The following is a 144,179-nucleotide window of genomic DNA, read 5'->3' on the forward strand; positions in this document are numbered from 1 at the left end:
TTACACATTCCAGGGATTTTCATTATTTTTACTATTTTCTACATTGTAGAATAATAGTGAAGACATCAAAACTATGAAACAACACATATGGAATCATGTAGTAACCAAAAAAGTGTTAAACGAATCAAAATATATTTTATATTTGAGATTCTTCAGATTGACACCCTTTACCTTGATGACAGCTTTGCACACTCTTGGCATTCTCTCAACCAGCTTCATAAGGTAGTCACCTGGAATGCATTTCAATTAACAGGTGTGCCTTCTTAAAAATTAATTTGTGGAATTTCTTTCCTTCTTAATGTGTTTGAGCCAATCAGTTGTATGACAAGGTAGGGTTGGTGTACAGAAGATAGCCCTATTTTGTAAAAGACCAAGTCCATATTATGTCAAGAACAGCTCAAATAAGCAAAGAGAAACGACAGTCCATCATTACTTTAAGACATGAAGGTCAGTCAATCCGGAAAATTTCAAGAACTTTAAAAGTTTCTTCAAGTGCAGTCGCAAAAACCATCAAGCGCTATGATGAAACTGTATCTCATGAGGACCACCACAGGAAAGGAAGACCCAGAGTTACCTCTGCTGCAGAGGATAAGTTAATTAGAGTTAACTGCACCTCAGATTGCAGCCCAAATAAATGCTTCACAGAGTTCAAGTAACAGACACATCTCAACATCAACTGTTCAGAGGGGACTGTGTGAATCAGGCCTACGTGGTCGAATTGCTGCAAAGAATCCACTACTAAAGGACACCAACAAGTAGAAGAGACCTGCTTGGGCCAAGAAACACGAGCAATGTACATTAAACCGGTGGAAATCTGACCTTTGGTCTGATGAGTCCAAATTTGACCGCCGTGTCTTTGTGAGACACAGAGTAGGTGAACAGATGATCTCTGCATGTGTGGTTCCCACCATGAAGCATGGAGGAGGAGGTGTGATGGTGTGGCGGTGCTTTGCTGGTGACACTGTCAGTGATTTATTTAGAATTCAAGGCACAATTAACCAGCATGGCTACCACAGCATTCTGCAGCGATACGCCATGCCATCTGATTTGCGCTTAGTGGGACTATCATTTGTTTTTCAACAGGACAATGACCCAACACACCTCCAGGCTGTGTAAGGGCTATTTTACAAAGAAGGAGGGTGATGGAGTGCTGCATCAGATGACCTGGCCTCCACGATCCCCCGACCTCAACCCAATTGAGATGGTTTGGGATGAGTTGGACCGCAGAGTGAAGGAAAAGCATCCCACAAGTGCTCAGCCAATGTGGGAACTCCTTCAAGACTGTTGGAAAAGCATTCCTCATGAAGCTGGTTGAGAGAATGCCAAGAGTGTGCAAAGCTGTTATCAAGGCAAAGGGTGGCTACTTTGAAAAATTAAAAATATGCAATATATTTTGATTTGTTTAACACTTTTTTGGTTACTACATGATTCCATATGTGTTATTTCATAGTTTTGATGTCTTCACTATTATTCTACAATGTAGAAAATAGTAAAAATAAAGAAAAACTATTGAATGAGTAGGTGTGTCCAAACTTTTGACTGGTACTGTACATGAATGGACATTACCACCAACCAACATGACCCCTCTACACTACAATACCTGTCTGGAATTTAGCAGTGAGCCGTTGTCTGCATGGAAGACGGAAACTTCCATGCTCAATATTTTCCTGAAAATAATTGAGGAAGGATGTTGAAAAGAGGAACTGACTTGCTGCAATGCGCACACATACGCACACATACACACACACACACACACACACACTCCCTTCCCCTCTTGCATCAGCAGGTCACTGGAACCTTGGTGTATAACTGGTGTCCAGTCTAAGGGCGAAGTCAGACTGATCCGTGGCAAACGGACACCAAATTAGAACAAAATCATTTTGGTCCGTGGTCAGTGTGCGTGTGGAGTGTGTGACGTATAACATGCTCTGTTTTCTAATTGGCTAAACAGATGGTTACGTATCCGTCTGCCCGTCAAACGTACGGCTCCCATTGAGAAAGCATTGGAAATCACGGATAGGGATAATATCAACGGGGCAGTCTGGCCTCACCCTAACCCTCTCTCTCTCCCCCACCCCCCAGGGTCCTATGTGTTTGCAGAGTGTGCTGGCTCCTATGACACCAAGTGTCGTCCGTGTGGTAGTGATGAGTACCAGCCTGACTGGACCAACGAGACCAAGTGTCTGCCTCAGAAGTTCTGTGACACAGGTCAGTAGGTGACTGGGCCTTGGCCTGGGGGGACTCAGGAGTCTAGCTGGGTGACTGGGCCTTGGCCTGGGGGGGAGTCAGGAGTCTAGCTGGGTGACTGGGCCTTGGCCTGGGGGGACTCAGTAGGGTGGAGTCAGTAGTCTATTGTTGAAGCTTTGTTTTCTAGTCAGTTTTAACTGGTGTTTGCCTGACATTTTAGCAAAGCCTTTTGGAGATGCTGATGTCTGTGGTGTCTGCTTTGGTTAACCCCTAACCCCTGACCTGTGTGTGGCCCCCAGGTAAGGGTTTTAACCGTGTGAGGCCCAGTAACCCCCAGGCTGCGGTACCCTGTCAGTGTAAACCTGGTCTACAGTGTTCTCCTATCAACTGTGAGTTCTGTGAGAAGATTCCTACCTGTGGACCAGGATATGGACTGGAGTCAGACGCTGGTGAGAGAGAGAGACACACACACACACACACACACACACACACACACACACGCACACGTAGGAATGCATGTACACACACACACACACACGTAGGAATGCATGTACACACACACACACACACGTAGGAATGCATGTACACACACACACACACACACGTAAGAATGCATGTACACACACAAACAAACACTTCTGTGTCACAACTGTTGTCAGCAGTCCAGTTTTTACTCTTTGTCCTCTGTTGCTTGTGTTTTAAACTCAGAGTCGGGCAGGAGAACTTGTGTTGCATGCAAGAGAGGACATTTCTCTCCCAACAGCTCTATGGAACCATGCAAGCTGTGGACCAAGTGAGTTAACACACAAACACACACATACTGTACACCACGTCCCGTCATACACAGATTTCTCCCTGGGTGCTCCTATTTTTAGTCCAGTGTGTCCGGGTGAGACAGGAACAGGGTTCTGCAGGCGCCCAAAGCTCCACCGCACCGGTGTTCTGACTAATGCTGCACCACTTCCCCTTTAACAGAGAGCTGTTTCTACCACTGCCTGGCTCTGTGGTGAACCAAGAGAAAGAACAGAGAGAGAGGGAGGGATAGAGAAAGAGAGCAGAGAGAGAGCAGAGAGAGAAAGAGAGAGATGGTGAGGGATAGGGAAAGAGGGAGATGGGGGGAGAGAGAGAGAGAGAGAGATCTTAAACGTTCAAGCAGACAACCTAAGAAAATTAACAACAATAACAAATGGTTTGATTGATGAAGAATGCAAAAACCTAAGAAAGAAATTGAGAAACCTATCCAACCAAAAACATAGAGACCCAGAAAACCTGAGCCTACGCCTTCACTATGGTGAATCACCAAAAAAATACAGAAATACACTACGGATGAAGAAGGAACAGCACGTCAGAAATCAGCTCAATGTAATTGAAGAATCCATAGAATCTAACCACTTCTGGGAAAATTGGAACACACTAAACAAACAACAACACGAAGAGTTATCTATATATGTATGGATAAATGTATGGATAAACCACTTCTTCAATCTTTTTGGCTCTATAACAAAGAACAAACAGCAAAAACATATACTGTACATGATAAAAAAATAATAATCTTAGAATCAGCTATTAAAGACTACCAGAACTCACTGGATTCTCCAATTACATTGAATGAACTACAGGACAAAATACAAACCCTCCAACCCAAAAATGCCTGTGGTGTTGATGGTATCCTAAATGAAATGATAAAATATACAGACCACAGATTTCAATTGGCTAAGCTCTGGCATCTTCCCCAATATTTGGAAACAAGGATCACCCCAATCCACAAAAGTGGAGACAAATTTGACCCCAACAACTACAGTGGGATATGCGTCAACAGCAACCTTGGGAAAATCCTCTGCATTATCATTAACAGCAGACTTGTACATTTCCTCAGTGAAAACAATGTACTGAGCAAATGTCAATTTGGCTTTTTACCAAATTACTGTAAGACAGACAACGTATTAACCCTGAACACCCTAATTGACAAACAAACAAACCAAAACAAAGGCAAAGTCTTCTCATTCTTTGTTGATTTCAAAAAAACTTTTGACTCAATTTGGCATGACAGTCTGCTATAAAAATTGATGGAAAGCGGTGTTGGGGAAAAACATACGAGGTTATAAAATCCATGTACACAAACAACAAGTGTGCAGTTAAGATGGGTAAAAAACAAACACATTTCTTTCCACAGTGCCGTGGGGTGAAACAGGGATGCAGCTTGAGCCCCACCCTCTTCAACATATATATCAACGAATTGGCGAGAGCACTAGAACAGTCTGCAGCACTCGACCCTACCCTACTAGAATCTGAACTCAAATGTCTACTGTTTGCTGATGATCTGGTGCTTCTGTCCCCAACCAAGGAGGGCCTACAGCAGAACCTAACTCTTCTGCAGAGATTCTGTCAGACCTGGGCCCTGACAGTAAATCTCAGTAAGACAAAAATAATGGTGTTCCAAAAAAGGTCCAGTTGTCAGGACCATAAATACAAATTCTATCTAGACACCATTACCCTAGAGCACACAAAAAAACTATACCTACCTCAGCCTAAACATCAGCACCACAGGTAACTTCCACAAAGCTGTGAACGATCTGAGAGACAAGGCAAGAAGGGACATCTATGCCATCAAAAAGAACATAAAATCGACATACCAATTAGGATCTGGCTAAAAATACTTGAGTCAGTTATAGAACCCATTGCCCTTTATGGTTGTGAGGTCTGGGGTCCACTCACCAATCAATAATTCACAAAATGGGACAAACACCAAATTGAGACTCTGCATGCAGAATTCTGCAAAAACGAATTAGGCCGATACCCGCTAATTATGAAAATCCATAAAAGAGCCGTTAAATTCTACAACCACCTAAAAGGAAGCGATTCCCAAACCTTACATAACAAAGCCATCACCTACAGAGAGATTAACCTAGAGAAGAGTCCCTTAAGCAAGCTGGTCCTGGGGCTCTGTTCACAAACAGAGCCCCAGGACAGCAACATCAACACAATTAGACCCAACCAAATCATGAGAAAACAAAAAGATAATTACTTGACACATTGGAAAGAATTTACCAAAAAACAGAGCAAACTGGAATGCTATTTGGCCCTAAACAGAGATTATACAGTGGTAGAATACCTGACCACTGTGACTGACCCAGAATTAAGGAAATCTTTGACTATGTACAGACTCAATGAGCATAGCCTTGCTAGTGAGAAAGGCCTCCGTATGCAGACCTGGCTCTCAAGAGGAAACAGGCTATGTGCACTCTGCCCATAAAATGAGGTGGAAGTTGAGCTGCACTTCCTAACCTCCTGCCAAATGTATGACCATATTAGAGACACATATTTCCCTCAGATTACATAGACCTACAAATCCAATTTTGATAACCTCCCATATCTTTTGGGTGAAATACCACAATGTGCCATCACAGCAGCAATATTTCAAATAAAATCAAATCAAACTGTTTTTGCAAACTTAACGATAGTGTTGGAGTCGTGCTTGGCCACGCAGTCATGGGTGAACAGGGAGTACAGGAGGGGACTAAACACCCACCCCTGAGGGGCCCCCGTGTTGAGGATCAGTGTGGCAGATATGTTGTTGGTTACCCTTACCACCTGGGGGCGGCCCGTCAGGAAGTCCAGGTTCCAGTTGCAGAGGGATTTGTTTAGTCCCAGGGTCCTTAGCTTAGTGATGAGCTTTGAGGGCACTATGGTGTTGAATGCTGAGCTGTAGTCAATGAACAGCATTCTCACAAAGGTGTTCCTTTTGTCCAGGTGGGAAAGGGCAGTGTTGAGTGCAATAGAAATTGCATCATCTGTGGATCTGTTGGGGCGGTATGCAAATTGGAGTGGGTCTAGGGTTTCTGGGATGATGGTGTTGATGTGAGCCATGACCAGCCTTTCAAAGCATTTCATGGCTACAGACGTGAGTGCTACGGGTCGGTAGTCATTTAGGCAGGTTACCTTGGTGTTCTTGGGCACAGGGACTATGGTGGTCCGCTTGAAACATGTAGGTATTATGGACTCAGCCAGGGACAGGTTGAAAATGTCAGTGAATACACTTGCCAGTTGGTCAGCGCATGCTCGGAGTACACGTCCTGGTAATCCGTCTGGCCCTGCAGCCTTGAATGTTGAACGTCTTGCTCACATCGGCTACGGTGAGTGTGATCACACTGTCGTCCGGAACAGCTGGTGCTCTCATGCATGCTTCAGTGTTGCTTGCCTCGAAGTGCGCATAGAAGTAATTTAGCTCGTCTGGTAGGCTTGTGTCACCGGGCAGCTCGCGGCTGGGCTTCCCTTTTTAGTCCGTAATAGTTTGCAAGCCCTGCCACATCCGACGAGAGTCGGAGCCAGTGTAGTAGGATTCAATCTTAGTCCTGTATCTACTCTTTGCCTGTTTGATGGTTCATCTGAAGGCATAGCGGGATTTCTTATAAGCATCCGGGTTAGAGTCCCGCTCCTTGAAATCGGCAGCCCTTTAGCTCAGTGCGGATTTTGCCTGTAATCCATGGCTTCTGGTTGGGGTATGTACGTACGGTCACTGTGGGGACAACGTCATCGATGCACTTATTGATGAATCCGGTGACTGATGTGGTATACTCCTCAATGCCATCGGATGTGTCCCAGAACAAATTCCAGTCTATGCTAGCAAAACAGTCCTGTAGCTTAGCATCTGCATCATCTGACCACTTCTGTATTAAGCGAGTCACTGTTACTTCCTGCTTTAGTTTTTGCTTGTAAGCAGGAATCAGGAGGATAGAATTATGGTCAGATTTGCCAAATGGAGGGCGAGGGAGAGCTTTGTACGCGTCTCTGTGTGTGGAGTAAAGGTGGTCTAGAGTTTTATTCCTCTTGTTGCAAATGTAACATGCTGGTAGACCTGTTGCCACAAGAAAAGGGAACAAACACCATTGTGATAAATACATTGTAAATACAACCCATATTTATGTTTATTTATTTCCCCTTTTTTACTTTAACTATTTGCACATCATTATAACACTGTACATAGCCATAATATGACATTTGAAATGTGTATATTCCTTTGAAACTTGTGAGTGTAATGTTTACTGTTAATTTTTGATTGATTATTTCACTTTTGTTTATTATCTATTTCACTTGCTTTGGCAATGTAAACATATGTTTCCAATGCCAATAAAGCCCTTTGAATTGAATTGAATTGAATTGAATTGAATTGAATTGAGAGAGAGAGAGAGAGAGAGAGAGAGAGAGAGAGAGAGAGAGAGAGAGAGAGAGAGAGAGAGAGAGAGAGAGAGAGAGAGAGAGAGAGAGCAGAGAAAGAGATAAAGAGAGAGGGAGAGAGAGCAGAGAAAGAGATAAAGAGAGAGGGAGAGAGAGAGAGAGAGAGAGAGAGAGAGAGAGAGAGCAGAGAAAGAGATAAAGAGAGCGGGAGAGAGAGGGAGAGAGAGCAGAGAAAGAGATAAAGAGAGAGAGGGAGAGAGAGAGAGAGAGAGAGAGAGAGAGAGAGAGAGAGAGAGAGAGAGAGAGAGAGAGAGAGAGAGAGAGAGAGGGAGAGAGAGAGAGAGAAAGAGAGAGGGAGAGAGAGAGCAGAGAAAGAGATAAAGAGAGATAAAGAGAGAGGGAGTGAGAAGGAGGAAGAGAGCAGAGAAAGAGATAAAGAGAGAGGGAGAGAGAGGGAGAGAGAGAGCAGAGAAAGAGATAAAGAGAGATAAAGAGAGAGGGAGAGAGAGAGAGAGAGAGAGAGAGAGAGAGAGAGAGAGAGAGAGAGAGAGAGAGAGAGAGAGAGAGAGAGAGAGAGAGAGAGAGAGAGAGAGAGAGAGAGAGAGAGAGAGAGAGAGAGAGAGAGCAGAGAAAGAGATAAAGAGAGCGGGAGAGAGAGGGAGAGAGAGCAGAGAAAGAGATAAAGAGAGAGAGAGAGAGAGAGAGAGAGAGAGAGAGAGAGAGAGAGAGAGAGAGAGGGGGAGAGAGAGAGAGAGAAAGAGAAAGAGAGAGGGAGAGAGAGAGCAGAGAAAGAGATAAAGAGAGATAAAGAGAGAGGGAGAGAGAAGGAGGAAGAGAGCAGAGAAAGAGATAAAGAGAGAGGGAGAGAGAGGGAGAGAGAGAGCAGAGAAAGAGATAAAGAGAGATAAAGAGAGAGGGAGAGAGAGAGAGAGAGAGAGAGAGAGAGAGAGAGAGAGAGAGAGAGAGAGAGAGAGAGAGAGAGAGAGAGAGAGAGAGAGAGAGCAGAGAAAGAGATAAAGAGAGCGGGAGAGAGAGGGAGAGAGAGCAGAGAAAGAGATAAAGAGAGAGAGAGAGAGAGAGAGAGAGAGAGAGAGAGAGAGAGAGAGAGAGAGAGAGAGAGAGAGAGAGAGAGAGAGAGAGAGAGAGAGGAGAGAGAGAGAGAGAAAGAGAAAGAGAGAGGGAGAGAGAGAGCAGAGAAAGAGATAAAGAGAGATAAAGAGAGAGGGAGAGAGAAGGAGGAAGAGAGCAGAGAAAGAGATAAAGAGAGAGGGAGAGAGAGAGCAGAGAAAGAGATAAAGAGAGATAAAGAGAGAGGGAGAGAGAGAAAGAGATAAAGAGAGATAACGAGAGATAAAGAGAGATAAAGAGAGATAAAGAGAGAGGGAGAGTGAGAAAGAGATAAAGAGAGATAAAGAGAGATAAAGAGAGATAAAGAGAGAGGGAATGCCTGGATTGCTATAAACAGAAATAATGACCATGTGTCCTCTCCTCTCCTGTGTTTACTCCTCCCAGTTGTAAAGGCCTGGGGAAGAGTGACAAACAGACTGGGAGCGACCAGACTGATGCTGTCTGTGGACCCCCTCTCTCTGGTGCCTCTACCTCCTGGGTCCTACTGTGTGTTCTGTCAGTCATCACTGTCCTCTGTCTCCTCATCCTCCTGCTCTTCTGCTATAAGGACAAACTTCGACTACTCTCAGGTACCTGATTCAGATATCACATTTGTCATAGAGGACAATGATGTTGAGAGAATTCTGCTTTTATTGAAATATGCCTTGGCATAAAATGACTAACTAATGAGTGAAATTAGTGACTAATGAGTGAAATTAGTGACAAATGTCATCCTCTTATGTCTTACAGTGAATTTACGATCATGTGTCCAGAATCTGAAAAGGACCAGGATACAGCAGGTAAGGTAGACTCTCTTTAGTGGTCGAGATGACATGCATTAACAGTGACAAATAGTCTAACCTATCTGTCTGTCTCTCTCTCCAGGAGACTCTGGCCCCTCTCTACCACAGTGGGGGTGTAGGAGTGGGGCTAGAGGGTCAGAACTGCACCCTCTGTGAGACAACCTGTCTTATTGGCCTGGCTCACACCCCCTCAGAAACCCCACACACCTGTCCTACAGCTACACCTTGTGACCGGGTCAAACTGCCACCCTCTAAAGAGATGGAGGAGGAGAGGAAGGAGAAAGATGATAGAAGGGAGGAGGAGGATGAGGGGGTGGGAAGTGAGGGGTCGGGGGAGGCAGAGGAGGTTTCTGAAGATGGTGTGTGTGAGGAGGGTGTATCAGAGGGTGTGTGTGTGTCTCCACTGTGGGCTGGCTCCTGTGTGTGTGTGTTGTCTGTCAGGGAACCATTAGAGGTAGGGGATAATGAAGACTGTAGCCAGGCTGTCAACCCTGGAACCCTCGGGACTTGCTCCTGTGGAGGAGAGGGGGAGAGCAGGGATGGAGAGAAGGATGAAAGGAAAGATGGAGGGAGGGAGAGGGCCAAGGTGGTTGAGGGACTGCAGGGTAAGAGGTCTGAGAGGAGCAGCACTACCTCCTCCCCCTTCTCCCTCTCTCCCACCTCCTTCCCCCGCTCCACCACCTCCTCCCCTCTCTCCCCCGCTGACCATTCATGTGACCTCTACCCTCCGCTGACCCAAGCCAGGTCAGAGGTTAAAGGTCAGCTAATTGACAGCTCACCAGGGAAAGGGGAGGGGCTATACAGACTGAACTGCAGCATAAGCTCCACACCCATCACAGAAGCCACGCCACCTTTGACCTCCTCAATCTCTCCTGACCCATCTGTGACCTCTGTAACTGTGGGCGACCGGCAGTCCGAGCTGACCTCTGAGGCCTCCAGCAGTGAGCGAGACCGGGGACTTTCTTGGAGGGAAAGTGGGGGAAACAAGCTCTCGTATGGGGGCTCGGAGCTGGAGTGTGCCCCTGAGAGCCTCCTGAGTCAACTCACAGAACCAGCACTCACCTCAGGTAGATACAGCACAGAGTTCTAGCAATGCCACACTCACAAGAAAAAGGCTAAATACACGTGTCATTATACATTCCAACCATTGTTAAAGAGGAAAGATAAATACATCCACTGGTGTTTCTCCTGGGTTATTGGACCTGGGTTATTGGACCTGGGTTATTGTATACTGTTTTGGCTAGGACTGTGAAAAGACGATTCTGAAATCTCAATGTTGCTCCTCCAAAATGAGTATATTGGTTTCCTCCTAATGTCCTCCTGTTGGCCTGGCTTAAGGACCACACACAGTAGGAATGTGTGTGAGGAGCCAGTGATTACAAGCTGTAACATTCAGTGTGTGTGTGTGTGTGTGTGGTTGTGTGTGTTTAACTCTCTGAGTGTGAGCTGTTTACCCAGAGTTCCACAGGGTTTTGCAAAGTGACCACAGGTGTAATTGAAACAAGATGTGCTCTGAATACACAGCCCTTGAGTAATACCCAAACTCACATACTTTCAGACTCTCATTGATCACTATATACTTGAATTATGCCCAAAGGCAGCAGTAAGCAAATAAACACAGTTTCCCTTAATGCAGTAATAACATGTCATTAACTGGACTTCCCGCTCAGAGGTTAAACATGGGATCACACCTCAGAGAGAAAGGGAGAGACAGGGGCTGCATCTCAACAGTCTATTGAGGTTTCCTCTCCTTGTCTCTCCTCTCCTTGCCAAAGAGCTGCAGGATAGGTGAGAATAGTACAGAGAGCGAAGCAAGGACAGTTCTCCCACATGACCACATGATCACATGATCACATGATCACATCAGTAAGGAAGAAGGAAAGGAGGTGAGGAGAGGAGGTGAGGAAAAGGAGGTGAGGAGAGGAGGTGAGGAGAGGAGAGGAAGCCACTTTAGACCAAAATGTTTCACAATCATGTGGTCAGATAGTTTTTTTCTTCTTCTATTCTTACCCATGCCATGTGTATGGTTTATGTTATCTGCCCCTCTTGGGTAGTTCAACTCTAGACAGTCTACTGTAAACAGAGACACCAGGTATTCCTGGCCAGACTGGTCATTCAGTTCCAGTAAGTTATTCCAGACACCCACACATATGTTATGATAAATGTGTGTGTGTGTGTGTGTGTGTGCGTGCGTGCGTGCACGCATATGTGCATGCGTGTGTGTGTGCCTGCGTAGGTGCGTGTGTGTGTGCGTGTGTGTGTGCGTGTGTGCGTGTGTGTGTGTAAACAACGTGTGAAGGGTCTGGGGTGACAGTCTCGTTGCACCTCTAAAGAGTTGAAATGGGAATAGAGGGTAAGTGAAACAGAGAGAGGGAGGGATAGAAAGAGGGAGGTGTGTTGAAATGGACAGCAGACGGACACAGACACGGACGTCTGTACGTTTCCATCAGTGGTGTGATCCATGAACATGGAAATAAGGGAATAAATGGAAGTTTGTTCCTCTTGATTTGAATGCAAACGCCAGAGTTGTTCCAATGGCTCAGTGTGGTGGCTGGCTGCAAGGTTTGCTGCTGAAGCTGTAAGTTATAATGTCAGATTTAATAACAGTATCTATTTCTGTAGTGAACAGGACATGTCGTCTGTGATAATGTTCTGACAAACTGTACTTCTCTACGTCTAAGTGGTGATTTGAATAAAGTTGGAAATTTTCACATAGAATGGAAACTGCTTGTCATACTGAAACCCTGATGTTGAAGGATATGGTTATGATGTCCTTGACCAAGACTATGGTCTACGGTACCGCAGCCAACCACGGTCTTTCTGTAGTCACTGTGCACCGTCATCATTACATTTACATTACATTTTAGTCATTTAGCAGACGCCCTTATCCAGAGCGACTTACAGTTAGTATCACTCCCACTGGCTATTAGTCATCCCTAACATGCTGGCTAAACTGACCCCTTATCGCTCTCTATGTCTCTCTCTCTCTCTCTCTCTCTCTCTCTCTCTCTCTCTCTCTCTCTCTCTCTCTCTCTCTCTCTCTCTCTCTCTCTCTCTCTCTCTCTCTCTCTCTCTCTCTCTCTCTCGCTCTCGCTCTTTCTCTCTCTCTCTCTCTCTCTCTCTCTCTCTCTCTCTCTCTCTCTCTCTCTCTCTCTCTCTCTCTCGTTCTCTCTCTCTCTCTCGTTCTCTCTCTCTTGTTCTCTCTCTCTCGTTCTCTCTCTCTCGTTCTCTCTCCCTCTCTCTCTCTCTCTCTCTCTCTCTCTCTCTCTCTCTCTCTCTCTCTCTCTCTCTCTCTCTCTCTCTCTCTCTCTCTCTCTCTCTCTCTCTCTCTCTCTCGCTCTCGCTCTTGTTCTCTCTCTCTCTTTCTCTCTCTCTCTCTCTCTCTCTCTCTCTCTCTCTCTCTCTCTCTCTCTCTCTCTCTCTCGTTCTCTCTCTCTCTCTCTCGTTCTCTCTCTCTCTCTCGTTCTCTCTCTCTCGTTCTCTCTCTCTCGTTCTCTCTCTCTCTCTCTCTCTCTCTCTCTCTCTCTCTCTCTCTCTCTCTCTCTCTCTCTCTCTCTCGCTCTCTCTCTCTCTCTCTCTCTGTCTCGTTCTCTCTCTCTCTCGTTCTCTCTCTCTCTCTCTCGTTCTCTCTCTTTCTCTCTCTCTCTCGTTCTCTCTCTCTCTCTCGTTCTCTCTCTTTCTCTCTCTCGTTCTCTCTCTCTCTCTCTCTCTCTCTTGCTCTCTCTCTCGTTCTCTCTCTCTCTCTCTCAGGTCAGGTGACGGGGAACAACAACACCACCTTCATCTCTAGCGGTCAGGTGATGAACTTCAGCGCTGATGTCATCGTCGTCTACGTCAGCCAGACGTCGCTAGGCAATGAGGGGGAGGGGCCAGACGATGCGTTCGGAAGCCCCATCCAGGAACAGGCCAATGAGAGAGCTCCGCTGTTCCAGAGTTCCACCTCCTCCAAAAGTGTCAGCCATTCGCCAGTGCCATCCTCAGTAAACTCCATTACCCATAACCCCCTACGGCTGGAGGACAACCTGCCGGTTCAGGAAGTGACTGATGAGTGGCCCAGGGAGAATTGAAACGTGAAAATGTTGGATAGTGTACCATAAAACCATGAGAGGAGCAAGTCCAGTCCAAAACCTACTGCTATGACCTACTCCAAACAATAGTCCATGGTCTTCCTGGGTTGGCGTTAAGTATTGGAACTGGGCCATAGACTTGGAACCTGGAGGACTGTGATCCTCATCTGGACCTTGTGGTTGTTTCTCAATAGTCTCATGTAGGGCTGTGGTGGTCATGACATTTTGTCAGCTGGTGATTGTCAAGCAAACAACTGCCGGTCTCACAGTTATTGACCGTTAATTAACATAAACACATTTAGCATCTCCTGGCTTCCACACATAGCCTACAAGCCACTGATGCAGACCTTTGGAACATCTACATTTTAGAAAGTCTAATAAATCCATGTAATGTAGCCTAAACCATCACAGTAAATCCATTATTTATTTTAGGCAGGTCTAAAGAAACATGATATGAAGATAATGTAGTCTATTTCAGAAGAACAGAATAACAAACTCTGAGTTGTCCTTATGTTAGGTCCTGATCTGGCTATGCCAAATGGCTGTGGGCTACACTAGTTCATTTAGCAGACAAGATTTGCTTAGAATTCCGTGGCATTATTTTATATTATATAATATGAAGAATACAAATGAACAAAGCTGAATAAAATAGAAAGGAATTTTTCACCAAACGATTTGAGGGAGTGCACACATGCGGCTATTCTGTGTTGAGGGGTTAGCAAAGAAACTGGTATGCTTAATTTAGAGCTATTTATGTAACTTTAGTTGTGATACTCATTTTGGGCTGTATGTTTAGATTTTTAATACATTCTAAGGCTGCATGATGCGACTCTAATGATGATTTGAAAAAAGTTGCATGAAAGGCATGAGCTCTGCTTTGTTTTTTGCGCTGGCTGTACACACTTCATCAGTCTCTCATTCACAATTTGACAAGCACTTGATAATGCCTCGAATTTCCCAGCTGCATCCCCTTTGTGTGGCCATAATGCCCCCTAAAAAAATCTATGCCTTTTGTGGCCAGTGGCCATTGTGCCCTTGGGCTGAATATAATAATGATAATTCCCTTCTCCCGGCTGCGTGCCATAGCACCTCTCACTCACATTACATTTTACATTTTAGTCATTTAGCAGACGCTCTTATCCAGAGCAACTTACAGTTAGTGAGTGCATACATTTTTCATACTGGCCCCCCGTGGGAAATGAACCCACAACCCTGGCGTTGCAAGCGCCATGCTCTACCAACTGAGCTACAGGGCTCTCTGTCACGTGATTGGGTCTTTCTCACAGGCTACAAGTGAAGACAGACACATCGGGGACACAACTGCATGCGTCCTTATCCAATTCCGAGGCGCATATTGAAGATATTGGAAGAACCGTCCACATTTACTTTTCGTCAGCCAACAAAGATGAGTAGGCCTTACGTACAGCAAAAGCACTAGCCTATGTCAATCTACTATCCCCCATAGTACAAAAGTTGACCTATTCTATTCTGTGCGAGAAATAAATATTCCAAACATAGTCTGGGACAGTTGTTGGGTGCGATAGATCCCCAATTAATACAACCACTAGCATCAAAAAAACTATTTTAAGCAATGAGCCTGACGCAACAGATGAGAACGTTTAGCTTAAAATGTTGATACACTATTAGGCTTTTTCTTCACATTAAAAGCACAGCAATGCGCACACAGCACTATAAGTGCGAATGTTCCATTAGCAGGAAAACACCATTCTCAAAAGTGAACACAAATGCGATTATGCATGTTATGCTTTTATTATAAAGGTGCATTTTTATGGTGAAAATGATCTTCCCCAAACTTGAAAAAATACATGTAATCTATGCACTTAAATAGCGAATGGAGGACGCTTTAGCCGTGGTTCATTTTCATGCCAGCCAGGTAGGCTATACTGTTGCAAAGATAAGCAATGTGCTTAATATTAGGAAAGTTGAGAAATAAATATAGTAGGTCTAGTACTATAGAAAGCTGATGGGATTCTCCTCTGTTTTATCACGCAATTGCATAGACTATAGAAATGTTGCACAACATGAGCTCATGGGCTCTCATGAAGTGTTTGATTCGATTTTCAATTACATTTGCATTGATGTCAGAGTGATTAGAGGGACAATAGAGTGCTGAGTACCAGGCAGTTAGCAAGTTTGGTTGGCTACTAATGACCATCAGCAGCATCAGAGCTTGGAGAAGCCTGATTACCGTGACTAAACGGTCATGTGGAATTTGACTGCCGTCATGACTCGTGACCGCTGGTGTGGCGGTAATACGGTCACCCTAGTTTCATGTTGCTTCCTTTCCTTCATCGTCTCCTTTCCTTTATCCGGACTGCTCTAAAAGAGCTAGACAACTGAAATGAAGTCCATGAGTTTGACGCTCTTCTTGTTGTTATCCTTGGTGTTGATTTGTTCTTAGAGCACCACGAGTGTGATTTGTTGTTAAAGAAAATGTTCTGCATGTGTTGAGCTATATGCACTGAGTGGACAAAACATTAAGAACACATTCCTACTATTGGGTTGTCCCCCCCTATCCCCCCCCCCTCTTTTGCCCTCAGAACAGCCTCAATTCGTTGGGGCATGGACTCTACAAGGTGTCGAAAGCGTTCCACAGGGATGCTGGCCCATGTTGACTCCAATGCTTCCCACAGTTGTGTCAAGTTGGCTGGATGTCCTTTGGGTGGTGGACCAGTCTTGATACACACAGGAAACTGTTGAGCGTGAAAAACTGTTGACACAAACCGGTGCGGTCTGGCACCTACTACCATACCCCGTTCAAATGATCTTAAATCTTTTTTCTTTCCCATTCACCCTTTGAATGGCACACATACACAATCCATGTCTCAATTGTCTCAAGGCTTAAAAATTCTTATTTAATTAACCTGTCTCCTCCCCTTCATCTACGCTGATTGACATCAATAAGGGATCATAACTTTCACCCAGATTCACCTGGTCAGTCTATGTCATGGAAAGAGCAGGTGTTCCTAATGTTATGTCCACTCAGTGTATACTATACATGTAAATGTTTAGTTTTTTGATATTTTTTATGCTGTCAGATGGTGGACTAATGAAGAAATCTCTGGAACCAAATACCTTATTATCTTACTACAAAAACCATGGAAGTGGTTTGGTGATCCACACTGAGTACCTTGTCTAAAAAGACGTGTTAGCTTTAGCTCAGAGGACTAACAGTCTTGTGCCCAGCAAGAGACCCAGGATTCACCCACCAAGAGAATCAGGCACCTACTCATGGTTCACCACTGACCTTCCTTAAGAACTGAGAGCATGTGTAAACCGAGACATGGCTTTGTTAATCTGGCTCCACAAGTCCAGGTCTGAGACCAGGTATTGAATAGCTAACCAATAAAATTAAGCTTTCAGGAGTTGAAAGTGGAGACTTTTACCTTGTTCATATCTGTAAATAAAATGTACATGTTGATTCAAATCAAATTGCAATAAATGATGGAACTGTTTTGATAAAAATTCATTGTGTTTTTTCATCAAGCCCCATCACGACAGCAGTCTTACTGTTATTCAATGGTTTACTGTCTGCTATCTGGTAATTACAATGAATAGTTATTTATCTTCTCTCAGAGCCATAATGACTGTGAAAACAGAACTAATTACACATGCGGCCAGGCTTCAGTTTCTGTCACTGTCCCAATGCTGACAGACAGACTGACAGTCTTTCATTATCACACAAGATGGCTGCCAGCTGGCAGTATAGGGCCAACATAGCATAGGCCACGTTTAGCTAGCGTAGCATTTAGGATTGGACTATTTTCTCTATAACCACATGAGAAGGGCTGGCAATGTTGATTTCGGGCCTGGTTTGTGTGTGTTTGTGTGTGTGTGTGTGTGTGTGTGTGTGTGTATGTGTGTGTGTGCTTGCGTGCATGCATGCATGCATGCGTTTGTGTGGTAGTGGCCCTGAGGCCCACCAGGAGAGGAGGGTATTTTCTGTTGTCTGTGAAAACAGAAAGTTATAACTAGCCTGCACATGGTTTAAATGAGATGTCCTCAGCTCCTTCTACAGAACAGAACAGAAGAGGGATGTGTGTAGCATAAGGCTGGTTTCTAGAAGGTTGGAGAACATTGGCACCTAACTATGATAGGATACCACCTAGTGGAGGATTTACACACACACACACACACACACACACACACACACACACACACACACACACACACACACACACACACACACACACACACACACACACACACACACACACACACACACACACACACACACACACTGTATTCCCTGTAGGGATGAGGTTTTCTGATTTTCTGCTGGTGACACAGGGCAACAGATGCTCACCTGGAAACTACCAGAAACATCTCAGAGAGAAACGCTGAAACTGGAATATTTTCAGCTGCTGTTTAGACAGGCTTGAATTACACCTGAGATGAAACATAATCTGCATGGGAGTGTGAGATTCCTTTCTAACAGTCTCTCTCATGTAGGGACCTGGATTTTACCTTATCATGTGACACTAGGTTTTCACAGTCAAGTCACATGGTCAGGTAAAACTTGATGCCCAATATAAGGAGCCTCCGGGTTACGGCTGGATATCTCTTGACTAATTCCCTCAATGGTCCTACTTGGCACAGAATGAGAATACTGTTACTATTCAGATACACATTTTGTGAGGATTGCTCTACGACATAACTCTCCTCTGATGAAAGTGTGATTTTATCTGTAGCCTATCAATAGTTCATTAACAATTTGGAGGCATGACACACACACACACACACATACGCGCACGCGCACACACACACACACCAGAGTCTTAGGCGACACACAGCATCCTTTAACACATCCGTTTTCTGTGACAGAAAGACAGACTGGTTGAAGAGGGGAATTCTGAAGTCTCTCAGAGGATATTAGTTTTCTATCGGAAGCACAGAGACGGATTGGACTATTTTCTCTACAACCACATGAGAAGGGCTGGCAACACTGATTTCGGGCCTGGTTTGTGTGTGTGTGTGTGTGTGTGTGTGTGTGCACCCCATAGCATGGAGAGTGGATCTAAGCATGCACCAGTGTGAGTGTCTCATGGTTTAACCACCAACATTAAGGGGTTGGAAATGGAGCAAAGATGCCCTGAGCACTTGTACAAGGAGAGTGTGTGTGTGTGTGTGTGTGTGTGTGTGTGTGTGTATTGACAGGTCTAGATGTGACAGCCTATGCAGTTCCCCCAGGGGTAGCGAACACTGATCTGACATGTCACAGAAAGCGCCCCCTACAGCTCATGTTTAAGAAGTTCAGCTACTTCCTCAAGACACCAGCAGAGGGAGCCTGCACCACTCTGTACTGCACCTGACACTGAACTCACCTCTGGGGTTACTACAGGTCAGTGACCTTTCACCTCTCACACCTGACCCTGAACACTAACCTGCACTGTACTTGATTTCCCCTGAAGAAGGGTGTGAGCTAAAATAACTATAATTCTCTCTCTCTCTCTCTCTTTTACTGAGTGTGCCCAGGCAGTGAGTGCCAGGGCTGGTAGTGATGAAGGGTGTTAGCTGTCATCTACTGGACATCAGCTGGATAATGCTATCTTTACACCAAATACAGAGACAATATTACTGTCATAAGTCCTACTAATCAAATTGTAAATGTGAGGGTAAAATGTGAAGAGGGAGACAGACAGGTGATGCATGATGGGGCTGATGTTCAGTGTAAGTCGTACAGACAGGTTCTAGAATGTTGAGAGACATTGTTGCAGTCAGTAAACTCTCTGAGACTGGTGAAGGAAAGCTATATGTCAAATATTCAGTTAAGCTAAATCATGTAATTCTCAGTTTCTACACCTTTGATTCCTGAGCTTTCTGGAGAAAATTTAAATATTATCCAATTAAATTGCTGAATGACAGGACCCACAATCTGTCTGTTTTCTTGTTGGGAGCAATTTAGACTTTCTATTATTTAAACCGGCAATATCTTTCTCCACAGAAATTCTCTATTAGAAGAACACGATATAAGAGGTCTGACAAGTATCACAAAAATTGGCCTATGGGGACTTTAAGGGGTCAGAGCATACAAGAGGACGTCCAAAAATGAGCGCTCAGTCATAGCGCAATAGAAGAAGAAGATGATGTAGCAGCCAACTGAACCTCGGATTGTAAAAAGAAAAGGTTGTGAGTTTTCCTACACAACATTGACATTGTGTTACGCGGAGTGGAACAGGGGAACCCAAGAGCAGACTCAGACGAGGAGACTGGGATGAAGTAACCAAGGTATTTATTGAAACACAGGGGGAAGATGGAGTGCCTGTCTGGGGAAACTGCTGGAAACCAGGTGCTGAGGCTGAGGCTGGAGCGAGGGGGGTTGAAACAGGGTGAGCAGGTCCGGAGGGGAATCCAAGGGAGTAGTAGAGTGGGGAATCCAGGACAGAGTAGCAGGATGACGAGACGTGGGACTGGAGACAGAGACCAGAGTCAGAGCGGGCAGAACTGTAGCGGAGAGGAAAACAGGCACAACAGGATAACAGTATCTGAATAGTAACAAACGGCTAGAACCGTAGACTGACTGAGCAGAGATTACGATCTGGCAGCGTGGAAGTGGCCGGACTGAGTATTTGTAGAGGTCTTGATTATGGAACAGGTTGCAGCTGGTGGGGATCTGCTCTGACTCCAGCACACCTGTCTCCACCAACACAATCACACACACAGAGAGAGAGGGAGAGGGAGAGGGAGAGGGAGAGAGTACTGGGGGAGTTACGGCAGGTCAAGGAGACACAGGATGAGCAGTAGAGGGCGCAGCAGGAGCAGATGTGACACATTGTCTCACAAACTTTTTTAGTCACTCAGTATGTGTGGGCCAATTTTTCCAGGAAAGAAAAGTTCATATTATTCTAAGCAGGAAATTTTTGTAAATATTTGTTCTCTGACTGTCCTTGTTCAGGCCGAAACAAATGGTAATGTAAACTGCCATCATCAGCCAATATGTTTTGTGTCCTTTTGTATTCTAGGGAAAAGGAACAAACATTTTGAAAATAGGCCTATACAAAACCTGAATACCGGTAGGCTATCTCCGAATTGTTAATAATAAACTGAACGGATCCGATCAATTAACCAATCAATTCAAAGGCAATGGGAGCATTCAAACGGATCACTTTTGTCAAATCAGTGACCATCGTTGGTCAACGGCTTTCAAAGTGTGTTGCATTATGGGGATACCAATTGTCCGACTTGCGCCTACATGTGGACTGCATGAACTTTATAAAAATCACGTGATCAAAGGTCTTGTAGTTTTGACTGAAGGCGACTGCAAGTTTCTGCAGCTGTTCTTCACCAACTTCATCCTGCAGCCATCTCCTGCATTGTGGGAGGTTAATTGTCAACCAATCATTAGGGTGTTTATGTTTGACACCTACAAATGTCATCAAAGACATGACTGACAGAGGAACCAACTTTGAGGCTGTCTCACCAATTGATTGTAGCCTACAATGTACACACATACATTTTCAGTTTGTAGGTGTGTGATGTGGGGGTTGGGGACATGCTTATTTCGACATTATAAAGATACACTTTTATAAACAATGGCAACACTGCAATGTTGATCTGAGCCTTGCTGTTGGTAAACCACATCAGTGTCTGTTGAAAATCCCGACTTCACTCCTCGACTTTCATCTACAGTCGGTTGATTTCACCTTACCACTGAAACGAGTCCAATAACTTCACAGAATGGAAATCGATTACCCCATTTAACACAGCGTCTGGTGCACCGTGACCTAAATCAGAGATGGAAGAGGAAGCGAGACACCCCACTTGTTGTTTTTTAAAAGTTTTGTTCTGGTTCAGTGAACGTCAATGAACTAAGTAGACCAGACCCAGCTGCAGGGCCAATCAGGGCCACACAGTGTTTGTTGGTAGTCTTAAACAAATCTACTTTGAAACCAAAGTCTACACCTCACACACATTGTTATGGGCTTAAATACAAGAAGACACCTGTACCATGTCAGATATAGAGTTGAAATGTATTACATTTTGAGTTTGCATCCCAATATTACACTTTATATACATCACAGAAGACTGAAAAATATAAAAACCGTTTGACATAGAAACACTAGATTTTCTGCTGTTAAATTTTTTAAATGTTTATTAATAGTAATGAATTATGAAATATAGTAAGAAATATTCCATCCCTGGCCTCCCGAGTTGCGCAGCGGTCTAAGGCACTGCATTGCAGTGTTGCAGCGTCACTACAGCCTGGGGTTCGATCCCAGGCTGTGTCATTACCGACCGGGAGTCCCATAGGGCGGCGCGCAATTGGCCCAGCGTCGTCCGGTTTAGGGGAGGGTTTGGCCGGGGGGGCTTTACTTGGCTCATCGTGTCGGAGGACGCATGACTCAACCTTCGCCTCTCCCGAGCCCGTTGGGGAGTTGCAGAGATGAGACAAGATCGTGATCACGAAATTGGGGTAAAAATTATAACAACAAAAAATATATATATATGTACAGTATATACACTATTTGGACACACCTACTCATTCAAGGGTTTTTCTTTATTTTTACTATTGTAGAATAATAGTGAAGAGATCAAAACTATGAAATAACACATATGGAATCATGTAGTAACCAAAAAAGTGTTACGCCATCCCATCTGGTTTGCACTAGTGGGACTATCATTTGTTTTTCAACAGGACAATGACCCAACACACCTCCAGGCTATTTGACCAAGAAGGAGAGTGATGGAGTGTTGCCTCAGATGACCTGGTCTCCACAATCCCCCGACCTCAACCAAATTGAGATGGTTTGGGGTGAGTCGGACCGCAGAGTGAAGGAAAAGCAGCCAACAAGTGCTGAGCATATGTGGGAACTCCTTCAAGACTGTTGGAAAAGCATTCCAGGTGAAGCTTCTTGAGAGAATGGCAAGAGTGTGCAAAGCTGTCATCAAGGCAAAGGGTGGCTACTTTGAAGAATCTCAAATTGTCGCGGTTTCGGCCGAGGCTGCTCCTCCTCCTTGTTCGGGCAGGTTTCGGCGGTCGTCGTCCCCGGAGTACTAGCTGCCACCGATCTATGTTTCATGTTCGTTTGGTTTTGTCTTGATGTTGTACACCTGTGTCTAGTTAGTCCTCATTAGTGTCCTATTTAGTTCTCGTTGGTTGTGTCAGGTGTTGTGTGTGATTGCTCTTCTGTTTGGTGTTCTGTGCTACGTGTTTCCCTCCGTTGTTTTGGAGAGGTTTTCGCACATGTTAGTGCGCCTATTGTTTGACGCCTGTGTGCGCCTTTATTTCGCCTCCGGGCTTGTTTTGCTCGTGTACTACGTGAATATTTCACTAAAGTCTTTTGGACTTAGTTTCTGCGTCCTGCGCTTGATTCCTGCACCACACCCACCTTCAGCACCCCTGACAGAAATATACACTTTTTTGGTTACTACATGATTCCCTATGTGTTATTTTATAGTTTTGATATCTTCACTATTATTCTACAATGTGGAAAATAGTAAAAATAAAGAAAAACCCTTGAATGAGTAGGTGTGTCCAAACTTTTGACTGGTACTGTATATATTCCATCCATGAGGCCACGAGGTCATTTGACTGCAGGAAAGGGTTACATGTAAGACTAAGTATTTACATTTTATAATGTGGTTCATTGTTGAAGCTAGAGAGTTTACTTTATTGTCTTGCTGATGTATAAGTTGATGTTCTGATTGTTGTCTGCTCTGGGTTTCAGAGTGACATTATGGGTTTATTGTATGTATGTTGTTGTTGTGTTGTTCTGTAATATGTGTGTTGTGTTAGTTTATTACTACATAGACTTCCTGTCTCTGTAATAAGCTTTCTTACCACATCCCGGAAATGGTTTTAACTAGGTTCAACACTGTGTTGATTGACTGTGTTGATTGACTGTGTTGATTGTGTGTCTGACTCTGTCAGGAACTTCTTCTGTGGCCACTGGTCATGTGACATGCGTCTGGACGGTCAGACTGTCATAATCACAGGAGCTAACACTGGCAGACCGCCAGGGACCTGGCCAAGCGAGGTAGAGATGGTCAGACTGTCATCATCACAGGAGCTAACACTGGCAGACCGCCAGGGACCTGGCCAAGCGAGGTAGAGAACACAACATTCATACCTTTTCATTTTTTATTTCATTTTCTCTACTGGGGGAGGGTGACTCCTGCCCTGGAGAGATAAAGTGCATGGTGTACAGGCTTTTGTTCTTACGCATATGAGTTATCTTTTGAATAGTTGAATGAGGTGTTAGCCTGTACAATCTAATCCTCTGTGGAATTATCTCCAATTGTCTTATTCTCTCACTCCGCCATTTTCTCCCTCTCTCTCTCTCTCTCTCTCTCTCTCTCTCTCTCTCTCTCTCTCTCTCTCTCTCTCTCTCTCTCTCTCTCTCTCTCTCTCTCTCTCTCTCTCTCTCTCTCTCTCTCTCTCTCTCTCTCTCTCTCTCTCTCTCTCTCTCTCTCTCTCTCTCTCTCTCTCTCTCTCTCTCTCAACCCATACTCTAATTTCAGTCCAGTAGCGGTGAAGTTGAGGAGTTGGGGCTTCTAGTTCTCAGTTGCAGTAGTGGTGCGTGGTTAAAATCAATTGGAAAGCCAAGCCAGAAAAAAAGCCATATTACACCTAAACGGTCTAGGACTCTGTTAGCTAGTTAACATTAGCCTTCTTGAACGTCCATCTTCTCAGGCCAGAGGCACAATGTATGAATTTATGGTTGGATCAGAAGCGTCGTTTTAATCATTGGCTGGTACGGAGAATTAAGTAAAACCACAAGTCCAAATCCCTATCTCCATCCATGGCTAATTTAGGGAAGGGCCAATTTTAGCTAGCTAGCCACAGGAGGACAATGACATTTGGCTTTTGATGTGATGTGATGTGATTTGTATGAAGCCAAATCCAAACTGGCTTTCCTTTACACTTTTTTTTGGTGCTCCAGGACCAATCACAGCTGAGCTCGCTCAGTTTAGCTCAGCGCTGATTGGCTATTATTGTAGATTTTTTTTATCAAGGGAGGCCAGATGCTCACTAGCTTCCCTTGCATTCAATGCTACGGGCGGCAACAATATCATACTCTTTTTGACCACACAGCATCAGATAGATGGGTTACACATACAGAGACAGAGGGGCGCTGTTTCTCTCGCTCTGAGGCTTTCTCCGCTGAGATACATTAGGGCCTCTTGCGAATTGAAGTAAAATTATGAAAACACAGAGAGACGAAAGAGAAAATATTTTATATTTTTGTTCTTTTTTTTTTGTCAATTTTTTGACTTCCCTTGGCATCCAGGAATACATGTCACTGTTTCAGCACTATCGCCTTTATCAGAAATAGTTTAATGAGAAATATTTTTCGGATGAAGACCATCATGTGTAAATGTCACACAGTTTTGTTCTGATGTACATGGGATTTTTGGCTACACCTGAAGTCAAATTGGTTGAACTGCTTTTATTCCCTTTCTGAGATCAATCTGCTAATGATATTATCAGTAGCAGTCATTAAGGATCCAGGAGAGGTGGAGACAGAGAGGGCATTGTCAGAGTAGACCGTTAACCATCCGTCCCAGGCATGCAGTGGGGCACACACACACACACACACACACACACACACACACACACAGAGGCAGATGGAAGCTGGTTCTGCACACGTGGTCTGATTTGTGCCGTTGGCTGCACTTGAAAAGTTGGCACCAACTTCCTCTTACAAAACACAACAGTGTGTGTGTGTGTGTGTGTGTGTGTGTGTGTGTGTGTGTGTGTGTGTGTGTGTGTGTGTGTGTGTGTGTGTGTGTGTGTGTGTGTGTGTGTGTGTGTGTGTGTGTGTTTGTGTGTTTTTAGGCTCAGTAAGACATCAGTAAATGACCACAGCCGGGACAGGCCTACCACTTTCCCAGAAACAAAATAAATATCATAAAGACCTTTCACTTGTTCATGGCTGAGGTTAGAGCTGGGAACAAAATATACATAGCTGTCGGTTCTTTTGTTTCCTAAAGCCATTTCTTATACAAGGAAATATTGATCATACTTTATGATGTCAAGAAGTAGGCTAGAGGAAATAGTTGAAAGAGATTGGTTGTATAAAATTATAAATTGTATCATTGTATTACACTTTCTTTCATTCATCTTTAATTTGACCAGGAGGTCAATTTGAGATTTGGTTATGTTTTTCCAGACAGGCCAGGCCAAGATAAAGCCTTACATTACATTCATTACATTCTATTTCCTGGTTTGGAAACCAGTCTTCCACTTAAAGAACTGGAAATATAATCCTCAAGTTACCTTCCTCTGTCCTTCAACTCACTTTGGTGTAGTTTAAAATGTTGATGTACTGTACATTTTAATTTAACTCAATGAAAATTGCTCTGAAGGTAAAAATTTTTTATAGAATCCCTAAATGTGTTAATTATGCACTGTAGACAACAGCTAGAGAAGTTAATGTTGCGGTGTCCAAAGCACGCACGCGGGCACACACACACCACACACACACACACACACACACACACACACACACACACACACACACACACACACACACACTACTCACCCATGTGGAACTAATAAATTATGTCAGCATAAGATTACCCTGGATCATCACTGTTTGCGCGATTGGTTTGACTCAAACTCTTACTTCCTCCTAATTGTTTGTTTATCGTTTGTGTTTTAATTATGATTGGCTGCTCTTTCAGTGAACTCAGGAAACAATTCTGATTCCCACATCAGAGTAGAGGGAAAGTAACAAAGGCACTTTGATAGCTTCCAGACGGAACGCTCCCATGGAATAATGACTGGCTTCTATTCCAAAATTACTGGGCCGTGACAGTTACTGTGTGTGGTGTGTGTGTGAGTGTGTGTGTGCCTGCGTACGTGTGTGTGTGTGTGTGTGTGTGTGTGCGTGAGTGCGCACGTGTGTGTGTGTGTATGTGGACGCGTGCGTGGGCTCATTAAAAGAGGATGAGCAGTAAAGTGCCAAATGCAGATGAAAGAAACAGTTTACACTGCCTGTTCATTTACCGACAAACATGGTTAAATGAACAATTTAATATTCTGTAAACTGAGATATTATGCTTGTTTTTTGAGAGATTATATTTACTGTAGAGAACGATGCATACTAATTTATGATGATGAGGGATTTTAAACGGAAATGAACAATGCCATCTTTCACATTTATCCTGCCGTGTGTTATTCACCTTATGACCTGCCTCTGTGTAACCTCTGACCCCTCTGATCCCCCTCTCAGGTGCTCGCATCATCATGGCGTGTAGAGAAGGATAGAGATCACAGAAGATTCTGGAAATGAAAACACTGTTGTTCACAAACTGGATCTGTCTGGCACTAAGTCTATCAGAGAGTTCTCTGAGCTGATTAACAAGGGTCCCTTAGGGAGGGAGGGAGGGAGGGAGGGAGGGAGGGAGGGACAGAATGTTTCTGAAAGCTTTTGCAATGTATTTGCAGAGGAGAAGCAGGTAAATATCCTGATAAACAAACAATGCTGGCATCATCACGGTTGTCTTCAAGATGCATATTGGAGTCAAGCACCTGGGTAAGATCAATCAATCAACCCAAGCTTAAACCCTTCTGAAAAACCTAGGCCCTAGAATCAAGGTTGCACTCGTTATTAATAACCTTTTACTGCAGTGGGCTAAATCAGGGTTTCTTAAAGAATCTACTTTGAAACAAAAGTATACACATCACACACATGGTTATGGGCTTAAAAAAAGAAAACAACTGTACCATGTCAGATATAATGTATTGAAAATGTATTCCATTTTGAGTTTGCATCCCAATATTACACTTTATATACATCACAGAAGACTGAACTGTAACAAAACAGTTTGACATAGAAACACTGGATTTTCAGCAGGTTTTTTGAAATAATGTTGATTAATTATGAAAGTATGACAAATGTTAATAACGTTCCCCTGATGAGACCACTAGAGGGCGATGTTGTCATTTGACTGAAGGAAAGATACGTTTGATATGCTAGGCCTACTCAGTTTGTATGTGTTATCACATTAGCTCCATTAAATCAGTGCATGCATGTTCTTAACCAGGGCCCGGTTTCACAATAATGATGGAACGTAGTCTTACGAGTGTTTTAACGATGCATCGTTCCTGCAACGGCCAAATATGTAACATGCGTTTCCCAAAACACCATGCAGAGAGAACATTCACGTGGTCGGAGCATGTGTAGATACTGATAGGATCAAACGAAAGCTTTCCCCATTCAAATCTTCCCTTAACATTACACTCTTAGAAAAAAAAAGTGCTATCTAGAATCTAAAAGGGTTCTTCGACTGTCCCCATAGGACAACCCTTTGAAGAACCGTTTTTGGTTCCAGGTAGAACCCTTTTGGTTCCAGTTACAACTCTTTTGGGTTCTATGTAGAACTATATGGAACCCAAAAGGGTTCTACCTGAAACCAAAAAGGGTTCTCCTTTTGGAACCATTCTTTGTAAGAGTGTAGAATTATTCCACAATACTGATGACGGATCAGCTCCTAGAGAGAAATTATCACCTATGGCAAAACAAATATTGAGGCAGCTTATTCTAAAGCTTATCCTTTAATAATACACTAAATCATAGATTTTCATTGTGCATGTTGTTACACATTATGAAATATATTGAGGCAAAAATTACAGACAGTAAGCCTAGTCTACAATTAGCAAAATAGAACTCAATTGAATGAACATGAAATTGGATTTCAGCATGTTTTAAATATACAGGTCGATGTAGCCTGTACTGTATTTATCTTTTAATGCAGTCTTTTCGGTTTTCTTTTGGAGCAAACTTTTATACTTTGCTTGTTTGTAACAATTGCAAAGACATTGGCAACTTTCTATTTGTAGTCAACTTCGTTCTGAAGTTATCGGGTCACAGACAGTTAAACATCTTGATTTTATGTTTAGCGGAGATCTTGTGTGTATAAAGTGACGCGGAAGGGCAAAAAAGCATCTAACGAGGCATTTAGCTGTTCTATAAGTGGTCTGGAGGAGTCTGTAAAGAATTACTTAACCAGGCTAACATGGTAAATCAGCATATTAGCCTCTGTTTTCCGTCTAAATGGAGAATTAATAGGGGCTGGATTACAGCTCTCCATCTAAACCTTAGCTCCAGAAGTAAGGCTACTAGCCAGTCACGGATTGGGGCAGACACTCAATCTTATTTGGATAGAAAAGAGTCTGCGACTTTTGCTGGAGTTCAGTTGCTTTAAAAACTGTTTGAATTCTCGCCATACACCCTGTGTCCATAAAGATACACACTGCTTAACTCTGAATACTATAGAGGACAGAACTAAGGACAGTTCATTCACAGTCTTACAGATAACATAAACATTGTTATGCAAGCAAGCACACACACATATAGCTCTTTGACCCTTCCTTGACCTCTCCCCAATCTATGTATGTGTGTGTGTGTGTGTGTGTCTGCGTGTGTGTGTGTGTGTGTGTGTGTGTGTGTGTGTGTGTGTGTGTGTGTGTGCGTGCGTGCGTGTGCATGTGCGTGCGCGTGCGCGTGCATGTGTATGTGTGTGTTTGGCTTCCTGTCGACCTAATAGAGATAATATTTAGAATTAAAGGACGTTTCTCTAAGACTTGGTTGGTTCTGGTTGTTCCCTGGATGGGAGACCAGATGCTGCTGGAAGTGGTGTTGGAGGGCCAGTAGGAGGCACTCTTTCCTCTGGTCTAAAAATAATATCCCAATGCATATGTATACAGTTGAAGTCGGAAGTTTACATACACTTAGGTTGGAGTCATTAAAACTCGTTTTTCAACCACTCCATACATTTCTTGTTAACAAACTATCGTTTTGGCAAGTCGGTTAGGACATCTACTTTGTGCATGACACAAGTCATTTTTCCAACAATTGTTTACAGACAGATTATTTCAATTATAATTCACTGTATCACAATTCCAGTGGGTCAGAAGTTTACATACACTAAGTTGACTGTGCCTTTAAACAGCTTGGAAAATTCCAGAAAATGATGTCATGGCTTTAGAAGCTTCCGATAGGCTAATTGACATGATTTGAGTCAATTGGAGGTGTACCTGTGGATGTATTTCAAGGCCTACCTTCAAACGCAGTGCCTCTTTGCTTGACATCATGGGAAAATCAAAAGAAGTCAGCCAAGACCTCAGAAAAATTATTGTAGACCTCCACAAGTCTGGTTCATCCTTGGGAGCAATTTCCAAACGCCTGAAGGTACCACGTTCATCTGTACAAACAATGGTACGCAAGTATAAACACCATGGGACCACGCAGCCGTCATACCGCTCAGGAAGGAGACGCGTTCTGTATCCTAGAGATGAACATACTTTGGTGCGAAAAGTGTAAATCAATCCCAGAACAACAGCAAAGGACCTTGTGAAGATGCTGGAGGAAACAGGTACAAAAGTATCTATATCCACAGTAAAACGAGTCCTATATCGACATAACCTGAAAGGCAGCTCAGCAAGGAAGAAGCCACTGCTACAAAACCGCCATAAAAAAGACAGACTACGGTTTGCAACTGCACATGGGGACAAATATCGTACTTTTTGGAGAAATGTCCTCTGGTCTGATGAAACAAAAATAGAAGTGTTTGGCCATAATGACCATCGTTATGTTTGGAGGAAAAAGGGGGCTGCTAGCAAGCTGAAGAACACCATCCCAACCGTGAAGCACAAGGGTGGCAGCATCATGCTGTGGGGGTGCTTTGCTGCAGGAGGGACTGGTGCACTTCACAAAATAGATGGCATCATGAGGAAAGAAAATTATGTGGATATATTGAAGCAACATCTCAAAACATCAGTCAGGAAGTTAAAGCTTGGTCGCAAATGGGTCTTCCAAATGGACAATGACCCCAAGCATACTTTCAAAGTTGTGGCAAAATGGCTTAAGGACAACAAAGTAAAGGTATTGGAGTGGCCATCACAAAGCCCTGACCTCAATCCTATAGAACATTTGTGGGCAGAAAAGGCGTGTGTGAGCAAGGAGGCCTACAAACCTGACTCAGTTACACCAGCTCTGTCAGGAGGAATGGGCCAAAATTCACCCAACTTATTGTGGGAAGCTTGTGGAAGGCTACCCAAAACGTTTGACCCAAGTTAAACAATTTAAAGGCAATGCTACCAAATACTAATTGAGTGTATGTAAACTTCTGACCCACTGGGAATGTGATGAAAGAAATACAAGATGAAATAAATCATTCTCTCTACTATTATTCTGACATTTCACATTCTTAAAATAAAGAGTTGATCCTAACTGACAGGGAATGTTTACTAGGATTAAATGTCAGGAATTGTGATAAACTGAGTTTAAATGTATTTGACTAAGGTATATGTAAACTTCCGACTTCAACTGTATATATATATATATATATATATATATATATATATATTGTACCAGTCAAACGTTTTAGAATACCTACTCATTCAAGGGTTTTTCTTTATTTTTACTATTTTCTACATTGTAGAATAATAGTGAAGACATCAAAACTATGAAATAACACATATTGAATCATGTAGTAACCAAAAAAGTGTTAAACAAATACAAATATATTTTATATTTAAGATCCTTCAAATAGCCACCCTTTGCCTTGATCACCTATGCAGTGCACACAGTGGCTTTAGTATAGGCAATAGGATGCTATTTGATATGTGACTAGGGTATTCTGTCTACAGTTATTACATCCTCAATTTATAGATTAAAATGTGTAAAAAGCATTACTACTGTATATATACTGTAGCTGTATATAAAACAACAGTATGATTGCTATTACTTTCATAAACAGACAGAAAAATAGATTTGTTGAGGGCTGAAAATCTTGTTCCCCATATGCACTGAGTGTACAAAACATTAGGAACACATGCTCTTTCCATGACATAGACTGACCAGGTGACTCCAAGTGAAAGCTATGATCCCTTATTGATGTCACTTGTTAAATCCACTTCAATCAGTGTAGATGAAGGGGAGGAGACAGGTTAAAGAAAATTGAGAAAATTGAGACATGGATTGTGTATGTGTGCCATTCAGAGAGTGAATGGGCAAGACAAAAAATGTAAGTGCCTTTGAACAGGGTATGGTAGTAGGTGCCAGGCGCACCGGTTTGTGACAAGAACTGCAACGCTGCTGAGTTTTTTATGCTCAACAGTTTCTCATGTGTATCAAGAATGGTCCACCACCCAAACGACATCCAGCCAACTTGACACAACTTTGGGAAGCATTGGAGTCAACATGGGCCAGCATCCCTATGGAACGCTTTCGACACCTTGTAGAGTCCATGCCCCGACGAATTGAGGCTGTTCTGAGGGCAAAAGGGGGTGCAACTCAATATTAGGAAGGTGTTGCTAATGGTTTGTACACTCAGTGTTGTGCAGAGCTTTTGGCCCGAGCCTTGTGTAGACAGAGATGTCCTGTTTCAAAACTCTGAAAATACATCCTTTATTTTCCTCCCTTTTCAGACACTTAATAAGATGTCATTGGATTACAATAGTACATTGTATTATCATTTTGTAGTACATCATTACAGATATTGTATCAATACATTGTATGGCATTGTATTAAAATGTATTGAATTACTACAATAAAAGTATGTTAATCTATTTGAATTATTTGTAAATTGTAACAATTTGATGTATGCAGGGGCACAACTTTGGTTTTAGAAGAGGGGGGGACATAATGAATATATATATATATATATATGTTATTTTTTTATCCAGTCGGATAAACACTCCAAACAGCCTACCCGACCGCTCGGAGGCGTCCGCATGGGTCTAAAGCATACCGCTGCCTCCGTTTGTATTTTAAAAAAAGATTTTATTCCTGTCACGGTGTTATTGAATGTTGAGCGTCATAAATGATCAATCTACTGTTCTCTAAGGGCTGGATTCTTTCCGTAGCGCTGCAGTTCCACGTTGTAGCCGATTTGACATTTAAAGGCAATGTGTTAGCAGAGACTGCATTCACGGTAAATGCTGCCGACTCAATCGGATATTACCTTTGAATTTCAAGTGTGCTATAGCGCTGAACTTGATATGGATTGAATAGAGCCCCTTACCAATGATGTATATAAACCCTGGATGACTGCAAGGGGGCGCTGTATTGAAGCCACAGTGCAGCCATCTTGGTACTCCTCCACCATTGTAAAAAAGATTGTGGAAGCAATAGAAATGCATTTATTAATGTCTACATTCATTTTTGGCAAGTATTACAGACAACTTAAGGCATTCTTTTAAATTATGTTATGTTAATTGAACATAACAATTAAAAATGTATAAAAAACCAAAAAAATTTTTTGAGTACTAATGTTACTGTCCGCACTTCAACAAGGAAATACTAAAACACACATAATTTTGTCCTTGAAACGTTTAATTGAAATACTGTAGAATTCCATTCATTCCTATGGAGGACTACTTCTGAGGAGTACCAATTTGGCGTCCGGTGGCTTCAAAGCCTCTGATTGGCCAGTACGTAGCATCAGCAAACCAGGGTTTATCTATACACTGAACAAAAATATTAATGCAACAAAGCGTTGGTCCCATGTTTCATGAGCTGAAATACAAGATTCCAGAAATGTTTCATACTCACAAAAAGCTTATTTCTCTCAAATTTTGTGCACAAATTTGTTTACTTCCCTGTTAGTGAGCATTTCTCCTTTGCCAAGATAATCCGTCCACCTGACAGGTGTGGCATATCAAGAAGCTGATTAAACAGCATGTTCATTACACAGGTGCCCCTTGTGCTGGGGACAATAAGAGGCCACTCTAAAATGTGCAGTTTTGTCACACAACACAATGCCACAGATGTCTCAAGTTTTGATGGAGCGTGCAATTGGCATGCTGACTGCAGGAATGTCCAGCAGAGCTGTTGCCAGAAAATGGAATGTTCATTTCTCTACCAATGTTGTTTTAGAGAATTTGGCAGTATGTCCAACTGGCCTCACAACCGCAGATCACGTGTAACCACGCCAGCCCAAGACCTCCACATCTGGCTTCTTCACCTGCGGGGAGACCAGCCACCAAAGACAGCTGATGAAACTCTACGTTTGCACAAGTGAAGAATTTCTGCACAAACTGTCAGAAACCGTCTCAGGGAAGCTCATCTGCGTGGTCGTCATCCTCACCAGGGTCTTGACCTGACTGTAGTTCGGCGTCGTAACCGACTTCAGTGGGCAAATGCTCACCTTCGATGGCCACTGACACGCTGGAGAAGTGTGCTCTTCACGGATGAAGGTTTCAACTGTACCAGGCAGATGGCAGACAGTGTGTATGGCGTTGAGTTGGCGAGCGGTTTGCTGATGTCAAAGTTGTGAACAGAGTGCCCAATGGTGGTGGTGGGGTTATGGTATGGGCAGGCATAAGCTACGGACAACGAACCCAATTGCATTTTATCCATGACAATTTCAATGCATAGAGATATCGTGACGAGATCCTGAGGCCCATTGCCGTGTCATTCATCCACCGCCATCACCTCATGTTTCAGCATAATAATGCACGGACCCATGTCGCAATTCCTGGAAGCTGAATATGGCCTACATACTCACCAGACATGTCACCCATTGAGCCTGTTTGGGATGCCCTCGATCAACGTGTACGACAGCGTGTTCCAGTTCCTGACAACATCCAGCAACTTTGCACGGCCATTGAGGAGTGGGACAACATTCCACAGGCCACTATCAACAGCCTGATCAACTCTATGCGAAGGAGATGTGTCGCGCTGCATTAGGTAAATGGTGGTCACCCCAGATACTGACTGGTTTTCTGATCCACGCCCCTACCTTTTTTGTTTAAGGTATCTGTGACCAACAGATGCTTATCTGTATTCCCAGTCATGTGAAATCCATAGATTAGGGCCTAATGAATTTATTTCAATTGACTAATTTCCTTATATGAACTGTAGCTCACTAAAATCTTTGAAATTGTTGCATGTTGCGTTTATATTTTTGTCAGTGTACATAATTGGCCCCTACTCGTCATTATAATAGGAAGATGTCATGTGCACAGTCTACCACTAGGTGGCGACACTCATGTTGATACAGTCAACTGATAAATTCATATCAGAATGGTAAAAAGTCTGTATAAGTCTATGGTTAAGTGCATTGCAGCGAAAATTGTCCATTATGTTGAAAATATATTCTAGTGACTGCTCTAAAAAATTGAAATATATGTCTTCCAAGATGGGAGGCAGGCGGGTGGAGGCGAGATCTGTTGGGACCATTCTAGCCAATGAAATGGCAGATATGCATGTGAACAACAGACCATAGAGATAAATAAAGGACTCGTTTTTGTATCTGTGCCAATTTAGTGTCTGTGCCATTTTAAAGTAGTCATTTTTCTTCTTCTTCATTGGCTGATTGCTCCCAACTCACAGGAATCTCAACCCAGTTTACTACTTTAAAATGGTAGAAGCCCTCAATGGCAATGTCCATGCTAAAATGGGTTTTATCCATGATGAGTCTTCTATCTATCTCAATGAAGTTTGGGTACAACTCCGATATAAAGTCATTTTTGCGTAAATTGTCGAAATGACACGTGCGTTCACTTATATCAGTGCATTCGTAACAACCGAAACATTACGAAACTTCTATTCTATTAAATAAGCCTCACGTAGCAAATTAGCAATTACATTTTTTTGTTGACCAAATCCCATACTCTCTTCGTGGGCATATTTTCATGGACAGATTTTGTTTGGATTAAAACCTATCGCTTCACGTCTTGCAGTTAACCAGTCAACCAAGCAATAGGACAGGTGTAAACAATATGCAAGGAGGCAGCGCTTATAATTCAAGGATACAAAAGAGATTTGTTTAGCTTTTATAATGCTTCTTTATTAATTAGAGAGGAACATTGGGGGCTTTAACCCCAGAACTGCTCACATCAGAAAGCTGAGTTCATCACAGCACGGTGCTCTTACCATGTGCAAGGAAGAGCAGGAAGCCACTGAAGGTGTTTTAGTTAGAACCACTATACAAACATATTTAATACAGTACAGAGCATTAACTGCACTATCCATTAAGAGCCATATTAAATCAATACTGTTAGCATACATCATATATTACTAAGAAGATCAAATCTCACAATGTATTTTGGTAAGTGATAATGACCACCATGTTTTGGTGAGGTTTGTGTCTCTTTAACCTTTCTTGTTCTCCAGCACCTCCACCTCCCTCTCAATGACACTCAGTCTGGCTTCGCAGGATGCGGTTACAGAAAGATACATTAGGAAACTGAAACTTAGCTAACCATGTTTTTAGGATGATAGTTTAATGTATCAACGACTTCTTTGTATTACCTGTGTTCTCCCTCTCACCGGCTGTTACTCTGGCCTCCAGGGCTGACACCACATGAAAGGAAACATTAACAGACAGTTGAAAAAACTAAAACAACACAATGAAAATAAAAGATAGCTGATTTTTTTCATAATAAAAGGGAAATCAATATTAGTTCATTAAAATGTTAATTAGACCTTTAATTAACTTTACTTGGCGTTATCTGTTCATTACCTGCATTCTCTATCTCCAGGTCCTCCATCTCCCTCTCACTGGCACTCAGTCTGGCCTTCAAGGCTGTAGTTACAAAAAATAAACTTAGTAAACTTTAAAGACATAATATGTAATACATTTCTGGGCCAAATGGCAGCCCTGTGACTTTCTTGCTATAAAGCTGAGCATTGCAAGTCTATTATTGATAACCTATTTGTTTTAAAGAATGCAGTGTTGCGCATTATTTTAACAGTCTCTTCCCTTTGGTGCCCCAGCACAATATATTTCCTAACACAATGGAAGGCAAATTCCATTTCTATAATGATTTGTGAATTTCATATTTTCCTATTGCACAGCGTGCTACCAAATTCAGTGCTGGTGCTATGGGGGAAATGTAGTGTAGAGCCCTAATAAGAATCAATAAATTGTCAATTAACAATAAAATCCAACTTCATTTAATACCCGCATTCTCTTTCTTCAGTTCCTTGATCTTGCTCCTCTGCTGCAGTTCAGCCTTTGTGACGCTGGTTCAACCTCTGTTCCACCAGCATGTCTCTCAGCTCCTTCAGCTCAGCCCTGACCCCTACACTCTCTCCCTGACCCCATGACCCCAAACAGACAGAACAGCAACACCAGCAGAGCTACAGCACCCCTCATTCTGAAATGGAACCTCTTCACAAATGATGCAGTCTATGTCGTCTGATGTAAAATGTCCCATAAAAAAGTCAAGGATTCTGATCAAGTGAAACACTAGGTGAGCTGACAGGACCGCATGTCATTAGAATCTGACGTGTAAAAGAATGTGACAGAACTGATCCTTCCATTCAGTTGAAGTATTTCTTTATCTACCTACAATATAAGGAGTCATGTTTCTTTGCGAGTGACTGGAACTCAACAAAGAAACACATTGAAAAGGAGTACACCGGTCAATAGTGGGCCCCCACGCCCCCACGCCCATACGTCAACTGTAACACACACGCGCAAACAAGCATGCACATGGGCCACTACTATGTGGTCCTCTGTAGCTCAGCTGGTAGAGCACGGCGCCTGTAACGCCAAGGTAATGGGTTCGATCCCCGGGACCACCCATACACAAAAATTTATGCACGCATGACTGTAAGTCGCTTTGGATAAAAGCGTCTGCTAAATGGCATATTATTATTATTATATTATACTATGCCCATATGTCAGCTGTCATTTTTGTTGTGTAATTGGTATATTATGTGTCAGCTGTTTGTTTTATGGGTAGGAAGTCAAATACATATGGTGCCACAGAATCTGACGGAGCCTTTGCTACAACTATTTTAACCATTATCTTATAGGCAAAGTCTGTCAGATTTCCAGTCATTCCAATTAATTTAATACCCCTTGAACTTCAAGAATAGGACTTGGAAATATGGAAATATAGATTAGCTAAATTGTTTTACCTGAGCGTAACCAAAAAACGAAGGACTAATTAGCCTACTCTGTGGTTTATTTTGTTGTCATGGAGGACTGATTGGGCTCATTGGAACATTTAATTGAAACACTGTAGAATTTCATTCATTCCTATGGAATATTGGGGAGTACCAAAATGGCGGCCGGTGGCTTCAAAGCCTTTAATTGGCCAATACATAGCATCAGCAATCCAATGTCAACTTTCACTGCTATGCATGGTGAAGCCCCAAAATGTCCTACCCTAGTAGCCCGTGTTTCAGACACAAGGAAGTGGATGGTGGCAAATGTTTTACTTTTAAACTCGGACAAAACAGAGATGTTAGTTAGTTCTAGGTCCCAAGAAACAGTGAGATCTGCTGTCGGATTTGACATTGAATCTCGATGGTTGTACAGTCATCTCAAATAAAACTGAAGGATATTTAAAGAGCAGCTTTTTTCCATCTTCATAACATTTCAAAAATCTGAATGGTTTTGTCCAAAAATTGGCAGAAAAGCTAATCCATGCTTTTGTCACTTCAGGATTTGTCACGTTCGTTTAATGACGGGACAGACCAAGGCACAGCGTGATATACGTACATGTTTATTAAACCAATAAACACTCGACAAAACAATAAAGGAAACGAAACGTGAAGTCCAAGGTAGCACACACAACATACCTTACAAGGAACAAGATCCCACAACCCACTAGTGCCAATAGGCTGCCTAAGTATGATCCCCAATCAGAGACAACGAGCTACAGCTGCCTCTGATTGGGAACCACACCGGCCAACATAGATCTACACATAATAGATCAAAACATAGAAAACACCACAAAGAATATACACACCCTGACTCAACATATACAGTAAGAGTTCCCTGAGTCAGGGCGTGACAGTACCCCCCCCAAAGGTGCGGACTCGGAGGCGGATCCGGCTCGGGGCGTGACGACCTCTCACTCTCCGCCTCCCTGTTGCGCCCCTGGTCTGGTCTGGACCTCGGCGCGCTGCTTCCCCTCTCCTTCCTCCCACGATACGCCAGGCCCTGTCTGGACCCTGGTGTGGGAGACCCCGAACCTGGAGAGGGGCTGACGTCAAGGTCTGGACTGGAGCCGCTGACCGGAGCTGGACTAGGCACCGGTGGAGCGGACTGCTCTGGCTCCGGAGTGGAGCCGCTGACCGAAGCTGGATCAGGCACCGGTGGAGCGGACTGCTCTGGCTCCGGAGTGGAGCCGCTGACCGAAGCTGGATCAGGCACCGGTGGAGCGGACTGCTCTGGCTCCGGAGTGGAGCCGCTGACCGGAGCTGGACTAGACCCCGGTGGAGCGGACTGCTCTGGCTCCGGAGTGGCGCAGCTGACCGGAGCTGGATCAGGCACCGGTGGAGCGGACTGCTCTGGCTCCGGAGTGGAGCAGCTGACCGGAGCTGGATCAGGCACCGGTGGAGCGGACTGTTCTGGCTCCGGAGTGGAACAGCTGACCGGAACTGGATCAGGCACCGGTGGAGCGGACTGCTCTGGCTCCGGAGTGGAGCAGCTGACCGGTGCCGGACCAGGCACCGGTGGAACGGGCACGGGCCGTGCCGGACTGGACAAACGCACCACTGGTCTGGTGCGAGGAGCAGGCACGGGCTGGACCTGACTAGGAACACGCACCCCTGGCTTGGTGCGAGGGGCAGGAACGGGCCGGGCCGGGCGGGAATGGCAACACACACCACTGGCTTGGTGCGAGGAGCAGGAACAGGCCAGGCCGGACTGGCGACGCGCACCACTGGCTTGGTGCGAGGAGCAGGAACAGGCCGGGCTGGCGACGCGCACCACTGGCTTGGTGCGAGGAGCAGGAACAGGCCGGGCCGGGCTGGCGACGCGCACCACTGGCTTGGTGCGAGGAGCAGGAACAGGCCGGGCCAGGCTGGCGACGCGCACCACTGGCTTGGTGCGAGGAGCAGGAACGGGCCGGACCGGACTGTGAAGGCAGACTGGAGGTCTGGAGCGGAGAGCTGGCACAACCCGTCCTGGCTGGCTGCCCACTTTCGCACTACACGTGCGGGGCGCTGGCACAGGACGCACTGGGCTGTGCACACGCACTGGCGATACAGTTCGTAGAACTGGCGCAGGATATGCGGGACAAAGGAGGCGTACTGGAGACCAGGAGCGTTGAGCCGGCACACCCCGTCCTGGCTGGATGCCCATCTTCGCACGGCACGTGCGTGGTGCAAGCACAGGACATACAGGACTGTGCCGGCGCACTGGCGACACAGTACGAAGCTCCGCATAACACAGAGTTTGCCCAGTCATAAGCTTCCTCGCGTGAGTACGGGGAGTTGGCTCTGCTCTAATCCTAGGCTCCGCCAACCACCCCGTGTGCCCCCCCAAAACATTTTTTATTGGGGCTGCTTCTCGGGCTTCCTCCTCGACCGGCCTCCTCCGTGTTGCCGTTGCTCCTCTCCTGCCTGGGCATCTACCTTAGCCCATGGTCCTTTCCCCGCGAATATCTCCTCCCATGACCACAAATTGGCCACCTGTGACATGGCCATCTGCTCCGCCTGGACACGCTGCTTGGTCCTCGTTTGGTGGGATCTTCTGTCACGTTCGTTTAATGACGGGACAGACCAAGGCGCAGCGTGATATACGTATATGTTTATTAAACCAATAAACACTCGACAAAACAATAAACGAAACGTGAAGTCCAAGGTAGCACACACAACATACCTTACAAGGAACAAGATCCCACAACCCACTAGTGCCAATAGGCTGCCTAAGTATGATCCCCAATCAGAGACAACGAGCTACAGCTGCCTCTGATTGGGAACCACACCGGCCAACATAGATCTACACATAATAGATCAAAACATAGAAAACACCACAAAGAATATACACACCCTGACTCAACATATACGAGTCCCCTGAGTCAGGGCGTGACAGGTTTAGACTACTTGAATGCTCTACCCTCCGGCTACCCGGATAAGGCACTAAATAAAACTTCAGCTAGTGCTAAATACAGCTGCTAGAATCTTGACGAGAACCCCCATTTTTTGGGGGGGAGGGATCATATTACTCCAGCGCTAGCGTCTCTACACTGGCTTCCTGTTAAGGCTAGGGCTTATTTCAAGGTTTTTCTGCGATCCTACAAAGCATTACATGGACTTGCTCCTACCCATCTCTACGATTTGGTCCTGCCATACATACAGTGAGGGAAAAAAGTATTTGATCCCGGACGTGCTACCTTGTGTGCGTGCATGAGTGCATAGGTTCGTGCAAGTAGAAAAAACATGTTGACTCACCCAATGCCATCCTCCTCTCTTTCATGTTGACGAAACGGTCTATGACTCTGTCATACAGTACACGCTATTATTTTTTGTTGTCCTAGGCTACCTGGCTAAAATGCTTGCTCACTAGCCCAACTTCCTTTTATGGGCAACGTTAGCTAGTTAACATTAGCCTTCTACATCTAGCTACATATTGAAATTCCATCCTCTCAGTCCAGGGTCACAATGTATGAATTTATGGTTGGATCAGAATAGCTGTTATAATCATTTGCCTGTACTGAGAATGAAGTAAAACCGCAAGTTCAAATCCCTATCTCCATCCATGGCTAATTTAGGAAAGGGCCAATTTTAGATAGCTAGCTAGCCACCGGAGGACAACAACACAACCAGATGCAACAATTCAAGTTGTTTCTGTCAATGACGTATTTCCCTTGATACGATGTGATAGGAGTGAAGCCAAATCCAAACTGGCTTACCTTGACACTTTGTTTTGGTGCTTTTTTTCTTTGTACATTTTTTGATTGACAATGCAATTAGACATAAAAACTCATAGCTCTTTTTGAGCTCTTGAAACAAACCAAACACGACAACTTAATTCATACAGTAACATTGATTTAGTCGATTCAAGTTTTCATCCGTCTTCACACCCCCGATGGTGTCTGTGCTCCCAGGGTTCTGTGGGAACGTCCCGTCCTGGAGATTGCCACGGCAAAGGTGTGGCTTTCTCCTGTTAGATGCAAATATACAGCCATCCTTCTGGACTATGCCATATTGAATCAATACACCAGTCTGGCATCTGCAAGTCGCTCGACGCACCTTCATCATTGGCCTTCATCATCGTTCACATTTGTTCACTCCCTCTATTTTTCGACACCATATAATCTGATGGAGCCTTTACTATAACTACACTGAACAAATAGACTTATACCGTTTTTACCCACCTGATATGAACTGATCAGTTGACTGTATCAACATGAGTGTCGCCACCTAGTGGTAGACTGTGCACATGACATCTTCCTATTATAATGACGAGTAGGGGCCAATTATGTACACTGAACAAGAATATAAACGCAACATACAACAATTTCAAAGATTTTACAGAGTTACAGTTCATATAAGGAAATCAGTCAACTTAAATAAATTCATTAGGCCCTAATCTATGGATTTCACATGACTGGGAATACAGATATGCATTTGTAGGTCATAGGGGCAAGGATCGGAAAACCAGTCAGACTCTGGTGTGACCACCACTTGTCTCATGCAGCGCGACACATCTCCTTCGCATAGAGTTGATCAGGCTGTTGATTGTGGCCTGTGGAATGTTGTCCCACTCCTTTTCAATGGCTGTTGCTGGATATTGGCGGAAACTGGAATACACTGTCGTACACGTCGATCCAGAGCATCGTCACGGTATCTCTATGCATTCAAATTGCCATCGATAAAATGCAATTGTGTTTGTTGTCCGTAGCTTATGCCTGCCCATACCCTAACCCCACCGCCACCATGGGGCACTCTGTTCACAACGTTGACATCAGCAAACCGCTCGGCCACACGACGCCATACAAACAGGATTCATCCGTGAAGAGCACACTTCTCCAGCATGCCAGTGGCCATCGAAGATGAGCATTTGCCCACTGAAGTCGGTTACGACTTCAAACTGCAGTCAGGTCAAGACCCTGGTGAGGACGACGAGCACGCAGATGAGCTTCCCTGAGACGGTTTCTGACAGTTTGTGCAGAAATTCTTCGATTGTGCAAACCCACAGTTTCATCAGCTTTCCGGATGGCTAGTCTCAGACAGGTGAAGAAGCCGGATGTGGAGCTCCTGGGCTGGCGGGGTTACACGTGGTCTGCTGTTGTGAGGCTGGCTGGACGTACTGCCAAATTCTCTAAAACGACTTTGGAGGAAGTTTATGGTAGATAACTTAACATTAAAAATTCTCTGGCAACTGCTCTAGTGGACATTCCTGCAGTCAGCATGCCAATTGCACGCTCCCTCAAAACTTGAGATATCTGTGACATTGTGTTGTTTGACAAAACTGCACATTTTAGAGTGGCCTTTTATTGTCCCCAGTGTAATGATCATGCTGTTTAATCAGCTTCTTGATATGCCACACCTGTCAGGTGGATGGATTATCTTGGCAAAGGAGAAATGCTCACTAACAGGGATGTAAACAAATTTGTGCGCAAAATTTGAGAGAAATACACTTTTTGTGTGTGTATGTAAAATTTCTGAGATCTTTTATTTCAGCGTTTATATCTTTGTTCACTATATATAAGTAGGACATGTGACATCCCGGCAACTTTGAGAAAAAACACTATCGGCATTGTGCCTGGTTGTCACTAGTCTCTACAATTTATCTTCTTAAAATGTGATTTGAATCCTAACCTTAACCCAAGGATCCCGGATAGCACAGACCCTTCCTGTTCGGACTCTGGCTGTACCAAAGATGATCTATTAAATTGACAAGATAGTCGAGTGACCGCTCTAACAATGGAAATACATGTCCTCAAAGATGGATGGCAGATGGAAGATCTGGTGGGAGGCGAGATCAGGTGGGACCATTCTAGCCAATGAGAGGGCAGATACGCATGTGAACAACAGGCACAACTAAGTTGTTTTTCTCAAAGTTGCCGGAATGCCACGTGCATATCAGTAAATGTTTAACGCCCTAAACATTATGAAACTTCTATTCGATCAAAGAAGCCTGACGTAATTTAACACTCTCATAGACCTCCATACACAAAAGGGCTTATCATATGCGGACAGATTTTGTTAGCCTCTTCTTCTCTGGCTACACCTCCAGGTCCGTCTCAGCAGACTAAACACTATGGGTGACAGGGCTTTCAGTTGCGTGGCTCCGCGGCTGTGGAACTCACTTCCAGACAACATTGAGCAATGTTGTAGATCCTCTGTATTTTCAAGCATTGTAGTGGCAGCATCACGTGAGTGGTGACGCAACGCACTTCCGCGTTATCTCTGTACTCTTAATAACTGTTTAATCAAACTCTGTATTTAACAAGTTTACCAAGGTCTTAGTTTTGTCCTTTTTCTATTCAGTTTTTTCACCCAGGACGCTTTATCTGGAAATAGATCTGCAGGACCTCCCCTGCCGAAAAAAAGAAGCTAAGTAAAAGCCAATTTATGCTTGATCCGTTACATATGGTCGGAGGCTCCGTATGGAGGGTGTGACACAATTGTGGAGCTTCCGGAGGCTTGCAGAAGCAAATTGAACTCCGTACCGCATCGCCGTGCACCTCCCAAATGTTGTAACAATGCGGAAGGCTCCGTATACATGGTCAATCCAACATCTGCATTGGCCGTGCAGCATTTACGGAGATACGGCTTCTGCAGAAGTCAGGGCATTTATACTTCTTGCGCTTCACAGAGCAGCGCAGAGCTGTTGTGAAGGAAGTCGTCAAGGAAGTGAGTTTGTATTTATACAGGACCTCCCACCCTCACCTACCAACAACCAATCATGTCAATGCGGAGCTATATGGAGCCCTCAGCATTGTTAAAAAAAAAGATGTGGTACGGAGCTTGATATGGCCTCTGCATGCCTCCGGAGGCTCCGCAATTGCATCACACCCTCCATACGAAGCCTCAAACCACATTTTCGGATCAAGCATAAATTGGCTTTTAATCCCCCTGCACAGTCCCCGCAGCCGGTCAATTTTCTCATGGCTTCTGGAAAGAAATGCTTTTGGCATGCTCAACCGGTGTCGCTCATTCAGCCGATGGAAACTTTCAACTGGTTTTCCCCACTAAGCAACAAGTCGGAGTCAGAGCCCGAGCCTTCTCGGGTCTCTCCACCCGTTACAGGGTCTGAGCCGACGAAGCCTCCCACCATTAGCTTCGACAAATTGAAAACCCAAGCCATTGGCGACTCCATTACCCACAATATTAGACTTTTAAAAAATCATCCAGCGATCATACATTGTTTACCAGGTGGCTGGGCTACCGACGTAAAGGCTAATCTGAAGATGGTGCTGGCTGAGGCTAAAACTGGCGAGTGTAGATGGTATAGGGATGTTGTTATCCACGTCGGCACCAACGATGTTAGGATGAAACAGTCAGAGGTCACCAAGGGCAACATAACCTAGCTAGAAAGATGTGTTGGCATCGAGTAATTGTCTCTGTCTCCCTCCCAGTTAGGGGGAGTGATGAGCTCTACAGCAGACTCGCACAACTCAATTGCTGGTTGAAAATTGTTTTCCGCCCCTCCCAAAAGATAGAATTTGTAGATAACTGGCCCGCTTTCTGGGACTCCCCCACAAACAGGACCAAGCCTGGCCTGCTGAGGAGTGACGGACTCCATCCTAGCTGGAAGGGTGCTCTCATCTTATCTATCAACATAGACAGGGCTCTAACTCCTCTAGCTCCACAATAGATAGGGTGCAGACCAGGCAGTTTAGTGGAGTCTGCCACTAGCACAGTCAGTGTAGTCAGCTTTCCCCATTGAGACCGTGTCTGTGCCTCGATCTAGGTCGGGCAAAACTAAACATGGTGGTGTTCGCCTTAGCAATCTCACTGGAATAAAGACCTCCATTCCTGTCATTATTGAAAGAGATTGTGATAATATCTCACATCTCAAAATAGGACTACTTAATGTTAGATCCCTCACTAGTCAATGAACTAATCACTGATCATAACCTTGATGTGATTGGCCTGACTGAAACATGGTTCAAGCCTGATGAATTTACTGTGTTAAATGAGGCCTCTCCTCCTGGTTACACTAGTGACAGCAAGTTTCAGACTGCGTTTTCGTCTTTTGAGCTTCTAGTCATAAAACCTATGCAGCCTACTCAATCACTTTTTATAGCTACTGTTTACAGGCATCCTGGGCTGTATACAGCGTTCCTCACTGAGTTCCCTGAATTCCTATCGGACCTTGTAGTCATGCAGATAATATTATAATTTTTGGTGACTTGAGTATTCACATGGAAAGGTCCACAGACCCACTGCAAAAGGCTTTCGGAGCCATCATCGACTCAGTGGGTTTTGTCCAACATGTCTCTGGACCTACGTATTGCCACAGTCACACCCTGGATCTAGTTTTGTCCCGTGGAATAAATATTGTGGATCTAAATATTTTTCCTCATAATCCTGGACAATCGGACCACAATCTTATTATGTTTGCAATTGCAATAAATGATCTGCTCAGACCCCAACCAAGGATTATCAAAAGCTGCGCTATAAATTCTCGGACAACCCAGAGATTCCTAGATGCCCTTTCAGACTCCCTACACCTACCCAAGGACATCAGAGGACAAAAATATGTTAACCACCTAACCGAGGATCTACATTTAAACGTATATATTTGTCACAAGATATTTGCTCCCTGGTATAAAGAAAATACCTCTGCGTTACTCTGGACCCTGATCTCTCGTTTGACGAACATATCAAGAATATTTCAAGGGCAGCTTTTTTCAATCTTCGTAACATTGTATAAATCTGAAACTTTTTGTCAAAAAATGAAGCAGAAAAGCTAATCCATGCTTTTGTCACTTCTAGATTAGACTACTGCAATGATCTACTCTCCGGCTACCCGGATAAAGCACTAAATACATTTCAGTTAGTGCTAAATATGGCTGCTAGAATCTTGACTAGAACCAAAAAATGTGATCATTACTCCATTGCTAGCCTCTCTACACTGGCTTCCTGTTAAAGCTAGGGCTGGTTTCAAGGTTTACTGCTATCCTACAAAGCATTACATGGACAGGCTCCTACCCATCTCTCCGATTTGGTCCTGCAGTACATACAGTGCATTCAGAAAGTATTCAGACCCCTTGACTTTTTCCACATTTTGTTACATTACAGCATTATTCTAAAATTGATTACATTCGTTTTTTCCTCATCAATCCACAAACAATACCCCATAATGACAAAGCGAAAACAGGTTTTTAGAAATGTTAGCTGTTTTAAAAAACAGAAATACCTTATTTACATAAGTATTCAGACCCTTTGCTATGAGACTCGAAATTGAGGTCAGGTGCATCCTGTTTCCATTGATCATCCTTGAGATGTTTCTACAACTTTATTGGAGTCCACCTGTGGTAAATTTAATTGATTGGACATGATTTGGAAAGGCACACACCTTTCTATATAAGGTCCCACAGTTGACAGTGCATGTCAGAGCAAAAACCAAGCCATGAGGTCGAAGGAATTGTCCGTAGAGCTCAGAGACAGGATAATGTCGAGGCACAGATCTGGGGAAGAGTACCAAAACATTTCTGCAGCATTGAATGTCCCCAAAAACACAGTGGCCTCCATCATTCTTAAATGGAAGAAGTTGAGAACCACCAAGACTCATCCTAGAGCTGATTCTCTGGTCTGATGAAACCAAGATTGAACTCTTTGGCCTGAATGCGAAGCGTCACATCTGGAGGAAACCAGGAAACCTGGCTAATATCATCCCTACGGTGAAGCATGGTGGTGGCAGCATCATGCTGTGGGGATTTATTTTCAGCGGCAGGGACTGGGAGACTAGTCAGGATCGAGGGAAAGATGAACGGAACAAAGTACATAGAGATCCTTGATGAAAACCTGCTCCAGAGCGCTCAAGACCTGAGGCTGGGGTGAAGGTTCACCTTCCAACAGGACAATGACCCTAAGCACACAGCCAAGAAAATGCAGGAGTGGCATCGGAACAAGTCTCTGAATGTCTTTGAGTGTCCCAGCCAGAGCCAGGACTTGAACCCGATCGAACATCTCTGGAGAGACCTAAAAATAGCTGTGCAACAGTGCTCCCCATCCAACCTGACAGAGCTTGAGAGGATCTGCAGAGAAGAATGGGAGAAACTCCTCAAATACAGGTGTGCCAAGCTTGTAGCGTCATACCCAAGAAGACTCAAGGCTGTAATCGCTGCCAAAGGTGCTTCAACAAAGTACTGAGTAAAGGGTCTGAATACTTATGTAAATGTGATATTTATTTTTAATACATTTGAAAAAAAGTATTTAAAAAAACGGTTTTTGCTTTGTCATTATAGGGTATTGTGTGTAGATTGATGAGGGGGAAAAAACAATTTAGTTCATTTTAGAATAAGGCTGTACCATAACAAAATAACAAAAAGAATAATAAAAGATAGGCCCACCCACTTGGGAGCCTGGTCCACCCACTGGGGAGCCAGACCCACCCAATCAGAAATAGTTTTTCCGTACAAAAGGGCTTTATTACATACAGAAATACTCCTCAGCACCCCCCTTCCCCCTACTCAGATGATCCACCAGGTGAAGAAGCCAGATGAGGAGGTCCTGGGCTGGCGTGGTTACACGTGGTCTGCGGTTATGAGGCTGGTTGGATGTACTGCCAAATTCTCTAAAACGAAGTTGGAGGCAGCTTATGGTAGAGAAATGAACATTCAATTATCTGGCAACAGCTCTTTTGGACATTCCTGCAGTCACCATGCCAATTGCACGCTCCCTCAAAACTTGAGACATCTGTGGCATTATGTTGAGTGACAAAACTGCACATTCTAGAGTGGCCTTTTATTGTCCCCAGCACAAGGTGCACCTGTGTAATGATCATGCTGTTTAATCAGCTTCTTGATATGCCTCACCTGTCAGGTGGATGGATTATCTTGGCAAATGAGAAATGCTCACTAACAGGGATGTAAACAACTTTGTGCACAGAATTTGAGAGATATAACCTTTTTGTGCAGATGGAACATTTCTGGGATCTTTTATGTCAGCTCTTGAAAAATGGGACCAGCACTTTACATGTTGCATTTATATTTTTGTTCAGTATAGTTTGCATTATTTAGGTAAGACAGCTGTGTGTACAGCTGCATTCAAATAGGCTGTTTGTAATAGGTGAATTACCCTATCCATCTTATAGCCTATATTCATTACCAAAACGGCCTTGCTTTAGTGTGTAGGGATCTGTCCATTGTGCTGATACAGCGCAGCGGAGATAGGCTACAGATTTCTCGCCAACCTGTCACTTCAAAAGCACTCAGTCAATGGAAGAACCCACCAAAATTGTGCCGCTCACCGATTTCAACTTCCCCCTTTATCCTGGCGCCGGGTCTGCTTCCAACTCATAGGAATCCCCACCCAGTTGACTATTTTAAAATGGTGGAAGTCCTCAACAGCAATGTCCATGCTAAAACTGGTTATATCCATGATGAGTAGTGCTGAGCGATTAACCAAAATGTTGGTTATTTTTCCATTTTTAAACAACTAATTGACCAAAGTCGATTCAATTATTTGAATTCCATTTTGTTCAGTTTTTTTCTGTGAGCTTGATGTGCACTTTCTGTAGAGATAAATCAGATCACGTCTGAACTGTGTGATGTAGTAGGGAGTTGTAGTTTCCAACAGGCCAATATTCTACATAGTTTAGCACAGAAAACATGGTAATTAACTACAATGACCATAATCCATTGCGCGCCCACTTAAACTTCTGGGGTCTGTCAGGAGCAAGACATGGCGAGTGAGGAGAGAAAGCAGCTACGAGAGCCTGAAAATACATGATCTAAGACTAAGTGATTGATAGTTGGTATTCAGCAGTCATAAAAGTATGCCTTATTTACTTTGAATAATTACTAAAATTGTGATTTTGTCAGACAGCATAGGCAGCAGCTCTATATGAGATGATGACTTGGAATGAAATAATAAAGTCATCAAATGAAACCAATATTTTATTAAAGTAAAGTAATGTGAAGAAATGATGGTTAATAAGTGATAAGCAGTAATCATGGGTCTTTTTATTAATTGTTTTATTCTGTGTTGTTACAGCATTCAACCCACATAATGCATTGTGCATTGAATGTCTAAAAAAATGATCAAAACCGAAATCTGTTATCATTTTTGGGATAATCGAACTGAAACCGACCCGACCTCAAAAAGCACTAATAGCTCATCACTAATGATAAGTATTCTATCTATCTCTATGACAACAGGCACAACTCTGATATAAAGTCGTTTTTTTTTTCAAAGTTGCCTAAATGCCTATGTGCGTCCACTTACATCAGTGCATTCGTAGCAACTTAACCATTAAGAATCTTCTATTTGATCAAATAAGACGCACGTACCAAATTAGCAATTCAACGTTTTGTTGACCAAATTCGACACTCTCATTGACCTTACTTCGTGGTCTTATTTTCGTGGACAGATTTTGGACGAAGTAAAACCTCTCGCTTCGCCTCTTGCTCTCTGCACTCACGCATGCGCATCAGAATACTACATCAACTGTCTTCTATAAAAAGCTGCCGAAAGCTGCCGAAAGCTGCCGAAAGCTACGTGGCTTTTCTTAGCTACGTCAAAGCCTAGCTACTTCATCTATTTATTCTGAGATACTCGTTTGGACACGTTGATATAGTAGCATAGCTAGGTAAGAAACCACATTTTAAAGAATTATTCTAGTTTGGTAGCCAAACTGTTATAATGGTATATACCTACGTCTTCTTTCATTGTGGGTGCTGTCTACAGTAGCTAGTTAGATTAATGTTAGCTGGTAAATAAACAAACAATCTTGAGATTTTCAGTGCAACGTTGAAATTAGAAAGCAATGTCTGTCTTGATTGCTCAACCAAGTTGTTAGTTGTGAAATCTTCCTAGTCAATGGTTGCCAACGACACCAGTTAAATAGCTAATGTAGCTAACTAGCTAGCTAGTTAACGTTAGCTCCAGTACCTGGTTTATTCGTGCACCCATACAGAACATCTGTCGGACTTGTTTACTTCCCAGCCGAACCATCATGGACCAGGTTATGCAGTTCGTTGAGCCCAGTCGGCAGTTCGTCAAGGACTCCATAAGGCTCGTGAAGAGGTGCACCAAACCAGACAGGAAAGGTATGGTTATCAGTCACCCAGTCTTCTCTCTGTATGTGTCTGTGGTTTACTGATACACTTCTATATGTGTTTAGGTTACACAATCTGCTATCCTGTTTTAGGATTTTGTCTTTTGTCAGTTCACTGTCCGCTGAGTGAGTTTACACCCTCTCGAGCATAAAATCATTGCACAGTAGGCCTCCTGTAGCTCAGTTGGTAGAGCATTGCGCTTGCAACGCCAGGGTTGTGGGTTCGATTCCCACGGGGGGCCAGTATGAAAAATTTATGCACTCACTAACCGTAAGTCTCTCTGGATAAGAGCGTCTGCTAAATGAGTAAAATGAAATTGTCAAAGGGGTTACTTGGGTAGCAAGTTAACTGACTGCAACCTTACATAGCTGAGCAGCTACAGAGTATTAGTAGTAGGTGGATAGTAATGCTGATTCATCACTGATTGAATCTTTAGTGTTGACTTTACATGACAACAACCAATATAACCAATCTTTTTTTAGCATGACATCAAGTGAATGGAGCAGTCTTTCTATTTTAAACCCCTTGATTTAAAAAAACAGATTGATCAAGAAGACTCTTGTGAAGCTCTGTCTAGTTTTTCTGCTGTTGTCTGTCAAATCCTTCAAGATTCTGTAACAGGATAGATTCTAATTGTGATATTTTCTAGAATTCCAGAAGATCGCCATGGCAACAGCGATTGGGTTTGCCATCATGGGCTTCATTGGGTTCTTTGTCAAGCTCATCCATATCCCCATCAACAACATCATTGTGTAAGTAGGACCACACCTTCAACATAGGACTGGACTGCAGAACACACACCAGTAGTCAGTACTTTATTATGTACAGCATTGGGAGAAAATACCCTTCAAGTTCAGTCCATTTGGCTTTGTAGGTTAGCGTAGAAATTGGGTGATTTTAGCTAAAGTGCACTAGTGTTACCAGTCTACATGATTCCAATATGTGTAATCAAGGTATGATGTGCATAGATGCATGTAGTAATGCCTTGGAAGATAGGTCTGCAATAATATCACACATACTGCTGTTTTCCAGCACTTTGATTTGATTGAATGCTCTATTTCAAATCATGTGGTGGATTGTAGACATTTGGGTGAGGAACTTAATTTGCCTATGTGGCCCTGTTCATGGGTGTTCTTCTCTCTCTCAGGGGCGGCTGAACCTCTGCAGGTGTGACAGAACTACAATACCCAGAAACCTGAGACAGTGGGGCAACATGGGATAGTGGCGGAGGGGTGAAGGGATGTGATTTATTTTATTTTTTTTACATTCAGTGTGCAATGTTTATTTGGCTGTGTTAATAAATTAAAGAAAAGCTGCGTGTGACTGTATGATGATTATTATGTATGAGATGTATATTGTGTACATCACAGGAGGCTACTGAGGGGAGGACGGCTCATAATGGCTGGAGCGGAGTGGTATCAAACGCATGGAAACAATGTGTTTCATGTGTTTGATTCCGTTCCAGCCATTACTATGAGCCGTCCTCCCCGATTAAGGTGCCACCAGCCGCCTGTGGTGAATGTTGTCTGTTAAGAGACTACGGTGAAGTAACATTGGGGCTGGGTTCCAAACCGTAGACTTGCACCCTACAATCCACCATTGAGAGTATATCGTCGTCCCCCCGTGCTGGCAGAGGGTGGAGCATCCTGGTCGATGATGTAATTTCTTGTCCCTGCAGATGCCCATGCTCCAGAGCAGCGGCTGGTCCATAGTCACGGTTAGAGGCTTCCTCTGGTCTCCCTGGGTGACGGGCTCGTAGGTGTTGGACGTGCTCACCAGCCTCCCGAACTGCAGCACCTGGTTGTCTATAACAGTCAGTTAGACATGCTCAGCCTGCAGAACCTACGTGGCAAGGTAATGGACGACAAACACTTGTGAGGTAATGCAGGTTCATGAGTGACACATCGAAACAAAGTGAGAGGACTGTAGCTAAGGGGATGATCTGTCTTGGAGGTTACTGAAGACACCAATGGATGAGATGGCCCTGAGATTAGGTCGACAGTGACCTACTTTGGCCAAATCAGGTATTGTAGGATGTTGCGTTTCTTCCATCATCAGAACTTAAAGAATGTACTACTTAACAATGACTGTAAGTCGCTTTGGATAAAAGCGTCTGCTAAATGGCTTATTATTATTAACTTATTGTCATGTCTATTTAATATGAAGGATATTTTTTTCAACTTTGTGCACCTCAAGGGTTGTTATAAAAAGGGGTTATACATGGACTGTCTGAATTATGCCGTTGTGTAATGTTGTCTATTGTGATTTTTATAACCACACTTCACATTCCCTTGGTAACAAACTTATTCTATCCTATAACTCCGTTCTACTGACAGGCAGGCTCAAACGGCATACTATTCCACTACATCAACTCAACAGAAACGTCTCATAATTACTTTGTTTGAAAAGTCTATTGGGACAGGAGAGCAAAACATATGTAGAATATTGAGTTAGGTTTTTGAATGTGTATAAAAAAATAGTCCACCATAATCACGTTTCCTGGATGAAAGGAAGAAAGCAAACAGCATAGAGAACAAATCAAATGTCCACATCAGACTAACAAAACTCCTTCCTGCTTCAAACTCTGGACATCCATGATATTACACTGTTTGTGTGTTGGGAACATCCATGATATTACACTGTGTGTTGTGAACATCCATTATATTACACTGTTTGTGTATTGTGAACATCCATGATATTACACTGTGTGTGTTGTGAACATCCATGATATTACACTGTGTGTTGTGAACATCCATCATATTACACTGTGTGTGCGTGTTGTGAACATCCATCATATTACACTGTTTGTGTGCGTGTTGTGAACATCCATGATATTACACTGTGTTGTGAACATCCATGATATTACACTGTGTTGTGAACATCCATGATATTACACTGTGTTGTGAACATCCATGTTATTAGTCTTGTGAACATCCATGATATTACACTGTTTGTGCGTGTTGTGAACATCTATGATATTACACTGTGTGCTTGTTGTGAACGAACATCCATGTTATTACACTGTTTGTGTGCGTGTTGTGAACATCCATGATAATACACTGTGTGCGTGTTGTGAACATCCATGATATTACTGTTTGTATGCGTGTTGTGAACATCCATGATATTACACTGTGTGTTGTGAACATCCATCATATTACACTGTGTACGTGTTGTGAACATGATATTACACTGTGTTGTGAACATCCATGATATTACACTGTGTGCGTGTTGTGAACATCCATGATATTACACTGTGTGTTGTGAACATCCATGTTATAACACTGTTGTGAACATCCATCATATTACACTGTGCGTGTTGTGAACATCCATGATATTACACTGTTGTGAACATATTACACTGTGTTGTGAACATCCATGATATTACACTGTTTGTGCGTGTTATGAACATCCATGTTATTACACTGTTTGCGTGTTGTGAACATCCATGATATTACACTGTGTTGTGAACATTCATGATATTACACTGTGTGCATGTTGTGAACATCCATGTTATTACACTGTTTGTGTGCGTGTTGTGAACATCCATGATATTACACTGTTGTGAACATCCATGTTATTACACTGTTTGCGTGTTGTGAACATCCATAATATTACACTGTGTTGTGAACATTCATGATATTACACTGTGTGCATGTTGTGAACATCCATGTTATTACACTGTTTGTGTGTTGTGAACATCCATGATATTACACTGTGTTGTGAACATTCATGATATTACACTGTGTGCGTGTTGTGAACATCCATGTTATTACACTGTTTGTGTGCGTGTTGTGAACATCCATGATATTACACTGTTTGTGTGCGTGTTGTGAACATCCATGATATTACACTGTTTGTGCGTGTTGTGAACATCCATGATATTACACTTTGTGTGCGTGTTGTGAACATCCATGATATTACACTTTGTGTGCGTGTTGTGAACATCCATGATATTACACTTTGTGTGCGTGTTGTGAACATCCATGATATTACACTTTGTGTGCGTGTGTTGTGAACATCCATGATATTACACTGCCAATAGGAGGAATGGGGAGTGAAAATAGTCCTGAAAAGAATGAAAGGAAGTAATTGACCATAGAGGACATTGAGGCAGAGTCATACCATATGTTGTGTGAATAATGTGAAACTGTGTTAATGTGAGTCCTCCAAACCGTTCCTCTGCAGAACTAATGCTGAAGACACTGTAGTTGTAGTTAATTAAACCACTAGGGGCAGTACTGCACTGTGGAAAGAGGAACTGGATTGTTGGGGGAAGATTTTCAGAGACATGCACATCATTTTCTGACACACAGGCACACATGCACGCAATTACGCAGCCCATCGTAAATATTTAATGGGCAGCCCTATCAATGCCTAGCAGATATACTACATGACCAAAAGTATGTGGACACCTGCTCGTCGAACATCTCATTCCAAAATCATGGGTATTAATATGGAGTTTATCTCCCCTTTGCTGCTATAACAGCCTCCACTCTTCTGGGAAGGCTTTCCACTAAATGTTGGAACATTGTTGCGGGGACTTGCTTCCATTCAGCCACAAGAGCATTAGTGAGGTTGGGCACTGATGTTGGGCGATTAGACCTGGCTCGCAGTCGGTGTTCCAATTAATCCCAAAAGTGTTCGATGGGGTTGATGTCAGGGCTCTGTGCAGGCCAGTCAAGTTCTTCCACACCGATCTCGACAAACCATTTCTGTATGGACCTCGCTATGTGCATGGGGGCATTGTCATGCTGAAACAGGAAAGGGCCTTCCCCAAACTGTTGCCACTAAGTTGGAAGCACAGAATCGTCTAGAATGTCATTGTATGCTGTAGCGTTAAGATTTCCCTTAACTGGAACTAAGGGCCCTAGCCCAAACCATGAAAAACAGCCCCAGACCATTATTCCTCCTCCACCAAACTTACACTATGCATTCGGGCAGGTAGCGTTCTCCAGGCATCCGCCAAACCCAGATTTGTCAGTCGGACTGCCAGATGGTGAAATGTGATTCATCACTCCAGAGAACGCGTTTACACTGTTCTAGAGTCCAAAGGCGGCGAGCTTTACACCACACCAGCTGACACTTGGCATTGCGCTGCTCGGCCATCGAAACCCATTTCATGAAGCTCCCGACGAACAGTTCTTGTGCTGACTTTGCTTCCAGAGGCAGTTTGGAACTCCGTAGTGAATGTTGCAACCGAGGACAGACGATTTTTACGCGCTACGTGCTTCAGCACTCGACGGTCCCGTTCTGTGACGGGTTTGGCTGAAATAGCCGAATCCACTAATTAAAAGGGGTGTCCACATACTTTTGCATATATAGTGTAGGTTGGGGCTAATGAAGCTAGCTCAAGTCACGGCTCCACACCTGATAAGACTTTAAACAGAAGGGGAGAGAGAGCGAGAGACAGAGTTCCATTTCAGCCTCAACGCCCTTCCGCTAGAGCCGCCCCCCAAAGACTATTTGGAGTCATCACCCCCCCTCACCTCTCTCTCCAGAGTAATTTGTAGTGTAAATATGGGTATTTAAAGCGGTCACCTTCTCTGGTCTCAGGGCTGAAAAGGCAATTACAGCCAGCAAACAGCTTCATTGTTATCAGTGGAGGTGCGACGCTCATTCCGGTCCCTGGAGCAACACTGGCTGCCATCGATCGTTATCAGGGATAAGGAGAGGATTACTAATGAGGCTATCCTCAGGCTCCGTAGTCTGTTTGTGTGGGTAATTGAGGATGGTAACTGTGTGTGGTTCTTCACATCAGGCATCTATCTGTTCATTTCCTCCTCTTTCAGCACAACTCTGTATAGCTCAGATCTAAAAGGACATAAAACTGTACAACAGCAGCTTCCCTCCCTCCATCTCATATTGACACACAAACGGCTGGAGAATACTTAGAGGATACTTCACCTCCATCTCATCTTGACACAGCACGGCTGGAGAATACTTAGAGGATACTTCACCTCCATCTCATCTTGACACAGCACGGCTGGAGAATACTTAGAGGATACTTCACCTCCATCTCATCTTGACACAGCACGGCTGGAGAATACTTAGAGGATACTTCACCTCCATCTCATCTTGACACAGCATGGCTGGAGAATACTTAGAGGATACTTCACCTCCATCTCATCTTGACACAACACGGCTGGAGAATACTTAGAGGATACTTCACCTCCATCTCATCTTGACACAGCACGGCTGGAGAATACTTAGAGGATACTTCACCTCCATCTCATCTTGACACAACACGGCTGGAGAATACTTAGAGGATACTTCACCTCCATCTCATCTTGACACAACACGGCTGGAGAATACTTAGAGGATACTTCACCTCCATCTCATCTTGACACAGCACGGCTGGAGAATACTTAGAGGATACTTCACCTCCCTCCATTTTTTCTCTTTCTTTAGACCTTGAGAGAGAGAGCGAATGAAAGAGAGAGATGGAATGAGAGGGAGAGATGCGATGAGAGAGAGAGAGAGAATGAGAGAGAGACTATGCCAAGGTCAGACAGTGAGATAGCTCAGCAACATCTAATTTAGTCTAAGAGAAAACGGAAAAAAATCTCCCCTCTCTTTTCCTGCAGAGAATAAACCCAGACAGAGTCATTAGTACATACTGCCGCTTTAGATACAAGAAAAATTTATTCATTCACCTGTGTGTGTGTGTGTGTGTGTGTGTGTGTGTAAGAGAGAAAAAGAAAGCGTGCATAATAACATCAATTTCTCTGCTAGGAGACGGAGAAAGCAAAGAAGAGGTCAGAGAAGGAGAGTTAGAGAAATGTCCTGCTTAGGAGAACACGTTTATACCTTTCTGAACAGGTCTGACACATCATGTCTAGACAGATGAAGAACTACACTGTTCTATTATTACTACTTTGATGTCACGTAGGCGTACACCTCTCTCTCTCTCACACACACACGCACAGTGCTAGGTATGTGTACATGCGTGACCTAGAGTTACATCATTACAGAAATAGGGGCAAAAGTCAAAATAACCTACTTCTGATTCATTCTGACTCCTCCCTCCCCTCTTCCTATTCTCCCAGACCGACAAGCATTAACCAATCATTAATCATTAACCAATCATTAAAGGTGCACTATGCACAAATCACACCACCATTTCCTGGTCGCCTAATTTCAGTTCATGTGACAAAACAAGCAGTCATTGTGTAGAGAATCATTGTACCATCTAAACTGCTGTGAAATCTCTCTACCATAAGCAAAAATATTGTATTTTCATCAGTTTGAAGCTGGTGTGCAAAACCGAAAGTAAAAGCCGCAAAAACTAAACTTAAGAACGGGAAGCATAGAAATAGCGCACACAGATCTACCGCTTCTTAGACTTCCTTTCGATGATGATTACAGATCTAGAACTCACATTTCTATGGGAATTTAGTCAGGTCACATAAAAAGTTACATCATGTAGTTTTAACCAATCATTAACCAATCCAAACACGCTTCAGTAAGAACATTTACAGATTCAACTAATCCTCCAAACACATTAGCTCCTACTGATGTCTTACTGAGCCTCACACAAACACAACTTTCTCTCTCTCTCAATTCAATTTCAATTTAAGGGCTTTATTGGCATTGGAAACGTATGTTTACATTGCCAAAGCAAGTGAAGTAGATAGTAAACAAAAGTGAAATAAACAATAAATATTAACAGTAAACATTACACTCAGAAGTTCCAAAAGAATAAAGACATTTCAAATGTCATATTATGTATACAGTGGGGAGAACAAGTATTTGATACACTGCCGATTTTGCAGGTTTTCTTACTTACAAAGCATGTAGAGGTCTGTAATTTTTATCATAGGTACACTTCAACTGTGAGAGACGGAATCTAAAACAAAAATCCAGAAAATCACATTGTATGATTTTTAAGTAATTAATTTGCATTTTATTGCATGACATAAGTATTTGATCACCTACCAACCAGTAAGAATTCCGGCTCTCACAGACCTGTTAGTTTTTCTTTAAGAAGCCCTCCTGTTCTCCACTCATTACCTGTATTAACTGCACCTGTTTGAACTCGTTACCTGTATAAAAGACACCTGTCCACACACTCAATCAAACAGACTCCAACTCTCCACAATGGCCAAGACCAGAGCGCTGTGTAAGGACATCAGGGTTAAAATTGTAGACCTGCACAAGGCTGGGATGGGCTACAGGACAATAGGTAAGCAGCTTGATGAGAAGGCAACAACTGTTGGCGCAATTATTAGAAAATGGAAGAAGTTCAAGATGACGGTCAATCACCCTCGGTCTGGGGCTCCATGCAAGATCTCACCTCGTGGGGCATCAATGATCATGAGGAAGGTGAGGGATCAGCCCAGAACTACACGGCAGGACCTGGTCAATGACCTGAAGAGAGCTGGGACCACAGTCTCAAAGAAAACCATTAGTAACACACTACGCCGTCATGGATTAAAATCCTGCAGCGCCACGCAAGGTCCCCCTGCTCAAGCCAGCGCATGTCCAGGCCCGTCTGAAGTTTGCCAATGACCATCTGGATGATCCAGAGGAGGAATGGGAGAAGGTCATGTGGTCTGATGAGACAAAAATAGAGCTTTTTGGTCTAAACTCCACTCGCCGTGTTTGGAGGAAGAAGAAGGATGAGTACAACCCCAAGAACACCATCCCAACCGTGAAGCATGGAGGTGGAAACATAATTCTTTGGGGATGCTTTTCTGCAAAGGGGACAGGACGACTGCACCGTATTGAGGGGAGGATGGAAGGGGCCATGTATCGCGAGATCTTGGCCAACAACCTCCTTCCCTCAGTAAGAGCATTGAAGATGGGTCATGGCTGGGTCTTCCAGCATGACAACGACCCGAAACACACAGCCAGGGCAACTAAGGAGTGGCTCCGTAAGAAGCATCTCAAGGTCCTGGAGTGGCCTAGCCAGTCTCCAGACCTGAACCCAATAGAAAATCTTTGGAGGGAGCTGAAAGTCCGTATTGCCCAGCGACAGCCCCGAAACCTGAAGGATCTGGAGAAGGTCTATATGGAGGAGTGGTCCAAAATCCCTGCTGCAGTGTGTGCAAACCTGGTCAAGACCTACAGGAAACGTATGATCTCTGTAATTGCAATCAAAGGTTTCTGTACCAAATATTAAGTTCTGCTTTTCTGATGTATCAAATACTTATGTCATGCAATAAAATGCAAATTATTTACTTAAAAATCATACAATGTGATTTTCTGGATTTTTGTTTTAGATTCCGTCTCTCACAGTTGAAGTGTCCCTATGATAAAAATGACAGACCTCTACATGCTTTTTAAGTAGGAAAACCTGCAAAATCGGCGGTGTATCAAATACTTGTTCTCCCCACTGTATATACAGTGTTGTAACAATGTGCAAATAGTTAAAGTACAAATGGGAAAATAAATAAACATAAATATGGGTTGTATTTACAATAGGGTTTGTTCTTCACTGGTTGCCCTTTTCTTGTGGCAACAGGTCACAAATCTTGCTGCTGTGATTGCACACTGTGGTTTTTCACCCAGTAGGTAAGGGAGTTTATCAAAATTGGGTTTGTTTTCGAATTCTTTGTGGATCTCTGTAATCTGAGAGAAATATGTATCGCTAATATGGTCATACATTTGGCAGGAGGTTAGGAAGTGCAGCTCAGTTTCCACTTCATTTTGTGGGCAGTGTGCACATAGCCTGTCTTGAGAGCCAGGTCTGCCTATGGTGGCCTTTCTCAATAGCAAGGCTATGCTCACTGAGTCTGTACATAGTCAAAGCTTTCCTTAAGTTTGGGTCAGTCACAGTGTTCAGGAATTCTGCCACTGTGTACTCTCTGTTTAGGGCCAAATAGCATTCTAGTTTGCTCAGTTTTTTTGTTAATTCTTTCCAATGTGTCAAGTAATTATCTTTTTGTCTCTTTTCTGGATTTTGATCATTAGCGGGTATCGGCCTAATTCTGTTCTGCATGCATTATTTGGTGTTTTTCATTGTACACAGAGGATATTTTTGAAGAATTCTGCATGCAGAGTCTCAATTTGGTGTTTGTCCCATTTCGTGTATTCTTGGTTGGTGAGCGGACCCCAGACCTCACAATAATAAAGGGCAATGGGTTCTATAACTGATTCAAGTCTTTTTAGCCAGATCCTAATTGGTAAGTCAAATTATATGTTCCTTTTGATGGCACAGAAGGCCCTTCTTGCCTTGTCTCTCAGATCGTTCACAGCTTTGTGGAAGTTACCTGTGGCGCTGATGTTTAGGCCGAGGTATGTATCGTTTTTTGTGTGCTCTAGGGCAACGGTGTCTAGATGGAATTTGTATTTGTGGTCCTGGCAACTGGACCTTTTTTGGAACACCATTATTTTTGTCTTACTGAGATTTACTGTCAGGGCCCAGGTCTGACAGAATCTGTGCAGAAGATCTAGGTGCTGCTGTAGGCCCTCCTTGGTTGGTGACAGAAGCACCAGATCATCAGCAAATCAGATTCTAGTAGGGTGAGGCCGGGTGCTGCAGACTGTTCTAGTGCCCTCGCCAATTCGTTGATATATATGTTGAAGAGAATGGGGCTTAAACTGCATCCCTGTCTCACCCCACGGCCCTGTGGAAAGAAATGTGTGTGTTTTTTGCCCATTTTAACCGCACACTTGTTGTTTGTGTACATGGATTTTATAATGTCGTATGTTTTTCCCCCAACCCCACTTTCCATCAATTTGTATAGCAGACTGTCATGCCAAATTGAGTCAATAGCTTTTTTGAAATCAACAAAGCATGAGAAGACTTTGCCTTTGTTTTGGTTTGTTTGTTTGTCAATTAGGGTGTGCAGGGTGAATACTTGGTCTGTTGTACGGTAATTTGGTAAAAAGCCAATCTGACATTTGTTCAGTACATTGTTTTCACTGAGGAAATGAAGTAGTCTGCTGTTAATGATAATGCAGAGGATTTTCCCAAGGTTGCTGTTGACGCATATCCCACGGTAGTTATTGGGGTCAAAGTTGTCTCCACTTTTGTGTATTGGGGTGATCAGTCCTTGGTTCCAAATATTGGGGAAGATGCCAGAGCTAAGGATGATGTTAAAGAGTTTAAGTATAGCCAATTGGAATTTGTGGTCTGTATATTTTATCATTTCATTGCGGTTACCATCAACACCACAGGCCTTTTTGGGTTGGAGGGTTTGTATTTTGTCCTGTATTTCATTCAATGTAATTGGAGAATCCAGTGGGTTCTGGTAGTCTTCAATAGTTGATTCTAAGATTTGCATTTGATCATGTATATTTTTTTGCTGTTTGTTCTTTGTTATAGGGCCAAAAAGATTGAGAAGTGGTTTACCCATACATCTCCGTTTTGGATAGAAAGCTCTTCGTGTTGTTGTTTGTTTAGTGTTTTCCAATTTTCCCAGAAGTGGTTAGAGTCTATGGATTCTTCAATTACATTGAGCTGATTTCTGACATGCTGTTCCTTCTTTTTCCGTAGTGTATTTCTGTATTGTTTTAGTGATTCACCATAGTGAAGGCGTAGACTCAGGTTTTCTGGGTCTCTATGTTTTTGGTTGGATAGGTTTCTCAATTTCTTTCTTAGGTTTTTGCATTCTTCATCAAACCATTTGTCATTGTTGTTACTTTTCTTCGGTTTTCTGTTAGAGATTTTTAGATTTGATAGGGAAGCTGAGAGGTCAAATATACTGTTTAGGTTTTCTACTGCCAAGTTTACACCTTCACTATTACAGTGGAACGTTTTGTCCAGGAAGTTGTCTAAAAGGGATTACATTTGTTGTTGCCTAATTGTTTTTTGGTAGGTTTCGACACTACTTTCCTTCCATCTATAGCATTTCTTAATATTATTCAGTTCCTTTGGCTTTGATGCCTCATGATTGAGTATTGCTCTGTTCAAGGAGACTGTGATTTTGCTGTGGTCTAATAGGGGTGTCAGTAGGCTGACTGTGAACGCTCTGAGAGACTCTGGGTTGAAGTAGTCTACAGTACTACTGCCAAGAGATGAGCTATAGGTGTACCTACCATAGGAGTCCCCTCGAAGCCTACCATTGACTATGTACATACCCAGCGTGCGACAGAGCTGCAGGAGTTGTGACCCGTTTTTGTTGGTTATGTTGTCGTAGTTGTGCCTAGGGGGGCATATGGGGGATGGAATGCTGTCACCTCCAGGTAGGTGTTTGTCCCCCTGTATGCTGAGGATGTCAGGTTCTTGTCCAGTTCTGGCATTTAGGTCGCCACAGACTAGTGTGTCCCTGGGTCTGGAAATGATTGATTTCCTCCTCCAGGATGGAGAAGCTGTCTTCATTAAAGTATGGGGATTCTAGTGGGGGGATATAGGTAGCACACAGGAGGACATTTTTCTCTGTTGAGATCATTTGCTTTTGAATTTCTAGCCAAATGTAAAATGTTCCTGTTTTGATTAATTTAAGAGTGAGTTAGGTCTGCTCTATACCAAATTAGCATACCCGCTGAGTCCCTTCCCTGTTTCACACCTGGTAGTTTGGTGGATGGGACTACCAGCTCTCTGTAACCTAGAGGGCAACCAGTGAGTCCGTCTCCTCTATACCATGTTTCTTGTAGGATGACAATGTCTGTATTTCTGATTTCTTTGGTGAAGTCCAGGTTCCTGCTATTTAGGCCAAAGGCAGATGACCTCAGGCCTTGAATATTCCAGGATGAAATAATGAAGGCTTTGTGTTCCATAAAGTGTCTAATGTTGTTGGTCGTGTGGTTTGGCCTCAGGCCAGTAATTGTGAGCAGAGCCTGCTGAGCATCTGGTACATGCCATTGGCTTGGGCTAGTGTAAGAGTGGGGATTAGGCCTGTTTGCCTGCTCACGGCCTGGACGCATGTGTGACTTTCATGTTGAGGCCCTCTTTGCGGGAGTGGGGGGCATGGGGTGGGTAGGAGGGGCATAGGTCTGATCTGAGGTGGCCTAAATGGGGTGTGGGCATGGTTGACTTGGGAGGGTGTTAATTGGTGGGGGGTGTGGGGGGGGTCTGTTGATCTGTTGGGTCTGTAGTTGAGGGCGATATCCTTTAGTGGATCTCTCGCCCTCCGGATCCTGTCTTCCTAAGGAGAGAGATCCACTGTGTGATGTCATCATCAATTACAACACAAGTAAGATTGTGTGTGAAATGTGAATACTAGAAAATGAAATGAAATGGTTGATGACATCACATAGCTCTGCCACATATGCTACTGTACCTTATTGAACATTCAATCTCTATAAAACTGCAGCTCCTACATTGCCCTCCATTAACTTGATGTGATCTTTTGGAGGGGTTGAAGCTTTGCTCAACAGAGCCATTAAAGTTAACGGGGGTCAGAGGCTACTCATACTAAGCTTCTACCCAGCGGCCATATTGGGGATCTTGCCATGTTTTGAATCCCCCGTAACTTTATTCAATCACAGTCACCACCTGACGCACACAATGCAGGACCATTAAAGACGGAGGTCCTGGGGCCAATGTTACAGTCAGTTCATGGCCACTGGCTGTTTGTATAGCCCGTAGAACAGCAGAGGGAGAGAGGGATGTGTTTTATAGCTGACACAAGGAAAGATAGAAGGCAACTTTTCTGCAGCCGTCATCACCATCGAAGAATGGATGGGCACAGCTAGACTTAGTGCTGAGGAGAATACTGTGTACAGTGGGGAAAAAAAGTATTTAGTCAGTCACCAATTGTGCAAGTTCTCCCACTTAAAAAGATGAGAGAGGCCTGTAATTTTCATCATAGGTACACGTCAACTATGACAGACAAAATGAGGAAAAAAAATCCAGAAAATCACATTGTAGGATTTTTAATGAATTTATTTGCAAATTATGGCGGAAAATAAGTATTTGGTCAATAATAAAAGTTTCTCAATACTTTGTTATATACCCTTTGTTGGCAATGACACAGGTCAAACGTTTTCTGTAAGTCTTCACAAGGTTTTCACACACTGTTGCTGGTATTTTGGCCCATTCCTCCATGCAGATCTCCTCTAGAGCAGTGATGTTTTAGGGCTGTTGCTGGGCAACACGGACTTTCAACTCCCTCCAAAGATCTTCTATGGGGTTGAGATCTGGAGACTGGCTAGGCCACTCCAGGACCTTGAAATGCTTCTTACGAAGCCACTCCTTCATTGCCCGGGCGGTGTGTTTGGGATCATTGTCATGCTGAAAGACCCAGCCACGTTTCATCTTCAATGCCCTTGCTGATGGAAGGAGGTTTTCACTCAAAATCTCACGATACATGGCCCCATTCATTCTTTCCTTTACACGGATCAGTCGTCCTGGTCCCTTTGCAGAAAAACAGCCCCAAAGCATGATGTTTCCACCCCTATGCTTCACAGTAGGTATGGTGTTCTTTGGATGCAACTCAGCATTCTTTGTCCTCCAAACACGACGAGTTGAGTTTTTACCAAAAAGTTATATTTTGGTTTCATCTGACCATATGACATTCTCCCAATCCTCTTCTGGATCATCCAAATGCACTCTAGCAAACTTCAGACGGGCCTGGACATGTACTGGCTTAAGCAGGGGGACACGTCTTGCACTGCAGGATTTGAGTCCCTGGCGGCGTAGTGTGTTACTGATGGTAGGCTTTGTAACTTTGGTCCCAGCTCTCTGCAGGTCATTCACTAGGTCCCCCCGTGTGGTTCTGGGATTTTTGCTCACCGTTCTTGTGATCATTTTGACCCCACGGGGTGAGATCTTGCGTGGAGCCCCAGATCGAGGGAGATTATCAGTGGTCTTGTATGTCTTCCATTTCCTAATAATTGCTCCCACAGTTGATTTCTTCAAACCAAGCTGCTTACCTATTGCAGATTCAGTCTTCCCAGCCTGGTGCAGGTCTACAATTTTGTTTCTGGTGTCCTTTGACAGCTCTTTGGTCTTGGCCATAGTGGAGTTTGGAGTGTGACTGTTTGAGGTTGTGGACAGGTGTCTTTTATACTGATAACAAGTTCAAACAGGTGCCATTAATACAGGTAACGAGTGGAGGACAGAGGAGCCTCTTAAAGAAGAAGTTACAGGTCTGTGAGAGACAGAAATCTTACTTGTTTGTAGGTGACCAAATACTTATTTTCCACCATAATTTGCAAATAAATTCATTAAAAATCCTACAATGTGATTTTCAGGATTTTTTTTCCTCAATTTGTCTGTCATAGTTGACGTGTACCTATGATGAAAATGACAGGCCTCTCTCATCTTTTTAAGTGGGAGAACTTGCACAATTGGTGGCTGACTAAATACTTTTTTTCCCCACTGTATATCAACCACACACTGAAATGCCTGTGTGTGTGTGTGTGTGTGTGTGTGTGTGTGTGTGTGTGTGTGTGTGTGTGTGTGTGTGTGTGTTTGGGAGTTGATCAACCACTGATCTGAGATGTTGAAGAACATTAAGTATTTTCTCAGATGATTTATTTATCCACCCTCCTACACTCCTCTTCCTCCGCTGAGCCCCAACTCTTAAACTCCCTCCATCAACACTATCAAACAACATTATTATTAAAACAGTAGCCCTGCCAAACAACACTCAAAACCACAACAAACTAATATACCCCCAGGGCTCTCCTTTAGAAAACAAAGTATATTATCACTGTATACAGTACGCACAATAAGTATGTTTGACATTATAGAATAGGGTTAAAATGAACTAACTCTGTATGTCTTGTAGTGCAGTCCTCTCTGTGTTTCTCTCTTTAATGTGCAAGACTTCAAACTGAGCCAAAGCCCCGACAGTCCCTTTAGGCCAGGCAGTCGCTTACAGCACAGATCTCTCTTCATAATACAGCATATATTATTCATTATAATGACTTTTTAAACTGGGATAGTAATTTATAACACGCACACACACTCACTTTAAAATCATACGGACTCCTAATCTGTCAACTAATTTCTCTAAAATACTGTAACCAAGTTACTCAATCAAACACACATGAACACTTATGGAAACATGGGTACATTTGCATACGCACACACACAAAAGCTGAGGGTCCACTTATTGTCTTATCTTCATCCGTCCGATCCCAGGGGAAATATTCCACTGCCTCCTTTTTAATTATGCATTTTATTATGCCTTGTTAATCTGATGGAGCCTCTCACGCATAATCCCACCCTTATTATCAATCGGATGCCGAGGTAACAGGTGGACTGGGAAGAAACACGCATGCACAAACGCGCACACGGATGGACGCAGGCACACACACACACACACACACACACACACACAGGTAACTGCCAAAATAAAGGAATCACTTGAGTAAATGAGGAATACAAAGTATATTGAAAGCATGTGCTTACATACAGGTGTGGTTCCTGAGTTAATTAATTAATTAACATCCCATCATGCCTAGGGTCATGTATAAAAATGTTGCCCATTATTTTAGATACCATGACTAGAAGAAAAGATCTCAGTGACTTTGAAAGAGGGGTCTCAAAGGAGCATAGGGGGTTTAAAGGGTGTGTGTGTCTCAGTCACCAGATCTCAACCCAACTGAACACTTATGGGAGATTCTGGAGTGGCGCCTGAGACAATGTTTTCCACCACCATCAACAAAACACCAAATTATGGAATTTCTTGTGGAAGAATGGTGTCACATCTCTCCAATAGAGTTCCAGACACTTGTAGAATCTATGCCAAGGTGCATTGAAGCTGTTCTGGCGGATAGTGGTGACCCAACGCCCTATTAAGACACTTTATGTTGGTGTTTCCTTTATTTTAGCAGTTACCTGTATATTCACTGGCCAGGAGCCAAGAAGCAAGCAAGCATGCACACACACACCCCATGAAAGCTCCTGCCTGGATTCCCCTTGACACTGAGTTATACAACCAACCTTAACAGATGAGGTCCCCCCCACCCCCTGTAACGGTGGTACTGTGGTCTGAGCTAACTCATTAACAACACAGCTGGCCACTGGGCCTAGGACTGGGACAAACCACAGGGGGACAGACAGGGGGTGTGTGATTGTGCGAACAAAGAGGAGGGAAAAAGGAGTTTGCGTGTGTGTGTGTTTGTGTACTCCCCCAGGTACCATTTGAGTCCAGTGGTGTGTGTTCTGCACGGTCCTCCTATAGGTATTAGACTGCACCATTTCCCCTCCAGTCCTGTATTCACTCCCAACCTGTGTCTCCTGCCCTAAACCACACACACACACACAGAAAAAGACAAAAAGGAGCGTGCCATCAGCAGCAACAACATAAAAAACTACAAACCAGGTAGGTGTTTCTTTCTTATTTTCTGTGAGGTTTGACTTCGGATTGACACACACACACAGACACTCACATATTTATCTTTACCAGCCTTTGTCAGAACCTCTCACCCATAATGTTCAGTTAAAAACATCACAGTTAAACCTGATAATTACAATTAGCACTTCACTGACAGAACACACACACAGACAGGAGGAGAGATGACACATGAATGCACAGACACACACACACAGAGAGAGAGAGAGAGAGAGAGTCAGAATGAGCTTCCAGAATAACTCTGGATCTAATACTGTTGTAGTGCTGGCTGGTTAGAAGCCAATTACCACCTACTGTACATAATAACACTATGAAAAGAAATCGAATCTGCTATACCCGTGAAATTTGAGGTGTGTATATACATAAATTATATGTACAGTTGAAGTCGGAAGTTTACATACACCTTAGCCAAATACATTTAAACTCAGTTTTTCACAATTCCTGACATTTAATCCTAGTAAAAATTCCCTGTCTTAGGTCAGTTAGGATCGCCACTTTATTTTAAGAATGTGAAATATCAGAATAATAGTAGAGAGAATTATTTATTTCAGCTTTTATTTCTTTCATCACATTCCCAGTGGGGTCAGAAGTTTACATACACTCAAATAGTATTTGGTAGCATTGCCTTTAAATTGTTTAACTTGGGTCAAACGTTTTGGGTAGCCTTCCACAACCACAATAAGTTGGGTGAATTTTGGCCCATTCCTCCTGACAGAGCTGGTGTAACTGAGTCAGGTTTGTTGGTGTCCTTGCTCGCACATGCTTTTTCAGTTCTGCCCACACATTTTCTATAGGATTGAGGTCAGGGCTTTGTCATGGCCACTCCAATACCTTGACTTTGTTGTCCTTAAGCCATTTTGCCACAACTTTGGAAGAATGCTTGGGGTCATTGTCCATTTGGAAGACCCATTTGCGACCAAGCTTTAATTTCCTGACTGATGTCTTGAGATGTTGCTTCAATAAATCCACATAATTTTCCTTCCTCATGATGCCATCTATTTTGTGAAGTGCACCAGTCCGTCCTGCAGCAAAGCACCCCCACAGCATGATGCTGCCACCCCGTGCTTCACGGTTGGGATGGTGTTCTTCGGCTTGCAAGCAACCCCCTTTTTCCTCCAAACATAACGATGGTCATTATGGCCAAACAGTTCTATTTTTGTTTCATCAGATCAGAGGACATTTCTCCAAAAAGTACGATCTTTGTCTCCATGTGCAGTTGCAAACTGTAGTCTGGCTTTTTTATGGCGGTTTTGGAGCAGTGGCTTTTTCCTTGCTGAGCAGCCTTTCAGGTTATGTTGATATAGGACTTGTTTTACTTTGGATATAGATACTTTTGTACCTGTTTCCTCCAGCATCTTCACAAGGTCCTTTGCTGTTGTTCTGGGATTGATTTGCACTTTTCGCATCAAAGTACGTTAATCTCTAGGAGACAGAATGCATCTCCTTCCTGAGCGGTTTGACGGCTGCGTGGTCCCATGGTGTTTATACTTGCGTACTATTGTTTGTACAGATGAACGTGGTACTTTCAGGCATTTGGAAATTGCTCTCAAGGATTAACCAGACATGTGGAGGTCTACAAATTTTTTTCTGAGGTCTTGGCTGATTTCTTTTGATTTTCCCATGATGTCAAGCAAAGAGGCACTGAGTTTGAAGGTAGGCCTTGAAATACATCCACACGTTCACCTCCAATTGACTCAAATGATGTCAATTAGCCTATCAGAAGCTTCTAAAGCCATGACATCATTTTCTGGAATTTTCCAAGCTGTTTAAAGGCACAGTCAACTTAGTGTATGTAAACTTCTGACCCACTGGAATTGTGATACAGTGAATTATAAGTGAAATAATCAGTCTGTAAATAATTGTTGGGAAAATTATTTGTGTTATGCACAAAGTAGATGTCCTAACCGACTTGCCAAAACTACAGTTTGTTAACAAGAAATTTGTGGAGTGGTTGAAAAACGAGTTTTAATGACTCCAACCTAAGTATCTGGACACCCCTTCAAATTAGTGGATTAGGCTATTTCAGCCACAACCGTTGCTGACCGGTGTTTAAAATAGAGCACACAGCCATGCAATCTCCATAGCTAAACATTGGCAGTAGAATGGCCTTACTGAACAGCTCAGCGACTTTCAATATGGCACTGTCATAGGATGCCACCTTTCCAACAAGTCACTTCGTGTTAAGCTATGGTTAAACCCAGCACTCAGAGAAACAAAACACGACTAAGGGAGTGGAAGAAACAAAAATTATTTTAATAAAAGTTCAATTTGTCTTAGTCCAAAAACAACTGAAGAAAAGGAACAGAGTGGGCTAGTCGGCTCCGGAGGAAGGAGAGGTTGAGGCAGGCAGGCAGGCAGGGAGGTATGTCTGAACTGAAGACAAAACAAACGACAGGTTAAGGAGAGTAAAGAGCCAGGCTGAAGACAAAGACAATTTAACTCTACTGGTGAGCCTAGTTACCGCTCTAGTAAGAACAACGATCTGGCGCCGGTGGAGAGCCATGCCCAGGAATTAGTAGTGCAGGTTGATGAGAGAATAGGATGCAGCTGCGTAGGCAGGAATCACTGGAAACAACCTGCAGCTGCACAGGAGAGGCAGATCCTGAGCACGACCCCCGATCCACTCCAGACACACACCGGCAGACGCACCAACATAATGGGGACAAACACACATACAGATACAACAGACAAAGAGGGGACAAAACAAGGAGGAAGGGAAACAGAAAAGGGAGAGACAAGCTGCCCACATAACAGTACCCCCCCCCCTCAATGGTCGCCACCTGGCGACCCACTAGGCCTGTCAGGGTTGTCGTGATGGAAGTCCGTGATCAGCTGAGGATCCAACACAAAACGCTTAGGGACCCAAGACCTCTCCTCTGGTCCATAACCTTCCCAATCGACTAGGTATTGGAGACCCCTACCCCGCCTCCGAGAGTCCAGGAGCCTACTGACGGTGTAGGCCGGATGGTCGTCAATGAGGCGAACAGGTGGAGGTGGATCTGCCGGCGGACACAAAAGGCTGGAGGACACAGGTTTCAGTTGGGAGACGTGGAAAGTAGGGTGTATCTTCATGGCTGAAGGCAACTTCAAACGAACCGCAGCGGGGTTAACGATGGACTCCACCACAAACGGACCCAGGTACCGAGGAGACAGCTTGCGTGATTTGGTACGAAGAGGTACGTTCTTTGATGACAGCCAAACTTCTTGACCAGGATGAAACACAGGTGCTGGAGTCCTGCTCCTATCCGCTGTCGTCTTGTTCCTGTCGGTGGTCCGAAGCAACGCTTCCCGAGCGTCGCTCCACACTCTCTGGCAGCGGCGGAGGTTCTCCTGAACCGAAGGAACAGCCAATTCCTTCTCCTGAGCAGGAAACAGAGGGGGTTGATAACCCATGGTTACTTCGAAGGGTGAAAGGCCGGTGGCAGAGGTGGTGAGGGAGTTGTGGGCGTACTCTATCCAAGGCAGATGTTTGGCCCAGGATGATGGATGTTGAGCAGCCACACAACGAAGGGTTGCTTCGAGGTCTTGATTGGCTCTTTCTGTTTGACCGTTGGTCTGGGGATGAAACCCTGAGGACAGACTAACGGAAGCACCCAAAGCAGAACAGAAAACCTTCCAAACACGGGAAGTAAACTGTGGGCCTCTATCAGATACGATGTCCACAGGTATTCCATGGGGACGGAATACATGTTGGACTAGGAGGTCCGCTGTCTCACTGGCAGACGGTAATTTTGGTAATGCTATATAGTGAACAGATTTAGAGAATCTGTCCACAATGGTAAGTATAGTATCATTACCTTCAGACTTGGGTAGGCCGGTGACAAAATCCATGGCTATGTGGGACCAGGGACGGCTGGGAACTGGGAGGGGTAGCAGCAGCCCCGAAGGGGACTGATGGGAGGCTTTGCCCCGAGCACAGGTTGAACAGGCTGCCACAAAAGCCTGAACGTCAGTTTCCATTGAAGGCCACCAAAAATGTCTCTTAAGCAGCGTCAACGTGCGTCTCATCCCAGGGTGACCAGCAAAACGGGAGGTGTGAATCCACTGCAACACCTGAGACCGGACCGTCTCGGGAACAAAGAGTAGGTTGGGAGGTCCATCACCCGGTCCCGGGTCCGTGGCAAGTGCAGTCTTCACAAGAGACTCGATCTCCCACTGTACTGCCGCATGAGGAAGGTAGGACTGCCTCATGCTCGCTGGTCTCCGAAGGGTCAGCAAACTGGCGGGACAAAGCATCTGGTTTAACATTTCTTGACCCCGGTCTGTATGTTAGAATAAAGTTAAACCTACTAAAAAACAGGGCCCATCTGGCTTGGCGTGAGTTGAGTCTCTTAGTGGCTTGGATGTAAGCCAAATTTTTGTGTCCAGACCACAAACGGCAGTTCAGCTCCATCCAGCCAGTGCCGCCATTCTTCCAGTGCTAGCTTGACCGCCAGCAGTTCCCGGTTTCCAACGTCGTAATTCCGTTCTGTGGGTGACAATTTCTTGGAGAAAAAAGCACAGGGGTGAAGCTTTTGGTCAGTGGGGAAGCGCTGGGAGAGGACTGCTCCCACACCTGAGTCAGACGCGTCCACCTCCACAATAAACTGCAGAGAGGTATTGGGGTGTATCAACACGGGGGAGGTGGAAAACAGTACCTTCAAAACCCCTACCGCCTGCTCCGCCTCAGGGGACCACAGAAAAGGGACTTTTGGGGATGTGAGTCTAGTAAGGGGTGCCACCACTTTACTAAAACCCTTAATGAATCTACGGTAGAAGTTAGCAAAGCCCAAAAATCGTTGAAGTTGCTTACGGGTGGTGGGTGTGGGCCATTCCGTCACTGACCGGATCTTCTCGGGGTCCGCCTTCACCTGCCTGCTCTCAATGATGAAACCAAGGAACGATGTAGACTGTTTGTGGAACTCACACTTTTCTGCTTTGACGTAAAGCTTATTCTCCAAGAGCCGTTGAAGGACTTGACGGACGTGTGACTCATGCTCCTCGGGTGACTTGGAAAAAACAAGAATATCATCCAGGTATACAAAGACAAAACGGTTCAAAAAATCCCTAAGAACATCGTTCACCATGGCTTGGAATACAGCAGGGGCGTTTGAGAGCCCAAAGGGCATGACCAAATACTCAAAATGCCCCAATGGAGTGTTGAAAGCGGTTTTCCACTCATCTCCCTTTCGGATTCTGACAAGGTGATAAGCGTTCCTGAGGTCGAGCTTGGAGAAAACTGTGGCGCCATGCAGAGGTTCAAAAGCTGAGTTGATGAGTGGAAGGGGATACTTGTTTTTAACAGTTATGTTGTTTAAACCCCTGAAATCGATACAGGGGCGTAACGACTTGTCTTTCTTTTCAACGAAAAAGAAACCTGCACCCAAAGGAGACGACGAGGGACGGATTATGCCCGAGGCCAGAGAATCACCAATATACTGCTCCATTGCCTCTCTTTCCGGTCGGGACAGATTGTATAAGCGACTAGAGGGCAAGGGAGCACCAGGAAGCAGTTCAATAGGGCAATCATAAGGCCTATGTGGTGGTAGAGACAGAGCCTTGTCCTCACTGAAAACCTCAGCTAAGTCATGGTATTCTTTGGGGACAGATGACAGATCGGGAGGAGCTGAGGGATGAGTTGGGTTACACTTAGTGGGGGGAACCGCTGACCTAAGGCACTCTGAATGGCAGTTAGTGCTCCAACTGAGAATGGTGTGACGTGTCCAATCAATTTGTGGGTTGTGAAGAGCCAACCAGGGGAAGCCAAGGATTAGGGGGGTAGCTGAGCCAGACATAACTCTTAACTGAATGCTTTCACAATGATTGCCAGAAATCACTAGGGAAACGGGGGTGGTTTGATGAGTTATCTCCGCGAGGAGGCGCCCATCAAGGGCTGTGACTCGAATGGGGGTAGGTAGTGGCTCCACGGGGATACGAGCTTGTGTAACGAACTGGTGGCTAATAAAGTTGTCTTCTGCACCTGAGTCTATGAGTGGCAGGGAATGACTCTGGAAACGTACGTTTACAGGTACTTGTAATCGGGGAATGATGGGTTCAGGATCTAACTCTGGGCTCGCAAGTAGACCCACCGTTACGAGCGAGCCTTGTCTTTTGGTCGCTTAGGGCATGTAGCCAGAATGTGTGTGGCGTCTCCAGAGTACAGGCACTCACCCACCTGGAGGCGCCGTTGCCGCTCTGCTGGAGGTAGTCGAGCTCGACCCACTTGCATTGGTTCCTCCTCTGTGCTCGGGATGGGATCAGGAACAAGAAGCTGCCGGCTCCGGGGAGGCGAGACTCGAGTGGTTGAAGGCTGGGGAACTCATCCTCCTAGATGTGGCCGACCGCCTCTCTCCCGACGCCTCTCCCGCAACCGGTTGTCTAGCTTAATGGACAGGGAAACGAGAGAATGTAAATCATGTGGCTCGTCACGAGCAGCCAGTTCATCCTTAATGGCTTCATTCAAACCGTTTAGAAATGCCCCTTGAAGTGCCACATTGTTCCACTTGGAGTCCGCTGCCAAAGTCCCGAACTCAATAGAGTACTCAGCCACACTGTTAGAACCCTGTCTCAAATTAAAAAGTATCTTGGAGGAATTACCCACATGGTCAGGATGGTCAAAAACAGTCTTCAATTTAGCAGAAAAATCTGCAAAAGTAAATCCAGTCAAAGTTTGATTTGAGCACACAGCCTCAGCCCAAACCAGAGCTCTCCCTCTTAACAGCCCCAGAACATAATGTACCTTAGAGGAATCAGTAGAAAACGACAGTGGTCTCTGCCGAAAAATCAAGTCACACTGAAGCAAAAATCCCCGGCACTTGTCCAATTCTCCATTGAACGGTTCAGGCGACGTGACAGGGGGTTCCCGATGGAACGAAGCCTGCATAATGTCAGAGGAAACAACTTGGGGTGCATCAAACTGGGGGTCATAGAGAGATGGAGAACTGATAACAGACAATTTAGAGACTTGTGTTGTTAACTGAGTCACCTGGTTCAGCAGTTGATGATTATTTTCCAAAAGAGTCCGAATCAATTGGTCATGCTGTCCTAGCAACGTTCCTTGAGCCTGGATAGCTTGTTGGAAGCTGTCTTTGTTTGCCCCGTGCTGTTTCTCTGTTGGGTCCATGGCCAGATCGTTCTGTTAAGCTATGGTTAAACCCAGCACTCAGAGAAACAAAACACGACTAAGGGAGTGGAAGAAACAAAAATTATTTTAATAAAAGTTCAATTTGTCTTAGTCCAAAAACAACTGAAGAAAAGGAACAGAGTGGGCTAGTCGGCTCCGGAGGAAGGAGAGGCTGAGGCAGGCAGGCAGGCAGGCAGGCAGGAAGGCAGGCAGGCAGGTTGGGAGGTATGTCTGAACTGAAGACAAAACAAACGACAGGTTAAGGAGAGTAAAGAGCCAGGCTGAAGACAAAGACAATTTAACTCTACTGGTGAGCCTAGTTACCGCTCTAGTAAGAACAACGATCTGGCGCCGGTGGAGAGCCATGCCCAGGAATTAGTAGTGCAGGTTGATGGGAGAATAGGATGCAGCTGCGTAGGCAGGAATCACTGGAAACAACCCGCAGCTGCACAGGAGAGGCAGATCCTGAGCACGCCCCCCGATCCACTCCAGACACACACCGGCAGACGCACCAACATAATGGGGACAAACACACATACAGATACAACAGACAAAGAGGGGACAAAACAAGGAGGAAGGGAAACAGAAAAGGGAGAGACAAGCTGCCCACATAACAACTTCATCAAATTTCTGCCCTGCTAGAGCTGCCCCGGTCAACTGTAAGTGCTGTTATTGTGAAATTGAAACGTCTAGGAACAACAACGGCTCAGCCGCGGAGTGGTAGGCCACACAAGCTCACAGAACGGGACCGCCGAGTGCTGAAGCACGTAGCGTGTAAAAATCGTCTGTCCTCGGTTGCAACACTCACTACCGAGTTCCAAACTGCCTCTGGAAGCAACGTCAGCACAATAACTGTTCATCGGGAGCTTCATGAAATGGGTTTCCATGGCCGAGCAGCCGAACACAAGCCTAAGATCACCATGCGCAATGCCAAGCGTCGGCTGGAGTGGTGTAAAGCTCGCCGCCATTGGACTCTTGAGCAGTGGAAACGCTTTCTCTGGAGTGATGAATTGCGCTTCACCATCTGGCAGTCCGACAGACAAATCTGGGTTTGGGGAATGCCAGAAGAACGCTAACTTCCCGAATGCATAGTGCCAACTGTGAAGTTTGGTGGAGGAGGAATAATGGTCTGGGGCTGTTTTTCATGGTTCGGGCAAGGCCCCTTAGTTCCAGTGAAGGGAAATCTTAACGCTACAGCATATAATGACATTCTAGACAATTCTGTGCTACTTCCAACTTTGTGACAACAGTTTGGGGAAGGCCCTTCCCTGTTTCAGCATGACAATGGAAGAATTTGACTGGCCTGCACAGAGCCCTGACCTCAACCCCATCGAATGCCTTTGGGATGAATTGGAACGCCGACTGCGAGCCAGGCTTAATCGCCCAACATCAGTGCCCGACCTCACTAATGCTCTTGTGGCTGAATGGAAGCAAGTCTCCGCAGCAATGTTCCAACATGAATATATAAATGAGAGAGAGAGAGAGAGAGAGAGAGAGAGAGAGAGAGAGAGAGAGAGAGAGAGAGAGAGAGAGAGAGAGAGAGAGAGAGAGAGAGAGAGAGAGAGAGAGAGAGAGAGAGAGAGAGAGAGAGAGAGAGAGAGAGAGAGAGAGAGAGAGAGAGAGAGAGAGAGAGAGAGAGAGAGAGAGAGAGAGAGAGAGAGAGAGAGAGAGAGAGAGAGAGAGAGAGAGAGAGAGAGAGAGAGAGAGAGAGAGAGAGAGAGAGAGAGAGAGACTTTTTGTCTTTCTTTAATGGTACATCCTCATCTAATTAAAACCTCACCCCACCCCCCACCCCTTAAAATAAAGTACACAGATTACCAATATCCCCTGTACTGCATACTCACCTTTCCTCTACCCCACGTTACAAAAACAACACCACACATCACAATAACCCAAACCTCACCAACTCTACAACCGTATATCCAGACAATCTTCCTCAGCTATACAGACAGCCCCCAACACACCATATTTCTTGAAACATCTCCACACTTTTTATCATTTTATAAAACTCAAATTCCACCCTAAGGCGCGCAGAGACCATCCCATTAAATAATAGTAAAGGGTCTGTTATCCCCCACCTTTGACCCTGTTCCTCCTTGTTAGCCAAATAGCTAACTTTGACTGAGCAAACAGAAAATTCAACAACACACATTTTTCCTTTTCCTTATTTGAATACCTGTACCCCATTATAAACATCCCGACAGTAAAACCCACCCCCAACCTCTCACACAGACATTCCAACTGAGACATTAAAGGCATTAACCTGGCGCACACAGAAAACACATGAATCACAGTTTCACTCATGACACAGAAAGGACACCCCTGTCTGACTCCCGGTTCAACCCGTGCTAACCAGCTGTTAGTGGCCAGGGCTCCATGTAAAACCCTCCACTGGAGGTCCCTGACCTCTTTGGTACTGGGAGTTTGTAGAGCCCCCTCCATCTAAAACCAATCATACTCTCCGCTCCACATGCCCCCTGCCACTGATGTGCCTTCACTCCTGTTAGGCTCCTAATGTTCCTTACCTTAATGCAGAGGTTGTAGAGGGCTTTACCTCCCACCCCCTCAAACTCGCCCAGGCTCGGAGTGTTAAAATCTAACAAGTCCTCCAGACCCCCTTGCCAGTCCCCAGTCTCTGCCGTCACGTGCAGTGGCGGAAACATTGGTGGCCCCTCCCCCTTTGGCTGCTCAAACACCCCCTTACCGGCTCGGACAGTTCCTCCTGGACTTCCCCAGGAATCTCTCCAGCAGCCTAAGAGACGTTAGTCCTGTTTGTTTTGCTAGGAATTCTGGGGTTTTCCATCCATCCTCTCCCAGCAGTCGCAGGTCACCCAGCCTTAGTAATCCCGCTGCCATCAGTCGCCTCTTCAGGGTGGCTGACTGAACCGATCTCAAAAGGATGACCGGGTTGTGGAAGATAGGCTCCTCCCACACCCACAGCCCAGGCTCCACACCCCCCTTTTCGTGTGGGCCTTAGTAGCTGCCAGGCCCTCAGCACCGCAGAGTAAAAATCAGAGAGTCCTGCTGTACTCAGCCCCTCCAGCCTCATGAGGAATAGCTGCCGGTCCAACCCTAATCCGCCAGCTCTCTCAGCAGCGCGCATGCTGGCTCCCTCCATCCGACATCAGTATGGTACAGCAGTCTCTGTGCCGCCTTTAGTCGGAATGCAGCCACCCCTGCTCTCCAGTTCCACCAGGCCCTGTCCTCCTTCATTTACGGACATATACAACACTGCCGCCCTCAGCCAGTGATGGCCCGACCAGAAGAAATCCACCAGCTTGCGTTGCAGGTCTGCGAGCAGCCCAGCAGGGGGTTGAGGACAGCCAGTTTATGCCACAGGGAAGATGCCACCAGGTTGTTGATTATCAGCACCCTCCTCTATATGACACTTGGGATAGGAGCCACCTCCACCTGGCCAGTCTTGACACCACTGCCTGTGACAGCCCCTCCCAGTTCTTCCTGACCCACCTCTCCGAGCCCAGGTACACCCCCAATATTTTAAGCCCTTCACAACCCCACTGCAACCCCCTGGAAGCAGAGGAGGGACCCTATCCCCCCATGCCCCACATAACAGAGCTTTGCTCTTTCCCCAGTTTACCTTAGCTGACGAAGCTCCCTCGTACACCTTCAGACTATTCTCCAGTGCCTGCATATCCTGACCATCCCTGACCATCACAGAAACGTCATCTGCATACGCTGACACTGCTATGCCTGTCCAGCACACTCCCTTCAGTCTCCTGCGTAGCAGGCCCAAAAAAAGGTTCAATGGCTAGTGTATATAACTGCCCTGATAGAGGGCATCCTTGTCTAATGCCCCGCCTAACCCAGACTGGCCTACTGAGCCCCCCTCCCACCTTAACCATACATGATGCTCCAGCATACAACATCTTCACATAGGCCAAAAACCTTTCCCCAAACCCAAACACAGACATCACATTAAACAGATACTCATGGTCCACTCTATCAAAGGCCTTCTCTTGATCTAAAGAGACCAGACCAAAGTTCACATTAGAACTTCTCGACAAGTCCAACATGTCCCTGATTAAGAACAAGTTGTCCGTGATTAAGCGTCCTGGTATGCAATATGTCTGGTCCTTGTGTACTATAGAGTCCAGATGGGACTTTAGTCTGTTAGCGAGGACCTTGGCAAATATCTTGTAGTCCGCACAGAGCAATGCCACAGGCCTCCAGTTCTTAAGTTCACACAAGTCCCCTTTTTTGGGCAGGAGAGTCAGAGCCGCCCGACGGCAGCTCATCGGCAACTCTCCTACCCCGACGCATTCACGCAACACGCGAAAGAAGTCCAGTCCAATTATTCCCCAGAATTTTTATAAAACTCCACTGGGAGTCCATCGACCCCGGTGCACGGCCGGGGACATCTGGGTTACGGCCTCTGCCAGTTCATGGGACAACAGGGGAATGTCCATTTCATCCCTTTGTACCAGAGAGAGCTTAGGGAGTTCGGCAAACAAAACCTGAGCACACATAGGATCACACAGTTCTGCCTTATACAATTCAGTATAAAACTCCACAGTCCGCTCCCGCATCTCCCCCACCACAGAGGTCACCCGCCCATCCGAAAGCCGTAGACAATGCATACCCTTGGCTTCACCGCTCTGTCTTTCCAAACCAAAGAAGAAGGAGCTGGGAGCATCCATCTCCTTGAGCATGGAGAACCTAGCTCTTACAAGTGCTCCCTTTGCTTTAACCTGGAAAAAACAGCCCAGGTCCCTACGTAGTTCAGCTAGATTAACCTGGAGGCCTACATTGCCTTGCCCCACCAGCTCTACCTCCATCTCACTAATACTACGTTCGAGTTCCCCCAATACTCTCCTAGCCTCTGAGGATGACAGAGCTGTATACTGTTGGCAGAAAAGCCGAATTTGGACTTTTCCCACATCCCACCATTGACTCAGAGACTCATACTCCTCTCTTCGCTGCCCCCACCTTTCCCAAAAGTCTGGAAACCTGAGCAAAAAGTGGCATCTTGTAAGAGCTTTACATTAAACTTCCAATAGGATGCCTGCCGAGGCCCTGGTGAAATAGACAGCCGAGCCATGGTTATGTGATGATCCGAAAAACCCACCGGGAGAATGGTAGCGCCCAACAACCTATTGCTCTGATTCCTGGACATGTACAATCGATCAAGTCGGGCTGCACTCACCCTAGCCCCAAAGACCTTCACCCATGTATACTGTCTTGTGTTGGGATGTCTAGTTCTCCAAACATCAACTAGGTCAAATTGATTAATAATGTCCCTTAACACCCCCACTGAGCCTGAATGAGGCTCCTCCCCATTTCTGTCTTTCGTAAAATCCATCGTACAGTTCCAGTCCCCGCCGACCACCAGCGTCTCCTCAGGCGCTACCTGTGAGAGTTCCTTTCTAAGACACCCAAAAGAAGCCCCCTCTCTCTCCCTGTGTTGGGCGCATACACATTTATAAAGACAAAACCCCTGTTGTTAATTTCTGCCTTTACTACAAGCAGTCTACCTGTACACACCTCTTTTGAGGAGCAAATTTTTACAGACAGACCCGGTACAAAAAGGACTGCCACCCCTGCACTAACATTTGTTCCATGGCTCAGCACACTTGCCCCTTTCCACCAGAGCCCCCAATCAACTTCATTCACCACATCGCTATGCGTCTCCTGCAGAAACAACACTTGTACTTTTTTTTGTTTTACATATTCACCCAACACACTCCTCTTTCCCGCATCTCTGGCGCCATTAATATTAAGCGAGCCTACCCAAAGAGTCTCCATAAGAAGTGGGAGGAAAGCCAGCAAAGAAAGAGACCAATAGCAAAGCTCAAAAAGCTCCAGTGCCAGAAAGAAAACTTTCATCTAGACAGTGTCTGAAGGTAGACCTTTACGCACAGTTGTGACCCACTTCCTTAACCTAAACCGTTTCCTGGGTGAGAGGACACCATGCCCCTCATTTTTCATTGCATGTTGCACTGATCTTACAAACTTTCCCGGATCGCAAAAAAAAAGCCTCAAGATTAACCTTTTTCCCCTTAGTCTCCTTCAGGAACCTTGACAGTTCCCTCACTGTGTACTTTGACCCCTCTGACTGACTGGCTGTCAGCTCTGGACCCATTGAGGAGGAGTCTGAAAAGAAATCCTCCTCATCGTCTACTTCCTCAGACTCACCTTCCTCCTCCTCATCTCCATCTCCCATCCTGACCACCTGTCCTTCCTCTCTAGTCGGGGCCTCCCCCCCCACACCAGGCAACCTGACCACCTGCCCTTCCTCTCTAGTCGGGGCCTCCCCCCCCGCACCAGGCAAAGGTTCCTTGGTGTCTTTCATCACACCAGCCTCTGCCCTCCCACCTCCTTTCTTCTCCCCCCTTTTTCCTCTTCCGCTTGACACCCTCCTCCACCCCTCCTAGTCGCTTACCCTTCCCCACTACACTCTCCTCATCCACTAACATAACCTGACTAGACCCAGCCTCATCTACACCACCATCCATCACACGACTAGACCCAGCCTCATCTACACCACCATCTATAGCATGACTAGGCCCAGCCTCATCTACACCACACTCCATAACATGACTAGACCCAGCCTCAGCTACACCACCATCCATCACACGACTAGACCCAGCCCCATCTACACCACCATCTATAGCATGACTAGGCCCAGCCCCATCTACACCACCATCTATAGCATGACTAGGCCCAGCCCCATCTACACCACCATCTATAGCCTGACTAGGCCCAGCCCCATCTACACCACCATCTATAGCATGACTAGGCCCAGCCCCATCTACACCACCATCTATAGCCTGACTAGACCCAGCCCCATCTACACCACCACCTATAGCATGACTAGACCCAGCCTTAACTACACCACCATCTGTCGCATGACTAGACCCAGCCTCTGCTGCCTGTGTCTCATGGCCCCCTGCACGTTGACCTCTATTTCCCCCACTGGCGCTTGAACCCTCACCTTGTCTACGGCCTTTATGTGGGCACGCAAAGCTCTTATGCCCCAAATCCCCACACTCAAAGCACCGTAGACTATCTGTGCTGGCAAAACCTGCGTAGAGCCCCTCCCCATGCCTCACTTTAAAGTGCACATTTAACTGTTGCTCATTGTTGTTCAGAAACATGAACACTTGCCTCCGGAATGAAACAACGTGCTTGACGGCATCTGCCTGAAAACCTGCCGACAGTACACGAAAACCACTAGCAAACTTACCAAAACGACTCAACTCCTTCCTGATTTGATCATCCGTAATAAACGGAGGCAAATTTGCAACTACCACCCTGGTCGAAGGGGTAGAAAGAGGAGAAATTGGCACCAACACATCCCTTACAAATATTCCGCTTGAAATGAGCCTACCCACCAAATGTGCCCTTTTCATGAACACAACCACAGCTTTGTTCATTCTGGACGCGGAATGTATAAATTCGGCTCCTACCTGTTCGCCGACCGCGAGCAGAACCTCCTCCACCTTAATTCCATTCTCAGGAACACACCTGAATCCATGCCGTAACGACAGCGTTTCCTCCGCGCTAGGCTGCGAAGCCATCGCTCACACCTCACCGTTCAAAACCCCAGGAAACTAAACCTCTGTCCTCTTCCTCTCTAACTTTGAAAAATAAAACCCAGTGGGTACCACTAAAACAAACAGTGCATTAACCCTCCACCATAGAAGAGAGAAAACAAGGAAGGAAAACAAACAAATTAGTTAGGACAAGCCCTCCACACCAAACACTCAAACTCCAAAAAACTCCCAGCATGCACTGAGAGAGAGAGAGAGAGAGAGAGAGAGAGAGAGAGAGAGAGAGAGAGAGAGAGAGAGAGAGAGAGAGAGAGGGAGAGAGAGAGAGAGAGAGAGAGAGAGAGAGAGAGAGAGAGAGAGAGAGAGAGAGAGAGAGAGAGAGAGAGAGAGAGAGAGAGAGAGAGAGAGAGAGAGAGAGAGAGAGAGAGAGAGAGAGAGAGAGAGAGAGAGAGAGAGAGAGAGAGAGAGAGAGAGAGAGAGAGAGAGAGAGAGAGAGAGAGAGAGAGAGAGAGAGAGAGAGACTCACACGCACTTAAGCAACTCTTGTACGCACAATAATCTCATGATAGTATCATTATTGAGTTTGGTGGTAGGCCTAATCACCGACAACAATGAGACAGCCTATAGGGAGGAGGTCAGCAGCCTGGCAGTGTGGTGTCAGTACAACAACCTCTCCCTCAAGGAGCTGATCATGGACTACAGGAAACAGAGGGCCAAGCACGCCCCCATTCACATTGACGGGGCTGTAGTGGAGCGGGTCGAGAGCTTCAAGTTCCTCCGTGTCCACATCACTAAGGACCTATCATGGTCCACACACACCAACACAGTCGTGAAGAGTGCACGACAACGCCTTATCCCCCTCAGGAGGCTGAAAATATTTAGCATGGGACCCTCAGTTCCTCAAAAAGTTATACAGCTGCACCACTGAGAGCATCTTGACTGGCTGCATCACCGCTTGGTATGGCAACTGCTTGGCATCCGACCGCAAGGCACTACAGAGGGTAGTGCGTACGGCCCAGTACATCACTGGGGCCGAGCTCCCTGCCATCCAGGACCTCTATACCAGGCGGTGTCAGAGGAAGGCCCTAAAAATTGTCAAAGACTCTAGCCATCCAAGTCATAGACTGTTCTCTCTGCTACCGCACGGCAAGCAGTACCGGAGCGCCAAGTCTGGGACCAAAAGGCTCCTGAACAGCTTCTACCCCCAAGCCATAAGAATGCTGAACAGTTAATCAAATGACCCCCTTTTTTTTTTTCTCTTGCACTGACTCTACCAACACACTCACACGTACTACACTGACACTCCAACACACACATAACACACATGCATATTGATGCCCCACACACACACATAAACACACTTTCACACTCTTCACTTCTGCACTCTTGACTACTGCAACTCGCTGTGCTCCCCGCTTGTGCCATCAACGCTTGTGCCATTACCCAGAACGCTGCAGCCCGCCTGGTGTTCAACCTTCACAAATTCTCCCATCTCACCCCGCTCCTCTGCACACTCCACTGGCTTCCAGTCGAAGCTCGCATCCACTACAAGACCATGGTACTTCCCTACGGAGCAGCAAGAGGAACTGCCCCTCCCTACCTTCAGGCTTTGCTCAAACCCTACACCCCAACCCGAGCACTCTGTTCTGCCACCTCTGGTCTCTATGCCCTCACACCCCTACGGGAGGGCAGCTCCTGCTCAGGCCAGTCCAAGCTCTTCTCTGTCCTGGCACCCCAATGGTGGAACCAGCTTCCCCCTGAAGCTAGGACAGCAGAGTCATCCCATAGCCCCCCACCCCATTACTAGCTCTGACTTTGCTGATAGCTACTTTATTGAGGAAAAGTGTACTTTCTATGTCTGTGATATGTGGTTGTCCCACCTAGCTATCTTAAGATGAATGCACTAAGTGTATGTTGCTCTACAAAAAATTTTCTGAGGTCTTGGCTGATTCATTTTGATTTTCCCATGATGTCAAGCAAAGAGGCATTGAATTTGAAGGTAGGCCTTGAAATACATCCACACGTTCACCTCCAATTGACTCAAATTATGTCAATTAGCCTATCAGAAGATTCTAAAGCCATGACATCATTTTCTGGAATTTTCTAAGCTGTTTATAAGGCACAGTCAACTTAGTGTATGTAAACTTCTGACCCACTGGAATTGTGATACATTGAATTATAAGTGAAATAATCGGTCTGTAAACAATTGTTGGAAAAATTACTTGTGTCATGCACAAAGTAGATGTCCTAACCGACCTGCCAAAATTATAGTTTGTTGACAAGAAATTTGTGGAGTGGTTGAAAAACGAGTTTTAATGACTCCAACCTAAGTGTATGAAGTCGGAAGTTTACACTAACTTCCGACTTCAACTGTATTGATAATGGATATGTAGGCGTAGATATCTCCTAAAATAAAATGGAGCATACATAAAATAAACAAGTAATTACAATGTATTTACATTCGGGATAATGTGTGTGTGTGTGACAGAGACACAGATACAGAGTGTGTGCGCATGTTTTAATTTTTCCTTGTCAGCCACCCATCTCTGCTCTGTCAGTCTTGATAGGCCCAGTGTATTCACTTCTGGGTGAGGCTGTCGGGCAGTTGTGGAGAGCATGGCAGATCTGAAAGAGAGATGTACAAAGTCACAGTAAGTATACAGCTCAACAACATGTCTGTGTGAACATCTGTTGGTGTGAGTGAGTGAGCGTATGTGTATGTAATATAATTCTGAATTACCTGTATCCATCTGGGAATCCTCAAAAGTTTGTCCCTTCACGGCCAGTGTAGTAGGAACTGGTGCAGTCGGTAAATTAAATACCACAGCAGAGGACTGCTGTGACTGCAGCTGAACTGCTCGGGTGGCAGATCTAAAAGAGAAAAGCAAAATGTTCTTAACTGACAATAATCATACAACTAAACAGAGTGAATGAGTGTAAGGCCTAAATTCAATCAGATCAAGCGTTAACGGCTGATAGCCGACACCCGCATAGCTGATGTTTTGGCGGTGTCTGAGGTGTAACTGTGTTGGATCTGTCAAATCGGTGAACAGCTGCTCTTGATCATCGTCACGAAGCCACACCCCTCCCACTCACGTTACAAGTTCAGAACGAGAAAGTGTAGGCTATATAGAAATAATGACGCTCAAATTCAAAATCATTCAACGAAATAATGAGGATTTCTATCATCCTAATCGAGGTGTAGATTACATCTCACATTCCAGTGTTCAAACTTGTAAACAGGGCTGCATGAGATTTCTGTTCATGTGACTCTGTGCAGCCAATGGCAATGTCCCGCTTTAAGTATAATGCCAGGAGCCGCTTGTGGATTTGACAGCTCTAACACAGTTCCACCTGTGCGGATGTCGGCTAAAGCAGATGTGATTGAATAGAGCCCCAAGTGAGGGAGAGTATGCATGTGTGTATACATGTATGTGATAATGACCTGTATCACCTGTCACGGCCGGTGTAGCAGGTGCAGGGGAAGACGACTGCAGCTTTGAGGACTGTAGAGCTAATAGGGGTAATAAAACGCTGGAGCTGGAGCACACCCAGAGAAAATTATTTTGTGCTCCTCTGTAGCTCAGCTGGTAGAGCACGGCGCTTGTAACGTCAAGGTAGTGGGTTCGATCCCCGGGACCACCCATACACAAAAATGTATGCACGCATGACTGTAAGTCACTTTGGATAAAAGCGTCTGCTAAATGGCATATTATTATTTTGTGTGGAAGTGCTTCCCTATGCGAAATTAGACTAGCGCCACAAAATCAACCAGTGGCTAGACTTATATTACACCCGGGTTGGTTTAGTAACCTTGCCGCATCGCGCCAGTCACGATGCCAAAGGTTGCATGTTCGAATCTAGCGAGAGAAAGATGTTTGTTTTTGAGATGTTTGTTTTAAGCCTATCCCAAACCCTTACCTTAACCATTCAGAGTTAATGCCTAAACTTAACCTTAAACACTTAGAAATGTAACGTTTGGAACAACTTCGAAAATGGATGTTCGATAAACCTGGATAAATGTCTAATTCTGTCTTGAGACCGTGAGAGCTGGTAGCACACGCATGCACACAGACACACATGCAGAGAGACACACACACACCTCCCTCTCCTATTATCCAAAATAATTTGCTGAGAGGTTGTTTAATTTGCATCTCCAAAATTATTTTACCTCCTCTCCAAATCAATCCCTTCACTCCCTCTTCTCAGATGAATGAGTTTACAAGGAGGCGGTGCACAGTCATTTTGAATGAAATGTTTTTGCTCTAGTTATATTACCACCCATATAACCCGTTCTCTCCCTCCTTCTCTCTTCCCCTCCTCTCTTTGTTGTTTGTCATTATGCCAAAGACATCTTGTCATTTTCTGCTTCATACCTCAACACCTCCAATTAATCTAACTCCTGTGAGTCACACACACAAACAGAGACGCACTTAATCAAGCTCATTTGTCACCGCAGTGCTGATGTAATGAACTGACTGACAGACTGAACGTATGTGGTTTAACACAAAGGTGAACACAACCTTGTCAAGGACCCTTATACTAACATTTGTAACTAAAGTGTTTTGAAGACTCTTGACTGGGTGTGTGTGTGTTGCATGGTATGCCAGTACCACGGTAATATCACGGTCCCAAAACGTCATGATACTTATGATACCAATATTTTAGAATACCGTAGTACCGTTTCATACGATACTACCGAATTTTTCAGCCCTACCGATCTAAAGAACCTGCTGGTGCCTGTTATAAAATGTTTATAAAGTCAGTTTTGTTTATAAATTCACTTGAATTTAAGCAACAGCCACTAGTCTCTTGTATGCGCTGGTCCAATAATATTCACTTCACTTTCATGCGCATATCACGTGTGGCAGCTGTAACCAGCACGGCCCTGACTCACTTGCTTCTCTCAGTCTGCTTTTCATGCGCATCTATTCCTCCATCAGTTAAAAATATATATATAATTTAGCCGTGATGGCGAGCGGGGATGCAGACCCTGATGAGTCTTTTGATGTTGGATTTGAACATTTGTTACATTGGAGCAGCGCGCAAAGCGATCAATGTTGATAGCCTACATTGTATAATTTCATTGCCTGTTAAATCCAAGTGCACAGACCAGTCTGAGTAGACTTTGCAAGTTCACTGTCATGTAGCCTCTGGGTGTCAGAGAGGGGAGGTAAAATGGAGCACCGCTTCGCGACAGGCATGCTTGTAGCTTTACAGCAAAGAAAACGTATTGTCTCTAGCCTAAATGGTTAAAAACACATGACCCATATTACCGGAGATGCCTTTCTTTGTATCGGGATTCGTGCGCATTTTATATAATTTCACATGTCGCAGGACATTTTAAACTAATCCGGGTCGCTAATTATTGGTTTGATAACAAACAACGTTGTTCAGTCATGTTACCTAGCTAGCTAACATCCTGGTAACATGACAGTAGGTTTAGGCTCATCTGATTGGCCCAGGAAGAAAGGTAAAGGTTATGCTACTCATGAGATGTGATTCAAAAGGTAGGATTCATATAGGCCTAATGGAAGCCTAAACTATATCAAAAATCTATTTATTTCTGGTGCTCTTAAATTCTGTTTGGTGCCTAACCTTTTAAAAGTTGGGAGCAGTGTGTGTGTGTGTGTGTGGGGGGAGAGGGAGTGGTGTGCGTTTCTGAGAGTGAGGGAGACAGAGAGAGTGTGTGTTAACTGAAGAGTAAAGGTTTCATGCAGTGTTTTCCCCTGACTGACACAATGACATGCAGATCAGTATGCAGTGTTTTCCTTACTGACACAATGACATGCAGATCAGTATGCAGTGTTTTCCCCTGACTGACACAATGACATGCAGATCCGTATGCAGTGTTTTCCCCTTACTGACACAATGACATGCAGATCATTATGCAGTGTTTTCATTCAATGTGTTGTATTGAGTAGAAGTGTGAATTTCAGTGACAGGTTTTTGGAGAACGTTTAGAAAATGGGAACTAGCGAAGGCGAACAGGATGCTAGGCCACTGACTTTCTTCCACCGTGGTATCATGATACTACTCGGTATGATACTTGGCCTGGTATTGTATGTAAAATGTTGGTATTGTAAAAACACTAGTGTGTGTGTAGTTACCGGACGTAGCAGGTAGGCTAGACTGCATTCCTGTAGAACCACCAGAGGTAGTTGTGTCATGTTGAGGGCATGGTACAGCGTCTCTACTGAAGCCAGGGTCTTGTCAAACCTTCCTGCCAGACCACCAAGAGTCACTATAGTATCCACAGAGAGAGAGAGAGAGAGAATAAGTCTGAAAATATCCTACAAACTGTGATTGCCATTTTAAGTCAGAAGAGAGAAACATGTAGTCTTTAGACGGAAAGGTTGACATATTTTCAGCTCTTCAAACATCTGGACAGCCATTGAAATAACTATAACTATAATTCTCTCTCTCTCTCTCTCTCTCTCTCTCTCTCTCTCTCTCTCTCTCTCTCTCTCTCTCTCTCTCTCTCTCTCTCTCTCTCTCTCTCTCTCTCTCTCTCTCTCTCTCTCTCTCTCTCTCTCTCTCTCTCTCTCTCTCTCTCTCTCTCTCTCTCTCTCTCTCTCTCTCTCTCTCTCTCTCTCTCTCTCTCTCTCTCTCTCTCTCTCTCTCTCTCTCTCTCTCTCTCTCTCTCTCTCTCTCTCTCTCTCTCTTTCCTTCTATTCCCCCTGCTCTCCCTTACTCCCTGTCTCTATTTTCCCAGTCTCTCTCGGTAAATACATTTCAATTCAATCACTTTTTAACAGCATCCCTTCTGATTTAAACAAAACCTTTCATACATGTTTGCCCATGGAAGAAGTGGTCAGAAGGAGATAAAAGTGCTCAAAGTTGACCCATTTTACATACCCCACCATACAATGAGACATATCAATATAAACGGTTGAGTTTGATATAATTTAAAAGCTTACAAACAGTATTGTCAAACTATTTGATTATCTCAAAAATATAACAAATCTTTAACGTCAATTATCTAAAAACGTGTATATTTTTTTCATATTCGCATATATTGAAGCTTAAACCCTATTTCACGTCATCTGAGGTGTTTGTGTGTTGTGCCCACCATCGGTTGATACACAACATGCTCTTCAATACAGGGTGTGTGTCATTTAAATCATAGAAATATAATTCATAGAAGGGACCTATCCCTCCAGACCACTGTAATTTAGCAGGTACACCATTGAAATGTTAATTGAATTGAAATGTTAGGTTTTAATTACTACCACAACGATGACCACCCACCGTCATGTCTATATTATTATCTACTGTATATTTCAATAGGTTTCCTAGAGGATTGACAGTATAATTAAAACTGATATTCCCATTCAAGTCAACATTCTCTGATGTCTGGACCTCCAACCATCTTTCTGATACCATTTGAAAGATGCAATTTAAATTGTATTCCCATTTTAGTACATTTATCAGCCAAAACATGACACCCACTCTGTATTCAAGAGCATGTTGTGTCTCAACCAATGGCGGTCACAACATAAAAACCTTAGATGATGTAAAATCTGCTGCTTGCACCCGCCCACCCGACTAGAATCACTACTCTCGGCAGGTCTGACCTAGAGTATGTGGACAACTACAAATACCTAGGTGTCTGGTTAGACTGTAAACTCTCCTTCCAGGCTCACATTAAGCATCTCCAATCAAAAGTTAGATCTAGAATGAGCTTCCTATTTCGCAACAAAGCCTCCTTCACTCATGCTGCCAAACATGCCCTCGTAAAACTGACTATCCTACCGATCCTTGACTTCGGCGATGTCATTTACAAAATAGCCTCCAACACTCTACTCAGAAAATTGGATGTAATCTATCACAGTGCCATCCGTTTTGTCACCAAAGCCCCATATACTACTCACCATTGTGACCTGTACACTCTCGTTGGCTGGCCCTCACTACATATTCATTACCAAACCCACTGGCTCCAGGTCATCTATAAATCACTGCTAGGCAAATCACCATAGCAACACCCACCCGTAGTCTGCGCTCCAGCAGGTATATCTCACTGGTCATCCCCAAAGCCAACACCTCCTTTGGCCGCCATTCCTTCCAGTTCTCTGCTGCAAATAACTGGAACGAACTGCAAAAATCTCTGAAGCTGGAGACTCTTATCTCCCTCAATAACTTTAAGTTGTCAGTTGTCAGAGCAGCTTACCGATCACTGCACCTGTACACAGCCCATCTGTAATTAGCCCACCCAACTACCTCATCCCCATATTGTTATTTATTTTGCTAATTTGCACCCCAGTATCTCTATTTGCACATAATCTTTTGCACATCTATCATTCCAGTGTTAATACGAAATTGTAACTATTTTGCACTATGGCCTATTTATTGCCTTACCTCCATAATTTACTACACACTGTATATATATATTCTGTTGTATTTTTGACTTTATGTTTTGTTTACCCCATATGTAACTCTGTGTTGTTGTTGTTATCGCACTGCTTTGCTTGGCCAGGTCACAGTTGTAAATGAGAACTTGTTCTCAACTGGCTTACCTGGTTAAATAAAGGTGAAATAAATAAATAAAAAATAGGGTCTAAGCTGCAACATACGTCAATATGAAAAAAATCTGAGTTCACACGTTTTTTGATAATTTACATTAAATGTACCAAAAATGACATTTAGAAATTATAAAATAGTTTGACAACCCTGGTCGTAAGCTTTTAAATGATATCAATCTCAACCTTTTATATTTTTAAGTGATGAAGACATGGATGTCTCATGGTTAGAAAATGGGTCAACTTTCAGCACCTTTATCTCTTTAATGTTTTGGCATTCAGTTCCAAAAAGTCACTTTCTGAGCACTTCTACAATGGGCAAATATGTATGGAAGGTGAGTGATTGAATTCAAATGGATTTACCCTCTCTTCGATATAGCTCTCCCACTCTGCCTCTCACCATCCATCTCTTTCACTGAGAGCAGCAGAGAGTTTGGAGAATCCCTGGGGTGCAACCGTTTTACATATACACTGCTCAAAAAAATAAAGGGAACACTAAAATAACACATCCTAGATCTGAATGAATGAAATAATCTTATTAAATACTTTTTTCTTTACATAGTTGAATGTGCTGACAACAAAATCACACAAAAATGATCAATGGAAATCAAATGTATCAACCCATGGAGGTCTGGATTTGGAGTCACCCTCAAAATTAAAGTGGAAAACCACACTACAGGCTGATCCAACTTTGATGTAATGTCCTTAAAACAAGTCAAAATGAGGCTCAGTAGTGTGTGTGGCCTCCACGTGCCTGTATGACCTCCCTACAACGCCTGGGCATGCTCCTGATGAGGTGGCGGATGGTCTCCTGAGGGATCTCCTCCCAGACCTGGACTACAGCATCCGCCAACTCCTGGACAGTCTGTGGTGCAACGTGGCGTTGGTGGATGGAGCGAGACATGATGTCCCAGATGTGCTCAATTGGATTCAGGTCTGGGGAACGGACGGGCCAGTCCATAGCATCAATGCCTTCCTCTTGCAGGAACTGCTGACACACTCCAGCCACATGAGGTCTAGCATTGTCTTGCATTAGGAGGAACCCAGGGCCAACCGCACCAGCATATGGTCTCACAAGGGGTCTGAGGATCTCATCTCGGTACCTAATGGCAGTCAGGCTACCTCTGGCGAGCACATGGAGGGCTGTGCGGCCCCCCAAAGAAATGCCACCCCACACTATGACTGACCCACCGCCAAACCGGTCATGCTGGAGGATGTTGCAGGCAGCAGAATGTTCTCCACGGCGTCTCCAGACTCTCAGTGTGAACCTGCTTTCATCTGTGAAGGGCACAGGGCGCCAGTGGCGAATTTGCCAATCTTGGTGTTCTCTGGCAAATGCCAAACGTCCTGCACGGTGTTGGGCTGTAAGCACAACCCCCACCTGTGGACATCGGGCCCTCATACCACCCTCATGGAGTCTGTTTCTGACCGTTTGAGCAGACACATGCACATTTGTGGCCTGCTGGAGGTCATTTTGCAGGGCTCTGGCAGTGCTCCTCCTGCTCCTCCTTGCACAAAGGCGGAGGTAGCAGTCCTGCTGCTGGGTTGTTGCCCTCCTACGGCCTCCTCCACGTCTCCTGATGTACTGGCCTGTCTCCTGGTAGCGCCTCCATGCTCTGGACACTACGCTGACAGACACAGCAAACCTTCTTCCCACAGCTCGCATTGATGTGCCATCCTGGATGAGCTGCACTACCTGAGCCACTTGTGTGGGTTGTAGACTCCGTCTCATGCTACCACTAGAGTGAAAGCACCACTAGCAATCAAAAGTGACCAAAACATCAGCCAGGAAGCATAGGAACTGAGAAGTGGTCTGTGGTCAGCAACTGCAAAACCAGTCCTTTATTGGGGGTGTCTTGCTAATTGCCTATAATTTCCACCTGTTGTCTATTCCATTTGCACAACAGCATGTGAAATGTATTGTCAATCAGTGTTGCTTCCTAAGTGGACAGTTTGATTTCACAGAAGTGTGATTGACTTGGAGTTACATTGTGTTGTTTAAGTGTTCCCTTTATTTTTTTGAGCAGTGTATTATATACAGTGGGGAGAACAAGTATTTGATACACTGCCAATTTTGCAGGTTTTCCTACTTACAAAGCATGTAGAGGTCTGTAATTTTTATCATAGGTACACTTCAAATGTGAGAGACGGAATCTAAAACAAAAATCTAGAAAATCACATTGTATGATTTTTAAGTAATTAATTTGCATTTTATTGCATGACATAAGTATTTGATCACCTACCAACCAGTAAGAATTCTGGCTCTCACAGACCTGTTAGTTTTTATTTAAGAAGCCCTCATGTTCTCCACTCATTACCTGTATTAACTGCACCTGTTTGAACTCGTTACCTGTATAAAAGACACCTGTCCACACACTCAATCAAACAGACTCCAACCTCTCCACAATGGCCAAGACAAGAGAGCTGTGTAAGGACATCAGGGATAAAATTGTAGACCTGCACAAGGCTGGGATGGGCTACAGGACAATAGGCAAGCAGCTTGGTGAGAAGGCAACAACTGTTGGCGCAATTATTATAAAATGGAAGATGTTCAAGATGACGGTCAATCACCCTCGGTCTGGGGCTCCATGCAAGATCTCACCTCGTGGGGCATCAATGATCATGAGGAAGGTGAGGGATCAGCCCAGAATTACATGGCAGGACCTGGTCAATGACCTGAAGAGAGCTGGGACCACAGTCTAAAAGAAAACCATTAGTAACACACTACGCCGTCATGGATTAAAATCCTGCAGCGCACGCAAGGTCCCCCTGCTCAAGCCAGCGCATGTCCAGGCCCGTCTGAAGTTTGCCAATGACCATCTGGATGATCCAGAGGAGGAATGGGAGAAGGTAATGTGGTCTGATGAGACAAAAATAGAGCTTTTTGGTCTAAACTCCACTCGCTGTGTTTGGAGGAAGAAGAAGGATGAGTACAACCCCAAGAAGACCATCCCAACCGTGAAGCATGGAGGTGGAAACATCATTCTTTGGGGAAGCTTTTCTGCAAAGGGGACAGGACGACAGCACCGTATTGAGGGGAGGATGGATGGGGCCATGTATCGCGAGATCTTGGCCAAAACCTCCTTCCCTCAGTAAGAGCATTGAAGGTGGGTCGTGACTGGGTCTTCCAGCATGACAACGACCCGAAACACACAGCCAGGGCAACTAAGGAGTGGCAAGAAGCATCTCAAGGTCCTGGAGTGGCCTAGCCAGTCTCCAGACCTGAACCCAATAGAAAATCTTTGGAGGGAGCTGAAAGTCCGTATTGCCCAGCGACAGCCCTGAAACCTGAAGGATCTGGAGAAGGTCTGTATGGAGGAGTGGGCCAAAATCCCTGCTGCAGTGTGTGCAAACCTGGTCAAGACCTACAGGAAACGTATGATCTCTGTAATTGCAAACAAAGGTTTCTGTACCAAATATTAAGTTCTGCTTTTCTGATGTATCAAATACTTTGTCATGCAATAAAATGCAAATTAATTACTTAAAAATCATACAATGTGATTTTCTGGATTTTTGTTTTAGATTCCGTCTCTCACAGTTGAAGTGTACCTATGATAAAAATTACAGACCTCTACATGCTTTGTAAGTAGGAAAACCTGCAAAATTGGCAGTGTATCAAATACTTGATCTCCCCACTGTATATATATATACATAGTTGAAGTCGGAAGTTTACAAACACCTTAGCCAAATACATTTAAACTTAGTTTTTCACAATTCCTGACATTTAATCCTAGTAAAGATTCCCTGTCTTAGGTCAGTTAGGATCACCACTTTATTTTAAGAATGTGAAATGTCAGAATAATAGTAGAGAGAATGATTTATTTCAGCTTTTATTTCTTTGACTTCGGATTGAAACACACAGACACTCACATATTTATCTTTACCAGCCTTTGTCAGAACCTCTCACCCATAATGTTCAGTTAAAAACGTCACAGTTAAACCTGATAATTACAATTAGCACTTCACTGACAGAACACACACACAGACAGGAGGAGAGATGACACATGAATGCACAGACACACAGAGACACAGAGAGAGAGAGAGAGAGAGAGAGAGAGTCAGAATGAGCTTCCAGAATAACTCTGGATCTAATACTGTTGTAGTGCTGGCTGGTTAGAAGCCAATTACCACCTACTGTACATAATAACACTATGAAAAGAAATCGAATCTGCTATACCCGTGAAATTTGAGTTGTGTATATACATAAATTATATGTACAGTTGAAGTCGGAAGTTTACATACACCTTAGCCAAATACATTTAAACTCAGTTTTTCACAATTCCTGACATTTAATCCTAGTAAAAATTCCCTGTCTTAGGTCAGTTAGGATCGCCACTTTATTTTAAGAATGTGAAATATCAGAATAATAGTAGAGAGAATTATTTATTTCAGCTTTTATTTCTTTCATCACATTCCCAGTGGGTCAGAAGTTTACATACACTCAATTAGTATTTGGTAGCATTGCCTTTAAATTGTTTAACTTGGGTCAAATGTTTCGGGTAGCCTTCCACAAGCTTCCCAAAATAAGTTGGGTACATTTTGGCCCATTCCTCCTGACAGAGCTGGTGTAACTGAGTCAGGTTTGTAGGCCTCCTTGCTCGCACATGCTTTTTCAGTTCTGCCCACACATTTCCTATAGGATTGAGGTCAGGGCTTTGTGATGGCCACTCCAATACCTTGACTTTGTTGTCCTTAAGCCATTTTTCCACAACTTTGGAAGTATGCTTGGGGTCATTGTCCATTTGCAAGATCCATTTGCGACCAAGCTTTAACTTCCTGACTGAAGTCTTGAGATGTTGCTTCAATATGTCCACATCATTTTCCTTCCTCATGATGCCATCTATTTTGTGAAGTGCACCAGTCCCTCCTGCAGCAAAGCACCCCCACAGCATGATGCTGCCACCCCCGTGCTTCACGGTTGGGATGGTGTTCTTTGGCTTGCAAGACCCCCCTTTTTCCTCCAAACATAATGATGGTCATTATGGCAAAACAGTTCTATTTTTCTTTCATCAAACAAGAGGACATTTCTCCAAAAAGTACGATCTTTGTCCCCATGTGCAGTTGCAAACCGTAGTCTGACTTTTTTATGGCGGTTTTAGAGCAGTGGCTTCTTCCTTGCTGAGCGGCCTTTCAGGTTATGTCGATATAGGACTCGTTTTACTGTGGATATAGATACTTATAGATACATAATGTACCTGTTTCCTCCAGCATCTTCACAAGGTCCTTTGCTGTTGTTCTGGGATTGATTTGCACTTTTCGCACCAAAGTACGTTCATCTCTAGGAGACAGAACACGTCTCCTTCCTGAGCGGTATGACGGCTGCGTGGTCCCATGGTGTTTATACTTGCGTACTATTGTTTGTACAGATGAACGTGGTAACTTCAGGCGTTTGGAAATTGCTCCCAAGGATGAACCAGACATGTGGAGGTCTACCATTTTTTGGCTGATTTCTTTTGATTTTCCCATGATGTCAAGCAAAGAGGCACTGAGTTGGAAGGTAGGCCTTGAAATACATCCACAGGTACACCTACAATTGACTCAAATTATGTCAATTAGCCTATCAGAAGCTTCTAAAGCCATGACATCATTTTCTGGAATTTTCTAAGCTGTTTAAAGGCACAGTCAACGTAGTGTATGTAAACTTCTGACCCACTGGAATTGTGATACAGTGAAATAATCTGTCTGTAAATAATTGTTGGAAAAATTACTTGTGTTATGCACAAAGTAGATGTCCTAACCGACTTGCCAAAACTACAGTTTGTTAACAAGAAATTTGTGGAGTGGTTGAAAAACGAGTTTTAATGACTCCAACCTAAATGTATGTAAACTTCCGACTTCAACTGTACATATATATATATTCAGGAAATAAACATGCTGTACTAGTTCATGCTCTCGATGTAATTGCAAACCATAGGGCGGCAGGTAGCCTAGCGGTTAAGAGCTTTTTGGCCCGAGCCGACTAGTTGAAAAATATGTCGATGTGCCCTTGAGCAAGGCACTTAACCATAATTGCTCCTGTAAGTCGCTCTGGATAAGAGCGTCTGCTAAATGATTCAAATGCAAAATAAATTATAAGCACAAACACTACCATACTGGCTGACACTCCACGGCACTTTGACCATGATTAAGGTATGATAATGACTTAGAGACAGTGATAGGCTTTGGCCACAAATAAACAGATTTAGAAATGTGATTATTGAGGTAAAATCCACATCTGTCAAACACCCACACACAACAGAGAACAGCTTTAGAAAAACACTTTTCTCTTATAAGGCTGCACGCACACCAAACTGCTTTAGAAAATAATTGATCTTATCGTCTGAATGACAGTGTTCTGTAAACAAGCGTTGCCGAGCTATGGTCCTTGGAGACAGAGAAAGATTATAAAATAGAAAGAAAGTATTATGTTAAATCTTTACGTTGCAACTTCAGCACCTTTAACCACAGCCTAGAATAAGACAAACAAACTTGTGCCAGCACAGACAGATAACACAAATGGAAACAGGACAAACCAATGGAATAGCCTATATTATACAACTTATGTAACCTCCAAAGAAGTACTGACTGTAAGTCGCTTTGGATAAAAGCGTCTGCTAAATGGCGTATTATTATTATTATTACTAGCCTGATCCCAGATCTGCATGTGCTTTAGCCAACCTGTCTGACTGCTGTTGTCATGGTTGATGTACAGATTTGAGACCAGGCTACTAAAGTACATTACGCAGCATTACCTACTTTAGCCTCTACAAATCTACAGACAGTGCTCTGTCTCTCACTATTAAGAGACTTCAATATCATACAAATAATCAGGGGTGCAACTTTCACTGGGGACGGGGGGGAACATGAGCCCCCACATTCTGAAATTGCATATTTGTCCCCCCCAGTGTTGTCATTGCACTGTGATACACAACCCGCTCCCGTGTGCTTTAGGACCATGCAGACTTCTCAGAGCGGTCAGGTAGGTCGTTTTCAGGTTTCAGCCTGCAGAATTTAGAACCACACGGACACGGACAGGCTGTGTGAAGGCAACGCTTCTGAAAGGCTGGCGTATAGGACCAGCACGGGAGAGATGAACAGAGGCAGCTAGTGTTGGTGTAGCGCTTTTTCTCCGATTTGTTAATGCAAGCAGAGCAGAAACTGGCTACTATTTCATAAATCCAAGATGGCGTAGTAGTGCGGTTGTGTATTGTGTTGTGTTGTGTCCTCGTGTAAATAGCCAGTTTTTTTGTTGTTTTTTGTCTTTTATTCGTATATATTTCTCTATCTCACATTCCATCCTCTAACTAAATATACTTTCCTGCAACCCGCCTCACCCAATGTGGAACGGATTCTATTATTTCTTTATTTTTCTCAAGAACCTACGGCTGAAACTAGCCAGCTAGCCAGCTAACTAGCTACTTGCTATTAGCCACCGTTAGCGGTCTTTACCACTGTCCGTGGCCTGCACTACCTACCAGCCAGCTCTAGCCTGGACAATTATCGGCCTGCACAGCGTGCTATCGACCCAGAGCATATCGGATTTTCTGCCGGAATCACTGGACTTTAACACCGGACCATCACAACTAGCTAGCTGCAACCGAATGGCTGTTGTTAGCTAATATCCACTTCCCGACGTACCAGTTAGCCTTGAGCTAGCCTCGAGCCAGGCCCATCTCCCAGCTATCTACCTCTCTGTCAACCGGACGGGAACTCCTAGTGTCGACACGGAGCCCCGCCGATCCATCACGTCTGGTCTGCCGACGTAATCGTCTGATGTGGTTTCAACAGGCTTCCCGTTGTGACGACCACGAAGATCGATCTGCTAGCCCCGGCCCGCTAGCACGTGCAATCAACAGCCGTGCCTCCTGCTCGCCTGTGCTGTAGCAGCCTACGATCTGCTCTCGGACTTACTTAGTGCTGTTCACTGGACCTTATGATCACTCAACTACACAGCTAATGCCTGCTGGACTGTTCCTTTACACAGTACCCCATCCTGTTTATCTGTTTAGCCTCAGCCCAAACTTTCGTTGCCATTACCAGTTATCTTAGCCCTCTCTAATAACACCTGTGATTACGCAATCATGTTGTAGTTCGGAATGGAAATTCATGAATTTTTGGTGGCCTTCCTAAGCCAAGATTCAGACACTGCTAGAACATCAGGGTTGGCAGAGGGTGCCTCTCTCCCATGTCAATATGCTTAGCCTATTGCTGTTTGGGTTAGTTCTTATTATACAATTTCACTGTAGAGCCCCAAGTTCAGCTCAACCAGCCTCAGAGAGCTCCTTTGTCCCACCCCCCATATGCTCAATCGGTACCTCCAGTGATGCTATCTCTTTCATAGTTACCCAATGCTTAGGTGTACCTCCACTGTACTCATATCCTTCCATATCCTTGTCTGTACATAATGCCCTGAATCTATTCTACAACGCCCAGAAATCTGCCCCCTTTCTCTGTACCCAACGCACTAGAAGACCAGTTCTTAAAGCCTTTAGCCGTATCCTTATTCTATTCCTCCTCTGTTCCTCTGATGGTGTAGAGGTTAACCCAGGCCCTGTAGCCCCCAGTATCACTCCTACTCCCCAGGCGCTATCATTTGTTGACTTCTGTAACCGTAAAAGCCTTGGTTTCTTGCATATTAACATCAGAAGTCTCCTCCACAAGTTTGAGTTATTCACTGCGTTAGCACACTCTGCCAACCCTGATGTTCTAGCAGTGTCTGAATCTTGGCTTAGGAAGGCCACCAAAAATTCATGAATTTCCATTCCGAACTACAACATTTTCAGTCTAGATAGAACTGCAAAAGGGGGCGGGGTTGCAATCTACTGTAGAGAAAGCCTGCAGAGCTGTATCATACTATCCAGGTCTGTGCCCAAACAGTTTGAGCTTCTACTTCTAAAAAATCCACCTTTCCAGAAATAACTCTCACACTGTTGCCGCTTGCTACAGACCCCCCTCAGCCCCCAGTTGTGCCCTGGACACCATATGTGAATTGCTTGCCCCCCATCTATCCTCAGAGTTCGTACTGCTTGGTGACCTAAACTGGGATATGCTTAACACCCCGGCCGTCCTACAATCTAAACTAGATGCCCTCAATCTCACACAAATTATCAAGGAACCTACCAGGTACAACCCTAAATCCGTAAACATGGGCACCCTCATAGATATCATCCTGACTAACTTACCCTCTAAATACACCTCCACTGTCTTCAACCAGGATCTCAGCGATCACTGCCTCATTGCCTGCGTCCGTAATGGGTCCGCGGTCAAACGTCCACCCCTCATCACTGTCAAACGCTCCCTAAAACACTTTCTAATTGACCTGGCCGGGTATCCTGGATGGATATTGACCTCATTCCGTCAGTAGAGGATGCCTGGATGTTCTTCAAAAGTGCTTTCCTCTCCATCTTAAATAAGCATGCCCCATTCAAAAAATTCAAACTAAGAACAGATATAGCCCCTGGTTCACCCCAGACCTGACTGCCCTTGACCAGCACAAAAACATACTGTGGCGTACTGCATTAGCATCAAACAGCCCTCGCGATATGCAACTTTTCAGGGAAGTCAGGAACCAATATACACAATCAGTTAGGAAAACAAAGGCTAGCTTTTTCAAACAGAAATTTGCATCCTGTAGCAACTCCAAAAAGTTTTTGGACACTGTTAAGTCCATGGAGAATGAGAGCACCTCCTCTCAGCTACCAACTGCACTGAGGCTAGGAAACACTGTCACCACCGATAAATCTACGATAATCGAGAATTTCAATAAGCATTTTCCTACGCCTGGCCATGCTTTACACCTGGCTACCCCTACCCCGGCCACCAGCTCTGCACCCTCCGCTGCAACCTGCCCATGCCCCTGCTGATTTTGTACGTTTGCCCACTGACAAAGACATGATCAGTCTATAATTGTAATGGTAGGTTTATTTGAACAGTGAGAGACAGAATAACAACAAAAAAATCCAGAAAAAAGCATGTCAAAAGTGTTAGAAATTGATTTGCATTTTAATGAGGGAAATAAGTATTTGACCCCTCTGCAAAACATGACTTAGTACTTGGTGACAAAACCCTTGTTGGCAATCAGGTCAGACGTTTGTTGTAGTTGGCCACCAGGTTTGCACACATCTCAGGAGGGGTTTTGTTCCACTCCTCTTTGCAGATCTTCTCCAAGTCATTAAGGTTTCGAGGCTGACGTTTGGCAACTCGAACCTTCAGCTCCCTCCACAGATTTTCTACTGGCTAGGCCACTCCAGGAACTTAATGTGCTTCTTCTTGAGGCACTCCTTTGTTGCCTTGGCCGTGTGTTTTGGGTCATTGTCATGCTGGAATTCCCATCCACAACCCATTTTCAATGCCCTGGCTGAGGGAAGGAGGTTCTCACCCAAGATTTGACGGTACATGGCCCCGTCCATCGGCCCTTTGATGCGGTGAAGTTGTCCTGTCCCCTTAGCAGAAAAACACCCCCAAAGCATACCTCCTCCTCCAAACACGGCGAGTTGAGTTGATGCCAAAGAGCTCGATTTTGGTCTCATCTGACCACAACACTTTCACCCAGTTCTCCTCTTAATCATTCATATGTTCATTGGCAAACTTCAGACGGCCCTGTATATGTGCTTTCTTGAGCAGGATTTCAGTCCTTCACGGCGTAGTGTGTTACCAATTGTTTTCTTGGTGACTATGGTCCCAGCTGCCTTGAGATTATTGACAAGATCCTCCCGTGTAGTTCTGGGCTGATTCCTCACCGTTCTCATGATCATTGCAACTCCACAAGGTGAGATCATACATGGAGCCCCAGGCCGAGGGAGATTGACAGTTCTTTTGTGTTTCTTCCATTTGCGAATAATCGCACCAACTGTTGTCACCTTCTCACCAAGCTGCTTGGCGATGGTCTTGTAGCCCATTCCAGCCTTGTATAGGTCTACAATCTTGTCCCTGACATCCCTGGAGAGCTCTTTGTTCTTGGCCATGGTGGAGAGTTTGGAATCTGATTGATTGATTGCTTCTGTGGACAGGTGTCTTTTATACAGGTAACAAAACTGAGATTAGGAGCACTCCCTTTAAGAGTGTGCTCCTAATCTCAGCTCGATACCTGTATAAAAGACACCTGGGAGCCAGAAATCTTTCTGATTGAGAGGGGGTCAAATACTTATTTCCCTCATTAAAATGCAAATCAATTTATAACATTTTTGAAATGGGTTTTTCTGGATTTTTTTGTTGTTATTCTGTCTCTCACTGTTCAAATAAACCTACCTAATTATAGACTGATCATTTCTTTGTCAGTGGGCAAACGTACAAAATCAGCAGGGGATCAAATACTTTTTCCCCCTCACTGTATATCCATCCTGCCCTTCCAAGTATTTGAAAGCCTAGTTAACAAACAGATCACCGACCATTTCGAATCCCACCGTACCTTCTTCGCTATGCAATCTGGTTTCCGAGCTGGTCATGGGTGCACCTCAGCCACGCTCAAGGTCCTAAACAATATAATAACCGCAATCGATAATAGACAGTACTGTGCAGCCGTCTTAATCGACCTGGCCAAGGCTTTTGACTCTGTCAATCACCGCATTCTTATTGGCAGACTAAATAGCCTTGGTTTCTCAAATGCCTGCCTCGCCTGGTTCACCATCTACTTCTCAGATAGAGTTCAACACCTCCTTTGGCCGCCATTCCTTCCAGTTCTATGCTGCAAATGACTGGAACGAACTGCAAAAATCTCTGAAGCTGGAGACACTTATCTCCCTCACTAACTTTAAGCATCAGTTGTCAGAGCAGCTTACTGATCACTGCACCTGTACACAGCCCATCTGTAATTAGCCCACCCAACTACCCCATATTGTTATTTACATTGTTATTTATTTTGCTCATTTGCACCCCAGTATCTCTATTTGCACATCATCTTCTGCACATCTAGCATTCCAGTGTTAATATTAAATTGTAATTATTTTGCACTATGGCCAATTTATTGCCTTACCTCCATAACTTACTACATTTGCACACACTGTATATAGATTTTCTATTGTGTTATTGACTGTACGTTTTGTTTTTGTTTATTCCATATGTAACTCTGTGTTACTATAACTCATATGTAGCTATATTGTGTGGAAGTAAAAATAGCTCTATAGTACTATTAGACCTATGATATGAATTCCACTGAACAAAAATATAGTTCAGTCTTATCAATCAATTAAACATATTTAATAATGATCTCTTACCTAGCTTGAAGACTGTGGGCTAAATAGAGATGGCTAGAAGGGCCATCGGTCATATTAGATTGTGTAGAAATGCAGGAAATTAGCTTTAGATTACCCAGAAAATGGGTGGACCCCCAGACCCCCTGCCAAATTATGTCCCCCCCCCCCCCCACTTCTAAAACCATAAAAGCACCCCTGCAAATAATAATGCTCTGTCTGATGATATTCTGGCATTGAGAATGTGATAATGTTATACTGTGATACTGTTATAATGTGATAATGTGATAATTTCATGATGACTATCAGAGTGAAATGATGTAAATGTAAATGATGAATGTAATGACGATCATTAGTCTAATTCCCATAAATCTGGCTGGCTGGAAACCTGCCAGACATGGACTGTTACAGTACATCATGGTTACTCACTATACTGTCTGTCTTTTTCATCGTAGTCTTACTCAGTCTTTCAACACTGCTACAGGTTATTTGTATATCTTCGGGACAGGGAGGTTAGATAATACTCAAGAGAAGAACAAACAGAAGGTTAAAAGGGATGTTTTGGCACAACGCTCAGAGTTAGAGGATAGATGGTCTGATTCTGTCTCAGTGATTAACTAGACAGACTGTTTGAGGACACTGGTTCACTGGCTGAGTGACAGTTCATCAGGGACCCCTGTGTGTGTGTGTGTGTGTGTGTGTGTGTGTGTGTGTGTGTGTGTGTGTGTGTGTGTGTGTGTGTGTGTGTGTGTGTGTGTGTGTGTGTGTGTGTGTGTGTGTGTGTGTGTGTGTGTGTGTGTGTGTGTGTGTGTGTGTGTGTGTGTCTGTGTGTGTGTGTGTGTGTGTGTGTGTCTGTGTGTGTGTGTGTGTCTGTCTGTGTGTGTGTGTCTGTGTGTCTGTGTCTGTGGGTGTCTCTCAACTGTCAGAGAGGATGTGTGTTTGTCCGAGTGTTATTCTCCCCAAGTCCCTCACTGCACACATGGACATTTCACTCTTACCCACCATCAGACACACACACAGAAACAGTGACAAACAGAAAGGTGTATATAACCTGACAGAGAGGAAGGAGAGGGGAGGGAGAGGAGGAGGAGGATTACCTGAAGCGGTTGTCTCTTGATCTCATCCACCATGATGGCCAGGCATTTAGTGAAGTCAGTCAGCTCCTGATCTGATCTCTCTGTTAACTGACACGTCTAGAGGGAGAGAGATAGACAGACAGATACAGAGGCAGGCAAAAATAGCAAAAATCCCTCCTCTTTATTCAGTGAATAATGTAAGTCTCTGAGCTGTCTCAAACACACACACACTACGTTCCAGTGAATGCCCTTAAAAGGTAGTTCGTTCCAGGTGAGTTCCCGCTCGCAACAGGAATAACACAGCCTTTCTTCTATTCATTTCTTTCACCGCCCGCTCCATCTTATGCCCCCTCCATCCCCTGAATAATACCTCTATCCCTCCCTGCTCTCTCTTTCATTTATGTAGAGATATGCACATCTCCTGAAACACCTCAAAGTCCCTAGATGTCTTACACAATTCTCTAAGATGAACATTACCATAGCTTGCGATTCTCTCTGAGTAACATTTGAATAAAACCAACCCTATTCTCTCTAACATTACCATAACATTATGCAGGGAGATCCTGGAAAGCCATGTGATTTTATTGGTTTTGATGTTAGTCTCTCTACTTACTGATTGTTCAGGTCTAAATCAGTCTCTGATTAGAAGGAAAATATGACTGTGGGTCTTATCGACCAGAGCGGTGTACCTCTAATACCATTACCATAATGGAGGGAATAATGGCTGATCAGTGTTAAACTGGTTCATTCTCCTGGAGGACAGAGAACACTGCTATTAACTGGTTCATTCTCCTGGAGGACAGAGAACACTGCTATTAACTGGTTCATTCTCCTGGAGGACAGAGAACACTGCTATTAACTGGTTCATTCTCCTGGAGGACAGAGAACACTGCTATTAACTGGTTCATTGTCCTGGAGGACAGAGAACACTGCTATTAACTGGTTCATTCTCCTGGAGGACAGAGAACACTGCTATTAACTGGTTCATTCTCCTGGAGGACAGAGAACACTGCTATTAACTGGTTCATTCTCCTGGAGGACAGAGAACACTGCTATTAACTGGTTCATTCTCCTGGAGGACAGAGAACACTGCTATTAACTGGTTCATTCTCCTGGAGGACAGAGAACACTGCTATTAACTGGTTCATTCTCCTGGAGGACAGAGAACACTGCTATTAACTGGTTCATTGTCCTGGAGGACAGAGAACACTGCTATTAACTGGTTCATTCTCCTGGAGGACAGACAACACTGCTATTAACTGGCTCATTCTCCTGGAGGACAGAGAACACTGCTATTAATTGGGTAATTCTACTGGAGGACAGAGAACACTGCTATTAACTGGTTCATTGTCCTGGAGGACAGAGAACACTGCTATTAACTGGTTCATTGTCCTGGAGGACAGAGAACACTGCTATTAACTGGTTCATTCTCCTGGAGGACAGACAACACTGCTATTAACTGGCTCATTCTCCTGGAGGACAGAGAACACTGCTATTAATTGGGTAATTCTACTGGAGGACAGAGAACACTGCTATTAACTGGTTCATTGTCCTGGAGGACAGAGAACACTGCTATTAACTGGTTCATTGTCCTGGAGGACAGAGAACACTGCTATTAACTGGTTCATTGTCCTGGAGGACAGAGAACACTGCTATTAACTGGTTCATTCTCCTGGAGGACAGAGAACACTGCAATTAACTGGTTCATTCTCCTGGAGGACAGACAACACTGCTATTAACTGATTCATTCTCCTGGAGGACAGAGAACACTGCTATTAACTGATTCATTCTACTGGAGGACAGAGAACACTGCTATTAAATGGTTAATTCTACTGGAGGACAGAGAACACTGCTATTAACTGATTAATTATCCTGGAGGACAGAGAACACTGCTATTAACTGGTTCATTGTCCTGGAGGACAGAGAACACTGCAATTAACTGGTTCATTCTCCTGGAGGACAGACAACACTGCTATTAACTGGTTAATTCTCCTGGGGGACAGAGAACACTGCTATTAACTGGTTCATTGTCCAGGAGGACAGAGTACACTGCTTTTAACTGGTTCATTCTCCTGGAGGACAGAGAACACTGCTATTAACTGGCTCATTCTCCTGGAGGACAGAGAACACTGCTATTAACTGGTTCATTCTCCTGGAGGACAGAGAACACTGCTATTAACTGGCTCATTCTACTGGAGGACAGAGAACACTGCTATTAACTGGCTCATTCTCCTGGAGGACAAATAACACTGCTATTAACTGGTTCATTGTCCTAGAGGACAGATAACACTGCTATTAACTGGTTCATTCTCCTGGAGGACAGAGAACACTGCTATTAACTGGTTCATTGTCCTGGAGGACAGAGAACACTGCTATTAACTGGTTCATTCTCCTGGAGGACAGAGAACACTGCTATTAACTGGTTCATTGTCCTGGAGGACAGAGAACACTGCTATTAACTGGTTCATTGTCCTGGAGGACAGAGAACACTGCTATTAACTGGTTCATTCTCCTGGAGGACAGAGAACATGCTATTAACTGGCTCATTCTCCTGGAGGACAGAGAACACCGCTATTAACTGGTTCATTCTACTGAAGGACAGAGAACACTGCTATTAACTGGTTCATTCTACTGGAGGACAGAGAACACTGCTATTAACTGGGTCATCATAGCTGAGTCATCATGGCTGGGTCATCATAGCTGGGTCATCATGGCTGGGTCATCATGGCTGAGTCATCATAGCTGAGTCATCATAGCTGGGTCATCATGGCTGGGTCATCATAGCTGAGTCATCATGGCTGGGTCATCATAGCTGAGTCATTATGGCTGGGTCATCATGGCTGAGTCATCATGGCTGAGTCATCATGGCTGGGTCATCATAGCTGAGTCATTATGGCTGGGTCATCATGGCTGGGTCAACATAGCTGAGTCATCATGGCTGGGTCATCATAGCTGAGTCATCATGGCTGGGTCATTATGGCTGAGTCATCATAGCTGGGTCATCATGGCTGGGTCATCATGGCTGGGTCATCATGGCTGGGTCATTATAGCTGAGTCATCATGGCTGGGTCATCATGGCTTGGTGCCTACTCTTTTCTCAGACTCTCAGGGTGTCATCTGCATCTCAAACAGTAAACACTTATGTACCCTGGGCTCTGATCACAATCGTACACAGAGAGAGAGAGTCATCATACCACATCAGTGTGTGTGTGTGTGTGTGTGTGTGTGTGTGTGTGTGTGTGTGTGTGTGTGTGTGTCACCTATCCTTCTCTGTGTAGAATGCTTTGACCTCTGCAGTAATAGAATCAAAGTCCCCACTGATGTAGTCTGGGAGAAAACTAGATGAGAGACAGAATAAGAAAAGGAAGGAAGAGACAGAGAGGACAGATTGGTCATGTGTCCGTCTTTAGAGAGGACAGATTGGTCATGTGTCCGTCTTTAGAGAGGACAGATTGGTCATGTGTCCGTCTTTAGAGAGGACAGATTGGTCATGTGTCCGTCTTTAGAGAGGACAGATTGGTCATGTGTCCGTCTTTAGAGAGGACAGATTGGTCATGTGTCCGTCTTTAGAGAGGACAGATTGGTCATGTGTCCGTCTTTAGAGAGGACAGATTGGTCATGTGTCCGTCTTTAGAGAGGACAGATTGGTCATGTGTCCATCTTTAGAGAGGACAGATTGGTCATGTGTCCGTCTTTAGAGAGGACAGATTGGTCATGTGTCCATCTTTAGAGAGGACAGATTGGTCATGTGTCCATCTTTAGAGAGGACAGATTGGTCATGTGTCCATCTATAGAGAGGACAGATTGGTCATGTGTCCATCTTTAGAGAGGAGAAATGCTCCACGCACTACTTCTACCTGTCTCGTTGTCCAGCGGTGATGACATACAGCTGGTTGGCTTCCCCATCTGCACACGCCCGCAGGAGATCTACAGAGAGAGAGAGACCTTCATTAGCTGAAACAGGTGGTTGAATCTGGCTAAGATTAATCTTTGAGTATTTGCCTGTTTTGTGTGCAAACAATTTTGAGCTTTTATTTACCATTGCTCCCAAACATAATGCAAGTGTAACAATAGCTGTTGTTTTTTACCAAACAATTTATTTCACCCAAAACCAAAATATGCGGTTCCCCAGTTGCCACTTTTAAATGGTATTCATGTTTTTTTGGAATTTGAAGCATACCGTTTGCAAACTTCACAACTTCTTAATGCTATACATATTGAACAGCAGGCTTTCAGAAGTCTGTTTTTGTGTCGTGAGGAAAGACTTCAAAGGAGCAACAGAAGCATTCTCTAAGCACCTTGTTTAATACAACTAATGCATTCAGCAGAGAGAGAGAGAGACATTCTGTTTTAAACAAGCGTGTGTGTCACAAGAGAGGTGTGTACTAGCAAACACATTGCGATAAAGAATGTACAGCGCCCTTCTCTAAATGAACTTTCCAACTCAAGAACAGCTTCAAAAGATCCCCCCAAACAAACAGCTCTGTTTGTGTAGAACTGGAACAACAGCAAGTACACCCCCAGTAGCACTCCAAGACGAGGGTTGGCTTAGAGACAGCCAATACCATATCAGTACACACCTAATGCCGTCTTATCTTTAGGATACATTTCATTTCCTTTGATTAATAATAGCGATGGGCACCATTATAGAAATTCTATAGCAATATTGGTTGCATTTTGTGATACGATATCGATAAATATTGAAATAAAACTCCCCCACTACAACTATTTCAATGTTCACTTTGCTGTTCAATCCCACAGCTCTGTGGAGTCCACAACTGCTTGCTGATTGGCTAAAGGGCCAGGTGTGAATGTTCTGGAAGCCAACCACTCTGAATTCAACAGGAAGCCCATCTACCTCTGATGGGCCATCAGAAGGCCAATTAAGTATGCTGACTTGATAGCCTGTACGAAGGGTTTTGTGGAACGTCATGTATGCTTAGGGTTAGAGTTACATTCACAAGCTAAGAGGAAAGATAAATAGATATCATGATATACCTTGCTCAATGATATCGGTATCATAAAGAATTATAGATATTGGTACCCACCACTAATAAATGGAAAATATTAATACCTTTACTCCAGTGTGTGTGCAGGTAGTCTTTTTCCAAAGGCTGGTTGAGAATGATCAGACATATTTTCTGTGTGCCTGGTGAAAGACAGAAAGACAGAGAGAGAGAGTAGGGAGGGAGATCGAGAGCTTTACTTTCATTTGTTACACAATACCAGATCTAGTCTGAAACTGAAATGATGGTTTACCCTCAGGTGATTTTAATATTACATTTCGACCCTTAGGTCTTCCTCAGGCATCCATATTCCAGGTGGGGGTGGAATAGCTTCTTAGCAAAGAGCAATTTCTCAAGCCAGAATTTAGCTAGGACTGTCTGGGATAGAGGTCTTCACGGGTCCACCCGAACCCGATTACCCAGGGCCGACCAGGTCGGGTCCGAAATTCTTTAGTTGATGGTCACAGGTCTCTGGTATGTATAATTAAAACTGATTTGCAGGTGAGGACCCGTACGGACACGAAAGCGACTGCTGCAGTAGAGAGAGAGAGATTGTCTCATTTATGAAGCTGCGGCTTTTCATGAGAGAGGCGCGTGTAGCTTGTTTTTGTCAGCCAATCACAAGTCAAAGCGGCACTAGCCTCTGGCTCTGTGTGTGTCGTGGCAAGCAAGTTAGGAGATCAATGGAAGATGGAATTAAAATGACGGAATGAAAAGTTAAATGAGAAAGATATGTTTCAACGACCAAGAGCCAACAGGTAGGCTGATACTTAATACTTTGGAGTCATGTAGGATGGGGGAAAGCGCTTTGATTAGCCAACCCAGCTAACTAGCTTTTCTTCTTGTTTTTTTTTTTGCAGTCAAAACAGGTACTATGTAATAAGATTCGACGATAAATAACCTAGCTTTGGCAGCTAGAAGTTAGTAACTAGTGCGAGTCGGCTTGATTTCTGCTGTCTCTCTCCTCCTCTTCGCGCCACTCAGCAGGCCCCTCCCCCTGCTAGCTCCATTTCTCTCTCTCTCTCTCTCTCTCTCTCTCTCTCTCTCTCTCAAATCAAATCAAATCAAATCAAATTTTATTGGTCACATGCGCCGAATACAACAAGTGCAGACATTACAGTGAAATGCTTACTTACAGCCCTTAACCAACAGTGCGTTTATTTTAAACAAAAAAAGTAAGAATAAAACAACAACAAAAAAAAAAAAGTGTTGAGAAAAACAAAGAGCAGAAGTAAAATAAAGTGACAGTAGGGAGGCTATATATACAGGGGGGTAACGGTGCAGAGTCAATGTGCGGGGGCACCGGCTAGTTGAGGTAGTTGAGGTAATATGTACATGTGGGTAGAGTTAAAGTGACTATGCATAAATACTTAACAGAGTAGCAGCAGCGTAAAAGGATGGGGTGGGGGGGCAGTGCAAATAGTCCGGGTAGCCATGATTAGCTGTTCAGGAGTCTTATGGCTTGTGGGTAGAAGCTGTTGAGAAGTCTTTTGGACCTAGACTTGGCACTCCGGTACCGCTTGCCGTGCGGTAGCAGAGAGAACAGTCTATGACTAGGGTGGCTGGAGTCTTTGACAATTTTGAGGGCCTTCCTCTGACACCGCCTGGTATAGAGGTCTTGGATGGCAGGGAGCTTTGCCCCAGTGATGTACTGGGCCGTACGCACTACCCTCTGTAGTGCCTTGCGGTCAGAGGCCAAGCAGTTGCCATACCAGGCGGTGATGCAACCAGTCAGGATGCTCTCGATGGTGCAGCTGTAGAATTTTTTGAGGATCTGAGGACCCATGCCAAATCTTTTTAGTCTCCTGAGGGGGAATAGGCTTTGTCGTGCCCTCTTCACGACTGTCTTGGTGTGCTTGGACCATGATAGTTCGTTGGTGATGTGGACACCAAGGAACTTGAAGCTCTCAACCTGTTCCACTACAGCCCCGTCGATGAGAATGGGGGCGTGCTCAGTCCTCTTTTTTTTCCTGTAGTCCACAATCATCTCCTTTGTCTTGGTCACGTTGAGGGAGAGGTTGTTGTCCTGGCACCACACGGCCAGATCTCTGACCTCCTCCCTATAGGCTGTCTCATCGTTGTCGGTGATCAGGCCTACCACTGTTGTGTCGTCGGCAAACTTAATGATGGTGTTGGAGTCGTGCCTGGCCATGCAGTCATGGGTGAACAGAGAGTACAGGAGGGGGACTGAGCACGCACCCCTGAGGGGGCCCCCGTGTTGAGGATCAGTGTGGCAGATGTGTTGTTACCTACCCTTACCACCTGGGGGCGGCCCGTCAGGAAGTCCAGGATCCAGTTGCAGAGGGAGGTGTTTAGTCCCAGGATCCTTAGCTTAGTGATGAGCTTAGAGGGCACTATGGTGTTGAATGCTGAGCTGTAGTCAATGAATAGCATTCTCACGTAGGTGTTCCTCTTGTCCAGGTGGGAAAGGGCAGTGTGGAGTGCGATAGAGATTGCATCATCTGTGGATCTGTTGGGGCGGTATGCAAATTGGAGTGGGTCTAGGGTTTCTGGGATTATGCTGTTGATGTGAGCCATGACCAGTCTTTCAAAGCACTTCATGGCTACAGACGTCAGTGCCACGGGTCGGTAGTCATTTAGGCAGGTTATCTTAGAGTTCTTGGGCACGGGGACTATGGTGGTCTGCTTGAAACATGTTGGTATTACAGACTCGGTCAGGGACATGTTGAAAATGTCAGTGAAGACACTTGCCAGTTGGTCAGCACATGCTCGGAGTACACGCCCTGGTAATCCGTCTGGCCCAGCGGCCTTGTGAATGTTGACTTGCTTAAAAGTCTTACTCACATCGGCTACGGAGAGCGTGATCACATAGTCGTCCGGAACAGCTGGTGCTCTCATGCATGCTTCAGTGTTGCTTGCCTCGAAGCGAGCATAGAAGTGGTTTAGCCTCGTCTGGTAGGCTTGTGTCACTGGGCAGCTCGCGGCTGTGCTTCCCTTTGTAGTCTGTAATAGTTTTCAAGCCCTGCCACATCCGACGAGCGTCAGAGCCAGTGTAGTATGATTCAATCTTAGACCTGTATTGACTCTTTGCCTGTTTGATGGTTCGTCGGAGGTCATAGCGGGATTTCTTATAAGCTTCCGGGTTAGAGTCCCGTTCCTTGAAAGCGGCAGCTCTACCCTTTAGCTCAGTGCGGATGTTGCCTGTAATCCATGGCTTCTGGTTGGGGTATGTACGTACGGTCACTGTGGGGACGACATCATCGATGCACTTATTGATGAAGCCAGTGACTGATGTGGTGTACTCCTCAATGCTGTCTGAAGAATCCCGGAACATGTTCCAGTCTGTGCTAGCAAAACAGTCCTGTAGCTTGGCATCTGCGTCATCTGACCACTTTTTTATTAACCGAATCACTGGTGCTTCCTGCTTCAGTTTTTGCTTATAAGCAGGAATCAGGAGGATAGAGTTATGGTCAGATTTGCCAAATGGAGGGCGAGGGAGAGCTTTGTATGCGTCTCTGTGTGTGGAGTAAAGGTGGTCTAGAGTTTTTTTCCCTCTGGTTGCACATTTGACATGCTGGTAGAAATTAGGTAGAACGGATTTAAGTTTCCCTGCATTAAAGTCCCCGGCCACTAGGAGCGCTGCATCTGGATGAGCGTTTTCCTGTTGATTAATGGCCTTGTACAACTCATTCAGTGCAATCTTAATGCCAGCATTGGTTTGTGGTGGTAAATAGACAGCTATGAAAAATATAGCTGAAAACTCTCTTGGTAAATAGTGTGGTCTACAGCTTATCATAAGATACTCTACCTCAGGCGAGCAAAACCTCGAGACTTCCTTAGTATTTGATTTTGTACACCAGCTGTTGTTTACAAATATACAGAGACCGCCACCCTTTGTCTTACCGGAGCCAGCCGTTCTGTCCTGCCGATGTAGCGTGTAGCCTGCTAGCTGAATGGTATCATTGTTGTCGTTCAGCCACGACTCCGTGAAACATAAGATATTACAGTTTTTAATGTCCCGTTGGTAGGATAACCGTAATCTTAAATCGTCAATTTTATTCTCAAAAGATTGAACGTTGGCTAATAGTATTGATGGGAGAGGCAGTTTACTCGCTCGCCGTCGGATCCTTACAAGGCACCCCGACCTACGTCCACGATATCTCCGTCTCTTCCTCAGGCGAATGACGGGGATCTGGGCCTTGCCGGGTGTCTGTAGAATATCCTTCGCGTCCGACTCGTTGAAGAAAAAGTCTTCGTCCAATGCGAGGTGAGTAATCGCTGTCCTGATATCCAGAAGCTCTTTTTGGTTATAAGAGACGATGGCATAAACATTATGTACAAAATAAATTACAAATAACGCGGAAAAACACACATAATAGTACAATTGGTTAGAGGGCTGTAAAACGGCAGCCATCTTCTCCGGCGCTGTTTATGTATCTCTCTCTCTCTCTCTCTCTCTCTCTCTCTCTCTCTCTCTCTCTCTCTCTCTCTCTCTCTCTCTCTCTCTCTCTCTCTCTCTCTCTCTCTCTCTCTCTCTCTCTCTCTCTCTCTCTCTCTCTCTCTCTCTCTCTCTCTCTCTCTCTCTCTCTCTCTCTCTCTCTCTCTCTCTCTCTCTCTCTCTCTCTCTCTCTCTCTCTCTCTCTCTAATTTAAGGGCTTTATTGGCATGGGAAACGTATGTTAACATTGCCAAAGCAAGTGAAGTAGATAGTAAATAAAAGTGAAATAAACAATAAATATTAACAGTAAACATTACACTCAGAAGTTCCAAAAGAATAAAGACATTTCAAATGTCATATTATGTATATATACAGTGTTGTAACAATGTGCAAATAGTTAAAGTACAAATGGGAAAATAAATAAACATAAATATGGGTTGTATTTACAATGGTGTTTGTTCTTCACTGGTTGCCCTTTTCTGGTGTTTGCATTAACAGCTTCAGTAAATAACATCGCTAAAAACACACGGATCGAATCAGACTGAGTCTGGATCTGACCGGGTCTATACGATGCCAGGTCTGGTTGTCCTCGGGTCCATTTGGACCGGGTCTTCATATTTAAAACATTAATTTATTCGGGTAGGGTCCCGGGTCCATTTCAGAATGGCTCCAACTTTTTGGATCCGAGAAGACCTTTAGTTTGGGAGTGGGTTGAGTGGAAAACTGAAAATTAGCTGTTATTGTCAGAGAAATTTAGAACCATAGAGATCCTATTTAATTACATGAGGGGCTATGCCATAAACCCCCAAAGTTCCATAATGTGGCAAAAATGGCAGCCATCTTGGCCAGGGACAAATCTAAAACCAATCTAATTGCAATGAATGGCAGTAGAGGCATAGGTGATGCATTTCCTGCTTCCACTTATGCAGGAAAATAAAAGTAAGGCATGTGATATCAGAAATTGTGTAATGGAATTATAGTAAACCTAAAATATTGTCATAATGTTTACATATCTTGCACTACTCATCTCATATGTATATACTGCATTCTATTCTATAATATTCTACTGTATCTTAGTCCATGCCTCTCTGTCATTGCTTGTCCATATATGTATATATTCTTAAATTCCATTCCTTACTAGATTTGTGTGTATTGGGTATTTGTTGTGAAATTGTTAGATATTACTTGTTAGATATTACTGCATTGTCGGAGCTAGAAGCACAAGCATTTCGCTACACCTGCAATAACATCTGCTAAACACGTGTACGTGACAAATTTGATTTACTGTATAAACTGAAGAAAAATATAAAACGCAATATGCAACAATTTCAAAGACTTTACTGAGTTACAGTTCATATAAGGAAATCAGTCAATTGAAATACATTTATTAGGCCCTAATCTATGGATTTCATATGACTGGGAATACAGATAGGCATCTGTTGGTCACAGATACCTTTAAAAAGAAGGTAGGGGCGTGGATCAGAAAACCAGTCAGTATCTGGTGTGACCACCATTTGCCTCATGCAGCGCGACACATCTCCTTCGCATAGAGTTGATCAGACTGTTGATTGTGCCCTGTGGAATGTTGTCCCACTCCTCTTCAATGGCTATGCGAAGTTGCTGGACATTGGCGGGAACTGGAACACGCTGTCGTACACGTCAATTCAGAGCATCCCGAACATGCTTAATGGGTGACATGTCTGGTGAATATGTAGGCCATGGAAGAACTGGGACAATTTCAGCTTCCAGGAATTGTGTACAGATCCTTGCGACATGGACGTGAATTATCATGCTGAAACATGAGGTGATGGCGGCGGATGAATGGCACGACAATGGGCCTCAGGATTTCATCACGGTATCTCTGTGCATTCAAATTGCCATCGATAAAATGCAATTGTGTTCATTGTCCGTAGCTTACGCCTGCCCATACCATAACCCTTCAGTTGTGCAAACCCACCGTTTCATCAGCTGTCTGGGTGGCTAGTCTTAGATGATCCCGCAGGTGAAGAAGCTGGATGTGGAGGTTTTATACACATTTTCTATATAAATCGCCTGAAATATATGTAAACAGACCATAAATATCTCAGATTTATGGAAAGCTGTGGAAAGCTGTGAGTGCTATGATACAATATCAGTACTTGTTGCATTTACTTTTCTAAGTCCTATCATCTACTGATTTCAGCCAGTTTATGGCTGTGGATTGACTGCATTGTTTGAATGGAATGTTGACATATTGGCAATTGATTTGAAATATTAATGGAATCATTCCTCTAAAACTGTCAGGCTAGCTAGTGAGCTAACACACATACAGTGCAGATAAAGTATTCACTACATTGTTTTACACAGCACTGGGAAACAATTGTTGACCAACTCCCTGACCAACATGGCTGACCTTTGGACCATCATAAGAAGGTTCATGTCCATTCTAGTATTCTAACTGTATGTTTGGAACTATTTCTTATTGGTCATGGTAGGCCAAATGTAAGGCCAAAACTCCCTCCCACCAAAACAGGATGAACTTTCAGGTGGTCTCTTTAAACTTTATCATTATTTTCACAATTTCACAGTATTATTCCAACCTCAGTGGAAATATATATAAAACACAGGAAAATCACGTTTTTGACTACACTGGGCCTAAGTTAGTTTCAGACAGTGGCCAATATGCTATTGTGGCCATTTGAGCATAACGCAGGCTCATCAGTGGCCTATCAACAAAATCAATGGAGCAAATGCCATAACATTTCCACAGTGCCTTCAGAATGTTTTCATACCCCTGACTTATTCCATATTTTGTTGTGTTACAGCCTGAATTCAAAATTGATTAAATTGATTTATTTTCTCTGACCCATCTACACACAATACCCCATAATGACAAAGTGAAAACATGTTTTTAGAAAGTTTAGCAAATTTATTGAAAATGAAATACAGAAATCTAATTTACATAAGTATTCACACCCCTGAGTCATTACTTTGTAGAAGCACCTTTGGCGGCGATTACAGTTTTGCGTCGTCTTGGGTATGTCTGTATCAGCTTTGCAAATCTGGATTACTTGCAGATTTTCTCAAGCTCTGTTAAGTTCAATGGGGAGCGGCGGTGAACAACAATCTTCAAGTCTTTCCACAGATTTACAATGAGATTCAAGTCTGGGCCACTCAAGGACTTTCACATTTTTGTTCTGAAGCCATTTCAGTGTTGCTTTGGCTGTATGCTTGGGGTCATTGTCCTGTTGGAACAGAAATATTCTCCCCAGTCTAAGGTTGTTTGCACGGTTCTCATTAAGGATTTGCCTGTATTTGGCTCCATTCATTGTTCCCTCTATTCTTACCAGTCTCCCAGTCCCTGCCGCTGAAAAGCATCCCAATAGCATGATGATGCCACCGCCATGCTTCACGGTAGGGATGGTGTTAGATGGGTGATGAGCTGTGCCTGGTTTTCTCCAGACATAGCGCTTTGCATTCAAGCCAAAGAGTTACATTTATGTCTCATCAGACCACAGAATATTTTGCCTTATGCTCTCAGTCTTTTACGTGCCTTTTTGCAAACTCCAGGCATGCTGTCATCTGCCTTTTTCCTCAGCAGTGGCTTCCGTCTGGCCATTCTCCAATAAAGCCCAGATTGGTGAAGTGCTGTAGAGACTGTTGTCCTTCTAGCCGGTTCTCCCATCTCAGCCAAGGAACTCTGTAGTTCTGTCAGCGTGGTCATTGGGTTCTTGGTCACCTCCCTGACCAAGGTCCTTCTTTCCCGGTTGTTCAGTTTGCTCAGACGGTCAGCTCTAGGCAGAGTCTGGGTACTTCCATATCTTTTCCATTTTCCAATGATGGAGACCACTGTGCTCTTGGACATTTTTAACACTCTAGAAATTGTTTTAAACCATTTCCCAGATATATGCCTCATCACTATTCTATCTCGTAGATCTACAGACAGTTCCTTTGACTTGCACTGTCAACTGTTGGACCTTATATAGGCAGGTGTTTTTCTTGTCCAAACAATTGAATTGGCCACAGGTGGACTCCAATCAAGTTGTTGTGACATCTCAAGGATGATCAAAGGAAATTGGATGCACCTGAGCTCAATTTGGAGTGTCATAGCAAAGGGATATAAATACTTATGTAAATTAGATATATTTCTGTATTTCATTTTCAATAAATTTGAATGGAAACAGTGGAACCTGCAGCTCAACCCTTTACACTGGAGAGAGATTTCTCTCAACATAACACTACAGCCACTGCACCGGTGTCCGCCGCCCTGGCAACAACACCACCGGTGTCTGCCGCCCTGGCAACAACACCACCGGTGTCTGCCGCCCTGGCAACAACACCACCGGTGTCTGCCGCCCTGGCAACAACACCACCGGTGTCTGCCTCCCTGGCAACAACACCACCGGTGTCTGCCTCCCTGGCAACAACACCACAGGTGTCTGCCGCCCTGGCAACCACACCACAGGTGTCTACCGCCCTGGCAACAACAACACCGGTGTCTGTTGACCTGGCAACAACACCATCGGTGTCTGTCGCCCTGGCAACAACACCACCGGTGTCTGCCGCCCTGGCAACAACACCACCGGTGTCTGCCGCCCTGGCAACAACACCACCTGTGTCTGCCGCCCTGGCAACAACACCACCTGTGTCTGCCGCCTTGGCAACAACACCACCGGTGTCTGCCGCCCTGGCAACAACACCACCGGTGTCTGCCGCCCTGGCAACAACACCACCGGTGTCTGCTGCCCTGGCAACAACACCACAGGTGTCTGCCGCCCTGGCAACCACACCACAGGTGTCTACCGCCCTGGCAACAACAACACCGGTGTCTGTTGACCTGGCAACAACACCACCGGTGTCTGTCGCCCTGGCAACAACACCACAGGTGTCTACCGCCCTGGCAACAACACCACCTGTGTCTACCGCCCTGGCAACAACACCACCGGTGTCTACTGCCCTAGCAACACGACCACCGGTATCTACTGCCCTGGCGACAACACCACCATTGTCTACTGCCCTGGCAACAAGACTACCGGTGTCTACTTACCTGGCAACAACACCACCATTGTCTACTGCCCTGGCAACAAGAATACCAGTATCTACTGCCCTGGCAACAACACCACCATTGTCTACTGCCCTGGCAACAAGACCAACAGTATCTACTGCCCTGGTAAAAAGACCACCGGTATATACTGCCCTGGCAACAAGACTGGCCAGAAGGAATGAGCTATCTGCAGGTTTAACATTTGTAATACCTTTACAACTCCATATCCTCATCGTAACATCCTATGAGTTATTTGTATTACTAAGTCATCGATCTGTTGTTCTAATGTGTGTTATAACAAATCTGTTATGTACTTGTTATGCTCTCTCTCTCTCTCTGTTTTCATAGAGGCCAGTTAGAGATTGTTACATTCTCTGTGTTGAGGAGAACAGATACAAGCCTGGCGAAAGGTAAGGATACAACTTTGTATTTGCTTGTTATTTTGAAAAAGTCAAGGTTGTATGCTGGTTGTATCTCAGCCAGTGGTGTGCTTAAAGGAAAACTCCACCCAAAAACTATATTTTGGTATTTGTTTCATTAGTCGATTGTTGATATAGTCCCTAAATGTTTTGCATGTCAGCAATCAAGTTTTCAAGATATGTAACTTTCAAAATACAGAAATCTGGCCTGTATGATGCATTTTTAAAGTACTACTTAAGTAGTTTTTTGGGGGTATCTGTACTTTACTATTTATATTTTTTACAACTTTTACTTCACTACATTCCTAAAGAAAATAATGTACTTTTTACTCCATACATTTTCCTTGACACCCAAAAGTACTCGTTACATTTTGAATTCTTAGCAGGACAGGAAAATGGTTCAATTCACACATTAATCAAGAGAACATCCCTGGTCATCCCTACTGCCTCTGATCTGGCGGACTCACTAAACAGACATGCTTCATTTGTAAATTATGTCTGAGTGTTGGAGTGTGCCCCTGGCTATTTGTCAATAAAAAATTAAAATATATGGTGCTGTCTGGTTTGCTACATATAAGGAATTTGAAATGATTTATACTTTTACTTTTGATACTAAGTATATTTTAGCAATTACATTTACTTTTGATACTTAAGTACACTACCGGTCAAAAGTTTTAGAACACCTACTCATTCAAGGGTTTTTCTTTATTTTTACTATTTTCTACATTGTAGAATAATAGTGAAGACATCAACATTATGAAATAACACATTTGGAATCATGTAGTAACCAAAAAAGTGTTAAAGAAATCAAAATATATTTTATATTTGAGATTCTTCCAATAGCTACCCTTTGCCTTGATGACAGCTTTGCACACTCTTGGCATTCTCTCAACCAGCTTCACCTGGAATACTTTTCCAACAGTCTTGAAGGAGTTCCCACATATGTTGAGCACTTGTTGGCTGCTTTTCCTTCACTCTGCGGTGTGACTCATCCCAAACCATCTCAATTTGGTTGAGGTCGGGGGATTGTGGAGATCAGGTCATCTGATGCAGCATTCCATCACTCTCCTTCTTGGTAAAATAGCCCTTACACAGCCTGGAGGTGTGTTGGGTCATTGTCCTGTTGAAAAAACAAATTATAGTCCCACTAAGCCCAAACTAGATGGGATGTCGTATCGCTGCAGAATGGTTCCATAAGGATAGGTCCCGAGATCCATGAGTGACATTAAAGTGTAGGGTAGGTTCCGTATAGGATAGGTCCCTGTGGGGATGTTTTTCAGAGGCAGGGACTGGGAGACTAGTCAGGATCAAGGGAAAGATGAACGGAGCAAATTACAGAGGGAGATCATTGATGAAAACCTCCTCCAGAGCGCTCAGGACCTCAGACTGGGGAGAAGGTTCACCTTTCAACAGGACAACGACCCTAAGCACACAGCCAAGACAACGCAGGAGTGGCTTCGGGACAAGTCTCTGAATGTCCTTGAGTGGCCCAGCCAGAGCCCAGACTTGAACCCGATCGAACATCTCTGGAGACCTGAAAATAACTGTGCAGCGCTTGAGAGGATCTGCAGAGAACAATGGGAGAAACTACCCAAATACAGGTGTGACAAGCTTGTAGAGTCATACCCAAGAAAACTCAAGGCTGCCAAAGGTGCTTCAACAAAGTACTGAGTAAAGGATCTGAATACTTAGGTAAATGTGAGAACAGTTGTTTATTTTTAATACATTTGCAAACATTTCTAAAAATCTGTTTTTGCTTTGTCATTATGGGGTATTGTTTGTAGATTGATGAGTGGGAAAAAACAATTGAATTCATTTCAGAATAAGGCTGTAATATAACAAAATGTGGAAAAAGTGAAGGGGTCTGAATACTTTTCGAATGCACTATATTAGCAAACATTTCATTTCAAACTTCAAATTTCTCTAGTATAGGCTACTTATCGTAATGAACGATATCAGCAAAATGCCTGTGATAAGTGATCGGTATGGTCGGTGTCGATCATTTTCGGTTTATCTTCCCAGCTCTGTTTTTACTAGACTCTTCTTGTCTGCCTTGCATTAGAATAACATAGTGTCTCCTGTGATTTCACATATGCTTTGACCAGTCGATTGAAGAAGGCCATTGCTGAAGAGAGGCAGCGCTTCAAGGGGGCAACTGAAGACATGATGTCTGATGTGGAGATGGACTGAGTGATTCATTGTGATCTCCCCACGCTGGCGCCCCCGGGAGTTAGAGATCCTGATCACACTAACGGAGCGACGCAGACGGAAGAGGAGAGCTGTTCCCAAGAATAGGCAGCGCTACAGTGAAGTGAGGAACGACAGACAACCTCCACCACAGCCTTACCCCGACCACCTGATCGGTCATGTTATAAGTTGATGTTGGCTAAATAGGTTAACTGTAAACGGCCGTAATACTTCAATTAAACGCTGAATCACAAAAACAGTAATCAACTTCGGGAATACAGACCCCTAGAAATCGTCAGATCGCCCCCTAGTGGCGAAAGTAAGAACTGCAGAGAATGCGCAGTCAAAGAGAAGAAGAATAAAAATATATATTTAGGCATACTAAGAAACGTGACACAGCGTTTAATTAACACAGTGCAGGACATGTATTAAAATGCTGGAAGTGAATGCTGGAATTAAACTAGGCAAATGAGCAAAAGCTGTGTGCATTAAGGAAATAAACGCCTGGCTCAAATAGAAGCCTGTAGTGTTAAGTGATTTTAGCAAATAAACACCCAAGCTATTAATTTCACTTTTGAGTTATGTCCAATAATACTAGCCTAAAGTTCTATAGGCTAAAAAAGTTCTTGTTTTTAATTATTTTATTATTAACAGTCTTATTTTAAGACTGTTTTGGGAGGTATTGGTGACAGGCTTTAAAATAACTTGCTTTTTATTACACTAACATCTCTATTGACGAACGTAGGAGACTCCCATCAAGAACAGATGAAACTTGTACTTTCTGTTGAGAGGATTGTTTCAATGACCTGTGAAGTTTAGTAGTGCGGACCGTTGGTTTTTGTAGTTCTCTCTTGCATACTGTTATGTTCTTTGTTTCTATAAATACAAAAAACAATTGAAAAAATCTGAAAAGTTATTTCAAGGACTCTTAAATGGGTGCTGATACAACAATAGTCAGCTACTATGGTTGAGGAAGTCTCTCTGCCAGTTATCTGTACATCCAGTCAGACTGTCTATAGAATTTTATGTATCCTCTTAATGAGGATCTGTTGACAGGAAGAGAGCCAAGCGGTTTTCATCAACTCTCATTTAGAGTGTCTTAACACAGACAGCCGTCTGTCACTCACACATGCAAGCACACTCGCACACACTAAATTACTGTGCTCAAGGAATTTGTGTTCATTAAAATACAATAGACTGTTATCCTAATACAATGTGCATGCTGGATGTGTTTTAACATGCAGAGAAAGAGGTTGTCCACAGGCTGTTGTTTTTACCATCTGCCACCAATGAGATTATCAGGACTCAGAATACCATGCTAATACTCGACATGGAATGCCCACGTGTAATAAATATGTAGAGCTTGTCTCAAGTTAGAAGAGTCTGACTCATGAGGGGGATGGAGAGAGAGGGATGGAGAGAGGGAGACGGTGAGGGGGAGATCAAGAAAGAGAGAGATGGGAGAACAGAACGTGATAATAAACCTAAAGAGGGTTTTAACAGTCTGCCTCTTGAAAAAAAAGACTTTTGCAATCAGAGAAAAGCCTAGATCCTGTCATTTTCTCTGAAAGCACAAACAACATACTCTGATGTCTGGAATATGGTATTATATCTTATATAATTCTGCAATTGAACATCCCTGAGATAGAGGCATAGAGCAGAATGAATAGCCTAGAGCAAAACCCTGTTCCTGAACAGACTGAGCAATCACTGTGCATGGCACATGCACACACAAACACACACACACTTCCAGGCAGTGTATTGACAGTAGATAACAGTGATTTAGAAGGAAGTCCTGGCAACAAATAACTACCTTCCTTCCTGGGGTATGAGTAACTCTGAGCAACAGAGAAAATAACTCCTCCCCTTCCTCGTCTCACCCTTCTAGCCATCTCCCTCCATCTCTCCCTTACAGTTTCCTGAGTCGCCCCTCTCCTACATTCACCATCCCTATTTACTTCCCTCTCCTCAAAACCAACACATAAAGACAGAAATACAGAGAACAATGTGTGTGTGTGTGTGTGTGTATCTAACTGTAAGTCGCTCTGGATAAGAGCGTCTGCTAAATGACTAAAATGTAAATGTATTACAGTGGGGACAAAGCAGCTATCTTTTAGCCCTCTGATAAGTACAGGACCATTAAAATCAGCGTTATTCTAGACCATGATAATAGGTATATCTTGTTTTGACTTGAACTCTGCCCTCTGTAAGAATACTAAAGCCTGCCTGGCCCAGGAAAACGCTCCAGGGACTGGAGATGTTTAAACAACTCACAGAAACTCAGTCCAACTTACTGTAATACGGACAAGACTTTGGCTACTATGAATTGTCAGGAGTTCGATTTTTATCTTATCTACAAAAATACATCTGCAGATCTAATCACTGAATTGTTCCTATAGGCTACTTCCATGCATGACGCCCCAATAGGCTAGGCATGAGGTCCAGAGTACTGCTGGTTTTCTGTTCTATCTGATAATTGCACCCACCTGGTGTCCCAGGTCTAAATCAGTCCATGATTAGAGGGCAACAATGAAAAAATGCAGTGGAACTGGCTTGGAGGTCCAGAGCTGAGTTTGAGGCAGCTAGGCTATAGCCCAAAACTAAGAGGAAAAACTGAATGACTGCATTATGCAGTGAAAGACTTCTGTAGGAAGGTCTGTATGTGCCTGTGTTTCTCAGAGAGAGAGAGAGAGAGAGAGAGAGAGAGAGAGAGAGAGAGAGAGAGAGAGAGAGAGAGAGAGAGAGAGAGAGAGAGAGGAGAGAGAGAGAGAGAGAGAGAGAGAGAGAGAGAGAGAGAGAGAGAGAGAGAGAGAGAGAGAGAGAGAGAGAGAGAGAGAGAGAGAGAGAGAGAGAGAGAGAGAGAGAGAGAGAGAGAGAGACTGTACAATACCTTTAGGTAGCAGACAGTCTAAAGGAGTGAATTCTTCATCCATGACCATCCAGATATTCCCTCTCTTCTGCAGAAGTACTCAACTGGAACAGAGAAACACACACTGTCACTCCCTATCCTTCCTTTGTTTCTTTCTTCAAAGTCAAACTTTTAAAATAATCGTCAATGACCTAACGTCTCTGACAGCCAAAACTTTGAACACAAGCAGGCTTACCAACCTGTTATCATAACCTCTCACTATCAAGGCAATTTCTCCCAATAAAATCACCTGTCAACAACATAGCTGACAAGCCAAGTGGCAGACTAGGAGGTAGAAGGTTTCCCAACATTTTAAGGCAGGGGTGTCAAACTCATTCCATGGAGGGCCTAGTGTCTACGGGTTTTTCCTTTCAATTAAGACCTAGGCAACCAGGTGAGGGGGGGAAATTGGTAAGATCACAGCGTGGGGATGAATGGAGGTAGGACGAAAGAAGATGGCGGACAAGGGACAAAAATAAGAAAGTGGAACATACTATGAATAAATATGGAGTGGGGGATTGCACAAGCCTTCTGGGAGATCTGGAGAACATGGCTAATAAGGAAGAAATGAGAGAGGTGGAATGTTTTGAGTGAATATGGAATGGAGGATGGCACAGACCTTTTGGAAGAGCTAAAGAAGGAAAGTGAATGTGAAGAGTGTGAGGGTGAATTAATTATGGTGGCAGGTGCAGTGATGACCGCCGAGAAGGAGCTGAGTGTAGAAGGAAGCAGTGTGGTGAGGAAGGTTGGTGCCTAGTGCAAAAAGAGAACTACGCGTTCTAGTAGCTCAGAGATGGAACCTGACGAGTGTGGATGTACACTGAAGAAAAATATAAAAATGCAACGTGCAACAATTTCAAAGATTTTACTGAGTTACAGTTCATATAAGGAAATCAGTCAATTGAAATAAATTCATTAGGCCCTAATCTATGGATTTCACATGACTGGGAATACAGATAGGCATATGTTGGTCACAGATACCTTTAAAAAAAAAGTAGGGGCGTGGATCAGAAAACCAGTCAGTATCTGGTGTGACCACCATTTGTCTCATGCAGCGCAACACATCTCCTTCGCATAGAGTTGATCAGGCTGTTGATTGTGGCCTGTGGAATGTTGTCCCACTCTTCAATGGCTGTGCGAAGTTCCTGGATATTGGCGGGAACTGGAACATGCTTTCGTACACGTCAATCCAGAGCATCCCAAACGTGCTCAATGGGTGACATGTCTGGTGAGTATGCAGGCCATGGAAGAACAGGGACATTTTCAGCTTCTACGAATTGTGTACAGATCCTTGTGATATGGGGCCCGTGCATTATCATGCTGAAACATGAGGTGATGGCAGCGGATGAATGGCACGACAATGGGCCATGGGGCACTCTGTTCTCAACGTTGACGTCAGCAAGCCGCTCTCCCACACAACACCATACACATGGTCTGCGGTTGTGAGGCCGGTTGTTCATACTGCCAAATTCTGTAAAACAACGTTGGAGGTGGCTTATGGTAGAGAAATTATCATTAAATTATCTGACAACAGCTCTGTTGGACAATAAAACGCTCCCTCAACTTGAGACATCTGTGGCATTGTGTTGTGTCACAAAACTTCACATTTTAGAGTGGCATTTTATTGTCCCCAGCACAAGGTGCACCTGTGTAAGGATCATGCTGTTTAATCAGCTTCTTGATATGCCACACCTGTCAGGTAGATGGATTATCTTGGCAAAGGAGAAATTCTCACTAACAGGGATGTAAACAAATTTGTGCACAACATTTGAGAGAAATAAGCTTTTTGTGCGCATGGAAATTTCTGAGATATTTTATTTCAGCTCATAATAATAATAATAATATAATAATAATATGCCATTTAGCAGACGCTTTTATCCAAAGCGACTTACAGTCATGTGCGCATACATTTTTACGTATGGGTGGTCCCGGGGATCGAACCCACTACCCTGGCGTTACAAGCGCCATGCTCTACCAAATTGAGCTACAGAGACATGAAACATGGGACCAACACTTTACATGTTGTATTTATATTTTTGTTCAGTGTAGTACCTGCGGTGAGGACCGCCGAGTTTGGGCCTTGTCCCAAGGATGAAAAGGATGATTCTGGCCCAGTGGGATTGAGATTTGTGGAGAGAATGGATCCTTGCATTCTGGCGGATCCATATGTGGTGTCAGGTTGAGTGGAGAAGAGGTTGGGGACTGTTGAATTGGTGAGAGTATCTCACTGGAATAGTGATTATTTATTGTGTTTCTTCAGTCCAGAAGCAGCGGGTGCTCCGGATCACACGATTAGGGACAATAAATGTGACTTGCTTTGCTCTCCCGAAGCAGGGCGCCATTGAAAGGAGTGACAAGTGTTGAGGAGGGTCAGTTGAAATGGAAGATTCCTGGTGTCTGTGACGCCCGCCGTTTGGTGCGACGCAGACCGGGTGGAGAACGTGGGAAAACGAAGGCATCGTCTGTCCTGCTGAGTTTTGATGTAGAGTCTTTGCCCGACAAGGTCAAGTGAGGACGTGTCAGTTATCCCGTGAGAGCTTTTGTTCTGAAAATATTAGTGTTTTAGGTGTCAAGTTTATGGGCATGTTGCAGCAGTGTGTAGGATGGAGATTCCTAGATGTGAGAAGTGTGCAGGAGGGCATGAGACGAAGGAATGTGTGTAATCGGTGGAGAAAGTTGTGTGTGTTAGTTGTGGGGGTGCCCATAGGGCTGGAGATCGGAGGTGTCCGGTGAGAGAAAGGCAGGTTGAGGTTGCCAGGGTTAGAGTAGTGCAGACAGTGTTGTATGTCGAAGCAGTGAAGAGAGTGGTAGAGGAAGATGTGTACAGGGTGAGGGAACCTGAGAAGATTCCTGTGAGTAGGCAGAGACCAATAGAGAGTGATGGGAAGAATATGTGCTTCAATAAGGTGGGCTGTTTAGCATTCATAACCATGGTTGTCAATTGTACTGCAGAAATGGATGTGAAGTCACAGAAAATAGAGGTTGTGGTGGCAGCGGCTGAGAAGTACTTGGTATTGCGATGATTTACATTTACGTCATTTAGCAGACGCTCTTATCCAGAGCGACTTACAAATTGGTGCATTCAACTTAGGATAGCCAGTGGGACAACCACTGCAGAACAGTTGCAGGGGGTGTTGAGTGGTAGTGTTCTTTCCTCTCAGACCGTTGGTCTGGAGTAAGATTAGATAGAGTTAAATAGTGGAATGGGGAGGTGGGTTTTTTAGAGAGGGCTAATGGTTGTCAGGGCAATTTTCCTTTTTCCCAATGTTGTATTACTGTATCAGTAATTTAATGTAGGTAGGCCGTGAATGGCCTCACACACCAGTACAGTAGGTGGCGGTGTATGCACCTAAAAGTTGGATGCAATCCGCCAACCAAATCCTAAAGAACAAGAACAAGAAGAGGGGAGTTCTTAACTAATGAGTTACCTTAATTCATCAATCACAACGTGTCTGTCTGTCTGCTCCATTGTTGACAGCTCGCAACCTGAACTTTGTGATCAGCTGGTTATTGTAGGCTCTGGTTATCAATGTGCCTCTTAGTTTTATCAAGAATCTAGATGATCCATCAGCGGAAAGCATTCACAGAACCAAAAAAATATCAAACATCTTGCAATCGGGCGTCAGCAAGAACAGAGATGCAGAGTTTGGTAGCTAGCTATTCTTCTCACTGCTCTCCATAGTGTAATGGGATGTAGCTCAGTTGATAGAGCATGGCGTTTGCAACGCCAGGGTTGTGGGTTCGTTTCCCATGGGGGGCCAGTATAAAAAAAAAAAAATAATGTATTCACTAACTGTAAGTCGCTCTGGATAAGAGCGTCTGCTAAATGACTAAAATGTAAATGTAAATGTAATGAATACTCGGACAGAGTGGTAAGATCCAATCGCAGAATAGCGATGCTTTATTAGAGTACAGACAAGGGAATAGCTTAATCGTGGTCGGGCGGGCTGTGGTCAAAACCGGGCAAGGCATAGACAGGCAGAGGTACCAAAGGAGCGGGCTAGTCGTAGTCGAGGGCACAGGCACAGGATCAGAGCACGGTAATCACTGGGGTAGACAAGCAGAGGATTAAGCAATTCGGGGAGTCAAACAAGGCACAGGTCGGATACACGGTTAATCAAAACAACAAACTCTCTCTCTCTCTCTCTCTCTCGGAACAAAACGCTTAGCAAGTCACAAAGGAACAATACCTCGCACCGACTGAACCTCTGAGCACACCTTATATCCTACCCTAATTACGGACAGGTGTGCTCAGAACTCAGGTGAACCAGATCGAGTCTGATGACTCCCGCTCTCTGTAGATCGGGGAAGTGTCAGACTCTGTCTAGACCCAGCCAACCCCCGATCCCTTACACATAGGTTTATACAATGGTAACCCCTGACCTTATCTATTGATTTTATTTTAGCTACTTTTACTTTTGAAACTCATATCATGTGTAGTGATTTTCTTTTTTTAACTTTAGTTATTTTATGTTTCTTTAGAGGAAATATATACGTGTAGTGATGTCCTATGTTTTTTTTTTTTATTGTATTGCAATTTGAAATTGTTATTAAAATAAATAAAATATACAAATCAATGAAAAATGCTCTCACATGAAATCGATTATGACAAGTGAAAAAAATAAAAAGCACCACAACAATAACATCGCCGATAACTGATCCACAAGCCTACACCCACACACATTAAACACGTTTTACTGTCAACACGACTTCGGTAGAATAATCATGTCTTGTTTTTTAGATGTAAATTCATAAAATACTCACTGAGTCAAGTAACAGTATTAGCATGAGTTCCTGGTCAGATTTGTAAATAGTCAACAACAGGTCTGACAGCCAGGACCATCTTTCAGCAAGACGGCCCTGCTCTGGTGGAAAAGGTCCATAGACTCTGTGATGGCGCCATCTATCGGTGGACTAGAATAGAATCAAGATAGTTTAAGGAAATGCTGGATATGACCTTTAGGTTTGAGGTCTATCTAGTCCTGAGAATGAATCCTATATCTGTGCCTAAGGAGCTACACACAGCAACAGTGGATATGGTGATTAAGGTCTCAACCCCCAGCCCCCAACCACTCTATTCATAATCCATGCCCCCCACACACAAACCAACATCACGCTGATGGGGGTTTAATCCTCCAAAAGTAAAAGCCTTAATCTGAAGGGTAGTCTGTAACATGAGACAGTATAGGGGATGAATTCAACACAGCAATATACACATCAGGGGTCTCCATCTCTGGAGCCTATGAACTAATCCATCTACTAATTACAATCTTCAGTCACTTTCACAGTCTTCAGTCCCTTTCTACTAATCACAGTTTTCAGTCACTTTCACATATATACAAAAAAAAAACCCACATTGGATACAGAGTTTATAAAGAGTAGCCTAGTAGCCTATGCACTGGGACATTAGTATTTTGGCCCTACTTTCTCTCTGACTTGTTAATAGCCAATCTTTCACCCTGCTTGAAATATCTACTCTGGCTAGGGCTGGCACATACACACACATGCGTGCAAGCACACAGACACACACACCATACCACTACCACACACATCCCTTCTGGCTAGCTGAAGAGGAGAGGAGGGAGGCCAGGTAGATATGAATGTCTCTCCATCCCCACCTGTCCCAACCCCAACATTTCACTTAACAAATGATAAACAAATTCAGGTTGTGCTCAGAGGGAGAAAAAAATACAACATTGGTCTAAGGTGATAGATTTCCTCCTCGTGGTGAGAAATGACCACACAAGCTAGAGTGTGTGTTTATAGTATCATGGGACCTCTCAGAGTGTGTGTGTGTGTGTGTGTGTGTGTGTGTGTGTGTGTGTGTGTGTGTGTGTGTGTGTGTGTGTGTGCGTGCGTGCGTGTGTGCGTTGTGGATTACTGATCATTTATAACTATATAGACAGAAAGAAATCCTCCCATGAAAAAAAATTGTTTAACTCATTTTACTTTCTAGCATTAATGGCTGTACAGCAATCTAATGAAATGCATACATCAAAGAAAGCAGAGTTACAGGCTACAGGGAGACAAAGATCAGTTTGAATGTTCAACAGACGCTTCTCTTCTCTTTTTCCTTATTACTGTTCCATCATCAGGGAGCTGATTTGAATTTGAAAGGGTTTTTGAATACTCTGTAGTATAAAGTATGCAACAACAAAAAAATCTATATCTATTATACTTACACAAATCAAATCAAATCAAATGTTATTGGCCAAATGCGCCGAATACAACAGGTGCAGACATTACAGTGAAATGCTTACTTACAGCCCTTATCCAACAGTGCATTTATTTTTAATAAAAAAGTAAAATAAAACAACAACAAAAAAGTGTTGAGAAAAAAAGAGCAGAAGTAAAATAAAATAACAGCAGGGAGGCTATATATACAGGGGGTACCGGTGCAGAGTCAATGTGTGGGGGCACCGGCTAGTTGAGGTAGTTGAGGTAATATGTACATGTGGGTAGAGTTAAAGTGACTATGCATAAATTATTAACAGAGTAGCAGCAGCGTAAAAAGATGGGGTGGGGGGGGCAGTGCAAATAGTCCGGGTAGCCATGATTAGCTGTTCAGGAGACTTATGGCAGAAGCTGTTGAGAAGTCTTTTGGACCTAGACTTGGCACTCCGGTACCGCTTGCCGTGCGGTAGCAGAGAGAACAGTCTATGACTAGGGTGGCAGGAGTCTTTGACAATTTTGAGGGCCTTCCTCTGACACCGCCTGGTATAGAGGTCCTGGATGGCAGGAAGCTAGGATACAATACAATGTTTTATCATAGTCACAAAAACAATAGTTCTCCTATATACCTTATATACAGTAACTTACATCTGTTTAAACCATTCTTCCATCTCCTGTAGCTAGCACCAGGGAGAGTGAGAGAGAGATGTGTGAAAGAAAGAGAGGGAGAGAGAGAGAGAAAGAGGAGTGAAAGAGAGAGAGGAAGGAGAGTTAGGAGGGAGAGAGAGAGTTATTTGCACATGATTTACCACGTACATTAAACCAGGAATTTATTATTTCTTAATTTCAATTCTAGAATAAGTTGGTGTCAGTGTGTGTGTGTGTGTGTGTGAGTGTGAATAAGGCAGTGTCAGCACTTTGCCTGTCATCTATAGAGATGGATGGAGACAGCGATGGATGGGAGTGCCTGTTCTTATTTACCTCATCTGGCACACCCATACACACACCAGTGTTCATTTTGGCACTCTTTTTATTTAATTTTTTGTCTAGTCTTAGTCATTTTTACTAAAATATAATTAAGTCTTAGTCACATTTTTTACATTTGAATAATGATTTAGTCTAGTTATTGTCAAAATGACGAAAACAGTGGCCCATTTTAGTCAACTAAATGCCCTTTCATTTTTATCACATTTTAGTCAAATCACATTTGTATTGCCTCATTAAAGCTGCCATATGTCACTTTTTGGCGACCAAACCAAATTCAGTGAGAAATGTGAGTTATAGATCTGTCATTCTCGTTGAAAGCAAGTCTAAGAACCGGTAGATCTGTTCTATGTGCGCTATTTCTATGCTTCCAGTTCTTAAGTTTTGTTTTTGCATCTTTAACTTTTGGTTTTGTACACCAGCTTCAAACAGCTGAAAATACAATATTTTTGGTTATTCAAATATATTTCACAGCGGTTTAGATGGTACAGTGATTATCTACACAGCGACTGCTTGTTTTGTCACATAAAGTGAAATTAGGCGAACTATTAGAATTTTAGCAACCAAGAAATGACAGATCGATTTCTGCATATTGCACCTTTAACCTATAGTAAACAGAAATTACTGATTTTCATGAGCACAAACATACATATCCTTGTCCTACCGACATATGTTTCAGCATAACATCTTCTTCTCTTCCCAACAGCAGAAATATGACAAACATATACAAGAATATATAACTATTATCTGGCCGTGTAAATTCCTTATTCAGCCTACATGAATACTGCACATTACATAGAAAACAAACAGACGCACACAAGCATCTGTTTGGCAATGCTTTAACAATGTTAACATACGTTTCCCATGCCAATAAAGCCCTTAAATTGAATTGAATTGAATTGAGAGAGAGAGAGAGAGAGAGAGAGAGAGAGGGTATAGAGAGAGAGCGAGAGAGAGGGTATAGAGAGGGGGGTATAGAGAGAGAGTATAGAGTGAGAGGGGGTATAAAGAGAGAGAGAGAGCGAGAGAGAGAGAGGGTAGAGAGAGAGAGGGTATAGAGAGAGAGAGAGAGAGAGAGAGGGTATAGATAGAGAGGGTATAGAGAGAGAGGGTTTAGAGAGAGAGAGGTTATAGAGAGAGAGAGGGTATAGAGAGAGAGAGAGCGAGAGAGGGTAGAGAGAGATGGTATAGAGAGAGAGAGGGTATAGAGTGAGAGAGAGAGTATATATATAGAGAGAGAGGGTATAGCGAGAAAGAGAGAGGGTATAGAGAGAGTGTATAGAGAGAGAGAGAGAGAGGGTATAGAGAGAGAGAGCAAGAGAGAGAGACAGGGGAGAGAGAGAGAGGGTAGAGAGAGAGAGGGTATATAGAGAGAGAGCGAGAGAGGGTAGAGAGATAGATGGTATAGAGAGAGAGAGAGAGAGAGAGAGAGTATATATATATAGAGAGAGAGGATATATAGAGAGAGGGTATAGAGAGAGAGAGAGGGTATAGATAGAGAGGGTATAGAGAGAGAGAGGGTATAGAGAGAGAGATGTACAGAGAGAGAGATGTACAGAGAGAGAGAGAGAGAGGGTATAGAGAGAGAGAGAGAGAGAGAGAGGGTATAGAGAGAGAGTATAGAGAGAGAGGGTATATAGAGAGAGAGAGCGAGAGAGAGAGAGAGAGAGAGAGAGTAGAGAGATAGATGGTATAGAGAGAGAGAGAGAGAGAGAGAGAGAGAGAGAGAGAGGGTATATATATATAGAGAGAGGATATATAGAGAGAGGGTATAGAGAGTGTAGTGGCTTCCTTTCCTCTTTACCATAGCCACTGCCCTAGCCTGAAGCGGGGTTGTTTCGGACGCATACAGTCCACACTCAACGTTTCCAAACGGCCAAACATTCAATGAGATCCAGGGATATAGTGCAACAAAAAATGTTTATTCTTCTTATCTAACAAAAAGGTATTCTCCAATCAACTTAAAGCAGAGATTACTTGAAATGCAAATACATAATATAATATGACCTGTCTGTCTGTATTTCTGTATGTCTATATGGTCAAAAAACTATACCGCTCCCGCATCTAGCAAGGACTCCTCCCCCGAAGGCCCAACTTCCTGCCTTTATACTAACACAATTAACACAGTACAATGAATGGGCAAGAGGGGGGGGCCAAAAACTGAGTTACACTAATAACAAATGAATATATCTCAATCCGGTAAATAAATCATAAAGGTACGTACCTAATATTTCATCATATACATTAATATTTAATATATTTACACAAATGTACATGGAGCTCAGTATGTTCAGTCTTTTATACAAAATATGCCCAAATCGGCTCTAACATACCGGCCCCTAATTGTTGACTGCACTGAATGCACAACAATTACTTAATATTCAAACGTAGAGCCAATACAAAAACATTCTATACCAGAGCACCATTACAGTTCATAGCTATATACAAATATACAAGGTGCCATATAGGAAAATAGTCCATAGATCTCAGTCTGAGTTGAAGTGTAAAGGTGTTCAACTTCCAAAAAATGTCAAGAGTTTGACGTCCCAAAAAATGTATGACATCAAAGAATGTAAGAGTACGACATCAACGAATCAGAGGTGCACGTGATTCAAAGATGGAGCACTGTGTGTGTGTGTGTGTGTGTCTCACTTCGTCGCCTCAAGGAGCAGACAGAGTTTATTGATAGGTCTCTGTAGGATATTGGTCTTAGTCTTAACCATGACGCTCCGGACAAGACCTTTGGCCCCTGGCAAAGCCTTCACCACACGCCCCATTAGCCAAGAGTTCCTTGGGGCGGTGTCATCGACGATGACCACAAGGTCACCAGGACTGAAGTTTCTCTTAGTTTTGTTCCACTTGTTCCGCTCCTGCATAAGTGGAAGATACTCCCTGATCCATCTCTTCCAGAAGAGGTCAGTGATATATTGTACTTGCTTCCATCTCCTTCGTGAGTATAGGTCACTTCTCTGGAATAGTCCTGGTGGCAGGACTGGCTTTGCTTTCAGATGAAGCAGATGGTTCGGAGTCAGGGGTTCTAGATCGTTAGGGTCATTTGTTACAGTAGTGATTGGTCTGTCGTTCATAATCGCCTCAACTTCACACAAGGCTGTCTGCAAAGCCTCATCATCCAGTACTTGCTCTTTAAGGACTGAATAGAGGATCTTTTTCACCAGTCGGATCAACCTCTCCCATACCCCCCCATGGTGGGCTCCAGAGGGAGGGTTGAATGACCATGTCACTCCTTCCTTCAGTAATTTATTTTGAATCTTGTTGTGATCCAGCTCTTTCAGAGCTTCTCCTAGCTCTCTGTGTGTTCCAACAAAGTTGGTGCCATTGTCTGTTTTCTCCAGGAATTCTGGTCCTTTGCGCCTTCTCTTTGAGTTCAGGAAAGTTTCAACATGTAATCCTCTTGAGGCATCATCGGCTGGGTTGTGTTTGGAGTTCAAATACCTCCACTGTTTTGCTTTCGATAGGTCACGGATCATAGCAACCCTATTAGCCACAAAAGTATGGAATCTCTTGGTATCGTTGCGGATGTATTTTAGCACCGACTGGCTGTCTGTCCAGAAAGTTGACTCCTCAAGTTCAATCTGGAGCTCCAACCTTAACATCCTGTCCACTCGCACTGCCAATGTTGCTGCAGCAAGTTCCAGTCTGGGGATCGTCATCTGCTTGAGTGGAGTCACCCTTGATTTCCCCAGTATGAATGCGATGTGGACCTTTTCCATAACGTTTGTGAACCTAAGGTAGCTTGCCGTGCCATAACCTTGTTCACTTGCATCACCGAAGTGATGCAGCTGTGCGGTCTTGATTTGACCAAAGTTCTCCGGCATCATACACCTGTTGATCTGGAATCTGGAGAGCTGGTCCAGCTCTGAGAGCCATCTCTTCCATGAAATAGAGTGTTCTTCAGGGATGACTTCGTCCCATCCACACTTTAGCTTGCAGAGCACTTGAAGAATTTGCTTTGCCTTTAATACGAATGGGGCGAGGAAACCTAATGGATCATAAATAGAGCTGACAGTTGAGAGAATACCTCTTCTTGTAAGGGGTCTGTTCTTGACAGTGACCTGGAAGTTAAACACATCCCTTTCAATGTTCCATCGGATTCCAAGTGCTCTTTCAACAGGCAGCTTTTCTCTGTCCAGGTCCAGTTCTTTTATCTGCTTGGCTTTGTGTTCATCAGGGATAGAAGCTAGTACAGTGCGGCTGTTGCTGACCCACTTGGTCAATTTGAACCCACCTTGAGAGCACACATCCCTGAGGTTTCTTGTGAGAGCTATGGCTTGTTCTTCTGTGGCCACTGACTTGAGGCAGTCATCAACATAGAAGTTGGACTTGACTGTTTGAATCACCTCTTCATCGTACCCCTCACAGTTGTCTTCTGCAGTCTTTCGCAGTGCAAAGTTTGCACAACTTGGAGAGGATATAGCACCGAAAAGATGTACTGTCATTCTGTACTCCTCCAATCTTTTGTTAGTATCACCATCCGGCCACCATAGGAATCGCAGGAAGTCTAAGTCATCTTCATGGACACGTACTTGATGGAACATTCCTTCGATGTCTGCCATCATGGCAATGTGCTCTTGCCGAAATCTTAGCAAGACTCCTATAAGCGTGTTTGCCAGGTTAGGGCCTTGAAGGAGTTCACTGTTAAGAGATGTACCTTTATAGGATGATGAACAGTCAAACACCACTCGTATCGTTCCTTTGCGCTTATGGTGAACGCCATGGTGTGGTATGTACCATACCTTGCCTTTCTCTCTGAGGAGCTGTTCTTGTGGTACCTTCTCGGCGTAACCTTTTGTTATCATCTCTTCCATGAAGCCTTTGTACTCTGCAGCGTAACCTTTGTCCTTCTTGAACTTCCTGATAATATTTAGAGCCCGCTGCTTTGCCATGTCACGGTTGTTTGGCAGGACTACATCTTTGTTGCGAAAGGGCAACGGTAAGTAGTAGTGATGGTCTTTGAGGGTTATGGAGCTTGATACTATCTCCATAAACCTACGATCCTCAGCTGACATCTCACTTTTCTCTTCATACTCTCTCTCAGGGAAGTCATGGTTGTACTGATTTACAAGAAGAACCCCCAGGTCGGCCATTGAGATACGATTGGCCATCGCCGTAGGACGCCCGGATTCTTCTGCCATGGTACAACTGTTGAGAGGACCATTCATCACCCATCCAAAGAGGGTTTTCACTGCATACGGTCCGTTGCCTTGGCTATTTATGATTTGCCAGGGTTCCATTGCCTTTGGAGCATTTACGCCAATCAGAAGTTCGACGTCGGCATCAATCTCCTTCAACTGAACCTCTTTCAGGTATGGCCACCTTTTAAGCTCTTTCTGAGTGGGAATGTTCTCTCTTGTCACTGGGATCTTATGTTGGGTGTAGACCTTTGGTAATGCAAGAAATGTGTCGCCTTCCACATTGCCAATCTCTAATCCAGATATCTCAAAGCTCTTGGTAGGACTCTCCTGCCCCATTGTGCGTAGCAGAATTTCAGTCGCACTGCCTTTAGCTTGCAACTGCCTCATGAGTCTCTCCGTACAAAATGTTGCTGAGCTACCAGAATCGAGAAACGCATAGGTTAACACAGACTTGCTTCCATTTGCCACCTTTACTTGAACTGGCACAATTGCAAGTGCACAATCTGTACCGGCCCCGGTATCTTCACCAGCTTCCAGTGAAACAAGAGCACTGCTGACAGTCTCCTCCCGCTTTACTGCTACACCACTCATATCTGCCTTTTGAGATCTAAATCTCTCTCTTCCTTCAATGTGCAGGATAGTGGGGTGCTTTCTTTGACAGCTCTGACAGGTCATCCTTCTTTTACATTCTCTGCTTAAGTGTCCTCTCATCAAACAGCCAAAACAAAGGCCTTTTGATCTCAGAAACTCAACCTTGAATTCATGTGGCTGTGCCTTCACCTGTTGGCAGTCGACCAATAAATGCGCACCAGCACAAAATATACATGAGATACTGGGAGCATCAGAAGGGTAGGTGCCTGGTCTCTTTACTTTGAATGTTTGTTCTTTTAAAGGTTTTTCAGAGTCACAATCTGCCACTACAGCTACTGTAGTGGCAAAGCTGCTTCCCCTACTCTTGGACTTGAACTGCTGTTTAAAGTCAGCTTCTGTTTTGGGTTTTAAAAACCTTTTGTTGTACAGGGGATCTTGAATATCTCCATACAACGGATCCTGCAGTATTTTGGCCTGTTTTTCCATGAACGTTACCAGGTCACTGAACTGGGCCCTCAGGTGACTTCTCTCTAAAATATCACACGCCATAGACCTCCATTTTTCCCTTAGTTTGTAGGGAAGTTTTGACATGATCAGCTTTATGTTGGAGGGAAGATTAAGCTCTTCCATGTTCTGTAGGTCTTGCATAGCGTTACAGCAACCTCTTAGATAGAGTGCATAACCACCCAGTCCCTTTCCATCATCGGGTTTGATGTTTGTCCAGTTCCAAGCCTTTTCCATGTAAGCAGTGGTGACTTTGATTTCATTGCCAAAGTGTTCCTTTAACAACCTCTTAGCTACTGCATAGCCTCTTCTGGCTTCCATATGCAGACAACTACGGACCAGATCCTTGGGCTGACCAGAGGTGTATTGTTCCAGGTAATAGAGCCTATCCTGGTGACTGCTTGTCTTATCTTCTATACCATGCTCAAATGCACGCATGAATGGCCTAAAGTTTAGAGGATCACCGTCAAACATAGGTATCTCCCTAACAGGGAGTGTGGCTTGTTTGTGCTGTAGTACAAGGAGGTCAGCAATTTCATTCTGCCTTTGCATGACAGTAGAGAGGTTATCATGGCTGGTATTATGGCTGATACCCGCAGTGTTGATTCTGTGTCGATTGCTAGACCTTGCTGTTGGCTGCTGAAGAGTGTGGTTTACGACTGTTTTCGGAATAGGGTTTGATGGCTTTGTGGTCGGTTGTTGTAAAACTCTTTGTAGTGGGGTCTTTGGAACTGCACCTAATGCAGCAAACTCAACAGGTGATGGTTCAGGTTCCACATAGACCTCTGGTTCCTGTTTCTCAAAATAAGAGTTCATTCCATCTTCTTGGCTTAGTAAATGGGCTGCCACAGAATGGGATTGAGAAGTTGACTCGGTACTCTCCAGGACCTTCAGTTTGGCATTATATGCTGCTATGTCCGTTTCCAGTGCCATTTTTTCCATCCTAACATTCAGTTGAGCTTTCTCCAGTTCCAATGCATGCTTGTCTTGTAATGATGCTTGGCGAGCTAGTAGAGCTGCTCGTTCTGCCTCGGCTTTAAGGCGTTCAGAGGACACTGAGGAAGCAGTCTTAGAATACTTAGTTTTACTTGATATTTTTGACACATTGGAAATGCTGTCATGTGGTTCAATGAGCGTTTGTGGCTCAACTTCAGCCTTTTTCCATATTTCCACCTCTTTCAGGAAATGTTCATAAGTTCTCATTCTTGGTTGATAATAGTTAATGCTCTCCTGTTCCTGTTCCTCCTCTGTGACCAGCTCTAGCACAGATTCATGAGCCTTCTTAAAGTCATTGAGCACAGCATCAAATGCTTCAAGACTCTCATTCACAGTTGCAATGTTTCCTCCATCAACAAGAAGGACTTTTATTTCATTCATTTTGCGTGTACACACTCCAAGTTTGCCTCTCCGGGCTGCATAGAGTGAATTTAGATGCTCCTCTGCCCTCTCCAGTGGAGTCTTATTTGGGATTTCCTCCTCCATCATTCACTTTTAGTTCACTCAATTTACAATGACACGGTTGTTGGTTTGATTGTTAAACGTAATGCCCCTTTAGACCTCCTTTAATCTTTAAAAAACACAGTCATCCATTTCAGCATATTGACCCATTTTGAATTGCACATGTGCAAGTTTGGCATTTTAGATGCGTTTTAAACATTTCATCCCGTTGAGGTTTTGTCCCTTTAATGAAGTTTTAACACGCAGTATCTTTAGATCCTTAAGTTGCATTCGTTGCGTTGATGGATTGCATTTCCACGTTAGGCCAAATATTAGATATATGATTAGGCTACATTGTGCATAGGATCTGTGTTTCCCAAACTTAAACTTCTTAATTGTTTTCACAGCGCTGTATTTTGAATTCCATTCCCAAGTTTATCAAACATTCCAATTATAAGCACATTTGCGCTTCCATAATATGCATGATCAAACGATCGCCTTGAACAGGGCAGCTCATTCATTCGCAGTGGTTACTCACGGCTGGCGAAATCTAGGAGTTCAAATCCTTCCAAGCGAGCTGTCCTTATGGTCCGAATGCAATTACAAATAGAACAAAATCCAGCGTGTGTCCGAACCGGAGATTTCCTTCCGGTAGTAATCCTTCACGGAGTTTTTTGACTTGAATGTAGTGGCTTCCTTTCCTCTTTACCATAGCCACTGCCCTAGCCTGAAGCGGGGGTTGTTTCGGACGCATACAGTCCACACTCAACGTTTCCAAACGGCCAAACATTCAATGAGATCCAGGGATATAGTGCAACAAAAAATGTTTATTCTTCTTATCTAACAAAAAGGTATTCTCCAATCAACTTAAAGCAGAGATTACTTGAAATGCAAATACATAATATAATATGACCTGTCTGTCTGTATTTCTGTATGTCTATATGGTCAAAAAACTATACCGCTCCCGCATCTAGCAAGGACTCCTCCCCCGAAGGCCCAACTTCCTGCCTTTATACTAACACAATTAACACAGTACAATGAATGGGCAAGAGGGGGGGCCAAAAACTGAGTTACACTAATAACAAATGAATATATCTCAATCCGGTAAATAAATCATAAAGGTACGTACCTAATATTTCATCATATACATTAATATTTAATATATTTACACAAATGTACATGGAGCTCAGTATGTTCAGTCTTTTATACAAAATATGCCCAAATCGGCTCTAACAGAGAGAGAGAGAGGGTATAGATAGAGAGGGTATAGAGAGAGAGAGGGTATAGAGAGAGAGATGTACAGCGAGAGAGATGTACAGAGAGAGAGAGAGAGAGGGTATAGAGTGAGAGAGAGGGTATAGAGAGAGAGAGAGAGAGAGAGAGAGAGAGAGAGAGAGAGGGTATATATATATAGAGAGAGAGGATATATAGAGAGAGGGTATAGAGAGAGAGAGAGGGTATAGATAGAGAGGGTATAGAGAGAGAGAGGGTATAGAGAGAGAGATGTACAGAGAGAGAGATGTACAGAGAGAGAGAGAGAGAGGGTATAGAGTGAGAGAGAGGGTATAGAGAGAGAGAGAGAGAGAGAGAGAGGGTATAGAGAGAGAGTATAGAGAGAGAGGGTATATAGAGAGAGAGAGCAGAGAGAGAGAGAGAGAGAGAGAGAGAGAGAGAGAGTAGAGAGAGAGAGGGTATATATATAGAGAGAGAGAGCGAGCGAGAGCGAGAGAGGGTAGAGAGAGTGAGAGAGAGAGATGGTATAGAGAGTGGGTATAGAGTGAGAGAGAGGGTATATATAGAGACATAGAGGGTATAGAGAGACAGAGGGTATAGAGAGAGAGAGAGAGAGAGAGAGAGAGGGTATAGTGAGAGAGTATAGAGAGAGAGGGTATATAGAGAGAGAGAGAGAGAGTGTGATGAGTGTGATGAAAGGAGTCAGGCGCAGGAGGGTAATCACAGAATATAGAGTTTATTCCTTCGTTGACACATAACTGCGCTCGAATAGCGATCAACGAAACAGGCACAGGGGAAACTCTCATCCCTGGCAAATACACAGTAAAGGTAGAATCCAATAATACATAGGCACAGGGGAAAATCTACCCTGGCAACAAAATGTACGAGTAGCTCCACCGAGCTATACTAGTCTCACAAATAACAAACACCCACAAGGACAAGGGGGCAGAGGGAACACTTATACACGGACTAATGAGGGGATTAGAACCAGGTGACAAGACAAGACAAATGTCTATTGGGGCGGCAGTGGTTAGTAATCCAGTGACGACGAACGCCGAAGCCTGCCCGAACAAGGAGGGGAGGCAGCCTCGGCCGAAGTCGTGACAGCGAGAGAGATGTACAGAGAGAGAGAGGGTATAGAGTGAAAGAGAGGGTATATATAGAGAGAGGGTATAGAGAGAGAGAGAATGTATAGAGAGATGGTATAGAGAGAGAGGGTATAGAGAGAGAGAGAGAGAGAGAGAGAGAGAGAGAGAGAGAGAGAGAGAGAGAGAGAGAGAGGGAGAGAGAGATGCTCAACATGAGCTCCTGATTTATTTCAGTTTTTTTTGTTTTTAGAATGAGATAAACACTCGAATCTAAAAAGAATTCAAGACAAGAAGTGATGAACAAGAACTCTATTAAATCAGAATAGAAAAAAAAGTAACTTTGTGCCTCAAATTAAGACGTTTTTACTCTCGCTAGTTAGCAACGCAACAAAAACCTAGCCAGCAGGCTAACAAGCCAGCCAGAAAATTGAGCTAGAACAAACCTAACAAGGGGAGTTAATACAACTACATCAAACGACCAAACTGAGTGAGTAAATCAAAAAGAAGCATGGACTCTAACTTTAAACATATCTTCTGTTTTTGTGTGTGAAGATCTTTCACTCTTTTTGCTGGTTTTTGTGCTAAACAGGAGCTAGCTAGCAACAGCAGCAGACAAACAAAACTGATTTCCATGGCAACGGTGCAGCAGACCAGAGCAGCAGCAGCAGCAGTAATAGCAGAGCCCACAGCCACCATGTCCCCACTCCCCCTCAGAACTGAGTCCATTCTCTACCCCACAGAGGCCAAAAATGACACAACGAGGAAAGCTTTTAAACAGAATCTACTAAAGGGGAGGCCAGAAACCCTTTTCACAGACCTCTACAAAAACGGTGATGTGAGTAATCTCATCTTTCTCACTGACCAGCCAAATGCATGGCGCTCAGCAGTCTGCTCTCACTACCCATCCATAAAGAAAGAGGGAATCTGTGATTGGTGGAAGCTGAAAGTCAAAGAGAAAGACAACCCTGACAGCACCATGATAACAATCAACCTCTACAAGACTGGGACTGTCATGGTGCAAGGTAACCTTAGGCTGTTTGAAACAGACTTTCAGACCATTAAGGAGAGAGCAGAGAGAGAGAAGGACACCACCAGTGACATGCCTTCCCACAAGACAAACTCCACCAGCACCACCCTCACCCCCACTATCCCCACCCAAAAAGGCACATCCAGCACCTCTCTTCCCACCATAGTGGAGAATACGCCCCAGGAGGAGAGCGACCCCCTCAGTGCAGAGCAGGCTCAGGCCCTCCTCACCACCATGGCTGCCATGAGGGATCAGTTCACCAAACTGCAGGGGGAGGTGGTCCTGCTCAGGGAGAGTGTGAGCAAACAGCAACCAGACATCCACACCTTAGAGGAGCTCCTAACCAAAGTGCGGCCAGAGCAGGACAGCAGCCTTGCAACACAGCTGAAATAAGTTCAGCAAGAGAGAGACGGACTCAAGAGAGAGCTGGCTGATCTAACAAAGGAGGTGAGAGAGCTCCAAAAAGACAGGCAGAGCAGTAATAACGAGCTGACCGCACTAAGAGAGGAGCTGCAGGAGAGAAAGAGAACAGAGGACAGTCTGCAGGAGCAGTTAGATCACCACTCTATGACCTGCCCTCACACAGCAGAGGAGCCCACCTCAACCAGCCAGGCCTCCCCAGCCCTGCCGGCTGCATGCCTCCCCCCAGCCCACAGAACAGCCTCCCACTGACAGCGGCACCGGCACAGACCAGCCACACCCCAGCTCCAACACCCACCAGCCCCAACTCTACCCCCTCCAGTCCAGAAGAAACACTGGCTGAGATTGTCCTGTTGATGGACTCAAATGTGAAGTTTGTTCAGGAGAAGAAACTTTTCCCTAGACACAAAACAAGAAAGGTGTGGTGCCCAACAACGCAGAGTGCCATGGCGCTGCTTGATAAGGCCCAGCTCGGATCGCCAAGCCACATAATCATACACACCGGAAGCAACGACCTGCGTGCTCAGCAGGAGAGGGTGGCGACTTCACTACGGGGAGTGATTGAGAAGGCCTCCGCAATCTTCCCCAACTCAAGGATCGTGGTGTCAACCCTTCTACAGAGGAAGGACTTCCACCCTGCCACAATCCAAAGAATAAACGCCAGCCTCTCACGGGACTGTGCCCTGCAACCCAATGTACACCTGGCCCACCATCCCATCCTCGATCTGGACTGTCTCTATGACCATGTTCACCTGTACAGGGAGACAGTCCCCATCCTTGCCAAGACTCTCAAGGACGTCGCTTTAAACCGCAGCCTGACCTCTCCACTCAGGAACAGCGGAGCAGCCACGGCCACAGCACCACCAACCTCAATGCCCACCACAGCCAGCGCAGCACAGACCACCCCAGCCCAGCTTCAGACCCACCCAGACGAGGCCTAACACCCCCCTCCCCCCCACCGCAGACCCACACCTGGAGGAGCCACAGCCCGGCAGACAGAGCTATGCACAAGCTGTGAGAGGAGCAACTGGCCCAGCCCCCACCAACAAAATGAGTGACATCAAACAAATGCTGAATCAACTATGCTCACATGTGATAGGCCGAGGGTCATGGTAAGATGAGCACAAGAACTCCACCATCCTCACACTACATCCACCCAAGTGGCATGACACAAATGCTATCTTAAATGATGAACAAATCACATTTGCATGATAAGAGTTTACGTTAATTGAAAAATCATATTTTAATAGTTATTGTTGGATTGTGAGTGTTTATCTCACTTTGAAGGTAAAGAAAAAACTGTTATGAAATCTTTTTATGTTGCATGTTGGAATTTACAAGGATGGAGTCCTCTGCTTTTGGGCTAAAGAGCAGAAACCCATACTTTCTTAAAGAAATTGATGATGTTGATATTGTAGTACTACAGGAAACATGGTGCAGAGATGATGTTTCCACTGGCTAATCGTACCATCCACCAAATTAAAAGGAATCACACAGGGCAGAGACTCAGGGGGAATGCTAATATGGTATAAATCTGAACTAACTAATTCAATCGAATTGATCAAAACAGGAGAAATTCTTTATCTGGCTAAAAATCAACAAGGAGGCTATCTTAACAGATAAAAACGTATTCCTCTGTGCTACATACATTCCCCCCTCAGAGTCACCCTACTTCAATGAAGAGAGTTTCTCCATTCTAGAGGGGGAGATTAGTCACTTTCAGGCCCAAGGCAATGTGCTGGTCTGTGGAGACCTGAATGCTAGAACAGCAGAAGAACTAGACACTATTAACAGTCATGGGGACAAACACCTACCAGGAAGC

At 44.2% G+C, this 144,179-nt stretch overlaps 3 protein-coding genes across 3 annotated transcripts in view; 2 read left to right on the plus strand and 1 right to left on the minus strand.

Moving 5' to 3' along the window:
- Nucleotides 1-13,604, plus strand: part of LOC121570483 — a 23,223-nt gene extending 9,619 nt beyond the window's left edge. Inside the window, exons 3-9 of the mRNA XM_041881943.1 lie at nt 2,083-2,208; nt 2,487-2,636; nt 2,896-2,980; nt 8,875-9,059; nt 9,220-9,269; nt 9,355-10,339; nt 13,023-13,604. Coding sequence (XP_041737877.1) covers nt 2,083-2,208; nt 2,487-2,636; nt 2,896-2,980; nt 8,875-9,059; nt 9,220-9,269; nt 9,355-10,339; nt 13,023-13,339 — 1,898 coding nt within the window. The 3' untranslated portion in view covers nt 13,340-13,604. The remainder of the gene's footprint in view (nt 1-2,082; nt 2,209-2,486; nt 2,637-2,895; nt 2,981-8,874; nt 9,060-9,219; nt 9,270-9,354; nt 10,340-13,022) is intronic.
- Nucleotides 13,605-49,645: 36,041 nt separating this feature from the next.
- Nucleotides 49,646-51,556, plus strand: LOC121569323 (protein transport protein Sec61 subunit gamma). The gene is made up of 4 exons (XM_041880181.1): nt 49,646-49,771; nt 50,128-50,231; nt 50,890-50,992; nt 51,388-51,556. Exons 2-4 carry the CDS (start codon nt 50,138-50,140, stop codon nt 51,395-51,397), a joined length of 207 nt encoding a protein of 68 aa, XP_041736115.1. The 5' UTR covers nt 49,646-49,771; nt 50,128-50,137; the 3' UTR covers nt 51,398-51,556.
- Nucleotides 51,557-51,651: 95 nt separating this feature from the next.
- LOC121570176 (thiamin pyrophosphokinase 1-like) lies at nt 51,652-109,117 on the minus strand. Its single transcript, XM_045221574.1, has 9 exons — nt 109,089-109,117; nt 108,882-109,012; nt 107,665-107,734; nt 107,071-107,145; nt 103,829-103,922; nt 88,156-88,302; nt 67,219-67,322; nt 55,139-55,146; nt 51,652-52,045 (listed from the first exon to the last, which is right to left on the minus strand). The coding sequence occupies exons 1-9, from the start codon at nt 109,115-109,117 to the stop codon at nt 51,732-51,734; spliced, it is 972 nt and encodes a 323-aa protein (XP_045077509.1). The 3' UTR covers nt 51,652-51,731.
- Nucleotides 109,118-144,179: the final 35,062 nt, after the last annotated feature.

The sequence above is a fragment of the Coregonus clupeaformis genome, chromosome 7, assembly GCF_020615455.1.
Source record: "Coregonus clupeaformis isolate EN_2021a chromosome 7, ASM2061545v1, whole genome shotgun sequence".
Classification (NCBI taxonomy): Eukaryota; Metazoa; Chordata; class Actinopteri; order Salmoniformes; family Salmonidae; genus Coregonus; species Coregonus clupeaformis.

Coding starts and splice junctions, on each gene's coding strand:
- LOC121569323 (XM_041880181.1), top strand. CDS start 50,138: ATGGACCAGGTTATGCAGTTCGTTGAGCCCAGTCGGCAGTTCGTCAAG. Junction 50,232..50,889: donor CACCAAACCAGACAGGAAAG/GTATGGTTATCA, acceptor GATATTTTCTAG/AATTCCAGAAGATCGCCATG.
- LOC121570176 (XM_045221574.1), bottom strand. CDS start 109,117: ATGCCTGAGGAAGACCTAAGGGTCGAAAT. Junction 107,735..108,881: donor GCACACACACTGGAGTAAAG/GTATTAATATTT, acceptor CTCTCTCTGTAG/ATCTCCTGCGGGCGTGTGCA. Junction 88,303..103,828: donor TCAAGAGACAACCGCTTCAG/GTAATCCTCCTC, acceptor CTCTCTCTCTCT/GTGGATACTATAGTGACTCT.